The sequence below is a fragment of the Aristolochia californica genome, unplaced genomic scaffold (assembly GCF_029961685.1).
Source record: "Aristolochia californica isolate CCGP_79_NKW_82.1479 unplaced genomic scaffold, dmAriCali1.0.hap1 SCAF_11, whole genome shotgun sequence".
Lineage (NCBI taxonomy): Eukaryota > Viridiplantae > Streptophyta > Magnoliopsida > Piperales > Aristolochiaceae > Aristolochia > Aristolochia californica.
The window spans coordinates 29,942,144-30,086,322 of NW_027181782.1; the positions used below are offsets into that span (position 1 = coordinate 29,942,144).

General features: G+C 37.7%; 5 protein-coding genes and 1 long non-coding RNA gene across 8 annotated transcripts in view; 4 read left to right on the top strand and 2 right to left on the bottom strand.

Annotated features, from left to right (window-relative positions):
- Positions 1-311: 311 nt before the first annotated feature.
- Positions 312-5,213, top strand: LOC137944302 (uncharacterized). Its single transcript, XM_068789947.1, has 7 exons — positions 312-768; positions 2,728-2,817; positions 3,094-3,174; positions 3,485-3,616; positions 3,994-4,212; positions 4,406-4,498; positions 4,733-5,213. Exons 1-7 carry the CDS (start codon positions 544-546, stop codon positions 4,892-4,894), a joined length of 1,002 nt encoding a protein of 333 aa, XP_068646048.1. The 5' UTR covers positions 312-543; the 3' UTR covers positions 4,895-5,213.
- A 14,728-nt stretch (positions 5,214-19,941) lies between these two features.
- On the bottom strand, positions 19,942-25,649 carry LOC137944729 (probable sugar phosphate/phosphate translocator At3g11320). Its single transcript, XM_068790457.1, has 4 exons — positions 24,972-25,649; positions 23,608-23,711; positions 23,232-23,460; positions 19,942-20,633 (listed from the first exon to the last, which is right to left on the bottom strand). Exons 1-4 carry the CDS (start codon positions 25,410-25,412, stop codon positions 20,484-20,486), a joined length of 924 nt encoding a protein of 307 aa, XP_068646558.1. The 5' UTR covers positions 25,413-25,649; the 3' UTR covers positions 19,942-20,483.
- Positions 25,650-25,846: 197 nt separating this feature from the next.
- LOC137944731 (uncharacterized) lies at positions 25,847-27,406 on the top strand. Of its 2 annotated transcripts, XR_011110842.1 has the most exons (4): positions 25,847-25,901; positions 26,233-26,586; positions 26,701-26,841; positions 27,047-27,406. It is a non-coding gene; the product is annotated as an uncharacterized lncRNA (long non-coding RNA). The 2 variants fall into 2 exon arrangements; XR_011110841.1 differs by lacking the exon at positions 27,047-27,406 and having other exon boundaries at positions 26,701-26,974.
- Positions 27,407-29,080: 1,674 nt separating this feature from the next.
- Positions 29,081-50,746, bottom strand: LOC137944730 (ATP-dependent RNA helicase DEAH11, chloroplastic-like). Its single transcript, XM_068790458.1, has 3 exons — positions 49,716-50,746; positions 34,444-37,600; positions 29,081-30,411 (listed from the first exon to the last, which is right to left on the bottom strand). The coding sequence occupies exons 1-3, from the start codon at positions 50,445-50,447 to the stop codon at positions 29,189-29,191; spliced, it is 5,112 nt and encodes a 1,703-aa protein (XP_068646559.1). The 5' UTR covers positions 50,448-50,746; the 3' UTR covers positions 29,081-29,188.
- Positions 50,747-55,623: 4,877 nt separating this feature from the next.
- LOC137944127 (probable serine acetyltransferase 2) lies at positions 55,624-68,882 on the top strand. The gene is made up of 10 exons (XM_068789662.1): positions 55,624-56,103; positions 56,666-56,863; positions 57,020-57,079; positions 57,229-57,324; positions 57,434-57,458; positions 57,718-57,812; positions 59,052-59,218; positions 59,641-59,714; positions 59,799-59,858; positions 68,456-68,882. Exons 1-10 carry the CDS (start codon positions 55,873-55,875, stop codon positions 68,479-68,481), a joined length of 1,032 nt encoding a protein of 343 aa, XP_068645763.1. The 5' UTR covers positions 55,624-55,872; the 3' UTR covers positions 68,482-68,882.
- A 34,740-nt stretch (positions 68,883-103,622) lies between these two features.
- The window catches only part of LOC137944734 (protein GRIP), a 44,510-nt gene continuing 3,953 nt past the window's right edge, over positions 103,623-144,179 (top strand). Inside the window, exons 1-16 of one of the 2 annotated variants that reach the window (XM_068790460.1) lie at positions 103,623-103,773; positions 104,378-104,879; positions 105,035-105,150; positions 105,728-105,897; positions 118,034-118,127; positions 118,306-118,392; positions 119,080-119,160; positions 119,453-119,578; positions 120,685-120,793; positions 120,901-120,980; positions 121,326-121,442; positions 121,610-121,710; positions 142,720-142,853; positions 142,956-143,053; positions 143,149-143,268; positions 144,104-144,131. In XM_068790460.1, coding sequence (XP_068646561.1) covers positions 103,681-103,773; positions 104,378-104,879; positions 105,035-105,150; positions 105,728-105,897; positions 118,034-118,127; positions 118,306-118,392; positions 119,080-119,160; positions 119,453-119,578; positions 120,685-120,793; positions 120,901-120,980; positions 121,326-121,442; positions 121,610-121,710; positions 142,720-142,853; positions 142,956-143,053; positions 143,149-143,268; positions 144,104-144,131 — 2,056 coding nt within the window. In that variant the 5' untranslated portion in view covers positions 103,623-103,680. Of the gene's footprint in view, positions 103,774-104,377; positions 104,880-105,020; positions 105,151-105,727; positions 105,898-118,033; positions 118,128-118,305; positions 118,393-119,079; positions 119,161-119,452; positions 119,579-120,684; positions 120,794-120,900; positions 120,981-121,325; positions 121,443-121,609; positions 121,711-142,719; positions 142,854-142,955; positions 143,054-143,148; positions 143,269-144,103; positions 144,132-144,179 lie in introns of those variants that run through there. The other variant, XM_068790461.1, reaches the window with a different exon arrangement.

Sequence of the window (144,179 nt, forward strand, 5' to 3'; positions counted from 1 at the left end):
ACATTTTATTATGAATTTCCCAAAATATTTTTTTAATTTTTTTGATGAAGAAAAATTCTTCCTAACTTGGTTCCGAGCCTGGGGTAAAAAATAAACTAAAAAAGGCTTTTCATATGTCAAATCAAAATCGGAGGGAACCCCTTCTGGCCGAGTTCCGCAGCCGTTTTCAAACTCAAAAGCCTGTGGTTCGTTGAAGATGCGGATATGGCATCCATCTAAATTACATCAAAACTCAGGAGCCAGAACCATGTTAGCGGTTGAGATCATCCTATTAAAGTAACGATGTCCTCGATCTACCTGTACCTGAAATAACCTCCGAAATCCACAGAGGCTGAGCTTCGTTCCAGTTCCTCTCGCTCACCATTTTCTCGGCACGGCCGCCGAAACCCAAAAATTTTCCGCCTCATCAAGCTTCCCTCCCGCCCGATAGCAAGCTTTGGTTAGTGGGTAGTGGGTAGTCGGTAGTCGGTACTGGGCACGAGCCTGTGATTGCTGTTGCACAGTAAATTCTTTGGTAAACAGAGCTACTTCACAAAATTCCTGATGTCTTCCTTTACATTTAATCCGTCTTTCTCGGTACCTGCTTCTTCCTCTTCTTCTCCTTCTTCTTCCCGATCCTCTCTTCTCTTCTGTACTGCTTCTCTGTCGGTCTCTTCCTCCTCTCTCTCCTTTCAGCGGAAGAAGGGCAGGTGCTGTTTGAGAGCTTGCGCTTATGCGTCCAGTGAAGGCACGCCAGGCGGCGACACGAAACCAGCTAATGGCACTCTGGTACGGTTCTGTTCTAGACTTGCCTTATGTTATTTGACGTTTCTTTTATTTTCCTTTTTTCCATTTTCAAAGCGCTTTACTAGATTTCGTATTTTCCTAAGGTACAGATTGCTGGGTTTCTGTCTGGCATTGATCACTTAGTAGGAAATATAAGTGATTCGATAATTTGTGTTTTTTGTCTATTTGAAGTTTTGTAAGGAGAGTCAATGCAGGGAAGGGTTGGGTTGGGACAGAAGAGTCTTGGGTAGCATTACCCTGCAGCAGAAAAAAGTTAGGAGACTATGAGATACCTGGTATTTTATTTTGGGGTTTATCTCTGTAGAAGGTGTAACTAGCTGGTTTTTCAGCTGTCTAAGGATTAAATAATTTTTATTTTATTATCTTTTTCTGCTCTGGCGTATTGAAATTTGACCAATGATCGCTTTCTGCTTGTGAGACCAACTTGAGCCCCGCTCTGCCAAAGGGCGAGATATTCTCTGTAGGAGGGACGACTCTATAAAGTGAGGGGGAATTTGAGACGAAGGGGAGTAGAGGTGATAACTGTCGTTCTGAGTAGAAGTGGCCAGTGGGTTTTTAGAGACAAAACTCGTCTCTGGAAGGGGATAGATCCATGGTGGATTCAAGTCTTTCAAGATGTCCTATTTCATGGTGGTAGGCATCGGATTGAAGGTTCCAACACTTGGCCTGGGCTGCATTATGGGTTGAATGTTAAACTTCTTCAAAGAGAGACATGGTAGGTCTCTGGACATCTGCTTGCCTACAGTAATGCCCTTCGATGGAAAGATGTAAAATACTTGTCCCTCTCACAAATGCCATCATTGTTATAAGAACATTAATGACATTCTGAAATTAAATTTTCCTCTCTCTGAAAGGGAAGACTTTCTGGCATTGGTAGCCTAAGGTGTTATGGCCTGTTTTACTCTTTTAATTGGCAAGAGGTAATGGGTCGTCTATCATGGTGTTCGAGTCTGGAGGTTATCAATACTCTACAGAGCTATCACTTGGTTTATAGCATGAGCTGGTCTCTCTTTTTCACTGTATGGATATTGAAGGGTTGTAGGCAAACACTCAACTGGAATTTTATGTAGAGCCATCAATACAGACTGCCAATTCATGCATAGTGAGGAAAGTCTATAGGACAAGCCCAATTATAATTCTAATTCTCCATGCTGAAATGAAGCCTCTCAACTGCTCCCCTTCTAAAACAAAAGCAGACAGTAAAGTGGAGAGCTATTCTCTGAACATCTAGTCTCAGGTTCTTTTTGCACTGCTGCAATGTCAAAAAGGAGCTCTAACTTATGGTGGCCCATATATAGCTTGCCCTGTGAAAAAGTCATATGAAAGGATGACAACTAAAACTGAAACCTGACTTACCCAGCTGTTTAAATGCGACAACATCCAAAATAGACCTGATTCTGGTTGGTAAGATGTAGAATTGTTGGATTATAAGCTGTAAAAGATCCACCAACATGTGTTGGAAACCTCAGATGATGGTTCACATTTTACGTCCAGCAGCTCTTTACCTTGAATTGATAGTTTTAAGAAGGTAGTTAACCTTGTGGAAAAGTGTTCCAATATTTTCCAATCATTCCTGAGTTTTCCTGTCAATTGTTCTCACTCCTCGTTTGTAGTTATGAGACAACGGGCGGACATGCACCCTCCTATACAGCTATATTAACCGATCAAAATAGAATTAAAACCTTAAAGGTCTAAAATGAACCATGAATGTACTTTAAGTTGCTTCTTGTAGTGACGTGTAAAGTATCACTTGCTACATTTTTGTCATAGTTAAAAGTGATAAATGCTGCTTTTGCTGTTGTTTATCTTATGTGAAACCCCTCATTCTCTCTGCTCTTGTCAACACACAAGAAAAGAGGCTTCATTTTTCTTTCATTGTTGTCACATTTAAATTCGTTCCACTTGATTCTGACAGTGAAGTAATCATATTATTGCTGGCAGCCCAAGACTAGGAGAGAAATTCTTTTGGAGTATGTAAAAAATGTGCAACCTGAATTCATGGAACTGTTTGTGAAACGGGCACCCCAACAGGTTGGATATGAAATCCTTTGATGTTATTGTTGCTTCCTTTTCCTCAATTGTGCTTAGTTTGTCTTGAATCATTTTCCATAGATTGTCCTACTGTCATGTTTATGCCCTCATCTGTTTTTCATTTTTAACTACCACAACAATATGAGACTTGCAAATAAGATGTAACACATGGTGATACAAGAGCAACAGGAGCATGAGAAGACAAATGAAAGGTACCAAAGTTATGTCTAGGGTATTATGAAAGTAAAAGATCTATCTTGCTGATTTCTCTTGAAGGTTGTTGAGGCAATGCGCCAGACTGTGACAAATATGATTGGAACGCTCCCTCCTCAATTCTTTGCTGTAACTGTTACCACGGTAAGCACTTTAAAAAATTGTGCCATGGGATTCACTCATTTCGTTCTTGTTTTTAACTAAAGCATAATTATTCCGAATGACATTTTGGAGTACATCAGGTCGGGCACCTCTTTGTCCACTGAGATAGTTCTGCTACTATGTCGGAGGTAGAATCATCGAGCCACTATGTTAGGGCAAGTTTTTGACTGCACTTTGTGGCAAATGTGCACCAAATGCAATGCTGTACCACATATTACATACTCCTGTGATTCATAATTTACTCAAATCATTCTTTTGTTAGTACCCTGTAGTTAAGAGAATGACTTCTCAGGTTGCAGAAAATATTGCACAACTCATGTACAGTGTTATGATGACTGGTTATATGTTTAAGAATGCCCAATATCGGTTGGAGTTGCAGCAGAGTGTTGAGCAGGTTGCCCTCCCTGATGCATCAGATGAAAAGGTAAAACAGATGTTTTTTCCTTTTCATTTAGAAATAATTTACAATAAGTGACTCCGACTGCCATAGGTTTTTCCCCTAAAGGATGGATATCATACCCATTTTATTGTTGTTGAAGAAGTTTTATAAGTCTACTTTTTTCAGAACTAACTTTGTGGAAATAATGCTCTTCTGATGGGAATCATTTGATCTTGTCTGCTTCATTTAATGGCAATCTGCATGTTTCTCTGCTGCACCATCTGTTTCTGTTGATTACTTTACCACTAACTACTAGTGCGTGTATTGCATTTTTTCTGCTTCCGTCAGTCTTTGGATTTTCAATTTAGTTTATCAATTTGCTGTTCTGCTGGCTAATATGCTTGCCCATGTTAATATTACAGGATGCACCAGATTATGCACCAGGCACACAGAAAAATGTAACTGGTGAAGTTATTAGATGGAATAATATTTCAGGGCCTGAAAAAATTGAAGCAAAAAAATACATTGAGTTACTTGAAACGGAAATTGAGGAACTGAGTCAGCAAATGAAAAGAAAATCTGATGCTGGTCAAAATGAGCTCTTGGAATTTCTTAAATCTCTTGAACCACAAAATTTGAAGGTACTGAGGATTTGTAATCATCTTGGTGTTCTCTAAATTATTTCATTTATTCAATTGATGAGAGTTTTGACTATGTATTCTTGGCCAAAAAGAATGTAAAGTTTTAGCGGAATGGTACTATCCCTAGCTTTAAACTATGAGTTAAAGTTTTGTGGCATTTATTTTCTACCTCCAAGTTTTGTGGCTAATGTAGGAACTCACAAGTAGTGCTGGAGAGGATGCTGTGCTGGCTATGAACACTTTTATAAAACGGCTTCTGCAAGTTTCAGATCCAGCACAAATGAAGGTTTACCTTTTATTTCCATTTTGTTACATCTTACATTACATATTCTTGTAGCATAGCCAGCTCATTTGTTTCCCTCGAAGCTGACTGACCGATCTCTTTGATTGCTTTGAGACTGTTCATCTTTGATTAATTGTCAGTGTTATCAGTTTTCATATACTTAAAAGATTACCACATCATGGCTACAAAGTTGGTATTACCCTAATCATGGGAACTGAGTGATTTACCTCCTTCCAGACGACAGCAACAGAAACAAGTGCACCAGAACTGGCCAAGTTGCTATACTGGCTCATGGTGGTAGGTTATAGCATCAGAAATATTGAAGTACGTTATGACATGGAGAGAGTTCTGGGTGCACCAGCGAAGCTTGCAGAGTTACCACCAGGAGAGAACATCTAGAATCAGATGAAGCAACCCTGAAGAACGAGGATGATTATAGCAAGAAATGGCAGCACCAAGAAAAGTTGCAGCAAATAGTTATACCTCATGGACCAGTTCTGTGCAATTCCCACCTGTAAGTGTTGAAATCCTTGATTTTCCATGTTGCAGGAGGTGCAGAGGGGGTTTGGTAATTTTAACCAGTGGTTGAAAGGTAGACGAGAAAATAGTATGCATGAGTTAACAGCTGAAATGATTTCAAATGTATCACGATTTTTTGTTCTTGGAAATGTTTTGGCTTGCATGTGTATGCGGTACAATGAACTGGTAATACGAATTAGGGTGGTGAAAAACTAACAAGTTTGCACTACAGCCAGAATTGTTATAAATCTGTTCTGTTGTTTGTTGATCCAACCTTAGCTCAAATTAATTAAAAAAAATTACAATGTGACATTTGTAGCTGTCCCTCACTAAAGTAACTTCTAAAATTACAATCTATAATGCTCACCATATTGTGCAGTTCAAACAATAGCTAATTTCTTAAAGGAGGTAAGCGAAAGTCACATAAGTTATCATCTGATAGACTTGCTTTTGAGAAGACGGAGTTTAGACTTAGAACAAGTTAAAATTTTATCTCTCAAATCCACACCCATGAGGAAAGTCCGATAGAACAAAACAAAGAAAAACATGAAGTTCTCTCTCATTCCTATCATTAGATGCCACTATTACATTGAGTTGGGTCATTATGCCTACATTTGCAAAGTTAAGAATAAAAAAGTCATCGTACAATCGAAAAGGTTGTGGTAACCCAACAAACTTGAGCAAACAATCTGGAAGCCCAAATTATGTAACAACCCAAATGTTATCCCAAAGGGAATTACCCTTGAATGAGTCTCTAAGGCCTAAATTTCTTATGGTGTAGGTATGTCTTCAAGCCAAGGCACTGAAAACTCTTTGGATTTTGGATAACGGTAGCTCAAGGCACATGACTGATGACAAAAAGAAGTTCGTTGAACTCAATCCCAAAGATGGAGGTCATGTAACTTTTGGAGATAATAACAAAGGTACCATAAAAGGAATTGGTAAAATCAATACATCAACCTCTTTCATATATGATGTTTATTATGCTAAAGGGTTTAAGTGTGACTTATATGGAATTAGTCAATTTTGTGAAAAAGGAAAGAAGGTTTCATTTGAAAAAGATAAATGCTTGGTAAAGAATGAAAATGATGAACTAGTGTTAGAGGGACATAGAAATAGGAATCTCTATGTTGCTAACATAGTAAATATACCCTAAACTAGTAGCATCTATTTGGGTGCAAAAATTGATGAATCTTGGTTATAGCATAAGAGGCTAAGACATATTGGAATTGATTCCCTAAACAAATTGGTGAAAAAGAACTTAGTGAGAGGACTACCAGATAAAAAATTTGCAAGAGAGAAACTTTGCGATGCTTGCCAACTTGGAAAGCAACACAAAACCTCTTTCAAGGCCAAAAATGTAGATTTAACGTCTCAACCTCTTCAACTAATCTACATGGATTTAGTTGGACCTACCCAAACCTTAAGCTTAAATGGGAAGCACCCCTAGTGGTGGTAGACGACAATTCAAGGTTGACGTTGGTAGATTTCCTTGCCCACAAGGATGATATTTCTCCAGCCTTTATCAAACAATGTGAAAAAGTTCAAAAGGAACAATGCTATAACATTATCAAAATTAGAAGTGATCATGGAGGAGAATTTAAAATTTACATTTCGAGGAATATTGCATAAAGCATGGTATAGACCATATATTATCAGCCCTTCAAACTCTTCAACAAAATGGTGTTGTTGAGAGAAGAAACTAAACCTTAATTGAAATGGCTAGAGCTATGCTTCATACATACAACATGCCATATAGGTTTTGGGCCGAAGCTGTAAACACTGAATGTTATATCATTAATCGAGTAAGCATAAGGCCATTTTTCAATAAAACTCTGTATGAGTTGTATACGGGAACCCTTCCCAACATTACATAATCTAGAACATTTGGATGCAAATTTATCATATTGAAAACACCAAAGAAAATGTTAGAAAATTTTGACTCTAGAGCTGCTATAGGAATTTTTCTGGGTTATTCTACTCATAGCAAAACTTATAGAGTTTATAACAAGACATCTATGAGTGTAGAGGAGTCGGTTCATGTTGAGTTTGACGAATTTGATTCACCAAATCCAACTACAACTCCAAATTCTGATGATCAAGAAGGAAACCCCTTAGATTCATCCCCGAGATTTCAACCTCAAGACCAAAATCTTAAAGAGAACTTAATTGACCCAAATAACCAAGAAGAACCACCAATGGAGCCAAAAAACTATAAGTTCATGACTGATCATCCTCTAGAACAAATTATTGGTTACCCTCAAGGAAAATTACAACTAGAAGAGCAACTCGTGACACTATGACAAACAATGTCATTATTTCTCAAATAGAGCCCAAATGCTTTACCGAAGCTAAAAAAGATGACTTTTAGATTATGGGAATGCAAGAAGAATTGAATCAACTTGAGAGAAACCAAGTTTGAACTCTAGTATCTAGACCCAAAAATTAATAAGTTATTGGAACAAAATAGGTCTTTAGGAACTAAGGGAATGAAGAAAATTAAGTAGTGAGAAACAAAGCCAGATTAGTTGCCAAAGGGTATAGCCAAGAAGAAGGTATAGATTTTGAAGAAACATATTCACCCGTAGCAAGACTAGAGGCAATTCAAATACTACTAGCCTATACTTGTCACATGAAATTCAAATTATACCAAATGAATGTAAAAAACGCATTTTTGAATGGGTACATACAAGAAGAAGTTTATGTTGAACAACTCGAAGCATTTGAAGATGTGACTAAGCTTGATCATGTTTACAAATTGAATGAAGCATTATATGGGTTAAAGCAAACTCCAAGAGCGTGGTATGAAAGATTAAGCGGATTCTTGGAAAAGAATGTTATAAGAGAGGAAGTGTGGATAAGACTCTATTTCCAAATAATCATGATCAAGATTTAATTATCGTTCAAATTTATGTGGATGATATCATCTTTTGTTCTACAAATCCCTCTCATTGTGGAGAATTTTCTAGTGTAATGAAGAACGAGTTTGAAATGAGTTTAATGGGTGAACTCACATTCTTCTTTGGACTTCAAGTATCTCAAACTGAAAATGGCACATTCATAAATCAATCCAAATACACTAAAGGATTACTTAAGAGATTCAACATTGAAGTCAATAAGCACACCCATGAGTTCATCCTTGAAACTTGACTCGAACAACTCTGGTAGGGGCATTGATAAAAAATTGTGTAGAAGTATGATTGGATCCCTATTTTACCTTTCAGATTAGTTGCCAAATGGTATAACCAAGAAGAAGGTATAGATTTTGAAGAAACATATTCACTCGTAGCAGGACTAGAGGCAAATCAAATCCTACTAGCCTATACTTGTCACATGAAATTCAAATTGTACCAAATGAATGTAAAAAATGTATTTTTGAATGGGTACATACAAGAAGAAGTTTATGTTGAACAACCCGAAGCATTTGAAGATGTGAGTAAGCTTGACCATGTATGCAAATTGTATGAAGCATTATATGGCTTAAAGCAAGCTCCAAGAGTGTGGTATGAAAGATTAAGCGGATTCTTGGAAAAAGAATGTTATAAGAGAGGAAGCATAGATAAGACTCTATTTCCAAAGAATCATGATCAATATTTAGTTATTGTTCAAATTTATGTGGATGATATCATCTTTTGTTCTACAAATCCCTCTCATTGTGAAGAATTTTCTAGTGTAATGAAGAATGAGTTTGAAATGAGTTTAATGGGTGAACTCACATTCTTCTTTGGACTTCAAGTATCTCAAACTGAAAATAGCCCATTCATAAATCAGTCCAAATGTAGTAAAGGATTACTTAAGAGATTCAAGATTGAAGTCAATAAGCACACCCATGAGTTCATCCTTGAAACTTGACTCGAACAACTCTGGTAGGGCCATTGATAAAAAAATGTATAGAAGTATGATTGGATCCCTACTTTACCTTTCAGTTAGTAGACCAAATATAATGTTCATGATATGCCTATGTGCTAGATATCAATCTGATCCTAGAGAATCTCACTTAGTGATAGTAAGAAGAATTTTCTGTTATCTACTTGGGACAACCTATTTAGGTTTTTGGTACTTAAAACTCTTTAGCCATTGATCTAGTCGGTTACTCAAATGCGGATTTTGTTGCTTGCAAAATTGACAGAAAGAGTACAAGTGGTAGTTGCCAATTACTTGGAAATATGTTAGTCTCTTGGTTTTCCAAGAAACAACATTCAGTTGCACTATCCACTACCAAAGCTGAATATATAACATGTGGCAATTGTTGTGCTCAACTTCTTTGGATGAAACAACAACTAGATGATTATGGCTTCACCAAAAGCCTAGGCTAGAACCAGGTTCACCACTCTCGATCAAAACACAAAGAAATTAGACATAATTTTACTAGAGAGCTAGTCCAAACCAAGGTTATGAGAATTAAGTTTGTTCTCACTGAAAATCAATTAGCGGATATTTTTACCAAGTTTCTAGGACTTGACTGTTTCTCTAAGCTTCGAGGAGAGCTAGACAAGAACAACCGACCTTGATTCACTTTGGCTAAAAAAACTTGAGCTTAATGAACACATATCATGGTTATAGTTTTAAAATAGTGAAATAGAAATCAAAAGATCACATATCAGTCACTCTGCTAAGGTTATCGATCGATTAATCCTTATTGGTTGAATAATCAACTTAAGCGATTGATCGATCAATTGAAACAGAATGATCAATCATTCATGCCGCGAACAGAGAAGATGAAGAGTCACATTCAAAATTTTAACCCATCTCTTCATCACAAATCATTCCAAAACCCATTCCAATGATTATCTAGAGCTCCACTAACCTAAAATGCCTATTTTACTTTCGTTTTTGAGAGATTTCTCTTCAAATCTGAGGCTAAAACCCTCATTATATCACTTTCTCTCTCAAAACTGAACCGATCAATATGGTACATACGAAGGTTATTGCAAAGAGACTTTGAGGAAGGAGAAAGATTGAGGAAATGCGTAACTGGAAGGAGCACTTCCTCACAAGAACTCAAAGAGATAAGTATCTCCAACACTTCGCTCAAAGAGCATAGTTGAGCCTAGTAAGCTTGATCTCTCTTTTTTCTTACGAGAGATTGATGATTTTGAAGAAATATTTAGTGGTTACAAAGGCATATTGGAGTGTGAAGAAGACATTTACCCAATCCTAGTGAAAGTCTTCTGCACAAACCTTGAGGTGGAAGAACTATCCTCGTGTAACCTCCATCTCACGAGCTATGTCAAGGATACTCGCAATTCCATCAAGACAAGCTCAGCAAATGGTTTGAAGACAATGTCTATGGGTCTGGTCAAATTCATCAAAAAGAGCTAGCCTACGGAGCTTCATCCGGACTACCCTCAAAATATCCAGGATGCCATACAAATATCTCTTGGGAAAACTTTTAATAGCTCTTACGAGGTTAAGATAAAAAGCTTGAGCATGGAGCTTTGGGTCTTTATGGAAATTGTGACCCACTTCCTCAATCCAAGGAAACGTACAATCAGTCGCCTCACTACAACCAACATCTTCTGGCTTTGGGTCATTGTTAAGAAGATCAAATTAGATTATGGATACATTAGGGATGTTGATTTCTAGGGATAAGATATAAACACGAAATCTCAAGGGAATGAGTGAAGAGAGGAATTCTAGCTTATGGAAGAGGGGAGAAGAAACCATGGGAAAGAGAAGAAAAAAAGAGAATGAGGTGTATGGACGAATTTGAGCCAAGAGGAAGAGGCTTGAATACTCTAACACGTGCCTTGAGGCTATATTTATAGTTGTGTTAAAGTGTTTACAATTACTATAATGCCCTTAAGGCTACATGCTTCAAAAGAAAAAAGACATAAGAGGACATACACCAACTTGCATAATTAAAATTGTTAAGTTGTGAGGCCTAATCAATGCCTTATGTTGAGTCAGTATGCGGATCGACATTCGCAGTAAAGTCGTCGTGGGGATTAGTCTACACGATATATTGATTGTTATTTTATTAAGGGCATTTTGGGGATTTCACTCTTGTATTGGTGTTGCCCTAGTTTTCTCTTTATATTTGGGGCGCCGCTATTAGGATTTATCTCCCAGAGTAAGATCATCAGTTGTGACCAAGAGAGGTTAAAGAAAAAAACCTATAAGTATTTGTGATTTCTCTTGTAAACTATTTCATCTTCATAATGAATTACTGCAACAGCGGAAGACAGGACATAGTCTCACCTTGAGGCGGACCTGTATAAATCTTGTGTTTTTCTGTGTTTGCTTTTTCTTTCTTCTATGATTATCATTATTGCTCTCATTAGTTTGGAATTAGGGCATCTAATTCCTAACAACAATTTTATGCCATCTCTATGAAAGTTCTCCTTATTTACTAGCCATACCACCCCTATACACGTGGGTGTCTTTTAACAATGGGAAAGTGTATATTAGACATCGCTACCAGTACTCGAACTAACGTCCACCCATTTTCTAGAGAGATCACTACTATCCTTCACTGGGAAAATATCCATTGGAGAGGTTAAAGATGGAAAGTTTGGGTTTGCGAAGTGGCATGGACAGTGGATTCACAAAGATCAAATACCCAAGGAATCAGCCCCACAACAAGTGGCTTCCAGCAATTAGATGAGTCTTGAGCCTCCCGCAGAGCAGTATGAATTCGCCAAGGGGAGAAGAACGAAAGAAGTCACATCATCGTGTACGGATTAGATCTCTACCCTTATAGAAGCCATCAATGATGTACGGGCTACTCAAGTAGCAGTCTTGTCCCTCTTCGATGAGATACAGAATGACTATAGAGGATCGAGCAGTAGTTTGATATTATCCTCAACCGACTCCCGGCTTCATCATAGTAGATCATAGGATCCCTTTTTTTCTCTCGTATACATTCTTTTGATGCATGTTTTTACTCATATACTTGTACACATTTTGTGATCATTGGAACATCATTTATGATATGGCCTTTGAGCCACTTTTTGTTTAATATTATGCATTCAATTTTTATATCTTTTTTGTTAAGTTGTGGAACCTAATCAACGCCCTACGCTGAGTCGGTTCGGGAATTTTACTCTTGTATCGCAGTTGCCCTAATTTTATCTTTATAATTGATGGGCGCTGTTATTAGGGTTTTATCATCATCGAGAAAGAGTTGGAGTTGTAGCCCGAGAAAGGTTAGAAAAAACACCTGTAAGTGTGTGTGATTTCTCTTGTAAACTATTTCATCTTTATAGTGGATTACTACAGCGGCGGAAGAAATGACGTAGTCTCAACTTAAGGTGAACCTGTATAAATCTTGGTGTTTTTCGTGCATGCTTTTTCTTTCTTCCGCGTTTATTATTATTTCACTCGTTAGTTTGGAATTAGGGCATCTAATTCCTAACATTTTTGAGTATGACAAAAAGGGGGAGAAGAAAATAAAGGGAACTTGGATTAATAGACCTAGCACTTATAACATTATGCTTAAAAGGATTAAAAATAAACTATGCACAAATTAAGGGGGAGTGTATGTTATATTTGTACATTTACACAACTTCAACCCTTACGGTAGTGTTATCTTTATTTTTCAAAAGTCTGGTTTTGTCATCATAAAAAAAGGGGGAGATTGTTGGCCATAGGTTGACTCTCACATTGATTTTGATGACAACAAAACTTAATTGAGTTAATAAATTTTAAATATAGTATTTTAGATTCTTAACCTTCAAGAGCATATTAAGGTCTAAAACATCAAAGCTAAAATGAAGACCTCAAGAAAAAAGGAAGAACATCTCTCGAAGAAGCACCCACAAGGAAGAAGTCAACATGAAGAGTCGAATTCAAGCTTCAATAGACAAATAGTTAAACTTAATCATATTATGTAAGAAAGTTTTCTAACTCCTATTCTTTAATTACTTGTGAAGATCAGGGCTTTAGGATATTAAATTGCACATACATGTTTAGAATCTTCATACATGTCATTTAGAAACATGTTAAAGCACTTAGAGTGAAATTTTCATTCTTTATAAAGACATGTAATTTTATCTAGCACTGGAATGATCAATCAGTCACTAACTATGATCGATCATTCAAAACTGTGCAAGCCAAAAATATAAAGCATGATTGATTAACCTTAATTGATTGATCAATCATCTAGGACATGACCATTTCATGTTATAACGCATGATCATCCAACAAAGATTGATCGATCATTGTTGTCCAGACAAGCTTAATTAACATCGAATGATTGATTAATGATTGATCATCCCACCAGATTGATCAATCAGACAGAACCTTGCCAGTAAGGGACTTCAAGCTTGATCGATCTAATGAAAATACAGTGATTAATCATACTTGTATTGCACAGCCAGAGGGAATCTCGATTGATCAATCAACCATTGGTAAAAATTGATCAAAGTAACTTTTTTGGAGCAGCAGTAACATATTGATCAATCAATCCATCAATCAATAAGTAGTCATTGTTAAGAAAAACTAGTTGTTATGATCGATTGATCAATCGGTCACTTACCAGTGATCAATCAATCAACAGTTTTATTTTTGCCAATGGGAAAATAACAGCTAGTTTGAGTTGAGGAAATTATGAATACCCCACAAAACCATGAGTACAGAGAGGCATGAACATTTATTGGCATATATTCAAGCCACCAAGCTTTATCATGAAAATTCTCTTTCAAAAAATGTTTTTACAAGAAAGAGAATGATCCCACTTTGAAAAACTTTCATCTCTTTCAATCATTCTTGCATGCATGATAGTACAAGCCCTTGATCATTCTATAACGTGCTACAGAGGAAGAAGGTTGAAATCTCTCAAAGAGAAGTATCTCTCTAAGTAAGGGTGTATATTTTTCCCTTTCTTTTATGTTATTTGTGAAATGTTCATTCTAGAACCTGATTATCTAGATAGAAATGCCTAACTAGAGCTAGAATCTAGCAACAATCTCTTGGGGAGATTGGGTTGTATGAAAATCATGTATTGAGTTACATGTGGCTGAAGAGAGTCGAAATCTCTGTGTTTTACCACCAAACAAAGTGTAATAGTGGAAATTTTCCCAAACAAGGGTTCTTGGGCATTGACTACCACTAAGGGAACATCGAAAAAAAAATATGTCCCTATGGTGTGTGCATGATTGTACTTACATTGAATTACATACTTACATTTTGTTTTCTTGCACAAAACGATTTTAAATTTAAATTTCTCAATTCACCCTCCTCTATAGAAGCCACCTGGGCCAACACTGTTGTGGGTTGTTGTTGGGTATATATAGTGAAATATATTGTTAATGGATCTATTGAATAGTATAAAACTCTTTTGTTACTAAAGGGTATACACAAACTTATGGTGTTTATGTATTTGAAACCTTCTCCCCTATCACTCGATTATCCTATGTTAAGATTCTTGTTTTAGATAGTGACCCAGAGTGGGCCTTTACTCAATCAGATATTAAAAATACATTCTTATTTGGTAATATGCAGGAGGAAGTGTATATGGAACAACCTATCAAGTACTTTTCTTAGGAGGAGACCGGAAAGGTATGTAAATTGAATAAAAGCCATTTATGATCTTACACAGAGTCCCTAGGCATAGTTTGTTAAGTTTAGGAGGGTAGTTATGGCATTGGGTTTTCCCAGAAGTCACAGTGATCATACTTTGTTTATTATAAGACAACATACTAGAATTATAGTAATATTATTTTATGTGGACTATATAATATTATATGAAAGTGATAAGCAAAGTACTAAAGAGGTTGTTGATTTTCAAGACTTTTGTTTATTATAAGACAACAAACTAGAATTATAGTAATATTATTTTATGTGAACTATATAATATTATATGAAAGTGATAAGCAAGGAACTAAAAAGGTTGTTAATTTTCAAGACTCCATGGATTACCTTATGGAGAAAAGGAGAGATGACATGTTGGGGAGAAAACAGAAGGAAGAAAGAGTTTATCGACTTGTGTCCAAACCCTCCCCCTGAAACTCAATTTATAGATGAATAAACTATAATATTATAATTATGCCCCTAAAACTTAAACTAATTATATCAGTGCTATCTTTATGAGATCTTTTTATTTACCATCATGCCACCACTATGTGGGGCTTCCTTGGTCTGTGGGCTTGAGCCCTTCTTTTAACACACTTAGACGTGTGGGGCTTCCTTGGTCTTGTGGGGTTGAACCTTTCTTTTAACACACTTAGACGTGTGGGGCTTCCTTGGTCGTGTGGGCTTGGGCCTATCTTCTAATAAACTTGGACGTGTGAGCCTTCCTTGGTCGTGTGGACTTGGGCCCATCTTCCAATACCCCCTCAAGCTGGTGATCTCTTTGTTCTTGTCAAGAGACCCAACTGGCATAATATTGGTGAGAAAAAAATCACTCCTAGTCGTATGACAAAGCTCCGTACTCCAGTCAAATAGTCATTGTCAGAAATGCTCTCTGCTCAACTTCCTCATTCAAGGATGGACTCACTGCAGATTATTTCATGTGCCCCTAATAATCTTAAGAACTTTCATTATTTACTGGTTATCTCCTACTATATAACTGCATATTTGGTACGTGTTATTTGGGCATTGGCTCACTACCACAACTGCTATTATGTTTCTTTGATTGAGATATTATTATTGAAGATGAACGCCTCGGTTGCTTGACTTGGGTTCATTATTTACTGAATGTTGTCGACATTGGTTCATTTGAAGAAGAATTTGAATGACTTAGGAAAATAAAACACATGGTGACCCCGATTTCTACACCTTATCTTCCTATTGATTTCCCATTACCCTTTCATTATTTGGTAGCCTTTCTCACTTACCCCTTTGGCCAACCCTTTTGGAGCATTGATTTGGTTGGTCCCTTTTATATATCTAGGTATTTTTTAAGCCCATCGAGGCTTTTTATTGGTACCATTGGGTTTTTATCTTCATCTTGTGAATGACAAACATTAGCCACTTTAGTGATTATTATCACTATATTTGTTCGAAATTATTTGAGGTTGGTTTCAACTTATATTTTTTCACCTATTTCTACCATTTGAGAGTATGTGCCCAGGTTTTTACTTATCCTTGGGACACCATGATGAATGAGTTTATTACTACATCTATGTTATTTTTTTCAAGCTAGGATCACTGTGTATACCTCCCAGCTTAAGGGGGAGTGTTGGAAGATATAACTATGTTAGAGGGTCATTGATATAATTATTTTATGTTTTTTATCTATTATTCACTCATACTAGGGTGAAGGGTATAATTATAATATTATATTTTTATCATTTATAAATATAGCTTAAGGGTGAGGGTTTGGACCCATTCTTCCTCCTCTTTTCTGCACAACATGTGTTTTCTTCTTTACACTAGATGTAATTTATGTGTTAAGTTGTAGAGCCTAATCAACGCCCTATGCTGAGTCGTTATGCAAATCGACCTTCTCGGTAAGGTCGTCATGGGGGTTAGAAAGGAAGGCAAGAAACCCCCCTCCCGGGGACGCCCGGTCCATGATATATTAATTATTGTTTCATTAAGGGCAGTTTGGGAATTTTACTCTTATATCCCGATTGCCCTAATTTCCTCTTTATATTTGGGGCGCCGCTATTTGGGTTTTATTATCATCCGAGGAGCATCAGTTGTAGCCGAGAGAGGTTACAGAAAAATAACACATGTAAGTGTGTGTGATCTCTCTTGTAAACTATTTCAACACATAGTGGATTACTGCAACAGCGGAACACAGGAAGTAGTCTCACCTTGAGGCGAATATGTATAAATCTTGTTGTGTTTTTTTGTGCTTGTTTTTTCTTTCTTCTACATTTATTATTATTGCTCTCGTTAGTTTGGAATTAAGGTGTCTAATTCCTAATAGTATGGAGTCCTAAAAATCAACATCAAGAATACCTTGAATGGAAGTGTATAACTGGCAGCTTATGTAGATGATATTGTCTTAACTAACAATGATGTGGAAGGAATAAAATAAGTCAATGCAAATATATACAAGGAATTCAAAACAAAAGATCTTGGACTTATGAAATATTTTTTAGGTATTGTGGTTTTCCAGTCAAAACATGGGATTATCTTATCTTAGAGGAAGTGTGTTCTTGATCTACTAGAAGACACAGGGATGATGGGATGTCGACCGACAGATACTCCTATGGATGTTCACACCAAGTTGTGTGCAAACTTTGGTGAAGATGTGGATGTGAGAAAATATCAGAGACTTGTGGGGAAACTCATTTATCTTATTGTGACTAGACCAAATTTAGCATATGTCGTGAGTGTGGTTAGTCAATACATGCATAAACCACAAGTTATTCACTAGCAAGCTTTGGAGAGGATCCTCCGATTTTTAAAAGAAGCTCGCAAGGGACTTCTTTATAAATGTCACGATCACCTCAATATTGAAGGATTTGCATACGCAGATTAGGATGGATCACTCAATGACAGGAAGTCCACTTTTAGGTATTGTACTTTAGTTGGAGGAAACTTGGTTACATGTAGTAAAAAGTAAATTGTGGTTGTTAGATCCAATGTTAAAGTAGATTACAGGTCTATGGTCCATGCAGTCAATGAGTTTCTATGGATCAAATCTCTCCTTACTAAATTAGCTTTCCACAAAAAGACTCATACGAAACTCTATTGTGACAACCAAATAACCATTCACATTACTTCAAATACAATCTTCCATAAAAGAACAAAACATATTGAAGTAGATTGTCATTTTAGACGAGAAAATTTTCAAGTTGGCATTATATCTCTCAAACATGTTTCTTCTCAAGGACAAAGGCATATATACTCACAAAGCAGGTCACATCCAAGATATAGACCACTCTATGCAGTAAACTGGGTATTTATGATGTTTTCTCTCCCCCCGCTTGAGGGGGGAGTGTTGAAAGATGTAACTCATGTATAGTTGCAATGATGTAAAATATCTTTATTTCTTGTCCCTTTCCACCCCTCTTAAGGTAAAGGGTATTGATGTAATTTATATGTTGTACAATATTATAAATACATAGTGAGGGGGAGGATTAGGTATGTGACCTAACCCTAATCCTCCGTCCCTCTTCTCCCACACTCTCTCTCTCAGTCGACCTCTCTCATTCTCCTTCCTCTCTCACTCGATCATCTCCTCTTCCTCTCTTCTGTCTCTCTCTTCTTCGTGTGGCTCTTCTCTCTCTAGTTATTACTTGTTACATGGGATCCTAAATCTAACAATTTCATAATAAAAAATTTTGAAGACAACAAAGACTTCATTTTTATCTTTTGTGAGGTAGACCCAAATAGTTCCAGAACAATTATCAACAATGGACTCACACTATCTAAACCCAAAAATACTTGAGACTCTATAAGGGGCCCATTCATTTGAATGAATCAAATAAAAAGTAACTTATTCCTTTGGCACAATTAGAAAATGACAACATGGAATGCTTTCTAAGATCACAGGCTTCACATTCAATCACCACTTAATAATTACTTGATTACAGAAAAAGTTGACAAAGTTTGATTGCGATGGATTCCCAAGTTGTATTTGTAGCCAGTAACAAACAGCATTCACCTCTTCCTTGTGCTTTCGTAGCTCTTGCTAATTTCTTGCAATAAGGCAATTTTTTCACTTAAATAATTCACTTACGTAAAGAACTTAGTGTGTAACTCATTAATGATAGAGAGAGAAAAATGGGCATCACTCTATCCCATTGTTCCGAGGAGAATGGCTCTGAAATGAAATAGAAAGAAGGGGAAGGGCCGAGGGTCACCATCCCTCCCTTCCCACCTCTTCTACTGTTTGCAGGGCGAGAGTTCTCACTGGTGCTGAATGAGAGTGGAGGGGAGCCGATCCCCTCTCCCCTCTTGTGAGTTGTATCACCTAGGGAAATTTACCTATGCAAAGGTGGCTTGGATGATCGGATTGGTTAACCAATTCGACCCAATTCCAAAAAGAAGAACCGAGCCTCATTGTCTATTCTAGGTATCCTAACCATGAAAATTTCACATCTCAAGCATTTTTAAAATTAGTGTCCTTTATCCCAAATTAGAGCTTCAATTTTGAAAAGAACTTGGTCAACTTCACAAAGAAAGACTTTCACTTCACTTGATTTGGAGGCCACTTTGGGGGGTTAGTCCAAAATGAAGTAGAGATGAATTACTTACGCATTACTTCGTTCATTCGATTAGGCCGTTAGTAGTGAATGAACTCCTCTTCATTTGAATCACGTTTGGTAATCTTCTCATGCAAAAATCAGGGAATCATGTTTCATACCTATTTTGAAAGTCATTCGCATGAAGTGATCGCGCGGGATGCGTCTTTCCCTCCCCCGACGAAATTTTTTTCCTCATTTCACTCTGTTCTCCCTCTCTCTCGGTCTTCCTCTCCCAAAAACTTTTTCTCCCGCTCTCTTCTCTCTCTCGGCTTTTCTCCCTTCTTGGCATTCTTCCCCCAAATTTTTTCCCTATATCTTCTCCCTCTCAGCCTCCCTCTCTTCTCCCTCTCGACGGACTGTCAGATCAGCGCCTCCATCGTCATTGCCTACTGGTCCGCCATTATCTCCCGCCATTATCGGCGTCGTAAGGAAGACAACGATGGTTTAATTTTTCCAAAGTTAGGAAAAATTAAACCAGCGTCATAACTTCATTATATTTATTTTTTAAAATAATTCATATTTTTTATTTATAAATTAATAATTTTTTTATTTATTCAGTATATTCATTTTGTAATTATTATATTAAATTAATGATTTAATAGTCATAATTAAAATATTGTTCAACTAAACATTTAATAAATTATTTTGGTTTAATTATCACATTGCTATAATGAATTAAACCAATGGTTTTAAAGCAGTAATAGCAGCAGCTAATTCTGTGTCAAAATGGCCACTTTGTAACCTCTACAGAGGCCTCAACTATTTACCACCTCTGGAAAAGTGAATAGGCACGGAAAGTAGCTAACTGCAAATACATGAATGAAGCACAAAAATAGTACATTGCTCGCAAAAGGACCCAATTCTATATTCATGTCATGAAGCATTTTACAGAACACTGAAAAAATACATAAGTAATTTGACAATTTTACTTGTTACTCATCTGGAAAAGAAAAGAAAAAAAGAAGAAACACAATATATGAGCACCTTCAATTAAAATTAATCAAATGTCATGATCACCCTAAAGGTTAAGACAAGACTGATCGAGCAGATTAAACTCCCTAAAGAATTGCCAGCATTCCTCCATTACCTTGACCCAAAATAGCTGAGAAGAATGCTCCAAATATGGATAAAAATAGAAATTGCCAAGGCACCAATCAGTTTTTATTCAGATTTCCTAATTTTCTAACCTGTTGCTGTTGATACAAGCAGTAACCCTGTTTCTGGTTTCCAGAAAAAGAATGGGGCACATCTACTTCATCTGATGCATCTCACTCCCAAGTTTCAGTCTCCATCCATATGCGTACCTGAATGTTATCTGCTTTAGCAACTTTCCAAAATAGATCCAACTCTGAGCGGAGTATCTATAATAGCCAAATTGAGATCTACGACTTGTTTCGTTTCTTTGCTTCACTATAGAGAAACACCCCAAAAACTGTAAGAGCATAACCAAGCATTCCCGTCACAGACACTGGATTCCTGAATATTAGAATTGAAACAACAACAGCAACAGCGCCTTTGGCATTCCCCAGTACCTGAATCAGTACAAAGTTGGTCAAATTCACTTGGAAAATCCTCACTCACCTTCCAAGATGAGTACCATTTGGACTACTGAAAGAACGAACCATGACAGAAAAAGTTATGGTTGTCATCACTTCGCTTCAAAGTTTGGTATCTCTTACAAGCTTTTACAGTAAAAGTTGAGCACAACAATATGACATTATGACAAAGTTGGAACAAGTATTACTGCAATAAATATTGTTCACCAGGTTTGTCCCCCTCTACAACCACTGGTGCTCTTATAGGTTCTTTCAAGAATTGCTGGATTGGAGATAAGCCACAGAATATTGTTTGAAAATGAAGAAATCCACGAAAATTTCAGGTAGTCATTGCAGTTAAAAAGAAAAAAAATCTGGGTAAAAAAGGAATAGCCCAATTTAGAGTCTCTGATACGATACTAAATTTCCTTGGCACTGTATCACACTCAACGGATCTCCAAATTCCACATTTTTGAGGTGAAGAAATTCAAAGAAATTTTCTTCCAAAACTCCAAGACAAGAAATTTCCTATTGTATGATATATTTTGCCCTAGAAGCTGAAACGTTTTTGGATATATAAATATTCCTCTTCTATCTTATTTATAGATGACAGAATGGCAAAGAGGAAAGGGCATCAATTCCTATTCTATCAAATACTATCTAAAAGATTATTTTAAAAAACTAAAGCTGATTCATGGAATGGAAATCTACAAGCACAAGACTCTTCAGATCAATCAGAAAGAAATGTTTAAGATGTCTGGAAGGAAAAAAATAAAGAGTAAACACCATGGGGATTATACACAAAAAAAAAAGAAAATGCAAAGAAGAAAATCACATGTTGTGAATCACATATTTTTGCATGGATGAAACTCAAGAATACCAAAAACCCCAAATATTAGCTTCTTGGAACCTTTATGTTAGCCATTGAAGTCATTAGGGGGACCAAACATACCTGGTTGCACATAACTATATAGTGTTACTAGCTACAATAATATAACTAATATCAGAAAACTGGTCTTCATTCTCTGCGAGAAAGATGACGATGCAACAGAAGGGCAAGATTTAAAGTAGCAGGTCGTCCATTCTTTTACCTGTTCTATGTACAAATGCAGCAACGAGAACTAAGAAAAGCTAGAGAAGCAAAATGAACTTCTTAACTGCCTATATAAGTTTTCCTTAACCTATGACCTTGAGAACGGAAAAACATGAACAGTTATGTCAATAACCAAACCCATTATATTCACTTTTACCCATAGCATAGCATCCAAATGTCCAAATTTCTTTGTGTCAGCTTCCATATGAAAGAGATATCAGTGATTACATCCCAAGAATCAGTTGATATGTGGCAGATCAAAGTTGACGTATTATTTCCAGTATAAGTAAAGATTCTCAAGACTGGTCTTTCTTGAACATTAGAAGCAGTGCAACGATTGCAAGAAATCCTACCAAAAGGAAGTTTTTTCTCGTTGGAACGACACTGAAGCTATATGGATGTAGCCTCTCCAAGCCCATCTCTTTGAGGAAATGATACCTTATAGTCCAGAAGAGATTAAGCTTACACTTTGCAGTTATTATGATTTTTTTTTCCCGGGAATGTTTATGACTGAGCGGCTGGTAAGCTTTCTAAAAAATAAAAATAAAGAATAAAAAAATGAAGGAAAATGGCCAGTTTTTCTACAGGAAATGTTTAGGGATCAGATATCACAATTGAACTAAGAACTCTTGACTGAAGTTAAAACCAGGAATTTTTAACCAGCATCTGAACTTGTGTTACAAGATAATTAATTCCAAAATTTCTAACTCTCAGAACATTTGAACAGTGATTAATTCATATATACACATTGCTCAGTTCAGCTGAGAAAAAACATATGCAATGGCAGTTCCTACCTTAGTACCGATTACAACATTTCAAATGTTTTCAAGATCAACAAAGCCGCAATATCCTCTAATGTCTACCATCAGTTTTGAATCTATTTTGATTAGTTCTTCCTGTGAAGACATTGCTACAAAATTTTAAAGCTGGAAGTACAAGAAAAGAAAGCATAAACACATCCTTTCAAACATGTTGCATCACTTGACACAAGCAAGGCTTAACCCAAAGACGACATAGGAATAGACATCTGGGTATGGCCTTAGCCATAGCTCAACATACAACACAAAGCGATTCTTTCCCAATATTTACATGAACAGGAATGTTTATAATGGCAGTTTAAGAGCGTACAGTCGAGGATATTTACAAAGGGACTGCAGTGAATGGAATACTGATTAGTAACATAGCAAAACATCAATCTAACTGATCATGCAGCAACCAAGAATGATCCTAAGAATATGCCAATATGAACAAAGATAACCAAGAGGATAGAAAGATGAAATAACAAAAGAGTTCAACCAATACTGAACCAATAAGTTTTCATAAAAAACAAATAATATTGGAACAACATGCATCTACTAAAACTAATCCAAAGCTTCGCCACTGGACAACTAGTTAATTAGTTGCCTTTTGTGAGTAAATCATGGATCAAGGATTAAACATAAATATTTCATTTTGCAAAAAGACAGTGAATATGTAAAGATAAAGTGGTCTTGACAGCATACCTGGAGAGTCAAAGCACTGGTGTGTTTAGTGACCAAGAAATTGGTCAAATTCACAAAATATGCCAGGGAAGAATTGAAAAGCAGGTACCAAAGTATTCTTATATCATCTCTTGCAAGAGCTAGTGCGATTCCTACCACATTCTGCTCCATCACAAGGGTTACAGGAAGAAGGAAAACAACAGCTATTGGAGCCATATATAGCAGCAGATTCATCGAGTTCAGCTTTTCCCTGTCCACAAAATGGCAAAAGCATTTTAGCAATGCTTTTAAATTTAGGACATAGTTCATATTCCCATCAACGGACAGAATGAAAAAGGGGCTTCAATAAAGAGAGCTATAACTAAAGTTGACTGTTGGAGGAAACAGTTCCTATTACCCTTCTGATGAAAGCAATATCCCTTGAACCACAGATTTGAGAGCTCTTGCTGCGGTGGCAAAAACACACACTATGAACCCGAAAAGATGAAAACTTGGCTCTCCCTATTACATCAAGAATGATAGACCAAAATTAGTTAACCAGTAAAACAAAATTTCCCACATATTGAACATTTCAGCAAGTGGAAATTCACAGGAGTTATAGAAAGAAATCATAAATGAACTTAAAAACTAACCGTGGTAAGCATAAACATTAGAGAGAATCAAACAGAAACAGAATCACCTTGGTTATATTAGATTGGAACCCAACTTCAAATGCAATAAATAAAATGAACGAGGAGCACAGAGTGAGAGCATTGCAACATTTAGCAACTGCTTCATCCATTACATAAAATACTAACATGAAACGGAAGCTAGTCCCGCATTGCAGGTATTGAAAGAGCAGAAAATATTAATAATCTAAAAGAACATGAAGAAAATAGGTATATGTATAAGAACAGCAGAGTATCACAAAATATGAGATTTGAAACAAGGACACTGTGTTATCAGTGTTAAGCTGATCAACAAAGTGTTTGTATCACTTTCCAGTGATTTTTGTTAGCCTCTTTATTCACATTTAGCAGTTTGTCTGAGACATTTCCTTGTATTTTATTTTTCTTTTTTCTATTTAAAATTTTTTTGCCATTTCAAGAAAATCACATGAATCCTTCTTGCATTTGAATAGTTGTTCAAACAGCAGGTTTGCCCACAATGGTGCTGAATCAGTCAATCCAACTCAAGGGCAAAACACCCGAAGCAGTTGTGTGAAGATTTGCAGATTTGATGCTATTTAGCAAAAGAAGCCACAGAGTAGTCCTAGAAATGCTTATACAACTCTCCCAAGTTTGACTCCAAATAAGGTTTAGGCCATGAAAAAAATATAACCAGCTAGAAAGAATCAGAAATTTGAGGCCAAAAAATTTATGATCATCATATTTTTGAAGAGCTTTCCAACAGCACATATATCCAATCCCACGAATATATGCATGCCAACAGCACACTCTTCGTGTTATCAAAGCACATGTGTTTCTGCTGCAACTGACAGTAACAAGAGAAATTGTATATTTGCTCCTGATTTCTGTACATAGTACCAAAACTGAAATGTTGAATAAAAGCTTACCAATTTACAAGTGAACATAACAGAGCAAGTCGGTGCACATCCCTCACAGAGAGCTGAGTAGAAAGTTAGTGAGGACAATAAACCATCTTAACCGTACTAGGCCAAAGTCAGCTGTTATCAATTTCAGCAAATCCTAGACGGTTCTAGCAAACGAACAAATTCAACAGAGAATTCATACAAGCAGTAAACTAAGAGAAAACGCTCACCCCACTGGCAATAATGACCCCAGTAACGACAGGGATGAGCGTGACATAGGTGAGCCAAGCTTCCCTCTTCACAGTCATAATATAAGCGAAAACCGCCGTAAAGAAGGGGGTAGTCGCACCAATGGCCTGATTGAAAGAGACGGGAAGGTATCTGAGTGACACATTCCCGCTGACGACGGAAGCACAGAAGATGGCGCTGAGCGCTGAGATCTTAAGAAACTGCTGACGCGAGCGAATTGTCTGCATAGGAACAATCTTCATCCAGGCAATGGCGACATAGCTGAGGAGCGAACAGGCGGTCATGTGGCACATTGTGAGAAAGATCGGATACCTGAATCCATAATTGCTGAGCAGGTACTTGTTCAGTAAGAGAACCCCAATGTTGGAGGCGTACCATCCCGTGACGAGACCGATATTAAAGAGACGACTCGAGCCCTTCATCGGAGATCTACCCCTTCCTCTAGGGTTAGATCGATTGTCTTTACGGGAGAATTTGAACAGCCAGTCAGGCCGCTAGGGAATTGGAGGCTCCGGGAAGGGAATTCAGGTCAGAAGGCATCGGAGTGAAGGGGAAATCATCAGATAAGCAGCCCTGGGGATGGGAGAGAAACGTCGGTGGAGGTGGACAGAGTAGCAGGAAAAAGGAGAGAGAAAGAGGGCGGGTAGAGACTAGAGAGAGAGAGAGAGAGAGAGAGAGAGAATTTTTCGTTTTTTATTTTTATTTTTGGGTAATTAACCTTTTTTGTCCTCTGTTTTTAATTTTTATAATATAAAAATACATTTTATGACGTCAACAGTGAGCCACCAAAAGCAAACACTGCAGAAGCGCGTCAGTTCTACCACATTTCTCTTTCCCTCGCGGCCCACGCCTCCAAGCCTCTTCTTCGCTACAGGAGCAAGATTCCCAATCATTTTTCAACCAAATCGTCGGTAAACCAAATCATTTCATTGTTTGATATTTTTACTTTCAAATTTTATCTGTTTTCCAGATTAATCGTTTCCAAATTTGCTTAGACAATCATGAATGAAGTATAATCTTGAATCAGTAATTTCTTTAGAACTGCCTAAAATCGTGAATGAAGTAATTTCTTCACTATCATGAATGAAGTATGATCGCCTAAAACCAGTAATTTCTTTAAGACGCCGTGCCCAAATGCTTAAATTCTTGCTACATTCTTTTCAATCGAGTACCTGGTGAAAATTCTTTATGACTGCTACTTGTTTCAGCTTCGAGTCTGACTCTATTTGGCGTGACTGCTAGAGAAAGAGGCCAAAATAGAACTTGCCCAGCTCGAGATTCACAAAGTCGGCTCGCGTTGGTAAATCGCAAAGGGACATTTGCTCTCTTGAAGGACTAGGCGAGGTCGGCCATTTGCGAACGCGGACTCCCATGAAGAATTTTTTTAATGGAGTTTGAACAACTCAGCCGGCAGTCATCTCCATGCTCCCCTGCCAACCCCACGACCTGCCAATTGCTTGTTGAAATGTCGAACTGAAGAAAAAAAAACAAGAATAAGCAGATTTTATTGGAGGGGGATCTTCCATCGAAAGGAACTTGTTGACCGTTTAGTGCTTGTCTGAGAGAGGCAAGGAGATTTCCTTCTAAAAGGATCTGGTAAGTTACAGAACAAACTCGAGCGTGCTTCTCTTACAAGAAATTGACAAGAATCTTCTTTTCTTAAAAAAATTCACCAACTGTCCATGAATTCTTCATACTTTTTGGGTGCAGTGCTCCTCTTGCACTACCACATAATGTCCAAGTACAGTGTTCCGTCGGTGCTTATTCTTCCAGAAGTGGAGTCGCTTCCGCCATGCTTGCATCATTCGATTAAGATCGATTTTGGGGTTTGGAGCTTGGGGAAGAAGTTGGGTAAGAGCCTACGCTGTTCTTATGTTAATTTTTTTCTTGGACCCAGATTATCCTTATGGCTGAAACGAACAAATGCTATTTATCTATTCAGTTTTTTAGAGGATAAAGTGATGTAACCATAGAAATAGTAAAGATGTGGGTGTTGGGAGATTCAAGTTTTGCTATATTGGCAGTTTTCCTTCTTGAATGTGAGAAATTTTTTCAGGGGGAATTTGCTACTGACTGCAGTATTGCACCCTTCATCTGCATACTACCAGCAATAACAACAAAAAAGAAGTCAAAGCTTGCGTGAAATCTAATTGCTGTAATAAGTAACGGTGGTTGACCATTTCCTCATCCAACTCGACCTAATGCTGAGAGAGAAGAGGACCCAGGCAGCGTTTCAAGATATGAAGAAAGGAACAGAGCAACCACCTGCAACTCTTGCAAGAAATGGCTGCTCTGTCCAAACCTGCACTTCGAAAAGGATGGGATTCAGGGTGGCCATATTCGCTTTAAGCATTTAAATTTCAGGACTCGTGAGATTTGGAGGAAAACGTTCTCAAGTTTAATTAACGTTAATATAATATCTGGATGCATTGCTAATTTCCCTTATATTGGATTTACATACAGACAGGACGCATTCGATCTCAAGTGCCCCTCCAAGAGGGGGAGCCCCATAACTCCACCTCATCCTGCTCTACAAGACTAATGCAGCCCAAACCTCTTTGGCTCTTCTTGTTTTCTAATCAATAAATGCTTTTAATTTAACAACTTAAATATATTTGTACTAATTCAATGTTTAGATGGGTAAATCAAAGTAGTAAGGGTCTGTTTGGAACCCATGGAAAATAAAAGAAAATAAGAATTCGATCATTATTATTTTAAAAAATAATTAGTAAAAATAAAATATTTCTCCTTTATCTTGTTTTCACTAATTATTTTTTAGAATAATAATGGTCAAATTTTTAATTTTTTTTCTTTTCCAAGGATTCGGACCCTAAAGATAAAAAACTTAGGTGCAGAATGTATTGAATAGAAAAAAGTTGAATATGACATAGGAGAGTAATTATGCTTCAGTAATAATCCCACAATGAACTGCAAGGGATTACCTTTAAAAGCTAAAACAAAAGTTAAGAAGCTTTAGAATAAAAGGATTTGATCAAATGCAACGAAGGCAATTAAACCAAAGAGCATCAATTAGATTTGAAGATACACAAAAATACATCCGAAGGGGGATTCAGGATTCCTTTTCTTTCTTTTTTAAACCAATTGTTCAAGTCATTGTAGAAACAAGAAAATCAAGTTCTGGTGTAACCAAAAAAATAAAATAACAAAGACAACAGACTGATTGGTAATCAAATGGAAGCCATTACCAAATACACAGAAAGCAATATCATCTAATGGGATGTTAATTACGGTCTACTGATCACCTTTAGATGCCCCAAAACGAAGAGAAAGTGACTTTATTAGTTAACCAAATGAAGAAAATCTATCAAAATCAAGTATGAAGCAATGCTTGACCTCTTTGAATATCTAAATAACATGACCAGTTTAGATGTATACCTTTGAGTAAGCAAATATTTAAGAGGGGTATTCAGTAATCTGCACCATTCTCGTCTGAAGGCTGTATGCATTCCTTCCTAGTAACAATCATAAATAGAGATTAAACAGGATTCTAAAACAAAAATATTCTCACTTTCTGAAAATAAATATAAGTTAGAAGTCAATAATTATCTCATTTCTAATCATTTATTAACTTCAGCATAGTCATTCATTTTAAACATAAAAACTTAATGGTGTTAATATATCTCTAACAACCTGATGGAGTAATCTTTATTTCTTTGGGCGTTCCACAGGAGAGCAAGATTGATGTTTCCAGGTTTACTAGCACTCATGTCAATGGAGCAGGTAAGGGAAGTTACTGAAGAAGTTTGAATTGAAACTGGCACCTATAAATGAGATCAAATGCAAATACTTCCCTATTGTTGGGTGCTTGGCTGGCGGTATCTCAAAGCTGGCACCTGTCCAAAGATCATAAAAAAACAAGGACATTTAAAACCATAAGATGCTTTTCCTTCCGCAGAAACTTCCCATCTCTTGTTATCATTCTTCCATAATCTGAAATCCTGATCCTGAAGAAGAAGACACATCCTATCTGTAACTCACTAAATGTTGGTCAGTTCTTACAATTGTATCAAAGGGACAGTGAACAAAACAGGCACATAAAAACAAAAAGGAGATGCTTTAAATAATTTATTTATACACAAAAGATAAAAGTAAATCTGTACATCATCAGTTGTTTTTTTCACTTTGTCTATGAAGTACATCCATGTATATTAGTTCAAATTCAGGAAGGATCCAGAATTCATATAATTGTTTCATGCACTTCTCTCAAATGCAGATAACATTTATCACTAGAATGAAACCAACTCAAGCAAACCCAACAAATATGACTTCCGCATCTGCATGCAATATGATTACAACCTTCCTCCTTCTCAATAGTTGACTGGCATTCAGGACAGTTCTTCACATTATCCTTCCCCTTGCACCACTCTTTCAGAGATAAATCTGGGTTTTCCTTAAATTCTTTGTACATCTCACAAGATACTGAAGGATGGTACTCTAAATGACATCTTCTGCAAGTCTCGACCAAGCATGCCCCACATGAGAATGGTGGTTGCTCATCTGTTGTCTTGGGGTCTGCAACCCGATAAACTAATGGACAGTCAGGAGATGGGCAGTACCTAAAGGCCCCAGAACTAGAGTCTACAAACACCCCCAATGAAGCCCTGAAAAGCTCTTCCAACTTATCGCCTGGCAGAAGAGATCTGAGATCTACAAGCAGTATTTCCCTCTTGCACCCGTCTTGAGCACACGATAGTGGGAACCCCTCATGATTTCTTATTGCAGATTCACACTGATCAACCAAGCAATTTCTGCAAAAACCATGCCCACAATCTTCAAGATTGTAACAATCTTCAACCTCAGACAAGCAAATTGGGCACATTGGTTCCATGTCGACTGGCACAGGATGGATGTCACCAAGGGATTGGACTACTTCTAGAATTGCCTCTTCTACCTTTTGCTTCGACTCCTTGCTTCCTTTAACAGAAATTAAGTGGCGACGTGTATTAAGCTTGAAGTCTGCCCCTGGCACTTTCTGCTTCAGACCCTCTAGATCTGCTCCAAATCTTTCAACCACTTCTTTCATCAAACGATGTGGGAGGTTACTTCCCCGGAGGTGGACTTCAAGTTGCTTGCTTTCATGAAGATGCAACAAGGACTTTATCAAGATGTCCTCAGCCACAGCAACTGCCTTGGGAGGACCAAACACTTTGATGAGTAGGTTCCGCTTATCATGTAGAATATATGTCCTTGTCTCTTTCTGGACTGCCTTCATCATTTCAATGCCTTTTTTGTTGAAGAGCAACTGCAGCACACCGGGAGTGAGATCTGCATGACTAATGGTTTTACCTTTCATCAACTGCTCCAGGGGTTTTCTCAATTTTGCGACTGTTCTGGTAGCATTCGCGCATATCTTCACTCGATATGGGCCATTGCCATTCTGTTCCATGTTGTAGGTTACACCTGCAGACATTTTGAAGACATTTAGACAGTATTTGTAATTTCAGACAGAATATAAGAAGACTCGTGGTGATCATGTTGAAGGGATGGCAGTAGGTGTCAGAAGCTGGTATCAGTAGGAAGTTGCAGACCCAACAGACCAAACAAAGGGAAGTGTAAATGAATAACATGTCTGCCATTTTGTGTGATAGCTTTTAGGAAATTATTTTAGGGCACAAACTTGTCACATTTTAAGTGATTGACAAAATTTCTCCCTTTTAATCTTTTATACACAAATTCTTTTCACAATATACTTTTAAATTATAATGAAGAAAAAAGATTTAGGAAAAGGGCTTCCACCAATTGGCTTTTCAACCACACTGATATTACATCCAATTTCTCTAGTTTCTAACAGCACAAACAAAGGTCCTAATTAATCACATTAAAAATATCAATAAATAAAAATTTTAAAAAGTATTAAAATCGAAAATAAAATAGACACGTTAATCACCAACTTGTTGTGATTAACCCTGTTCCCACTCACATTCAATGACTCACGAGGATAGAGTTGTGACTCAGGTACCTCTTATACTCATTGCATGCAAAGAAATCAAGAGTTTTAACATGGAACTTTTCAGACAAGGACTTCTTCTCCTGCCCTGGCAGAATCAGAGTTTTATCTTTTCACCCTTATAACGCGACATCTAGGAATGGTTTAGGAGAACGGTGGATATGGTTGGATAGAGGGACGACTTAAGGGACAAATGATATAGGTTTTGTGGGATTTGGATAGGTGGAAGCGGGGAAATAGACATTTTGCGACTGTTGCTCAGGTAGTCCGCAGTAAGGCTTTTTTTGGTGTTTTTGGGTTTAATGACTCCCAGAACGAACTTAGGACGGTATTTAGCGACTTGTGAGACACAAAGGACGTGGGAGAACAATCTAGAGGGGTCGGAAATCCTCCAGATCCGTTCAGACTTGATTTGGAAGTGAATTGGGTAATTACCTTAATTGGCGCCAACTAGAAAACCAATTGGGTAAGTTGCTTAGTTCATGTGACTTGGGGAACAAGAGTCACTTGTTTAGGGCAAGTAAACTCTGATTGGGACTTTGAGAAGACTCTAGAATAATGAGCAAATTGGATTAGGAAGCCAAGAGTAAGAATAAATAAGGAAGTTAGCTGGAGTTTGCCAACCTCTAAACTAGAAACTTTCCTAGTTTATCTCAAATGATATAGGTTTTGTGGGCTTTGGATAGGTGGAAGCGGGGAAATAGACATTTTGCGACTGTTGCTCAGGTAGTCTGCAGTAAGGCTTTTTTTGGTGTTTTTGGGTTTAATATCTCCCAGGACTAACTTAGGACGGTATTTATCAACTTGATAGACACAAAGGACGTGGGAGAACAATCTAGAGGGATTGGAAATTCTTCAGATTCGTTCAGAATTGATTTGGAAGTGAATTGGGTAGTTACCTGAATTGGAGCCAACTAGGAAACCAACAGGGTAAGTTGCTTAGTTCATGTGACTTGGGGAACAAGAGTCACTTGTTTTGGGCAAGTAAACTCTGATTGGAACTGTGAGAAGACTCTAGAATAATGAGCAAATTGGATTAGGAAGCCAAGAGTAAGAATAAATAAGGAAGTTAGCTGGAGTTTGCCAATCTCTAAAACTAGAAACTTTCCTAGTTTATCTCAAACTCGTGGAGGACTCTTAGGAAACTAGGACTCTTTTTGTGAGGTATTTTCTAGAAGAAAAAGACAATTTAGGGAATGAGTTTACGTTAGATTTGGAAATAACCAAGTAGGAAGGTTGCCAAGTTCTCTACTCAAGCTACTTACCTAAAATAGACTTGCAGTCGTTGACTAGGACTAGGACACTTGACTCATGTTGATGTAAGGGGACTTAAGACTAGGAGTCTTAGGAAGAATACTCATGGACTCTAATTGGATAACGGGGGGCTTGAATAGGACACTCTCGGGACTCTAGGATTAATAGTGCTTATAATTAAGATAGTCAAGATAGACTAGTGACTAACCATTGTAAGAGACTTGACAAGGTGACACTTCATTAATATGTGCACCCTTGTGCAAAATTCACTCACATGGCTTAAGACACTAATAGATCACACTAACTTAATATAAAGGACTATTAAGGAATAGGACTAACAAGAGCACTTTAATAATCATGTAGAATAACCAATAAAAAGTAGTGATTAGCTTCAATAACAATTGAGTGCTCTTGCCACACGAGACTCAACTAAGCTAGACAAGACTAAATTAATTAATCACTTACCCTAACAAGACCAAAGTAAAAGACTAGACAAATAAATGATAAATCAAACAAGCTTACATCAAGAGAATTTAAAACCCTCTGATTGGGGGTTGAGCCACGTAATGACCTTTACATCCTCAGTCAAGATGCCTTGAGTTAGACTAAGTCGAGATAAAAGGGGTTTTGTATTTAATTGCATGTCTTTCATGCTCATAGAGCTACATCTTATATAGTGCTCAAGTTCACTTCTTACTCACTTTCCTATGTGGGATTATTAGTTCCCCTACTACATATCTTGCTCTCTAAGTAAACAACTTCTAGACTTATTTCTCTCCTGAAGCCTTACATTGCATTCTACTACCCCATTTAGAACTCCTTCTTAAAAGAGAAACGTATGCTAAACTAAACTCCTACTTCTAAGCTACCACCGAGTCCCACTAGAAGCTGAGCTCATACTATCTTCTTCCAGACATCCTCCACAACAAGGCCGAACCCTCCTTGGCTGAGTGAGTGGCCGAGTGGAGTGGTGAGTCAAGGGAAGTGAACATGGGGTTGTAACTAACCCCTGATGTTGTAAATTTCTATTCGTTGCTGTACTTGATCTCTCTTAATAGAATATCCCGCAATTCAGAAAAGAAAGAAAAGGGCACATTAGGACAAAAACATAATCTTGCAAGTTACTTTTCCTGTCAATTTTTAGTTTGTGATAAATTTAAGGCCATGATTCCCATAATAGGCACTGGAGACAGGAATTAAACTGGAAAACAGAGGAAAATAAACAAAATAATTGGAAACATAAACTAAGAAATAACTACAAAGCCAGTGAGAAACATATATGGAATACTAAGAAAAATGACACATCTCTCCAACATCTTGTTCTAGAGGAGCCTTCCTCTCATTCATGGTATTCACCCTTTTCCAAAGGTTATTCTTGTGCTAAAATTTTCAATAGAGCTGACTAATGAAGTCATAATGAATTTTTTTTAATGAATAGCCATTATGTAGTATCATTTTTTTATTATAAAAATAAACATGGTTAAATAATTTCTAAATAAATAGATTCTAAAATGCTGAACATTTTTAGTCTACTCTGGTATTGTGAAGAATTATGTCATACAGAGTCCTATATGAAGTTCCATAAAAGTCCTTAATCAATTTCAGGATGAGTTTTTCGAATGTTGGGAGACATTTCTTTGAAATCTCCAACATGCTTCCCAAAAATGAAGGGATGATTTCATTTTGCTTTCCTATGTGGGAACCAGAAACCCAACCTCAAGAAGGAGTTTACAATAACTACAAAAAGTAAAATTGCAGGGATGTAGCCATGGTAAGAAACTTCAAGGGGCAATTATGACATTTTTTAATAATTGATAACCTCTTTTAGAACAACTTTGTACAACATAAATGATCATTGCCTTCATTTGTTACTACTAAGAACATGTAATAGATAGATCAAATTATTGTACGGACAAGATATTCATTACCATAAAATTACATTTCTAACAGTTAAAAACATGTGGCAATTTGAAGATCTCATCCACACAGATGAGTAGTTGAGGGTAATACTTTCCTCTATAAAGTAACTTGCTGAAAACAGTGTCCATTGGAAGTATGGCTATCCTATTCTCCATTCATTAGACAGATAGCTTGTCGATTAAAAAAAAAAAAACGATTGCTTGTAATTCACTTGCAAAGAAAATGTGGATGAAAGTAAATAGTATTTGACAAATATCGAATTAAATGATAATTTGGAAACAACTGATCCCTCAACAAACAGCAAAATATACCTTTCAGATGTTTGAAGTTCTCAAATAAATGTGTCAACTCTTGCTTGATAATGGGATAAACTTCTGCAGGGCAAGATACTGAGCTTTGGAACATCTGATGGCACTCTAGGTTCTGCCATGAAAGACACCCATCGAGAACTTTTCCGTGTAGATGATGCAAAGCTTTTGCTGCCTCAAGATGAAGACCCCCATCAAAAGTGACCACAGCTTTCATCAGATAATCTTTTGGTTCTGGAGGAAACACTTTAACCCAGAAATTCTTGGTGGGGCACGACTTCTCAGGCATGAAATGAGCAATCTCCCTACGAAGCACATCTGCACAAGAATCACTGGAAGGCTTACAAACTGGTTGGCTTCTCGGAAGGAAAACATCCAATATTGTCCTATTTGTCTCAGTCAAAAAAGCTTCGAATATTTCCTGTTCAGTGATATCTTTACGAAGCCCAGTCACAATAACAGAGTTCGTATATTTATTGCTAATTTCACAACGAACAAACCTCCCTTTAATAACCATGGATTCACACACTTGAGCAATGAAAGGCACATCCTCACTTGCACATCGAACCACTGCAACACCTTTTAAATTCCTCCTTGGCCAGGTTAGCTTGGCCGTCAATGCAGGAAAAGGAAAAGTTCTATGTTCACTTGATGCAACTGGTAAGGGAACTACTTTTAGGGGGGACCCAATGATTTCTACGCCATTTAGTTCTTCAACAGCATTTTCAGCACCTTGTGGGTTAAGAAATGTGACTTTTCCCCACTTCTCCAAGTTCTCACCTTCTTTGCCCCAAGACCTCTGCCTATGGAAACTGGCAATGCCAGTAGCAACTTTGTTGAACACAGAAAGAAGCTCCCTGTCATCAAGAGAATGTGCATTTGGATGGAAAACTTCCACAGAAAAATATCTACCCTCCACTTCAAGATGCTTAATTGTGGCACCAGAACCAAACAACGCCACTGATGGATAGAAACCGGGTCCTACACTGAATAAGCATTTTTCATTACATTCATTTCTCAACAATGTTTTTTCATTTTCCACAATCCAATTCAGAAAGGTGGAAGCTCTTTTGGCAGATGTCAATGAATTAAATAAGTGAATCTCTCGCCTGTCAAAATCAACATCAATATGTATACGGTCGTCCCTACAATCTCTTTGAATGTAAGAAATGATGTTTTGCAGTTTGGAGTTTGATTTCCCACAGAATCTTCTCAACAAGTTATTCCCAACATCATTAATAACATGTTTTTGCAATTTTTGGCTCTCCAAGAACAAAATATCTAAGGGGAGACTGGGCCAAATTGAGAGCAAACTATCTCTCTCAACTGAAGTGACACAAAGTAAATATTGATTAGATGTGGATAGAATTTCACCAAAGACTACCCAAGTGGGATTCTGACCATATATCCGCAAAGAACACGAAGGATGGAGTTGTGCATGTTGTCCTGTAGATGCCACTTCATAACCAAGCTGATTCGATCCAGAGTAAATAGCAATATTCTCCGAGAGAGAAGAAAGTATGACATTCTTCAAGACTTTAGTATATTCAGTAGGTCCATGAGGGTTCCACTTCCAGTAAGTTGGAATGATAATATGTAGCTCTTGTTGGAGACAATTTTCTAGTTCAAGCACAGTCTCTCTACATCTTCGTATGGCTTTTGCATTTACACTGTTTTTCCAACACCAAGCATTTCTACTCAAGTGATTCTCTTCTTCCCATTTCTTATAAACAGAAAGAAGAGTGAAGAGGTCTCCATCTTCGTGGCAAAATTGTACTTTTAAGCAATCAGCCTTTAATTTTTCCTCATCATCCCCAACCCGGCAAAATATACCGCTGGCATTCGCCATAACAGAAGCAAGAACAATGCCTTCTCTTCCCAACCCATGATCAAAACTATTAAGAATTAGCTTGCCAAGCTGAGGGTTAATACCCATTTTAACCAATTTCCAACCAACGAAAGTCAGTTCCAAGATATTATTTTCCAAACGAATAGCACCCAATAGAATTAAATTCTTAATAGCCAATTCAACTGACTTCTGGCTTGGTGCATCAACAAAATCAAAATCTTGTACTGTGTTAATTCCAATAGCTATAATCCTTAAGATAGCAACACCAAGGTGGACCCTGTGGATTTCAGGCTCCTGATGTAATGAAAAGGATTGGAAATCCAATTCTGAATATAGCCGAAAACATTTACCTGGAGCTGTTCGCCCTGCACGGCCAGCACGCTGATTTGCTGAACTTTGGCTGATTCTGCAAACCCTGAGCAGATTCATTCCACTCCCAGGTTCAAATCTGCTCTCTTTGACCATGCCTGAATCAACCACATATTTAACCTCTGGAATGGTCAGAGAAGTCTCTGCCAAATTTGTCGAGAAAAGAATCTTTCTTTTCCCAGGATAATTCTGAAAGACCTTATTTTGCTCTTCGCTAGAGAGTTTACCATGCAATGGTAATGTAACAGCAGTAGGAGACTGGACATTGTCACATGCCCACTCTACTTCCATTTGAGAAGTCAAAAACACAAGAACTGCCCCATCTTCCTCATTTTTGTGTATCTCAGTCACCATCTTAACTGCATTGGAAACATATGAACCAAAATACTTACGATTTCGCTCACAACTTCTTGTAAATGAACTCTCAGTTGACTCATCAGGGACATACTCGATTTCAACAGGGAAGTTTCTTCCCTTGACATGAAAAACACCACAGCCAAAGTAATCAGAGAGCTTGGTAGCATCAGCTGTTGCCGACATTGCAAGAACTTTTAAATTACGTCTTTCAAGCATTAGCTTTTTAATCAAAGACAATAGGAGATCAGTATTCAAAGTTCTCTCATGTGCTTCATCAATAATTATGCAAGTTATGCCCCTCAACTTTGTATCTTGCATGTAGAGTTGCAGGAGACAATGATCAGTTATAAATACTACCTTGCCATTGAGCTTCTGAGATGAAAAATATGTTGAATGATAAGTAATAGAGTTATCTGAATAGCACCCATTACTCTCATCCCTAACCCTTTGGGCTAAAGACATGGCAGCGATTTTTCTGGGTTGCGTACAAAGAATTAACCCATCACCACCAAGTCCTGAATCAACAAGAAATTGCACCAATTGGGTACTCTTTCCTGAACCTGTTTCTCCAATCAAGATCATTGCCTGTATGCAAATATGGCAGTTAATAAAACAAACCCTCCGAATTCAATTGAAACTTTTGAGTAAATGAGTACGAATTCCAAGAAATTTGAGTACAAGGGAAGGAGTACAGAGCAAATAACAAAGACAAGAATGCAATCAAATATAAGTTCCTGATAGTAATGCCAAGCCTGGACAATATCCTCATCCAAAAAATTTCTCCTCTAGAACTTTGTAACTCCTACAGAAAATTATCATAGTTTTTGAAAAAGGCCTAGCTGTAGACAGCTTGTTCACTGAAATGCCTTTTACATCACATATAAACTTGGCTGCAAGTTTATGCTTTACTCAACAGCAATAGAAGTGTGCTAGTCTCACATTTCTGCATGTCCTAGTAACTAAATAAAGATCAAGTCAAACCAGTTTCAACTTGCACATGACATTATCACACAAAAACCTAAATCATCTAATCTAGCATGCCATAAGTTATAATAAACAACCATATAACTAGAAATATATACCTAGTTCCCCAGTACTCAAACATACCATTCATAAGAATACCCATTTCCAATCTCATTCTTTAAAAAATAGTTTGATTCAATTCAAAAATGATCTTGAAATCATTGTTGTTGTTGTTTTTTCAGTTTGGCTTTGGCTTTATTAATTTAAGAACCATTTCTTCTTCAAATTGTGGTTGGCTTTATTAATCATTAAAAAGATTGGACATGACCACCCCCCCCCCCCCCCCCCCCCCAACAAACTAGAGATGAGCGGGAGACACCCTCCCTAGCTAATATATCAGACTCTTTATTTCTTGAAACCTTTCTCAGACAGCAAGTTTTTGAGAACAAGATTTATTTCTTACTCAAGGGATTGCAACAAATTGGTTTGGTAGTTGCATTGAGTTGGGTTTGGGTCAACCCAAAACCTACTGCTGAACAGATCAACCAGAATCTGACCTATTTATTCAATGAGTCAGAAAGGGAAACCTTGAACCCAGACCCTCTGAGCTCAGGTCAGTTTTGGGCCAATCACTTACAAATCTAAAAAAAAAAAACAGTAAAAGTACATTATATTACATAGAAGAAAGAAAAAAGAATAATATAAATCTTTAATTAAAAAAACTTTATTGGTAAGTGCTAAAGCTGGATTAAGCCCATCCCAAACTGACTAACCAAGTTTTTTTTTTTTTTAAACTGATTTTTATAAAGACAAAAGCTTTAGAAATCCTCTTCTCAAGTAATAAGCGCGAAATCTTTTTATCATAGGTCTATGTGAGATTATTCTTAACACTCCTCTTCACAATGACCTTCTTTTTATGACTCTTACCTTGAACCCAGACCCTCTGAGCTCAGGTCAGTTTTGGGCCAATCACTTAAAAATCTATAAAAAAAAAACAGTAAAAGTACATTAAATTGCATAGAAGAAAGAAAAAATAATAATATAAATCTTTAAAAAAAAAACTTTATTGGTAAGTGCTAAAGCTGGATTAAGCCCATCCCAAACTGACTAACCAAGTTTTTTTTTTTTTTAAACTGATTTTTATAAAGGCAAAAGCTTTAGAAATCCTCTTCTCAAGTAATAAGCGCAAAATCTTTTTATCAAACATCTATGTGGGATTATTCTTAACACTCCTCTTCACAATAACCTTCTTTTTATGACTCTTACATGTGTACATACGTAAATGTTCCTGTTCTAACACCATATTAAATTTGGGTCTAAGTCCATCCCAAAATGACTTAGTTATAAGGTCTTTTTCCCAAACCAATAACCACGTGAGTTTTCCTAATTTTAACCCTTAAGGAATTATTCGCACTGATCTCTCTTTCACGTCCAAGCCTACTAGAACAGAGAATGGGCCTGAGATGTAAACAACACTAATGGGTTACAAACTAACTGGGCACTAACTGAGCTTAATAAGGCAAATGTCCTACTCTGATACAATGTTAAAGTTGGGTCTAAGTCCCTCACAAAATGACTAAGAAGGCTTCTTCCTAAGTAATTAGCAAAAGATTTTTCTTAGCATAAATTTATGTGGAACTATTCTTAGTAATAGGTAAGTTGCTTTTAGTGTAAATATAAGAACTAAAGATATAGTCTGTGTGAAGTTGGGTCCAAGGCCCATCCCAAAATGACTAGCCAACTTAGAAAACTTCTTTCCCAAATAATAAACTCAAAATCTTTGTACTCACTAATCCATGTGGGACTATTCCTTAACACTCCTGTAAGCCCTCTTTTGTGACTCTACAAGTGGATAATTTAGGTGTAGACCCTCTTTTGTAATTCTACAAGTGGATAATTTTAGGTGTAGGCCCTCTTTTGTGGCTCTACAAGTAGATAGTTTAGGTGTAGGCCCTCTTTTGTGGCTCTACAAGTGGATAGTTTAGGTGTAGGCCCTTTTTTGTGGTTCTACAAGTGGATAATTTAGGTATAAGCCCACATATGAGTACCTGCTCTGATACCATGTGAAGTTGGGTCCACGGCCCATCCCAAAATGACTAGCCAACTTAGGAAACTTCTTTCCCAACTAATAAACTCAAGATCTTTGTACTCACTAATCCATGTGGGACTATTCCTTAACAATTTTGAGCACGTAACCGATTGAGTCCTCATGTCCAACTTGAACCTGACCCAATTATTAATAGAGTCAGATACCTACCCAACCTGGATTCAAGTGAGGTCAGAATTTGCAGCCCCTATGTAGGGAGAACTCCAAAGGCAAAGATGGACCCAAGTACCTTTTTCCAATGCTTTATAGTCTGACTTTTGTCAATTCCCCTGGTCCTCAGGTTATCCTACAATTCATGATATTTTTCTAATATCTTCCTAAGTGCATATTGTGCTGACTAGTCCAAACCCTCAATCAAAATATTGAATCTATCATTTATGTTTCCTTACCATAGCTACAAACTACTCTACAATATTAACACCTTAATCAGATGCTCTTGCTCTTGGCCATAATAGCCCTTTTATCAGCAGCGGCAACAAAATATTGACTCAATGCCATTTTAAACAAAATATTCACCAAATGAGCTCTAGGATTGCTGCAAAGTTTGCAGTCCTTTCTTTTGTCTTCATTTTTTTTTCTTTGGAGTAAGTTCAATTGCTAGTTGGCTTTCCTAAGTCTTTCTTCACACCACTTCTGTCAATGCCAAAATCAACCTTCACTGATCACTCCTGGTCCTTCAGGAATACCAATGAACCCACTGCAAAGGCTGTTGAGCTGCTAAATTCTTCGGACTCTTCTTGGATAAGAACTTATGGGGATACTACACCATTTGGAGTCTTGGATCTTTCATGTTCTTCTCTTTGACCCCTTTCTACTGCTTGCCTTATGGTAATGGTAAACCTATTCATAAAACAGTTGCTACTACTCAAAAACTGTTTTACCTGAACTGCAATTTCAGTTAACTTCTAACTAGAATTTAGAAGTAGATCTTTCTTGGTTGACAACCCTATCTGCAAGTTCTATAGCAACGAGGAAGAGTTAACTATTAACATCCTTTTACTGCCCCTTATACTCTCAGTTTAGGGTTTTTTTAAGAAAATTAGTGTCAATTTATTTCTTTCCTACTGCTTAGTTCCCTCTTCCAACACATGGCTGGCCTATTGCCACTTGCTGCTTTTTGGAGGGAGCATAACAAGAAAATGGACTTACTGGCTCTCTTGTTTTTTGCTGTTTTTTGGAGCCCTCTCTTGTATTCTTCTTGTTGCTCACAGAAATCACAGCAACATTAAAAGAACTTTTTTTTAAAAGGACAAAAAAAAAGGAACATTCAACTGTCTTCCAGCTCTCTTGGTGGTTTTGTTGAGGGGCTTCATCACCAATCACCGTCATTTCTTTGGCAGGATCCTTCAAGGACCTTGACCCCCTCCATACTGTAATGTTCTTAAGACTTTGGAAGCAAGTCACAAGCTTGAGAGATCATGTTTCAATGGCTTCCTCCCATGGGTCCTCTCCTCCTGATAGGCTGAAATTGAAATATCATCTGGAGTTCTTTTGGTAATGACCCATGGAGTACACAAAAAATTTCAGTGACAAGGAGGGCAAATTTCCCCCCTTAGGGCTGGATTACACAAAGCTTTTCAATGATAAGGAGAGCAAATTTCCCCTCTTAGGGCCTTAGGAAATTGCTGATTCACTGAAGCTGAGCTCCAGGTTTTTTCCCAGGCGTCAAACTCTTCCTTCAGCATTTCCTTGTCCATTGTCATTAAGAATACCAAGCTAGTCTGATTCGTTGGATGGACGACAGAATTAATTCCTTTGGAGATTGAAGCACATTTGTGAAGAAATTGATGGAGGTAGCTGTATGCATGAGGAAGGTGGTTCCCATCAGTTCCTGGCTATAAGGGAACTCCTTCCTGTTAGAAAATCTACAGTGGAGCAATTTGGTCATTTCACATCAGTCGTTGTTTTTGAAGCTTACTTTATCTTGTTCTAAATATTTGATTATGTCACTAGACATAGTTTCATATGTTTTGGTTATGTATATTGGGAGATATAAGGGTTTAAGTGTATAGGGGCGTTTTTGTAACTTTGACCTATTTCACTTAATAAAGAGATAGTCTTCTCAAAAAGTCCCTCCTCTCAAAAGCTTCTCCCCTCTTCTCTTCTTCAATTTCCCTCTTTATTCTCTCTTTTTTTTTTACATGGTATCAGAGCAGTGAATCCTAGTTGGAAGTCCCTATTCTGCGTTTTTCCACTCCATTGAAGACTGCGTCATCTTAGAAGGAGGTTCCCCGAGGCTCATGCCTTACTGGTTCAACAAAAATCATATTTTTCTTCTCTTTTCCTGCCAAGACCTTAGGGTTGTTGGCCACTACTGCATGTAACTGTAGTTATTGATGGGATGGTCCTACGACTTCTTATTTGGGGAAAATCCCCCCTTGCTGGGTGTGCAGCCAATATTGAGCTCCTTTTTTTATATAAAAGTGGTAATGTATTAAGAGAGAAAAATTACGAACTAAGGGGGCCTCCTGTTACAACCAAAATATTGGGCTCCTTGACTGCTTCATCCTCCTGGAAGGTGACATCAGCCCTATTTGTTGCTTATTTGTGATTTCTGAGTCTATAATCACTCTCTATAGGTGGAAATTGTGTCAATTTGGGTTCATTGTAGATTGTATACAAACCCTAATTTTTGTGAAGTGGGGCCACCTATATTGTGCATCTGAATTATCTTAGCTGGTATAAATTTGTAAGAATGTATTTAAAAAATAAAAAATATCCAAGATGACCCTCTTGTGCCAATGAATGATGATTGGGAGGTAGAAGACTACCAAGTTATGAAATGGATAGTAAACAATGTTGATTCCAAATTGAGGAATCAAATTATGAATTGTCAGACTTAAAAAGAGATGCATCCCTAGAATCCTTGTATGCACAGGAGAGCAATCTATCTCGAATGTGTAAGTCATACACAAGTTTCATTAGTCTCAATAGAGATAATAGACCTGTTTTTTTTTAAATAGTGCTGAGTTATATTAAAAGGCTCAAAAGAGCAAGATTACAATGAGAGATTGTTGGGATATTCCAAATTTAGCTAACCTATCAGCCCAGGAATTGGCTGACCTAGGAATATGATTCCATGTACAAGTAATTGAGGTTACAATATCTGCAATAGAGGAAATAATTGGCCAATGCCGCCAAGAGGGGGGGGGGGGGGGGGGGGGGGGGGGGGATGGAGAGGCCAAACTGGAGCACCAACTAGTGACAACTTTGGGGTCACCCTCAATCAACGGCTTCCCGTGAACTTGGTCCTTAAAAATCTTCAATCCAAGATGCAGGGCAGTCACCTCAGCAGTGTTGGAATCAGCAACACCAACTAGCCTAGCATAGGAAAGAACAGTCTCGCCTCTATGATTCCTAAAGACTCCCCCCGCACCTACCGGTCCAGGGCAACTCAAAGCACTTCCATCAAAGTTCAACTTAATGCAATCACTAGGGGAAGGTTCCCACTCTGCCATGGCCGGAATCTTCTGAGGTCCCGCCATATGGGCCAGAAGACACCAATTCCACCAAAGGGAAACACCGGCCTATGGCAAATTTCTTCTTGGTGTAAATCCAAGATGTACGGCAGTCACCTCAGCAGTGTTGGAATCAGCAATACCAATTGGCCTAGCATAGGAAAGAACAGTCTCGCCTCTATGATTCCTGAAGACTCCCCCGCACCTGCCGGTCCGGGGCAACTCGAAGCACTTCCATCAAAGTTCAACTTAATGCAATCACTAGGGGATGGCTCCCACTCTACCATGGTCGGAATCTTCTGAGGGCCCGCCATATGGGCCAGAAGACACCAATTCCACCAAAGGGAAACACCGGTCTTGGGGGCAAATTCCTTCCTGGTGTCAATCCAAGATGTAGGGCAGTCACCTCAGCAGTGTTGGAATCAGCAATACCAACTGGCTTAGCATAGGAAAGAACAGTCTCGCCTATGATTCCTGAAGACTCCCCCCGCACCTGCCGGTCTGGGGCAACTCAAAGCACTTCTATCAAAGTTCAACTTAATGCAATCACTACGGGAAGGCTCTCACTCTACCACGGCCAGAATCTTCTGAGGGCCCGCCATATGGGCCAGAAGACACCAATTCCACCAAAGGGAAACACCGGTCTAGGGGGCAAATTCCTTCCTGGTGTGGAGCCAGCTAGAGATAATACCCACGACGCAAGAGACCGTACTATCCAAGTTGCTAAACTTGGAATTGAATCTCCGGTTATTGTGGTCGAGCCAAAGACACCATGGGATGTGAGTCAGGCATACAGAGAGAAGAAGCTTGCCAATTCTAGGCAAACGAGTCCCCAACACCATCTGGAAAGTGTCGAATAGATCTTGATGAAGGCACACTTGAATACCAATTTTCTAGAATATTGTCATCCAAACTCTCCACGAGAAGCGACAGTGCAGGAGAACGTGCTGAACTGACTCCTCATAGACGCCATAGAGAGAGCAAGTACTATCAGGGGCGGTAAAGCCTCTCTTGTGGAGGTTGTTGGCAATGAAGATTTGCTCATAGATGGCTGTCTATATGAAGAATTTTATCTTGCTAGGTGCTGAGAGTCTCTAGGCGAGATCCGCCTTTGTGCTCAGGCAAACTGGGATCATCCTCCCTGATGTGAGAATAGGTTGAGGCTACTGTGAAGATACCACTGATGCTAGGCTTCCAAAGCAATTTATCTTGCACTTGATCCCGAATGGTGGTACTACTGAGACTAGATAGAAGCAAGCAAAAGGTAATAGAGCTGTTACAAAGTATTACAATGAATTTCTAGGCGTATGGCAGGAGATTAATGTATATCATCCGTTCACTACTGATGAACTGGAATTAAGAAAAAAATGGAACTAGTTGTCGATTGCTAATTACTTGATGGCCTTGGTTTTGAATTTGATGGAGTACAGGCACAATTACTTGTTACCGATGATGTGCCTACCTTGTCTACTGTATTCAATAAAATCATACACACTAAAACTACCGTTGTACCCAGAGGTGTTAAAGGAGCTAAGGTGGTGGGTGCCTCTACACTTAACACCTATAGTTTTATAGAATCTTCTAGAGGCCATAATAGTATCAGTGAGGCAGAGTACAGATGGACCTAGTCAGGGTCGAGGTCGAGGTAATGGTAAATCTGAGAGAAATTATGATCATTGTGGGAAATCAAACCATTTTTCAGATAAGTGTTGGATCATGTTTGAGAAACCACCTTGATATGTTGGGAGGCCCCTCTCTTTGGGTTGTATCTCTCTTTTCTCTTGTCTTAATAAATTCACACTTTCATCAAAATAAGTTTGAGAAACCAGTATTAGCAAACTCAACCATTCATGATAGCAGTGAAACTTCTACTAAGGTGGTAAGCAATGTTATACCAGGATCATCTAATTAAATGCACCAATTATTACAGTAACAACAGCAACTAGTGCAGTGTATGGCTCAGCTCTCAACTGCCTCTTCATTGGCATCTATGGCTCAAACTTCTGGTCCTACAACCACTCTGACTAGTTCAAGTACGTTTGTTCTTCATGTGCGTCCATCGTCCACCTGGGTTCTTAACTCAGAAGCTACTACCCATATGTCAAGTATGCCATCCTTATTTTCAGATGTAAAAGTGTCGTCTGATATTGAGCATGTTATCTTAACCGATGGTTCTAATTCATCAATTCAAGGGGTCGGTATAGTAGTCCCTACATCATTCATGTCTCCTCAGTCTATGTTATTTGCTCCCAAGTTTCCTCTTAGTCTATTGTCGGCTAGTCAATTGACTAAATCTATGAATTGCTCATTAACTTTTTTATCTTACCCACTGTGTTTTTCATGATCTCATGATGAAGAGGATGTTTGGTTCCGCACGTGAAAGGGGCAAATTGTATTATTTGGAGATCTACTCACCAGATAATACACTACATGCTTTACACTCTATAGTCTCACCTCTACATTGGCATTTATAGTTAGGTCATCCCTCTCTGGAAAATTGGTTCAACTTTTTCCTGTATTTCCTTCCAGTCTTTCGTTTCAATGTGAATTGTGCCAATTGAGAAAGCATCACTGGACAACCTTTCCTCTATCTCATAATAGGAGCAGTCGTTTGTTTGACATCGTTCATTTTGATATTTGGGGTCCTTGTCCTGTAACTAGTTTGTTTGGTTATAAGTATTTTCTTTCATTCATTGATGTTTCGATGTACATAGGTATATCTCCTGCCAGAGAAGTCTAAGTATTTGATGTATTCAAGATTTTTACAATGAAATAAAAAATCATTTTGATACTTCTATTAGTGTACTTCGCACTGATAATGGGTTAAAATTCATGAATCAAAAATTTGATATCTTTTAGAGTCAAGGAATTATTCATCAGTCAATCGGTGTGTTTACCCCACTACAAAATGGAGTAACTAAACGTAAAAACCGTCATCTATTTAGAAGTTGCACATACAATGTTGTTTCATATGAATGTGCCCAAAGTCTTGGGGTGATGCAATCCTTATTGTGGCTTTCTCATCAACAGGATGTTTCTTTTGCTCTTGGAGATAAAATACCCATACAACTTGTATTGCTTTCCATTTCATTATTCCCACTATTTCCATGTGTATTAGGATGCATATGTTTTGGACACGTGTTTGGTTTGTCCAGAGGTAAATGGTCTCCTCATGCAATAAAGTGTTTTTCGTGGGATATTCTTGTACATAGAATGTACCATTTTTTTAGGATACTCCCTTCTCTGCATCCTCCACTATAGATGAGTTTCCCTCTTCTACTACAAGTGCAGAGTTAGTTGTTCCTACACTATAGAGGATGTTCCAGGACCCTCACCTATTGTTGTCGTTGATAATCCACTGCAAGTATATAAAAAAAGACAAGTGCCCTAGCCTTAGACTACAATTCCCTCTCTCACACGGGATCTAGAAACCACTTCGTCTACTGATCCTGAGGTAAGTGATTTAAATCTTCCTATTGCTCTTCAAAAGGGTGTCTGAAAAGGTACTCGTTATCCACTATCAAATTTTGTTTCCTTTAATTGATTGTCTAACCAATACAAAAAGTTTGCTTTGTTTTCATGCACTATTCCTTCTTTAGTGCAAGACGCTCTCTCCTCTCCAAATTGGAAGCAAGCCATGGATGTTGAGATGGAGGCATTATTGGATATGGGAACCTGGCAGTTGTGTGATTTGCCTCTTGGAGCCACGGTTATTGGATGTCGATGGGTGTATACAGTGAAATATAAAGTTGATGGGTGTATACGGTGAAATATAAGTTCGATGGGTCTATCGAGAGATTCAAGGCTAGATTGGTAGCAAAAGGATGCACACAAACCAATGGAGTTGATGTTTTTGAAACTTTTCTCAAGTTGTCAGGTTGTCTTTTGTACAGATTCTGGTTTCTATAGCTTTGAACCAGAGGTGGTCATTGTATCAGCTTGACATTAAAAATGTTTTTTTACAGTGATCTAGAAGAAGAAGTTTATATGGAGTAACCTCCTGCGTATGTTGCTCAAGGGAAGATTAATAAAGTTTGCAAGCTCAAGAAAGCTATATAGTCTCAAACAAAGCCCGCGGGCATAGTTTGAGAAATTCAGCCGAGTTGTCTTATCTATTGGATTCTCCAGAAGTCACTATTATGATCATTTAGTTTTTGTTCTGAAGCGATCATCCGGCATTGTGGTGTTATTAGTATACGTGGATGATATTATAGTTTGGTAGTGATTTGACAAGTATTGAGGAAATAAAAGCACATTGTCAAAACATTTTCAGATTAAAGACCTTGGCTCGTTGAAGTAGCTAAATGCAAGGTAGGGCTTGTGTTGACACAGAGAAAGTATGTCACAGATATGCTGCAAGAGTATGAGTTACAGGGGTGTGAAGTCAGTTGAAACTCCAATGGAAGTCAGGCATAATTTTTATTTTATTTTTATAGATAATTAGAGTGTTGAACATAGTGATAAGACTATGTATCGCAGGCATGTGGGCAAACTCATATATGCTACTATTACTCATCCTGACATATTCATCTAGAAGTTGCACAGAGAATCTTGAGATATTTGAAAGTGTTACCTGGAAAGGGTCTCTTATTTAAGCCTCATAATCATCTGAAGATAGAAACTTTTTCAAATGTAGACTATGCAGTTCAAAATTGGATAGAAAGTTTACCACAAGTTTTTGTGTGTTTCTAGAAGGTAATTTAATAAGTTGAAAAAGCAAGAAACAAAATGTTATAGCTCGAATTAGTGTTGAGCCTAAGTATAGAGCAATGGCTCATGCTGTCAATGAATTAATGTGGGTAGGATCTATGGTAAAAGAGTTAAATCTACACCAGAATGAACCTATGACTATGTACCGCGACAATCAGGCAACAATAATCATTGCATGGATTGTGGAGGATGGCCCACCTTGCTAGGCTGTGTTTCTCTCCTGTTTTATTGAATATTCACACACCTTCCTTCAAAAAAATAATAATAATAATAATAATCATTGCAGGGAATCGAGTTTTTCATGAGAGACCTAAACACATTGAGGTGGATTGTCATTTAATTCAAAATGCGGTAATGAGGAAAGAAGTCATCACTCCCTATGTTCAATTTGGCGATCAAATTGGAGACATGTTTACTAAATTTTTGGGTAAACAAGAGTTTGCGATATTCTATAACAAGTCAGGCCTTAAGAACATATATGCTCCAGCTTGAGGGGGAGTATAAGAAAATATACTAAGGGGCAATTTGGTTTTTTCACATCAATTGGTGTTACTGAAGCCTACGTTACCCTGTTCTATATGTTTGATTATGTCACTAGACTTAGTTTCATATGTTTTGATTATGTATATAGGGAGATATAAGTGTTTAAGTGATTTTAAGTGTATAGGGACATTTTTTGTAACTTTGACCTATTTCACTTAATAAATAAATGAGTGGTCTTCTCAAAAAGTCTCTCCTCTAACTTCTCCCCGCTTCTCTTCTTCAATTTCCCTCTTTATTCTCTCTTGTTTTTCTTTTTCACACTACCCTTTTAATCATGGTTCCTTGACTTGGAGTCGGGTTCCCAAAAATTTGAGTCAGGTTGAGTGCCATCCACCTCCAATGGCAAGTTGACTTGCCTAAGTTGCAATTCAACTTGTCACATTGCAAAACCATCCTTTTAATGTGCCTATCTGAAGGTTGAGGTTTACCCTTTTTTCCCTCTTTCTTTCTTTATTCTCTAATGCAAAGCCATCAACATAAAAATAATAAATAACTACATACATAAACTATAAAAAAAAAATGGCTCCAATGCCCCACTATGCCTATGAAACATGGTCAAGCCGTCTCAAACGGGTCTCGTATAAACTCTAGAAAATCATAACTATTTGTAATGTACAGACATATGCCCGTACCAAGTCAAACAAGTGTCTTATACATGCTAGAAACTCGTGAATACATTTGTCATCTAAACAGGTTCATAAGAGAGAAGCAGACAACAGTCTTACGTGCACAGATTTGGGAAAAGGCATTGAAAAAAAAAATTATCAACACCCATTACTCCGGTGAAAGTTTCTCGGAGTAGCCTTCAATGAATGAAAAGCAACGAAAGGAAAGACAGGATTATGTAGAAATATCCTCTAAACAATAAGAAAAAAAATCAAAATAGAAATATACCTATAGAATAAGACTGACGTATTACCTGCTCCGTCTGGAATCGCTTTAAGATCTCCCTCCTGTGACCGTAAATGGGCAAAGCCTCTACCACCCTGTTGCGCTCCCGAGCCAACAACCTATGAAGACGATCCCACTTTGTGCCACCCTTAAACTCAAAGACCTCCACATCCTGAGCGGAGCTTTCCCACTGAGGACCATCAAGATGAGACAATATACACAGCATGGCAGCCTTGTACTCATCAAGCCTTCTGACAATCTGTTCTTTCTGCTCATAGAGCTCTTCTCTTCTGGCAAGATACTGATGAGAATTAAGCAACGAGTTACGTCCCCCCAGAAGTTGCGTAACATGTGCAATCTCATCGTTCAAATCATCTATTTTACTCTGGCAGACTGACACAATGTCAGCTTTCAAAAGGTATCGGACCCGGGACTTAAAGAGGTTGGCAAGACGATCAGAAATCTCGGGGTTTTCAGACCGAGTCACATAACCAAATTTCACTTCTGGGGTGAATAGATGGTGACCACTAAGACGCCGGCGCCAGAGAAAAACAACCGCTTGGAGCGCCCGAGCCCATTCCCCAAAAACCAACCTTGCGGCGACAGTACCTGTTTGATAGGAGACGAAACTATCGGGCTGAGGATCACAGGAGGAGATTAACCTTTCCGCCTCCGATTTAGAGAATGTCCGGGTGCCGGATTGGAGCTCGATCGTGTACTTGGACCGGATTTGACTGCAATTCGAAGCCTTCAGACTCATTATGCCAAAATTGGACCTTCAGCTAATAGACAACTAGGAACTTTTGAGTGACTCCGCAGCCTCGAGGCAGCAGCCCTAGAAGAGGGGAGAGGGAGAAAGAGCAAAGAATCTAAAGACTGATTGGGTGGCGATCAAGAGGGAGAAGAGCAAGAAAAAGGGCAAAAAGGAAAAAAATTGAAACTTTTTTCTTCTTTAATTTGGTAGGCAAATAAATAAAGAAACTTGCTCCTGTCAGTCTTGCATACTTTGCAAATTGCGTCTGCTGTCTCCCGCCTCCGCCAGAGGCTAATCGGAGGCAGTTGAACGTTACTGGTACTCTCCCATGCTCCGACTTCCTGCTATTATCTCAACTACCAACACATCATTTGGTGCCAAATATGAAAACTCAACCATCCAATCAACTCAGCCAGCCGTCCGTATGTTTCACTCCAAATAACTTTTTGTATCTGACACCTTAAAATATTTAAAATTTATCTTTAACTAATCGAAATATTAAATAAATAAATTTAATACACAAATTTTAAATATTTATTTTAGTTTTTACCAGATTAAGTAAATGGATCAATCAGGTTACCCAAGCTCGGTCAAAAACATTTCATCCCTATTCAAAGAGTAAATGGATCAATCAGGTTACCCAAGTTGGGTCAAAAAAAATTCATCCCTATTCAAAGTTCATCTTTGTCATTGAGAGTTATACAAAAATAATTATAAACTTAAATAGTTAGAAATTAATGAAGTACATGAAAGAGTTTTACATGACTCTCACAGGAAAAATTATCATATAGTAGAGTCTAAGAGGAATCTAATAGGAGGTCTCGCAAAAAAGTTTTATTTAAAAGCATTTTAGTTATGTTAATCTTCTATTTAAATTTAATTATTTAATTATTTTAAGATATATCTTTTAGTATTAGAATTTTGGTATAGATTGGATATTGGTAGTTTATTTTTAATCTGATTATACTTGTTTCCTCTATTATAAATAGAAGTTAAATGTACTCATTTATGATCAAATCAATTATCTATTTCGAATAGCTCGAGCTCAGCTCAGTTCGCGAATAGCTCGAGCTCGGCTCGGTTCAAATTGAATAAACTCGATCTCAAACCAAATTCGAGATTCGATTTCTGATTCTTTAAGTAAATGAGCCGAACTTGAACGAACGACAATTCAATTCGCGAGCGAGCTCGTTTACTTAAACCAGCATCCGAAGTTATGAAATATGCTAATGTGAAGACCCGCCTTTTAGGAACGGACGAAATGCCTCTCCAGTCTCCAAGATATGCAAGTGTTCGTGAGGAAGGACGACATTCGACGCTATTCTGAATTCGAAAAGCCTCTCTAGTCTCAGTGAATCCGAAACACCTCTCTAGTATCGACGAATCTGAAACTCCTCTCCAGTCTCGTCGTCATGTTTCGAACCTAGTGCTTCTTCTAGGGCTTGTGAATCCATCATCATAGTCTTAGACTGGAGAGTAACGAGGAGAAGAACCCTTACCTCTTTCCGACGTCATATCCGTCAAGCTTCGAGTGATTTATGTAACCATTTATTTAACTCTCAAAAATATCATGGTTGAGACACCATGAGAGTCGGTATCCGGATTGGGACACCATGATAAATAAGCCTACTTCCACTATTAATGTCATTTATTACTCTACCACTTGAGAGTTGTTGTCCTGTGGATAGACATGGTGGTAGTGGTGGACACTTCAGAGCAATGCTGATAGACACACTACCTACAAAAGACGGAGTGTGCCCTACATCCAACATGAGTTAAGACTGGAGTATGGAACAATGTTTTAGCGGCTTGGAGTGATTTACTTTCACTTATATTATGCCAGTTGGGCCTCATGAACGAGAGCACTAGCGTGAGGGGGAGTGTTGGAAGATTAAAGCATATTGGAAGATGTGTCATTTTATACAAAAAATGTTTTATACATCATTTACAGCAAGCTGGGAGTTCTTGCTGTTCTCTCACCCCTAGCTTGAGGGGGAGTGTTGGAATATAGGGCCCAAGCCCACACGACCAAGGAAGGCCCACATATCCAAGTGTGTTAGAAGATGGGCCCAAACCCATAAGACCAAGAAAGACCAATTCATCCAAAAGATATAGAAGATGGGCTCAATGCCCATAGATCACGGAGCAGGCCCATAGACCCATATACAATGATGGCATGATGGTAAATAAAGAGTCATCTCATAGAGATGACATTGATGTAATTAAGTTAAAACCCTAAACCCTAAACCCTAAGTTCATGGGTATTATTGTAATACAGTAGTTTCATTTTATCTATAAATAGAGCTTCAGGGGGAGGGTTAGGATCATCAAATCCATAACTTCTTCTTCCTCCAGTTTTCTCCCAATGGGTTTTTGTCCCTTTTTCTCCATGAGCTAAATCCATGGAGTCCTGAAAATCAACACGCTTCAAGTGTCTTCAATGTTCTTATAGCACAAAATAAATAAATAAATAAATAAAACTCTTAAAGTTGTTGCAACCAAATAGGTCACTAGAAATAAGGAAAAAATGGTTGCCAAATATTGTAACTAGTCTAAAGACAAGGTTGGAGATTTAGACAAGCAAAATAACAACAAAAACTATTAAACTCCTAACTCATGCACAACTCCTAATTTTTCTCAAAGCCATGATATGTCTCTTATTATTAGGAACTTGGTGAGATCTTGAAGAGCAATAAGGAACTCAAGGAATTAAGTTGAAGTGCTAGGAAGAAGACAACACGTTCAAGAAAAAGAAGACCAAAGACAACCCAACAAAACTTTCTTTCTCTACTTAGACTAATGCCTAAACCTTTTCAAATTTATACATTCTCAACCATACCAACCTAATGTGTGGCTTTCAATAACTCAATGTTTGAAAATGTCTTTCTTATAACATAAAACAGATCATAACTAGCTTGCTCTAGTACAAAAGGTGACTCAAGAACAAGCTTAAAAAGAAAACTTTTAACATAGGGTGAAAACCTTTAACATATGAAGAAAACTTTTAAAATATTAAGAAAACCATGATATCATGGTATAAACCTTAAATGAAAAACTCAAAAAAGATAGTTGAGACTGACTCTGGTAGAAAGGCGAGTTTGTTAGGTCTTTTGAGGAATAAACCTAAAAAGGGAAATGAATAGGTTTGTTAAAAGGGTGGTCATTATCTTAGCAATAGATTTGTTAAATGGGCAATCATAACAACATGGCCACAAGTTTCTTCATAATCAAGCCATACTGTTCTTCAACCAACCGAACCTTTTACCTTCCACACTCTCATTTGATTGATATTTCACTTGGTGCAAAATAATACCCCATGTATTATTGAAGATCTCACCACACGTAGCTTCTACCGAGTGACTTTGCATTGTTACCTCTTTACGGGTCATTAGTTTTGACACCTTAAATACCTAACTAATAAAGATACAAAGGACAAAAATGTGTAACATACTCTATGAGAGGATAAGTATTTGATTTGGAAACACAGTAGGAACAATGAATGGTGGACCAAAAGGAGTGAAGGATTCAATTAAAAGTGAAAGAGATGGATTAAATAATGTTTTGGAGACCCTGATAAAGAAGATGGAGAAGGAGAGGGAGAAGATTTAAAACTAGACAAAACACCAACATCGAATAAAATGGGGAAGAGAAATGATGGAGCGAGTTGGTTGGAAGAAGGATTAGGTGAATTTGAAAGGAGAAGACAAAAACAAGTTAGTTTCTAGTGAAGGTCGACTCGACTTGAAGAAAGGGCTAAAAAATGTTGAACAAAAAACTACATTTTGATGGGTCAATAAGGAGGTGACAAGATTAGGTTTTGCAAAACATATTATAAAAGCACTTTGCTACCAATCCCATTATTTTGCTTTGAAAATGATAGGGCTTCCTATCTCTTGCATAATCAAAGGAGGGACTCCCCCAGCCCACACAAGCATTTAGGTTGGTGGTTGAGGTTGTCCTTCCTTCACATAGGCAAGCAATAGGGGCCTTCCTCAAGTGCTGGGGTAGGCACTCTTTGCTTGAGAGGGTAATTGAGGGCTTCTTCATGCCTACTAAGTAGAGAGGTCCTACTTGTTACACAAGCACCAAGGGGAGATTCCTTGGTTTATATGCTCTTCAAAAGTTTGAAATTTTAAAAGAAAATCTAGACTTTTATCTTTTTGAAGTAACTAAAATTAGTTGTTGTGGTATATGAAACTACAAGAACTTTCATTAAATAATCTAGTATGTAGGTATCTTTTTCCATCTCACAGTCATATTGGTAACTAACCCTGATACAACATTACTCTTCATTTATATCTAGATAAATTATTAGTTGGTGGCCTCGTATTATTTGTTTATATTGTTTCTAAGAAGAGGTATTTGTTTATATATACAAAGTATAAAATCATTGAGCCATTTGTTTCTATAACTATAAAATCACTAATAGTAAGTATAATTTTAAAGAAAGTATCATTTTAATGCTCTATATCTTTTTTCTAGTTTCATGCATTCATGTTTGAAATTTATTCTAAACATCAATTTTTATTTTATTTATTAAAATAGGTCGTGAAAAAAATTTGAACCGACCTTCTCTCTGAGGCTTACTCGAACTCCTCATTACTTATATTGTGGGTTGATATGGTAATCTCTCCATAAAAAAAAGTTAATTTTTAAATAAAAAACAAGTTTAATGTACAAATAATATTAATTTTTTTATTTTAGATCCAATATTTATGAAGGAGTTGATAAGGGCAACTATGACCTTCAATATAACTCAATGTGAATAATCATTTTGAGTACAAATAATATACAAATAAATATACAAGTTTAATGTACAAATAATTCAAAGTGTATCTTCACATTAAGAAGTACAAGTTTGAATAAACCAAAAGAAAGAAAGCCAAAGGCCTCAAATCTTTAGAAGAGATTGATTGCTCTTTGAAGTTGAAGGTACACTTTAAAGTAAAGAACCCCGCCGCCACCCATCTCCCATCTCTGGGTCCAAATAATTAACGACCCCGCTTGACCCAAGTCGTAAACGACAAAACGTTTCCTTGAGGGACCCACATGATGGGTCTACAAGATGATTACAGCTTGGTGGCTAGAAACAAAAGTTACGCTCACACACTCATTTGCCGCCTGACATTTCCTGAAGGCCACCTCCTCGCGTGTTTTTTTTTTTTTTTTGCCGCCACAGAAACAAAATCGAAAGTAACGACAGATTCGTAACATTCGCAGCACTGGACGGCTGAGTGGCCTCAGCTGAACTTTCTGCTACCGCCCCACTCTTCCCTCCTAATAATTTAACACGAATAACAAGTGGCGGAGTCGCAGGGAAGAAACGAACTCGGCTCTCTCGCTCTCTGTCTCTCTTCCTTCCTGATTTGCCGCTTAGGGTATCTAAAGATCTTAGTAAACTCGCAGGGAAAATTTTCTTGGGTGTATTAGGATGCAGAGAATGTCTAGCTCAGAAATGAGTTGTACCTTGGTACTCGAAGAGGAAGGAGAAGAGGGAGAGAAGCCGAAGATTTTTAGGTACCGGGCGGAGAAGATTTTTCCCGTTTATGCCATGGGAAGGTCGAATTCGATCACGGCGGCGCCGGCGAAGGTGCCGATATGCAATTCCGACTCTTCGGAGGATCCTATATGGGATGAGATTAGAGCTGAAGCTAAGTTAGAGGTATTTGTGTCTCTTTTTGCTTGATATTGATAGTTATGTTAGTTAACAGGAACTCTTCAGTTTGTTTGGTTTTGTAGTTTGGTCAATTTTGTTATTCATTCTATGGGTGTTTGAGTTTTTAGTTCGCGTTTTAACTCTTTCAGTCACTTTGTTTATTGTCTTTTCTTATTCTAGATAAATCGTGTGTGAAGTTATTCACTTTTTTTTTTGGCCTTATGTTAAGTGGAGTGAATATTTGTTTTTTGAGGGTTTTTTTTTTTTTTTTTAGACTTTTGAGTTTGTCGAATCTATAATGTGGTGAGGAATTGGTTTTCTGAAACCTTGAAAGTGATTTTTTTTTTCTTTTTGTTTCTCGCTTCTTTCTACTGGGTTTCAGGTTTTGGAATATATCTTTAACTCATGCAGCTAAATCATAAAAGCGGTGAATTACGTATTTATTGCGTCGATTTCTAGAGTTTGATGGTTGTGAGTTATGACTGAGCACGCCTATTTAATATTCTTTTTTGTTGCTGCATCACTTTGGTTTGCTTCGCCACTTATTTAGTGTTTGCGCATTAATCAGGCAGAAAAGGAGCCGATTCTGAGTAGTTTTTTGTACGCTAGTATTCTCTCTCATGATTGTTTGGAGCGAGCCCTGGGATTTGTCCTTGCTAATCGACTTCAGAACCCAACGCTCTTGGCGACACAACTTATGGATATATTTGACGATGTCATGATGCATGATAGATGTATTCAACGCTCAATTCGCCTAGATCTCCAGGTGATTCTAGTGCCGCTTAAAACATTTGTATTTTTTTCTCAAAATTTTATTTTTTTTAAACCTCTTTATTTCATTATTCATCTATATTAAGAATCTTATTTCATTAGCTTGATGGTTTCATATTCCCTTCTAAACTGTGTGAAGTGTTTGATTCAGGCATTTAAAGATAGGGATCCTTCTTGCTGGTCATATATCTGGGCGCTCTCGTACCTTAAGGTATGTACTATGTGTAATACGTTCAGTACAATCCATTGGTTGGGAAAGAGTGAATCCTTTTCCCAGAAAACAATGTCAGACTTCATTAATAGGGAAAGGTGTAAACTGGAAATTCATTTATTCACAGGAATTTACTTCATTGTCTCTAGGGCTATCATTCTTTGCAATCATATCGTGTGGCACACGCTCTGTGGAATCAAGGACGTAAAGTTCTAGCCTTAGCAATGCAAAGTCGCATTAGTGAGGTACTTTCTTGATTAGTTTTCCGTCAACTGCTTTTAGTTTCTATATCAGCAAGAAGTAAATGTTGTTTCTTTTCTTTCTACTAATGTTCTTTTCACTTTATCCATGTAGGTCTTTGCTGTTGATATTCATCCAGGTGCTTCCCTGCTCTTTCCCCTGCTTTATGATATAATTTTTGACACTTAATATGCATTATATGAATTTGATTCATTTGACGAGACGAATACAAAAGGATAAGCTTTAGCTCTTGTTGGTTACCATCACAAAGATAATTATATAGCATGCTGATGCTTTCACTTCCATTTCACATACTTCTTGCATGGATGGAAGGTTGTTGTTTCCTGAAGGAGTTTGAACAGTTGACTTAGGGAAGTTAAATCCTTTTGGCTATGCAGCTGCAAAAATCGGGGAAGGAATATTATTGGACCATGGGACAGGTGTAGTTATTGGAGAAACTGCTGTTGTAGGTAATCGAGTTTCAATAATGCAGGCAAGTCGTTAAATCTTTCCTTCCCTTATTATTTTCTAAAATGGTATTACTTTGGCTAAAAAATGTTGGTTATTAGATTTATTGTGGAAATTGGACTTCTACTGAGCCAGTTTATGTTGCGGTTTGCTAGCTTAGGGTGATTATCCTTGAGTATTAAAGTTGCGCATGTTCCTCTCAAAATGACTTACTCAAGTTAGTAGGTATCTTTCTATCTAATAATCGTAAGATCTTCAAGCCCAAACCAACTCGGGACTATTCTCCCACACACTATAATTCTCATTTCTAACTACTAGCTTTCAACATGGAGTACATAAACTATAGACTAGGAGAATTAGTTTTTTATTTACCAACACTCCCCTCATGTTTAAGTTTAAACAGACAACTTGCCTCACATAGATACTCAAGCGATGGAGAACACACACAAAAGGACACATGGACCACAAACACGGACTTGGATTGGCTTTGGTACCATTTTAGTGTTGGGCCAGTTCCTCCAAAAATGACTAGTCGAAGTTGTGAGGCATCTTCCCGTTTATAAGCATATCTTCAAACTCAAATCAATGTGAGATTCTTCTCCCATGTGCAAGATTCCCACTTCAGAAAAGTAGCCTAGACTTGGAGCATGTGCAACTATAAATAAGGGGGCTTTCTTTCCCCCCACCAGAATTGGGCATATTGAAACCACTACAAGAGTCAACATCTTCTTGTAGCAGCTTGTCAATCTGGTTTGTCAGATAATTATCCAGATAGCTAAGTTGACTTGTGCATTCACATACTGATTTTCAGTAATATCTTGGAGGGAGATTAGCTGCTTGTGGCCATCGATTCTTTTCTGTTTAACCATCTGATTCATGTGTCGCTAAGGTGTTCTATGGTATTCTGTTGAGCCTATACAGCTGTTACACCCAAACTACCATTGTCCAATTTATAACCAGGCAGCATCATTCACTGAGTAAAACTTTTCCTCACCAGAATAGTACCTTCCTTTTGTGCTTTTGTATCTTTAGTTCCTAGGAAACTCTGCCAGGTTGTCCCTGGAGCTTTGCACTCTATAAATAGATCGGTCCTGTCAATGAAATAATATGGATATTCTTGGGTACCCTCAACCTTTCTCATAGCTGTTTTACCATGTCTCCTCTCTGTCCCTCTCCAAGCCCTTCATCTCTACATTTGGTTTAGTCTTTCTATATAGAAATCTGATTTCTCTAACAGAAGCTTTTTCTTTTCTTCTTTTCTTAGGGTGTAACGCTTGGAGGAACTGGAAAAGAAGTTGGAGATCGTCACCCCAAAATAGGAAAAGGTGCACTAATTGGTGCTGCTGCAAATATCCTTGGTAACATTATAATAGGTGAAGGAGCTATGGTTGCTGCTGGGTCCCTTGTTTTAAAGGACATTCCTCCACACAGGTAGAAATTCAAGCTCTGCTAAAGTCATTTCAAAAAACATTTGCCAAGTTCTATAATAGACAAACTTGTGTTGCTTGATAGCGGTGGTGCTGACTTTGGCATATTCTTCCTCTTATTAAAATTAGATGCAGACCTAGTGGCAAAAATACTTTTACAGAGCCTCTTCAAAATTATATCATGAGAAATTTAGAAGAGAAATCCAAAACATGCAATCAGTATGTTTTATATTTTTCTTCTAATCTGGATGATATGGTTTTGCAATGCAAGGCTCTATTAGTTGTCATAGTTTTTATGAAAATATTCTGTTCTGGATTCACTGTAGGTGCTGATTAAAGGTTAATAGCAATGTTGTCTTGATAGGAATTGATTTTTATTAGTTCTGACTTATCTATTGTTTTTTCCTCTTATTTTTTGGTCTAAAGCATGGCTGTGGGAATCCCTGCAAAGGTGGTCGGATATGTCAGAGAACAAGACCCATCTCTAACTATGAAACATGGTTTGTTAGAGACTATGTTTTACTTCTAAAACTAATCTATATATTCTTCTTTCAGTTGACTCATTTTATTGTCATCATTTGCAGATGCTACAAAAGATTTTTGCAAATTTGTAGCCGTGAGTTCTGTTGATGGGAGATCCAATGGTAAGATATTTGGCCCATGTTATACTAAGATTTACATATGCTAGTGACTAGCGATCAGTTGGTAAAGAGTAGTATGAGACTATTTTCCGGTGATAAATTGAAGGAACAATGCTAAGATGCACCTAGTTCTGATACTTTCACTGGTTGATTCATCTGATGTTGTTATTTGTCCACATCACTCATTTTGTATAGAACGATTTTTTTAGTTTCATTTCAGACCAGAAACTTGGACCAGTTCCAACCTTAGGAACAGCATTATAAAAGCAAAACAGCGGGAACTAACTGAGTCATCCTCGTTTTTCCCTTTGGTGGGTTCATTATAGACTGTCAAATCTTGCATTAAAGAGAAGAAGTGAAGAAAATAGAGTTATCTATTATATTAATCATATGGTAGGTGGAGAGAATAGAAACTTTATGAAAACTTAATGAAAGAAGAAGGTTTAAAGAGAAGAGATGGCGAGAAGAAAGACAGAAAAAGAAAAAGATTGTGTTGAATTCAGTCTAATTAGGGTGTCTGGTCAACCCTAATCCTCTTATTAAACATCTTAAGTGAATTACAAAGAAGAAGTCCATATTGCCGCCCATGACACTTATTCTATTTACAGTCATAAAACAGTAATAAAAATTATAAAAATTGCATCATTTGACTTCCCTAATTATCATCTTGCTTACTAGAACATCAAAACACAATTCATCATGGTAAAATTACTAAAATGCCCCAACACTCCCTCTCAAAATGGGGCATATATATCTACAAATCCAGTTTGGAACAAAAATTGATGAATGGTATGTTTCCAAGGGCCCTAGTAAACAAGTCTCGAATCTGTTCAGTGGTCCTTACATATGGAGTAGTCACTTTTCCGCTTAACATTGCATCACAAATAAAATACAATGTACTTCTACATGTTTGGTTCTTTCATGGAATATTGGATTGCTAGCAGTGAAGATTGTTGTTTGGTTATCACATTGATGTTGCATTGGACCACTTCCCCTCGTACCAAATTCCTGCAGCACAGATTTTACCCACATAAAGCTCATTTTCAGTTAGTGTCATTGCTCAATATTCAGTAATGATCAGGCAACAAAATTTTGTTTTTTACACTTTGAACTGACAATATTACCTCCCATAAACACAGTATTTTGTAGTTGATTTTTTGTCTAACTGCAATCCCCCATAGTCGGCATCTAAAAAACCTACAATGTGTAGGTTTCCATGTGGTTCATAACCCTTTACCAAGAGTCTCTTTCAAGTACCTCAAAATTCTTTGTGCTGCCTTAAGATACATTTTTCGTGGGAGTGTCCATAAACTTATGAATCCAACTGCAAAGGATGTGTCTGGTCTAGTAATAATTGCATAAATTAATTGGTCAACTAATATCCTATACATAGTTCTATCTCTAAATGGTGGCGATTAAAGTTCTATCTCTAAGTGGTGGCCTTGTCATCATGCAAGCTAAAGTTCATTTCCATAGGTGTGTTTGCAGCTTTTGCACTCAGTAATCCATGTTCACTTAGCAGATAAATCACATACTTCCTCGGAGATAAAATCATATAATTCCTCTTGCTTTTGGCTACTTTTATTTCTAGAAAGTATTTAAGTCTTCCAAGGCACTTTGTCTGAAAGAGCTACTTGAGATGCTTCTTCACATCCTCAATACCTTCAATGTCATCTCTAGTGAGCACAATATCATCTATATACACCACTATCATAACAATTCCAGACTATTAACCTTTTCAAAAAAATTCCAGACTGTTAACACATAATAAACAAGGAATGGTTGCATTGACTTATGATGAACCCATATGACATCATCACCTTATTGAATTTCTTAAACATGCTCTTGGAGGTTTGTTCCATATACACATCCTCCTGCAAGTCTCCATACTGTTAAATTTATGGAAAAGAGAAATACTTCATTGACTTCATTAACTTATCATAATCAGTGTACATGAACCTTTATTTATAATAGAGGAAGGTAGTAGAGTCCAATTACAATAAAACTACCTTTGTCCCAATTACACCTAAACTCTAACACTTAAAGATAAGTCCTAGCATAATTAAATAACTCAATATTGATAAAAGACAAACTTAACTCAAACTAGAATTCTTCTAGGACGTGACCATAAGATAAAGATGCATTTGTGAGTCCTTCTTGATCTTCCAACTTATGTGATAAGGATGCCAGCTCGTGGTAATCATGGTGGGTCCTACTTCTTATGGGCTTGGGCCCATCTTGTGGACCTTCCTTGGTCGTGTGACCCATCTTATAATACTTTTAGATATGTGGTACTTCCTTGGTTGTGTGGGCTTGGGCCCTATCTTCCAACACTCCCCCTCAAGCTGGGGGTGAGAGGACATCAAGAACTCCCAACTTGCTGCAAATGATGTATAAAATCTTTTTGTATAAAATGACTGTCCTCCAATCTTCCAACACTCTCCCTCACGCTGGTGCTCTCTTCCATGAGGCCCAACTGGCCAATTCAGGGAGGTATAACATAAATGTAATAGTAAGTTTCTCCGTCATGGTATCCCAACCGTTGACATTTGATATTTTTGACAGAGTATTATGTTCTTCTATCATGGAATCCCAACTGTTGACATTTTTGATATTTTTGATAGGGTATTAAGTTCCTCCATCATGGAATCCCAACCATTAACATTTGATATTTTTGAAGGGGTATTAAGTTCCTCCATCTCGGAATCCCAACCATTAACATTTTTTATATTTTTGACGGGGTATTAAGTTCCTCTTTCATGGAATCCCAACCTTTGACATTTTTTATATTTTTTACGGGGACAAATAAATAATGGTATGATGCCACATCTTCTTCAATAATAATGTCCCCAAAGAGACATAATAATTGCAGCTGAATATAACACGACCATCTTCCAAAACATAATGCAAACCAAATAATAAAATTTGTAAAAGAACCCATGAAATAATCCGATATAAAACTTTCTTCTTAGATGCACAAGCTCATTTGTGCTCCCCTTTTCTTGAATATTTTGGTCACATCAAACTTATCCACAACATATGGAATAAAATACCTCTTTCTTGTACTTCTTGTACTTCTCCCCCTCAAGCTGGGAGGTAATGGCAGTGATCCCAGATTGAACTAAATATCATAGATGTAACAATAAGTCCAAATAACATAGATGTATAAATAAGCCTTCAAACCAGGGAGAAGTGAGATATTTTCTTGATAAAGCAACTCAAAAAGTGACGCAAAACAATGAGCTTAAATTTGGATTTTTCAATGCAACAATATACTAACATGACCTTTAATTCTTCCGATTCGAATATATCTTTCAATATAGATCAGATTGACACGAACTTTTTTCCTTATGAAAGACTTAAATACCTTTCATCCAAGTATAACTTCTCTTCATAAAATATAATTATCAAAACATAAATAATCTGATAGATTTCGGTCTCTGTCATCTAGCCGAACTAAGTACTGTTTCTCCTTTTTTTCCAGAATGAACATTGACTATTCCAAGTGTTAAGTTGGGTCCAAGGCCCATCCCAAAATGACTAGCCAACTTAGGAAACCTCTTTACCAACTAATAAACTCAAGATCTTTGTACTCACTAATCTATGTGGGACTATTCCTTAACTCTCCCCTTCACATGTAGACCCTCTTTTGTGGCTCTACAAGTGGATAATTTAGGAGTAGGCAGTTTAGGTGTAGGCCCTCTTTTGTGGCTCTACAAGTAGATAGTTTAGGTGCAAACCCACATATGAGTACCCGCTCTGATATCATTTTAAGTTGGGTCCAAGGCTCATCCCAAAATGACTAGCCAATTTAGGAAACCTCTTTACCAACTAATAAACTCAAAATCTTTGTACTCACTAATCTTTGTGGGAATATTCCTTAACACCAAGATCAATATCTCTTTATAAAAAAATCATACTGAGAATTGGTTGAATAGGTAAGAAAATAGACTTACGTATCTTTATTTTGATATATAATTCTCCATATAAAGTCTCTATTCTTGATAGCAAAAAATACCTCGGAATTTGAAGCTTTCTGCTACTGCTTGAGCCTCTTTTTCAATCTGACCTTTGTTGCTTCCAATATTGATTTCTCTTTGCAGATAACCCAAATAAAAAATTGGTTAAATAAGTAAAATAATAGACTTACAGATATTTCTTTTGATATATATTTCTCCATATAAAGTTTAGTTCTTGATAGCATAAAATACCTCAGAATCTGATGCTTTCTACTACTGTTCAAACCTTTTTGCAATCTGACCTTCGCTCATTAAAATATCAATATCTCTCTATAGATAACTCCGATTGGAAAAAATCATTTTTCCTTGGAAAGTAGACTCAAATATCTTCCTGTCAATATATAATTTGCAATACAAAAATCTTAGTATAGAGGTAAAAAACGCAAAAAAAACTATAGGTGTAGGGGCTGAAAAAAAACTACGAACCTAGACTTAGGGTTTAGAGTTTAGAGAAAAGGATCTCATTATCTCTGTGGGTTGACCAAGTCAACTCACAGAACCCGTTCTGATACCATGTTGAATTTATGGAAAAGATAAATACTTCATTGACTTCATTAACTTATCATAATCAGAGTCCATGAACTTCTATTTATAATAGAGGAAGGTAGTAGAGTCCAATTACAATAAAACTACCTGTCCCAATTACATACAAACTCTAACACTTACAGATAAGTCTTAGCATAATTAAATAACTCAATATTGATAAAAGACAAACTTAACTCAAACTATAACTCTTCTAGGACGTGACTATAACATAAAGATGTCTTTGTGAGTCCTTCTTGATCTTCCAACTTATGTGATAAGGATGTCAGTTCATGGTAATCATGGTGGGTCCTACTTCTTATAGTCTTGGGCCGATCTTGTGGACTTTTCTTGGTCGTGTGACCCATCTTATAATACTCTTAGATATGTGGGCCTTCCTTGGTTGTGTGGGTTTGGACCCTATCTTCTAACACATACAAAAATACAATTTTTATATCAAGTTGGAATAGAGACTAGTTATATTCTGTTTTACCAAAACTAGGATCCAAACAATAATAAGTCGAGCTACAAGGGAAAAAGTGTCAAAGACATCTACGTCGTACGTTTGGGTGTATCCTTTAGCCACTAACCTTGTTTTATATTGTTCCACAATGTAATCGGTTTTATGCTTAATTGTGTAAACCAATCTACAACCAACCGCAGCAGTCCCAAGGGGCAAATCAAGACCCATGTTTTTTGAGCAACCAAAGCACCTATTTCCTCATCCATGGCCTTTTTTCACTTTGGAGAAGTTAAGGTATTCTGCATTTTAGTACGGAAAAGAATAATCAAAGGACTCATAACGAGAAATAGGATGTTGAGTACAAGATCGTTTACCTTTTTCGAAGCTCAATAGGAAGATCGAGGAATGCAAACATTAAATAAAAATAATAAAAAATACACACCACAAAGGAGAAAGATTTTTTGTTTTTGATGTTCTCCTATTGGTAGTCACCGCCCAAGAACTCTTGCTTAGGAAAATTTAACTAATAAGCTCTATTAGTTGAAACTTTACACTTAAAAAAAGATTCTGACTTTCTTTAAGCCTAGTGTAATGTCCAATTACACAAGACAAATCTCACTCAAGAGATTGTACAACTAGATTATAGTTTTATTAGGTTTTTCCTTTCTAGATTTGAGGTTTTAGAACACCTCTCAAAAGATAACTAAACAACACACAAATAAAAGGAAAAATTACACCCTTTTGAATAGGAGAGACAACCTTCTCCTAGAGAGTTTCAAGTCTCCAATCTTTTGAGCACAAGACTTGATGTAGAGGAGCTTGAGAATGCTAAGAATGTTGAGTGATTTGAGAAAATGATGTGATTTTGCAAAGTGTATAACTTTTTTTCGGTCAAAATGGGTTTGTATGAAGATTTCAAATGAATAGGCTTTTGGAGTGCTTTGAATTGCTAATAAAGGCTCACTTAATGCTCCATAACGAGTTTAGAGGCCTCTTTTTTTTTATTGTTATGAATAGAGCATATATTGATAAGAAAAAGAAGAAAATTACAAACCTAGCCTTGGGGGCTTGTCTCCACAACAAAGTGTTGGAGAGAAATGCCCGCCTTGGCCTGGGAGTCTGCTAGGTGATTAGTAGAACGCGGAATGTGATTCCATTTACAGCTTAACGGGGAAAATAAATTACATATTTCATTGAACATATCCCAATGACGCTATGGGGGTTGGCCATGGTTTACACACCAATTGATGACTACTTTTGAGTCGCCTTCAATATAAAGGGGACTAGAAAGGTGGCTAGAAAAGATTTTGAGCCCGTGCAAAAGCCCTGAGAGTTCTGTTGTGGTAGAGTCTGAGGTGCCAAGGGGGCCTGCATATGAGAAGAGAAGGTCACCATTTCCATTGTGGATAACACCACTGAATCCAGTTGGTCCTGGGCAGCCGAGAGCACTTCCATCAAAATTGAGTTTAGTGTGCCCGGGAAGAGGGGGGGCAAGAGGGCAGAGACATCCCAGCGACAGTCTACCAGTTTACTTTGAAGTTTGAGTCACCGAATTTTCTGAATTCTTTTTTACTAAGGAGCTAGACAGAAACTTGGCTAGAGATTTGCTCAGTCAAAACCTCAATAGGACAAATTTTGAATTTGAATTTCTTCCTATTACGTTCTTTCCAGATAACCCAGATTATATGACCAATGCAACAAGAAATTATCATTATACTTAACTTTGGGAGTTTGGAACTAACGAGAGAGAGGACAGTGTCAACAATGTTTCCGGAGGCATAGTATTGGAGGCCAATTTTGCTTAGAAGGGAAGTCCATACTAGGTAAGCAAGCTGACATGATAGAAGAATATGGGTTGCTGTGTTTGGAGCATTTTTGCAGAAAGGGCAGAGAGGGTCCAATATAGGGGTGCCCTGTCGAATTAAAGAGTCAGAAGTTAAGATTTTGTTTCTACAGGCAGACCAAATGAAAAATTTAGCTCGTGGAGGGGAGAGTAGATCCCAAGCATAGGTCTGAATCTTATTTCCCTCATTTTTGCCTGATTGAATTACTTGACGTGATTCAAATGAAGTGGAAATTATTCAACACTAACAACCTAATCTAATGAACTGAGTAATGCGGGAGAAATTCAAGTGCACTTCATTTTGGACTAACTCCCCCTAAGTGTGATTTTCTAGGGTCGGATTGAAATCTAGTGTAGAGGCATACTGAGAACATAATGTTTGGTCTATTAGATGATAAATAAAGTAGAGACTCTTCATTCTCCTATACAATTTCTGATTTATGTGTCTACTTGAGTTGTTCGAATCCAATTCAAGGGAGGGCCTCAGTTGCAAAATGCTTGTAATTGTGATACTATTTTGTTGGATGTTATGTACAAGGTGCAATTGCGGCTTGAGCAATGGTCTTCTTATTAGATTCATCAGGATTTCCTGTGGTGTAAGGGTCGTTTGTGTTGAATGATGAATCACTCAAGAGAGACACTTTTAGCTAATTCCCATTAGTTAGTTACAGCTGGTCATGAGAATGCACTCAAAACAGACTTAGTTCCACCTCTTTTGGCTAAGACTGATGTAGCATGTCAATATTTGTGGCTTCTTGGGATATTTTCTAGAGAGTTAAAAATGAGACAACCTCTCTTGCTAGGTTACCACAGGTATTATCTATACCCAATCTTATGTGGAAAGATATTTTCAATGAATTTCATCAAAAGGCCTACCTATATCTAGTGGTTACTTAGCTATTTTAGTGGTCATGGACAGGCTAACAAAATACGCCCATTTCATTGCTTTGAAACACCCATATTTGGCTAAGCAGGTAGCTGAAATTGTGACCAAAGAAGTGGTGTGCTTACATAGTTGCTGCCCACAATTGTCTTAGATCATGTTCTAATTTCTATAAGCCAGTTTTGGTTCAAATTTTTTAAGTTGCAGGGAACAACCTTGTTTAGAAGGACAAGGTTCTTTTGTAGGGCATAGACTGATACAGTTATTTAATATTTTATAATGTCGTATTTTGGTTATTTTGTCATTTAGTAGTTGAGGAGGGTGTTTTTTTTAATTTCAGTACAAATAAAGGCTTGTTAGCCATTTCTAAGGTCATATGGACCTGCTTATAATTTTTTTATTATTATTGATTGAAGTAATGACTACTCTAGCTAGTCTGCTTTTACCCAATTTTCTCTACTAACTTGAATTAGGAGAGAGCACTCCTCTCGAAAGAGTTCAACATAATTCTATCAATCTTCTCTTCCACTCTCAATTTTCTTGTATTAAGGTTTACAGGATACCTAAGTGTATCATATTCAATTAATCATATTTGATGTTGCTGAATCTTGCAGCATTTACAACTTGTATCACTATATCTCAGATTACTATTCTCCTGTGAATTGAGTTTGATTTTGAGCCACGCAATTCCGCCTCTCCTTCATCATAATGAATGTAGTTGTAAGAGATTTGGATTTGTTCAGCATTGAATTTAACCTTTTTACTCTGCCAAACCCTCTTATCCAAGTCCATGGTATCCTTGATTGCCCATCTCTTTGACAGCCCAATTGATTATCAGCAAGACTTACACTCGTTATCCTATGCTTGCAGGACTGCCGAGTTTAGAAAGAAAGTGATGGATAGATATCTTTGGTTTCGGATGTTTTACAGGGAATAAAATTCACTTCCACCCACGTCCTTGGAAATGGTCTTCAAGATGCCTTGGATCAGGCCAGACATCTGTGATTTTGTCCCGGATCATTCACATATAAAGTGCGAGGACACGGTCTGTGTTCATCGTTCAATATCCATGACATTGTCACACTGAGACTCTAGACTCTTATTCTGTATCGCCTTATGTAATTATTTATAATATGACCATGAGATTCTGTGGGAAGCTTCATCTACTGCTACTCGAGAGAAGAGGACGTGCTGTTTGAGCAACCAGAGATCATGAGCTAACCGCAGGTCTGTTACCTGATGTGTTTACGTCTGCCTTATAAATCTGGCACTGGGTGCTAAAGAGATTATCGTAGAACGTTTCACAAATGTTAATCGAAGCATAACTAATCATTCTTAAACATGGTTTTGTTAATGTTTTGTTTATTGGAGTAGTAAGGGAAAATTTAGATATGGTTTTGTTTGACCCAGCAACCCAACTAACCCTGGCCTAGCTGAGTCGACCATGGACAGGGATCTCTCCCTCAGCGAGGATCCACTTTAAGACGAAATACGCTGGACTGTTGGTTTACTGAATAACCTTTGAAGAGACTTTAACAATGTTCACCTAATATAAACAACGAAACTTTAAATAGAGTGGTATTGTTTACAGGGACTGACAAGCGGTTTTTTTTTTTTTCTAGTGCATTTTAATGTACTTGGCCACTAAAATGATAATAATGAAATTGCACGTAAAAAAAAATCTAATTACTATGATTATTATTTCTCTAAATGTACCTCTTTGAGTTTTAATGCATATTTGTTGGTGACTACTTTTGCGGAGTGCCTATTGTGGCATGTACCGCTTGACACAAGAATGGGGAAGTTATCTATTGTTTGGGCTGCAATTAAATGAATCGTAAGGGGGGTTAGTGTACTTTGAAAGTGAAAGTAAAAGTGGATTACTTTTTTGTGTTAGTGTGTGCAATAGAAAGTGTAGTGTAAAATACTTTTTTGTGTTAGTGTATTTTAGAAGATTGGGTTCAAGCCCACAAGTCCAAGGAAAGAAAACCCACACGTCTAAGTGGTGGAATAAGGTAAATAAGAAAATTTCTCATAAATATAGCACGAAGTTGTAAATACATGTCTTTTTTATATCTCTTCTTTTATAAAGTTGTAGCCCTAAAGGGCATTAAAAAAGTTATAAATAGAGGCCTTGGCTAAGAGGTGGAGCATTCAAACTCTCTCCTCCTTTTCCCCAAATTCGTCCAAGCTTTCCTTCTCTTGGTAGGCACTCTACATTTTCTACCTTGTCCAAACTCTCTCCCTTGGTGGTTGATCCCTTTTTCCTCTCTTCTTCTTCTTCTTCTTGGTTTTATCTAACTAGTTTTCAGGAGATCCTAAATTCTACATGGTATCAGAGCAAAGAGTTTAGGATCCCCCTAGATAAAGTATACAAGAAAATATTAATGAAGATCTGTCCAAGAACTTACTCATGAAAGAAGGTGTCCAACCATGACGAGGTAAGTTAATTCTAGTTATTATTTACATATTTTCCTTCTATATGTTGTGGTCTTGATTTCTAGATTACATCAAGACAAAATGGTCTTCATATGAGAAATTGTGAAGATTAATCTCTTGTGATTAAGAAGATGTTATAATTTTGATCTTTTTGTAGCTAAATTACAAGTTTGATCAAGATTGGTTGCTACTAGTGTTTTATCAAGATTGATGAATTGATGAACAAGATTTGTGATTTAGTACTTATGGGGGGGGGGGGGGGGGGGGGGTTGCACTAGAAAATCATATTCCAATGTTAGTGCCCCAAAATGAAAAATATGATATAAACAAGAGAACGAGTAACTTTTTATAATATACTTAAATAGAACATATACTTATATAGATAATTAACCAAAATAAACATGTTTACACACGTCTAAGTGATTTAATGTGTAGTATTAAAATATATTAATAAACTAATTAATAAAAGACTATATTATATTACTTAATGATTACAGTTTATTATAAATTAATATAATAATTACGGGTGACTAGAATAAATTATAAAAATAAATAAATAAAAGTAAAAATTAACATAAGCGAATATAATAAATAAATAAATTATTTTTTAATAACATAAGGTATATTTAAAATTAAAAATCACTAATTTAATACAATAATAAAAAATAAATATAATAAATAAATAAATATATTATTTTATCAATAACATAATATATATTTTTACGTATTATTAATTAATAATATATTGCCACAAAACTTAAAACCATTGGTTTAATTAATTATAGCAATGGGATAATTAAACAAAAATAATTTATCAAATGTTTACTTTAACAATATTTTAATTACTACTATTATATCACTAATTTAATACAGTAATTACAAAATGAATATACTAAATAAATAATAACAATTATTTTATAAATAAAAAATATGGATTATTTTACAAAATAAATATAATGAAGTTATAAGCTGATTTAATTTTTCCCAACTTAGGAAAATTTAAACCAGCGTCGTCTTCCTCATGGCGCCGATAATAGCAGGAGACAATGGCGAGCCAGTAGGCAACAACGACAGAGGTGACGCTTCGATGGTACGCCAAGAGGGAGAAGAGAGGGAGGTTGAGAAGCTCTGTGACAGAGACTTGGCCTCCCATGCTCTGCGACGAAGGCCAAGAGGAAGAAGAGAGGGAAGCCAAGAGGGAGATGATAGAGGAAAAAAAATTCGGGGCCGAGAGGGAGAAAAGCGGGAGAAAAAAAATTCAGGAGAGGAAGGTAGAGAGAGAGTGGGAGAACAGAGCGAAATGAGGAAAAAAATTTCATTGGGGGAGGAAGAGACGCATCCCAATCGATCGCTTCATGTGAATGATTTGAAAAATAGGTATGAAACACGATTCCCTGATTTTTGCTTGAGAAGATTACCATGCGTGATTCAAATGAAGAGGCGCTCATTCACCACTAACGACATAATCAAATGAATGGAGTACTGTGCAGGTAATCCATGTCTGCTTCATTTTGGACTAACCCCCCGTACATGTAACTTGGATCAATTTTCTATGAGTTGGAATTCCAACACATGTTGTTGTAAGTTCTCTCACACTTGGTGTTGTTCATGGGGTCTGGTTATTTAGCCGGATGATCAACATATGGTTAAATTACAGAATACACTTGCCTCTATTATTTTTCTGCCCTTTCTACTCTCTTAAACTCCAACAGTTGGTTATTTGGAAATTGGATTGACCCCCATGAGTTGAGAGTTATATGAGACTTGACTTGCTACTAAGGATCTCAAAGAAAGAAAATTGTGGTTCTTAAGTGTTTGGCCACATTTTTGGTTTTTGGATTAAGTCATAAGTTTTTCAATCTATCCCCTTGAGATTTTTTAAGGATATAAGAGGATTTGATTCATTTATGGATGATGTCTCCACTTGACATAAGCACAAATTCTTTGATGATTTAGTGCCTCATCTTGTGGAGAAAATTATATATCTCACTTTGTAAGTAACTGACTTGGTCCACGAATCCTTCAAAGTTGTATTTGTGGATTTTTTTTGACAACTTTTTCCAATTGATCTTGGTGTGGTTTAAGCATTTTCTTCAAGCTAAAGATTGGAAATACAAGTAGTAAGAGTGACATAGTCAGAATTACTACGATCCCCTTGAGGGGCCTCTCCAATTATCTTAGTTGGTCACAATCGGTACGACAAGTTCTCATTACTCGTGACTTTCTTAGTCAATTACACGAAACCTCTCCTCCGATTTAGCCTACCTCAAGTGGGTTAAATAAGATAATCTAGTTATTAGTTGGCTCATGAATAACATGGAAGAACATGTACCAAACAATGTGGCCCACTTGGAAACAACCAAGGATATTTGGGACACATGTGCTATGTTATACTCTAGCATGAACTATTTGCTAAAATTGTTTGATGCCTTACAAAATAGGCTAAATACTAAGCAAGGGGATAATATTCATGCATTTTGGCTCAATTTTTGGGTCTTCTTCAAGAATGGAAGATCGCTCAACCGTATTCCACCAATATTGCAGTTGAAGAAAGGTAACAGGAAGCCTTGGCAACAACCATTTGCTTGATGAATATCAAGACATATCTTGAAGTTGCTAAAACCAAACTTCTTAGTTCCTCCACACTTCCATCCTTTGATGAAATCAGTGTTACATTGCTACGGCTCCTTGATCCATCTCCTACCTCCCTATTGATGCTTCATCGGCTATGTACTTCGATACTAGTGGTACATCATCCACCAACCGAGGACACGACAAAAATTTTAGAGGAGGCCGCACAAGAGGTGGTAGAACGGGTCCTACCTACTCACGCACTGAGCCTCGCACATGCACCTATTGTGGTTGTCCAAACCACCATGTTGAAAATTGATAGAAGGTTCATGGCAAACCTGACTGTGCCACAACTAACCCAGCCTTCGTTAATGTTAATAAACAGAAAGAAAAGGTTGACTCCCAATCCGGAAAAATGACTCTCATAATTGAAGACTATGTCACATTTTAGAAGATGAAGTCTATTATGGAGTCTTCCCTTCCACCTTTACCTATGGCTGCTACCACCATTGCCTCAGATATGTTTTCTTCCTCTTCCTCCTCTTCATCTTGGATCATAAACTTTAGGGCCTCCGAATATCTGTCAGGTAACAAACAAATGCTCCATTCTTTATCTCCATGTCTTCCACATAAATTTATTACTGTTGCTAATTGTACACAAAACAGAGTACTTGGCAAGGGCTCATCGTCTATTACATCTTCTATCCCTCTTCAAGATGTCTTATTTATCCCTCAATTTCCTTTAAACTTACTTTTGGTTAGTCAAATCACAAAAAATCTGAATTGCTCTGTCACCTTCTCACCCTCTTCTTGTACATTTCAGGATCTAACTACGAAATGGGTGATTGGTGACAGCCATGAAAAAAGGGGTTTGTATTACTTCAACCTTCCACCATTAGTTGTACTATCATCCTTTACATATGAGGCACAATTTTGCACAACTGGCTTGGCCATCCAACTGCACCTTCCCTTCGTCATTTACTTCCATTGTTAAAGTCCCTCTCTACTTTCAATTGTGAGACTTGTCAATTAAGCAAACACCAAAGGAGTACATATTCTCCTTGAATTAAAACTACAAGCGTTGCTCCTTTTTCTTTAGTACACTTTGATGTATGGAGACCCTTGTGTGTCTCTAATATTTCTCATGTTAAATACTTTGTTACGTTTGTTGATGATTTTACCAGTATCACTTGGTTATATCTCTTTAAAGAACGATATGAAATAATTACTATTTTTAAGACCTTTCATGCTATGGTGTTAAACTTAGTTTGGGAAAAAAATTCAAATCCTTAGGTTTGATAATGCTAAGGAATATTTGTCTAGTGAGTTTTAATCCTTCTGTGAGGGTAATGGTCTTATCCATCAAACATCTTGATCCTACAGCCCTTAACAGAATGATGTTACTGAAAGAAAGAATCGTCATCTCCTTGAGGTTGCTCAGGGCCTCCTCTACTCCTTGAAGGTACCTTACTTTTATTGGCCTTATGCTATACTTACAACCTGTTTTCTTATCAATAGGTTACGTTCATCTGTTATTAGTCATAAAACTCCTCACTATGTATTATTTCCTGGTGAAGACCCATTTTCTCTTCTTCTCAAGGTTTTTGGATGTGCATGCTTTATCCATGTCACATCTCCTCAAACGATTAAACTTGCTCTTCGTTCTACGAAGTGCCTTTTCTTGGGGTACTCTCGCACCCAAAAAGTTTATGTCTGTTACAATCCTACCCTTCAAAGGATACTAGTGTATCGGGATGTTTGTTACCTCTTTTTAGGACACCTTATTTTATTCCTCGACTGATGCTCCTCCAGGTTTGTCATTTCCTCCAACCACTCTTTGTCCATTAGTGCCCTTTAATGTTGATACTACTCAGCGCCACCCCACCCCCCCCCCCCCCCCCCCCCCCCCCCCCCCCCCCACCCCGAGCACTAGCTTCCACCTCACCTGTGGAGTTTTCGGATTATACCGAGGCACATCCTTCCCCTACTACGTTTGGTCCGAAATTTGATACTCGACCCATTGCTCTAAGAAAGAAATGCGACGTCCTATATTACTTGTCATCCTATATCCAACCTTATGTCTCACCATCGCTTGTCTTCCTCTTGTTCTCAGTTCCTTACATCTCTTTCTTCCACTTCTATTTTGCAATCCTATTGTTGGAAGATGGGCTCCAGCCCACACGACCAATGAAGGCCCACATATATAAGAGTATTATAAGATGGGTCACATGACCAAGGCCCACAAGATGGGTCCAAGCACATAAAGATTAGGACCCACCATGATTACCACAAGCTGACATCTTTATCACATAAGTTGGAAGATCAAGAAGGACTCACAAAGATAACTACAAGCTGGTTGGAAGATCAAGAAGGACTCACAAAGATAACCACGAGTTGGCATCTCTATCTTATGGTCATGTCATAGAAAAGTTCTAGTTTGAGTTATGTTTTTCTTCTATTTATATTGAGTTATTTAATTATGCTAAGGTTTATCCTTAAGTGTTAGAGTTTGGGTGTAATTGGGACAAAGGTAGTTTTATTGTAATTGGACTCTACTACCTTCCTCTATTATAAATAGAGGTCCATGCACTCTGATTATAATAAGTTAATGAAGTCAATAAAGTATTTCTCTTTTCCATAAATTCAACATGAGATCAAAGTAGGTTCTGTGAGTTGACTTGGTCAACCCATAGAGATAATGAAATCCTTTTCTCTAAACCCTTAACCCTAAGTCTAGGTTTGAAGTTATTTTTTTTTCATTCCCACACCCGTAGTTTGCTTTGCTTTTTTCACCTCTATAATAAAATTTTCATATTAAAAATTATATATTTAAAGAAATACATTTGAGTCTACTTTCCAAGTAAATATTAGTTTTTTCCAATTGAAATTATCTACAAAGAGAAATCGATATTTGAAGCAGTGAAGGTCAGATTGCAAAAAAAGTTCGAGCAGTAACAAAAAGCTTCAACTTCCAAGGTATTTTATGCTATAAAAATGATACTTTAAATGAAGATATTTATATGTCAAAATAAATATCTATAAGTATATTCTCTTACATAATTAACCAATTTTCAATCGGATTTATCTATAAAGAGAAATTGATATTTGAAGCAGTGAAGGTCAGATTGAAAAAAAGTTTCAAGTAGTAGTAGAAAGCTTCAACTTCCGAGGTAATTTATGCTAACAAGAACGAAACTTTATATGGATAATTTTATATCAAAATAAATATTTTTAAGTCTATTTTCTTACCTATTCAACTAATTCTCGATCTGAGTTTATTATAAGAAGATATTGATCTTGGAAGAGTCAATGGTCATGCTGAAAAAAAAGGAGAAACAATACTTAGTTCGGCCAGATGACAGAGACAAAAATCTATCAGATTATTTATCTTCTCATAATTATATTTTATGAAGAAAAGTTATATCTGGATCAAATATAATTAATTCTAGTTTCATAAGGAGAAATTTTCATGTCAATTAAAAATATATTTAAAGATATATTTGCATTGGAAGAATCAAAGGTCATGCTGGTATTCTGTTGCATTGAAAAATCCGAATTTATGCCCATTATTTTGAGTCACTTTTTTAGTTGATATATCAGGAAAATATCTCACTTCTCCCTGGTTTGAGGGCTTATCTCTATTTTTTTTTTCTTATTGCTACATCGATGATATTTGGTTCAAGCTGGGATCAATGTCATTACATCCCAACTTGAGGGGGAGAAGTACAAGACATACAAAAAAAAAAAGGTATTTTATTCCATATGTTGTGGATAAGTTTATGTGACCAAAATATTCAAGAAAGGGGGAGCACAAAAGTGTTGGAATGACTTGTCTTTAATATGCATGTTGCGCCTTCGCTAACAGACCGGTCTTTTGGCGCAATGGTTAGTAACATGGTATCAGAGCAGGTGGTCTCGAGTTCGAGTCCCGCTCCCCCCGTTTGTTTCGTCCCCGCATAGGTGGGACTTTGTCTTTGTTTCGTCCCCGCATAGGTGGGACTTTGTCCTTGGCCGTCCCCGTATAGGTGGGATTGTGCATTTGTATTTGTACACGGGTGTTCCTCGTGCGGGGGAGTGTTGGAATAACTTGTCTTTAATATGCATGTTGCGCCTTCGCTAACAGACCGGTCTTTTGGCGCAATGGTTAGTAACAAAAAGATGAAGCTTCTGCATCTAAGAAAAAATATTTATATCGAATTATGATTATTTCATGGGTCGTTTTACAAGGTTTATTATTTTGGTTCGTGTTATATTCAACATCAACTATTATGTCTCTTTAGGGACATTATTATTGAAGAATAGGTGGTCTCAGTATCCTTTCTCATATCATTATTTATTTGAACCCATAAAAAAATATCATGGTTGAGAAACCAAGATGGGCCCTGTAAAAAAATATCACGGTTGGGAAACAATGATAGAGGATACCCTATCAAAAAATATTACGATTGGGAAACCATGACAGAGGAACTTATTATTACATCTATGTTATACCCCTCTGAATTGGCCAATTGGGCCTCATGGAAGAGAGCACCAGCATGAGGGGAAGTGCAAGAAGATGGGAGGACTACCATTTTATACAAAAAGATTTTATACATCATTTGAAACAAGCTGGGGATTCTTGATGTTCTCTCACCCCCAAATTGAGGGGGAGTGTTGGAAGATGGGCTCTAGCCCACACGACCAAGGAAGGCCCATATATCTAAGAGTATTATAAGATGGGCTCCATGACATTGTACCGTAAGAAACCACACTGAGACTCTAGACTCTTATTTTGTATCGCCTTATGGAATTATGTGTAATATGACCATGAGATTCTGTGGGAAGCTTCATCTACTACTACTCGAGAGAAGTGGACGTGATGTTTGAGCAACCAGAGATCATGAGCTAACTGCAAGTCTGTCACCTGATGTGTTTACACATTTGACTTATAAATTTGGTACTGGGTGCCAAAGAGATTATAGTAGAACGTATCACAAGTTTTAATCGACGCATAACTAATCATTCTTAGACATGGTTTTGTTATTGTTTTGTTAATTGGAGCAGTAAGGAAAATTTAGATATGGTTTTGTCTGACCCAGCAACCCAACTAACCCTGGCCTGGCTGAGTCGGCCATGTACAGGGGTCTCACCCTCAGTGAGGATCCACTTTAAGACAAAATACGGTGGACTGTTGGTTTACTGAATAACCTTTGAAGAGACTTTAACAATGTTCACCAAATATAAACAACAAAACTTTAAATAGAGTGGTAGTGTTTACAAGGATTAACAAGCGTTTTTTTTTTTAATTTTCTACTACATTATAATGTACTTGGAAACTAAAATGATTATAATGAAATTGCACTCAAAAGGAATAAAAGTTACAGATAAATGATGCCATAGAATTTATTCGTAAAAAAATCTAATTACTATTATTTCTCTAAATGTAACTATTTGAGTTTTACTACATGTTTGCTGGTGACTACTTTTGCAGATCGAAACATGGTAGGTTAAACAAAGCACCTATTGTGGCATGTACCGCTTAACACAAGAATGGGGAACCTATCCGCTGTTTGGGCTGCAATTAAATGAATAGTAGGGGGGTTTACTGTACTTTAAAAGTGAAAGTGAATTAATTTTTTGTGTTAGTGTGTGCAATAGAAAGTGTAGTGTAAAATACCTTTTTTGTGTTAGTATATGTTAGAAGATGGGTTCAAGCCTACAAGTCCAAGGAAAGAAAGCCCACATGTCTAAGTTGTAAATAGAGATTTCTCATAAAGATGACATGAAGTTGGAAATACATGTCTTTTTTATGTCTATTCTTTTATAAAGTTGTAACCCTAAATGGCAATGTAAAAATTATAAATAGAGGCCTTGGCTAGGAGGTAGAGCATTCAAGCTCTCTCTTCCTTTTCCCCAAATTCGTCCAAGCTTTCCTTCTCTTGGTAAGCACTCTACCTCTTCCACCTCGTCCAAGCTCTCTCCCTTGGTGATTGATCCTTTCTCCCTCTCTTCTTCTTCTTGCTTTGATCTAAGTTGTTTTCATGGGATCCTAAATTCTACATGGTATCGGAGCAAGGAGTTTAGGATCCCCCTTTATGAAGTATATAAGAAAATATTTATGAAGATTTGTCCAAAAAATTACTCATGAAAGGAGTCCAACCATGAAGGGATAAGTAAATTCTAGTTATTATTTACATATTTTCCTTCTATATGTTGTGGTATTGATTTCTGGATTACATCAAGACAAAATGATCTTCATACGAGAAGTTGTGAAGATTAATCTTTAGTGATTAAGAAGATGTTATAATCTTGATGTTTTTGTAGCTAAATTACAAGTTTCATAAAGATTGGTTGCTACTAGTGTTTTATCAAGATTGATGAATTGATGGAAATGATTTGCAATTCAGTTACTTACATGTAACTTGGATCAATTTTCTATGAGTTGGAATTCCATCACATGTTGCTGTAAGATCTCTCACACTTGGTGTTGTTCATGGGGTCTAGTTATTTAATTGGATGATCAACATATTGTTAAATTCCAGCATATACTTGCCCCTATTATATTGTTGCCCTTTCAACTCTCTTGAACTCCAACGCTTGGTTATTTGGAAGTTGGATTGACCCCGTGAGTTGAGAGTTATAAGAGACTTGACTTGCTACGAAGGATTTCAAAGAAAGAAAATTGTGGTTCTTAAATGTTTGGATACATTTTTGGAGTTTGGATTAAGGAATAAGTTTTTCAATCTATCCCCTTAAGATTTTTTAAGGATATAAGAGGATTTGATTCATTTCTAGATGATGTTTCCACTTGATATACGCACAAATTCTTTGATGATTTAGTGCCTAATCTTGTGGAGAAAATTCTATATCTCACTTTGTAAGTGTCTGATTTGCTCCACGAATCCGTCAAAGTTGCATCAGTGGATTTTTTTGAGACGCCCTTTTCTAATTGATCTTGGTGTGGTTTAAGCCTTTTGCTTCAAGTTGGAGATTGGACATACAAGTAGTAAGAGTGACATACTCAAAATTACTACGATTCCCTTGAGGGGCCTCTCCAATTATTTTAGTTGGTCACAATTGGTACGATAGGTTCTCATTACTCGTGACTTTCTTAGTCATTTAAACATAGTCTCTCCTCCGATTGATGAAAAAGATTAATCCTACCTCAGGTGGGTTAAAGATGATAATTTGGTTATTAGTTGGCTCATAAATAGCATAGAAGAATATGTAGCCAATAATTTGGACCACTTGGAAACAACCAAGGATATTTGGGACACATGTGCTAAGTTATACTCTAGCACGACCTTTTTGCTAAAATTGTTTGATGTCTTTCAAAATATGCAAAATACTAAGCAAGGGAATAATATCCACGCGTTTTTGCCCAGTTTTGGTGGTCTTCTTCAAGAATGGAAGATCGCTCAACCGTATTCCACCGATAATACGGTTCAAGAAAGGCAACGGGAAGCCTTGGCTACATTCATTTGCTTGACGAATATCAAGCAATATCTTGAGGTTGCTAAAACCCAACTTCCTAGCTCCTCCGCACTTCTATCCATTGATGAAATCAATGCTACGTTGCTACAGATCCCTGATCCATCTCCTACCTCCCCTTATTGATGTTTCATCGACTATGTATTCTGGTAATAGAGGTACATCATCCTCCAACCAAGGATGCAACATAAATTTTAGAGGAGGTCGTACAATAGGTGATAGAACGGGTCCTACACACTCACACACTGAGCCTCGAATATGCACCTAATGTGGTTGTCCGAACCACCTTGTGAAAAATTAATGGAAGGTTCATGACAAACCTGATTGGGCCACGATTAACCCAACATCTGTCAGGTAACAAACACATGCTCCATTCTTTATCTCCATGTCTTCCACATAAATTTGTTACTATTGCTAATGTTACCCAAAATAAAATACTTGGCAAGGGCTCTGTAGAATTTATGATCTCATGAAAGGAACTTTAGATCAACAAGAAAGAAGAAGAAGAAGAAGAAGAGAGAAGGAGAAGAAAAGAAGAAGAACATGGAAGGAGAGAGTTTGGATTAAGGAAGAAGAGGGTTGCGTCAAAAAGAAAAATGAGGGTTGGACGAATTTGTGGAAAGAGAGGAGAGTGCTTCAATGCCCTACCTCTTAGCCAATGCCTTTATTTATAGTTTTACATTACCCTTAGGGCTACAACTTGATAAAACAAAAGACATAAAATGAACACATATTTACATTTCTATGCCATCTTTATGGAAAGTACCATATTTTACACATATGCCACTCCTTTGATGTGTGAGCTTTTTGTCTTGACCTCGTGGGCTTGAGCCCATCTTCTAACACTCCCCCTCAAGCTGCAGGAGAAAAGACATCATAAATACCCAACTTCCCACACATAAACGATAGGATTTTAGATGTAACGGGTTTAGTGAGAATATCAGCTACTTGCTCTTGAGATGACATATGTTTGAGAGAGATTATTCCTGTTTGAAACTTCTCCCGTATAAAATGACAATCCACCTCAATATGTTTAGTTCTTTCATGAAAAACTGGATTTGAAGTGATATGAATGGCTGCTAGATTATCACAATGCAGATTCATGGACCCCTTTTTATAAAAACCTAGTTCGGTAAGAAGGGTTCTGATCCATAAAAGTTCACTAACGGTATAGGCCATTGCTCTGTATTCTGCTTCGGCGCTAGATCTTGCAACCACATTTTGCTTCTTACTTTTCTATGTAACCAAGTTTTCCCCAACCAGAGTACAATATCCTGATGTAGATTTTCTATCATCAGGAGATCCAGCTCAATCTGCATCTGAGAAACCTTCTATGTTGAAGTGCCCATGTTTTTTATACTACAATCCCCTTGTTGGAGCTCCTTTTAGATAACGTAATATTCTCTCTAAAGCCTGGCAGTGGGTAATTTGTGGTTTGTGCATGAATTGACTCACCACACTTACAACATATGATATGTCTGGCTTAGTTACCATGAGATAAATCGGTTTTCCCATGAGTCTTTGATATTTGCCAATATCGATATCTTCTTCATTTGTGGTACATAATTTTACATTTGTATCCATAGGTGTGTTAATTGGTCTACAACCCTTTATTCTTGTTTCTTCAAGGAGATCCAATACATATTTCCTTTGAGACAATATTATCCCATGTTTGGATTGAGGAACTTCTATACCCAAAAAATATTTAAGCATACCAAGGTCTTTAGTCTTGAATTCCTGACATATCATCTGCTTCACCTCTTGTATGCTCAAAGCATCATCACCGGTTAAGATAATACCATCCACGTATACAGCCAATAATATTTTCCACTTGACCGTATCTTTATAATATATAGAATGATCAACTGAGCATCGATGAAAACCAAACTGTAGGAGTGGTTGACTAAATTTATCAAAACAAGCCCGAGGGGACTGCTTAAGCCCATATAAAGACTTTTTTAACCGGCATACTGACTCCCCCTCAACCACATAACCAGGTGGTTGAACCATATAAATTTCCTCACTGATATCACCATTTAAAAAAGCATTTTTAACATCCAACTGATAGACGGGCCATGAGGAGTTAGCAGCAATAGATAAGATGATGCGTACTGAATTCAATTTTGTAATAGGAGAGAAAGTCTCCTCATAATCTATCCCATAGCAACCGGTCGAGCTTTAAGACGAGCAACCGATCCATCCGGATTATGTTTCACCAAAAAAACCCATCGACAACCAACCGGTCTTTTACCTTTCCGGAGTGATGTTAAGTACCAGGTTTGGTTTTCGTATAAGGCGTGCATTTCTTCATCCATAGCCGCCTTCCATCCTGGATGTCTCAAAACCTTCTCATATGACTGCGGAACGAAAGTAGAAGAAAGCACTCGGAAGACAAGCGATGGTGAAACATAAAATTTGAGATAGGATGCGAAGTAGTACAGGAGCGGCGTTCTTTTCTTAAAGCAATAGGCCGAGTATCAAATTCAGGCCCATACATAGGAGGAGAAGGACTTACCTCGGGTGGATCCGACAACTCCACAGGTGAAGGTACGGCCGGTGCATCAGGGGATGGATCCACTTCAAGATTGAATGACACAAGCGGACAAGGAGTAGTAGAAGGACAAGTCCATCCTGGAGGAGCATCATGGGAGGAGTAGAAGGAAGTGTCCTCAAAGAAAGTTACATCCCTAGAGATAAACATCTTCCGAAGGGTAGGATTGGTGCAGACATAACATTTCTGGGTGCGAGAGTATCCCAAAAAAATTTACTTCACAGACCGAGGATCAAGTTTATTTTTATGTGGAGATGTAACATGAACAAAACACATACATCCAAACACTTTCAAAGGAAGAGAAAAATGATCTTCACCATTAAATAACACAGAGTAAGGAGTTTTATGATGAAGGATTGATGAAGGTAACCTATTAATGAGAAAGCATGTTGTAAGTATAGCATGAGGCCAATAGAAATAGGATACCTTCATGGAGTAGAGGAGGCCCCGAGCAACTTCAAGAAGATGACGATTCTTCCTTTCAGGAACACCATTTTGTTGAGGAGTATAGGCACATGATGAATAAGCCCATTACTCTCACAAAATGATTTGAAGTCATGAGACATGTATTCCTTAGCATTATCAGATCTAAGGGTTTAAATTTTCTGCCCAAATTGTGTCAAGACCATAGCATGAAATTTTTTAAACAAAGGAAGAATTTCGGAACGTTCTTTAAATAGATATAACCAAGTCACTCGAGTAAAATCATCAACAAAAATGACAAAATATTTAACTTGGGAAATATTTGAGACACATAAAAGGCCCCATACATCAGAATGTATTAGCTCAAACGGAGCAGGTCTTGTAGTTGTAAGACGAGGAGAATATGTACTTTTGACATGTTTAGTTAATTGACAAACCTCACAATTGAAATTAGAAAGTCCTTTTAAAGATAGAACCAAAGAACGAAGTGAAGGGGTAGATGGATGACCAAGTCGGTTGTGCCAAAGTTGGGCCTCAGATGTAGTGGACGATAATGCAACTAATGGTGGAAGAGTGAAGTAGTACAAACCCCCCTTTTCATGGCCGCCACCAATCACCCGCTTCGTAGTGAGATCCTGAAAGACACAAGAAGATGGTGAGAGGGTGATAGAGAAATTTAATTATTTGGTCAATTGGCTAACCGAGAGCAAATTTAAACGAAATTGAGGAACAAACAAAACATCTTGAAGGGGAATAGATGAAGTAAGAGAGGAGGAACCTTTGCCAAGGAGCTTGGTTTGGGTACCATCAGCAATAGTAACGAATTTATGAGGATAACAAGGAGATAAGGACTGCAATAAGTGTTTGTCACCTGATAGATGTTCAGAGGCCCCGGAGTCGATGATCCAAGAGGAAGTGGAAGAAACATACCTGAGGCAATAGTAGTGGCAGTAGTAGATGATGAGGGAATAGAGGATTCCATGAAGGACTTCATTTTCTGAAATGTAGCATAGTCCTCAGCCGTGAGAGTCACATTTTCGGATGATGATTCAGCCTTATCTTCATTTTTCTCAATGTTAACTGAGACTGGGTTGGATGTGGCCCAATCAGGCTTGCCATGAAGTTTCCAGCATGATGCCACAAGGTGGTTCTGACGGCCAAAATAAGTAAAAATTTGAGGCTCAATACGGAAAGAATTTTGACCCGTTCTACCACCTCTATTTTCAGCCCCTCTCATAGTTCGACCCCCTCTCATATTTCTACCCTATCCTCGGGATGAGAAAGATGTTCCCCGATTGCCAGAGAACATCGCCGATGGAGCATCAATAGGAGAAGGAGGGGATGGATCTGGTATCCGAAGTAATGTAGCACTAATATTATCAAAGGATGGAAGAGCAGGAGAACTTTGAAGCTGAGTTTTGGCACCTCAAGGTATGGTTTAATATTCAATAAGCAAATGGCTGCTGCCAAAGTATCTCTTTGTCGTTCTTGAATGGTAATATAAGTGGAATATGGCAGAGCTAGTTTCCATTCTTGAAGAAGACCTTGAAACCATGCCAAAAATTCATGAATATTATCTCCATGTTTCGTATGCAACATGCTTTGTAATACATCATATATTTTTTGTAATGAAGTAGTGCTTGAGTAAAGCTTGGCACAAGTGTCCCATATATTCTTGGCGGTTTCCAAGTTGACCACATTGTTGGCCACCTGATCTTCCATGCTATTAATGAGCCAACTTATCACCATGTTATCATCCTTAACCCACTTTGGTAGGACACATCTTCTTCAACAATCGGAGGAGGAAAGTTAACAATGTGGCTCAAGAGGTCACGAGTAATAAGAACCCTCCGAACCGATTGTGACCAGCTCATGTAATTGGAGAGACCTCTAAGTGGAATTGTAGTAATACGGAGAATATCACTCTTATTAGTATTGTATCCAATCTCCATGATGAGGCAAGTAAAATATGGAGGTCAAGGGAAAAAAGGTCTTCTTCAAAGAACAATTACTCAATGTAATTTGAAGAACCCGTAAACCAAATCAATCACCAACAAAAGAGAACAAGAACCAATTTATTTCACAAGAAAAGCACCAAATTATCAACAAATTTGTGCCTTTAGAAAGTGATAATAACATCCAGCCATCACTCAACTTCTCTTGTATTCATAAGAACAAAGAGAAGAAAGTAGATGCAACCGATGAGGCCTTAATCCAAACTCCAACACAAACGAGCAATAGACAAAAATTTAGAGAAGATTTATCGACAAACCAAAAAACTTGGAAGAGATTTATCTTCAGCTCATGGGAGACTTCAACTTAAAAAAAAATTCATTTGTTGAAGTTAACAAAAAATGGAACTACAAAGGGTAAATGACTGCTGGAATTTCATCAAGCATATAATGGGCATCCAACAACATAACACAAACCCATGAGCAACCTTAAGTAGGAGAAGATACAACAATATGTGCTGGAATTCTACCTCAAATGAGATAGATCCAAATTACATAAAGGTAATTGAATTTCACCCATCAATCTTAATAAGATGCAAACAACAAATGATCTTGATCACTCTTGTAATTGATTTAATAGGAGTCAAGATTATAACATCAATTTAGTCATAAAAATAAATCTTTACAACATATAAGGATTTATCTTGACTTGATGTGACTCAAAATTCAAGAAGTAAAGAAAAACAGTAAAAAGGAGTATGTAAATAAGAAAAGGAAACAAAAAAAAAACATAAATAAGAAGAGTATGAACTTATCTCTTCATGACTGGACTCCTTTTACAACTTCTTGAACAGATTTCATAATAACTCCATGAAGATATCCTAAACTCTTTGCTCTGATACCATGTAGAATTTAGGATCTCATGAAAGGAACTTTAGATCAACAAGAAAGAAGAAGAAGAAGAAGAGAGAAGGAGAAAAAAAATAAGAAGAATGTGGAAAGTTTGGATTAAGGAAGAAGAGGGTTGCGTCAAAAAGAAAAATGAGGGCTGGACGAATTTGTGGAAAGAGAGGAGAATGCTTCAATGCCCTACCTCTTAGCCAATGCCTTTATTTATAGTTTTACAATGCCCTTAGGGCTACAACTTGATAAAACAAAAGACATAAAATGAACACATATTTACACTTCTATGCCATCTTTCTGGAAAGTACCATATTTTACACATATGCCACTCCATTGACATGTGGGCTTCTTGTCTTGAGCTCGAGGGCTTGAGCCCATCTTCCAACATGCTCATCGTTTATTTCATCCTCTATCCCACTTCAAGATGTCTTATTTGTCCTTCAATTTCCTTTAAACTTACTTTTGGTTAGTCAAATCACAAAAAATCTGAATTGCTCTATCACCTTCTCACCCTCTTCATGTACATTTTAGGATCCAACTACGAAACGGGTGATTAGTGGCGACCATGAAAAAGGGAGTTTGTATTACTTCAACTTTCCTCCATTAGCTGCACTATCATCCTCTACATCTGAGGCACAACTTTGGCACAACCGGTTTGGCCATCCAACTACACCTTCCCTTTGTCATTTACTTCATTGTGAGGTTTGTTAATTAAGCAAACACCAAAGGGAGTACATAATCTCCTCGAATTAAAACTACAAGTGTTGCTCCTTTTTCTTTAGTATACTCTAATGTATGGGGACCCTTGTGTGTCTCTAATATTTCTCATGTTAAATACTTTGTTACGTCTGTTGATGATTTGACCTGTATCACTTGGTTATATCTCTTTAAAGAACGATATGAAATAATTTCTATTTTTAAGACCTTTCATGCTATGGTGATAACTCAGTTTGGGGTAATAGTCTTATCTATCAAACAACTTGCGCCTACAGCCCTCAACAGAATGGTGTTGCAGAAAGAAAGAATCGTCATCTCCTTGAGTTTGCTCGGGGCCTCCTCTACTCCTTGAATGTACCTTAGTTTTATTGGCCTCATGTTATACTTACGACCTATTTTCTTATCAATTGGTTACTTTCATCTGTTCTTAGTCATAAAACTCCTTACTCTGTATTATTTCCTGGTGAAGACCATTTTTCTCTTCTTCTCAAGGTTTTTGGATGTGCATGCTTTGTCCATGTCACATCTCCTCAAATGAGTAAACCTGCTCTTCATTCAATGAAGTGCATTTTTTTGGGGGTATTCTTGCACTCAAAAATGTTATATTTGTTACAATCTTATCCTTGAGAGGATACTTGTGTAGCGGGATGTTACCTTTTTTAGAACACCTCATTTTATTCCTCGACTGATGCTCCTCCCGGTTTTTCATTTCCTCATACCACTTCTTGTCCATTGGTGCCCTTTAATGTTGATATTACTCAACCCCCTGAAACACCAGCTGCCACCTCACCTCATCTGTGGAGTTTTCGGATCCTCCCGAGGTACGTCCTTCCCCTACGACATTTGATCCAAAATTTGATGCTCGACCCATTGCTCTAAGAAAGGAACATTGTTCCGGTATTACTTATCATCCTATATCCAACTTTATGTCTCACCATCATATATCTTCCGCTTGTTCTCAGTTCCTTACATCTCTTTCTTCCACTTCTATTCTACAATCCTATCATGAGGCCCTACAACATCCAGGATGGGAGGCGGCTATTGATGAGGAAATGCATGCCTTATATGAGAATCAAACCTAACACTTGGCAACGCTTCCGAAAGGTAATAAATCGGTAAGTTGTAAATGGGTGTTTTTGGTTAAACATAACCTGGATAGGTCCATTGCTCATCTTAAGGCCTGACTTGTTACTAAAGGTTATACTCAATGTTATGGAGTGAATTATGAGGAGACTTTCTCTCTCGTTGCCAAGTTAAATTTGGTACGTATCCTATTATTTCTTGCTGCTAACTCATCATGGTCTGTATATCAACTTGATGTAAAAAATGTATTCTTAAATGGTGATATACGCGAGGAAATTTATATGGTCCAACCACCCGGTTATGTGGTTGAGGGGGAGTTTGTATGTTGATTAAAAAAGTCCTTATATGGGCTTAAACAGTCCCCTCAGGCTTGGTTTGACAAATTTAGCCAAGCACTACTATGGTTTGACTTTCGTTGGTGCTCGACAAACCATTCAGTATATTTTAAAAATACCTCAAAAAGGAAAAAATACTGTTGGCTGTATATGTTGATGACATTGTCATGACCGGCAATGATGCACATAACATATAAGAAGTAAAAAACATGATATGTCAGGAATTCAAACTAAAGATCTTAGATTTCTCAATTATTTTTTGGACAAAGAATTTTTTTCAATCCAAACATGGGATAATATTGTCTCAACATAAATATGTCTTGGACCTCCTCGAAGAAACATGAATGAAGGGGTGTCGTCCAATTGACACACCTACCTATGGATACGAATGTAAAATTATGTGCAATGTCTGAAGAAGATATTGATAATGGCAAATATCAAAGACTTGTGAGCAAACTGATCTACCTCATAGTAACTAGACCTGACATATCATATGTTTTAAATGCAATGAGTCAATATATGCATAAACCACACCTTACCCATTGGCAAGCTTTGGAGAGAATATTATGATACTTAAAAGGAGCTCCAGGAAGATGATTACTTTATAAGAAACATGGCCACTTCAAGATTGGGCTGGATCACCTGATAATAGGAAGCCTACTTTTGGATATTGTACTCTTGTTGGAGGGAACCTGGTTACATGGAGATGTAAGAAGTAAAATGTGGTTGGAAGATCTAGTGTAGAAACAAATACAGGGTTATAGCTCACACGGTTAGTGAACTCCTATAGATCAGGACCCTTCTTATTGAAATAGGATTTTATAAAGGAGGTCCTATGAGTCTATATTGTGATAACCAAACAACCATTTATATTACTTCAAATCCAGTCTTCCATGAAAGGATCAAACACATTAAGGTGGACTGCCACTTTATACGGGAGAAATTTCAACCGAGTATAATCTCCCTCAAACATGTTTCGTCACAAGAGCAAATAGCAGATATCCTTACTAAACCAGTTACATTTAAAATACTATTATTTATATGTGGCAAACTGGATATCTATGATGTTTTTTCTCCTCCAGCTTGAAGGGGAGTGTTAGAAGATGGGTTCATGCCACAAGTCTAAGGAAAGAACGCTCACACGTCTAAGTGGTGGCATATGGGTAAATAAGAAGGTTTCTTATAAAGATAGCATGAAGTTAAATACTTGTCTTTTTTATGTATCTTCTTTTATAAACTTCTAGCCCTAAAGGGTACTTTAAAAACTATATATAAATGCCTTGGCTAAAAAGTAGAACATTCAAGCTCTTTCCTCCTTTTCCCAAAATTCGTCCAAGCTTTTCTTCTCTTGGTAGGCGCTCTACCTCTTCCACCTCGTCCAAGCTCTCTCCCATGGTGGTTGAACCTTCTCCTTCTCTTCTTCTTAGTTTGATCTAAGTCCTTTTCATAGGATCCTAAATTTTATAGTGTGCGCAACACAAAGTGTAGAATTTTTTTTTATTGATTAAATATACTGATAGATTTAACTTTTACAACTTTTACTTATTTTTATTAATAAACTAAAAGATAAATTTTAACTTGTAATAAATTAATAAATAATTTAAATTTAAATTAATATTATTTATTTATTTATATGTAATAATAAAATAATTAATCATACTAACTTTTAATATAAAATATTTATTCATATTATTATTTTTACAGTGTTTAAATTCTCAATATTAAACTAGTAATTAAATAAAATATTAATCATGATAAATTTATATAAAATAGATATTTTATTGTATAAATTAGTCTTTAACTCTTATAAGATAGTTGTACTTAAACTTTTTTATTGATCAACTAAGATATATTTTAAGTTGTAATGAATAAATAAATAATAAAAAATTGAATTAAGATAATTTATTTTATTAAATATAAATAAAATAATTAAAAAATATTTAATTTATTAATTCAAAATATTTAATCAAATTATTATTTTTACAGTGTTTAAATTCACTCTTAAACTATTTATTAAATATAATATTAACCATCATTAATTTATATAAAAGAAATATTTTATTATATAAAATTTGTCTATTAACTCTTATAAGGTAGTTGTACATTAATTTTTATTGATAAATTAAGATAGATTTTTAACTTTTGATGAATTAATAAATAATTTAAATTTTGAACTAATATTATTTATATATTTATATAAAGATAAAATAATTAAAAAAATGCTTAAGTTTAGAATATCAAAATAGTTAATCAAAAATTTTATTTTTGCAGTGTTTAAACTCTCACTCTTAAACTAGTCATCAAATATACTGGAATTATTATCCAATGTGCAACATAAATAGCATAATAATAAAAATAAAAATAAAACAAGTACAAGTCATTTCAAATATTTAATATAAAAAACCTACAGTTGTTCATGTAAGATACAACCTAAACAATTCAATTTCATTAAAACATGATAGTCAATAATTTTGCCACATTTGAAATGCTAATATATCTAAAAAATATGATGCTCTTATAGATTGTACTATACACTCCTTGTAAGTATTTTCTTTGTGTGTCCCTATCATCCTCAAAATCATCACCATAATCATTATCTTCATCTTCATTTGCATCGTTACCTTGATAATATTCTCCACCAGAGATATCACTTGAATCATCATCTTCATCTTCAATAAATCCATGTAATCTTCCCTACATATATAATTTTCCAATATACAGCAAACAATCACAAATTTTAACCTAGACATCAAAATCAAAAGGAGTAGTATATTTTAATATCTTGAAATGACCTTTTAAAGCCCCAAAAGTACGCTCAATAGTAGTCCATAAAGATAAGTGTCTATTGTTGAATAATTTCCTTTCATTAGAAGGAGCATTATCTCCAAATTCTTGCAAATGATAACGAGTCCCTTGATAGGGAGCAAACAACCCTGGAAGGTTTGCATATCCAATACCTACCAAATAATATTTGCTTACAATAAAAGATATATTTATCATAAGTTAATTAAAAATAATAATACATGAAAATAGTCTAGAGAAATCAGTGACATTTACCTTCAAGTACCCAGAGTTTATATCACCTTGTTAATGCTGACTTCAAAACACGTGAATCAGTTGTTGATCCCTCCCATCCAACAATTATATAAGCGAATTGCATGTCAAATGTATATGCTGTCATTACATTATGTGAGAGAAAACGTTTCTTGTTCCAAAATATTGTTTGTTGATCAAACGGGATATGTGCTTTAATATTAGTACCATCAATGACACCAATACAATCCTAATGACATAAATTTCATTAATACAAACATATATTTGATATTAACTTAAAATTATTCATCAAATGACTTTATATTTACTTCAAAATAGGGATAAATGATGTCACTGTTCGTAATCCTTTAAATGAGTATGTCTTGAAGGTCATTTGATGTAATCAGGTTGTAGTCTGACAATAACATCTAACATCTTATTAAAACACGTACTATCAAAACAATTTGATCTATCAAACATCTTTGAAGTAACATTGTATGATTGATGTTGACTAACAGTGAGACAAAAATATGCAAGTTATTCTTCCACAGATATCGTCCTTGTACCAAATAAGAGTCCTCTATTTTTCAAGATTCCAGCCAATTTGAGAAAAATATTTTGATTCATCCTATAAAATTTTCAAAATTTAATAGGTGATCTTTTTAATGCTTTTTAAAAATATTGTGAACCACCCATACCATAAGAATGTCGCACTTGCCAATTACGATGATGTAAGTAGTAACTTACAAGAGCAAGTACACTTGTGTAACTTGCAATACAAATACAATTGTTTTCCTATCTTGTAGATTATCTGTGGGTACCTACACTATTGGACATTCAATAATGAAAACATGGTTCAAACACAAATGAGCATCTATGTCCGAAAGATAAAACACAACTTGTACAATTAAAGAAGTCTCAACATCTACATATTGAACACAAATATTAAATCATATCAATAAATAATTCTCTGCCCTCCTATCATAACAAAAAAATGCATTCATTTTCTACCCACATTCACGTTAACGTTTATCGACATACACATCCATGTCTTAAGCACACACATATCCAAGTATTAACCACAAACACATTAACAAAAAATACAAATTAATCAACGCCATTCATACGAAATCAAATGTGTCTCATAAATCAAGGTCAACACTGTCAACAACAATTTGTTAGTCTATTACATTTCATTGAAGTTATGTATCAGCTAGTCAAACTACGTTTCTGGTGTCATCTTGACAAATATATATTTCTTATGTTTGGTGTCAAGCAACTTTGAGGCACGAAATTTGACTTCTCAAGGCAAGTCAGGTACTTCTAAAAGAGTTTCGTACAATGAAAGCTTTGCATCGACATCTATGGGACTAAAAATCCCTCAATGGTTAATGTCATATTGTTAATGGTAACAACGACCATTTTAGCATTGTCAGGAGATTGTTGAGATATCTTCCTATGATGAGTTGAAGACTTCTACCCCAAGCATTTGGTGAAGTTTTGCCTCTTTTACGATCGTCATCTGTAGAGTCTGTACCGCTAGCCGATGGCCCCGTTATGCAATGGTTCAGGGATCTCCTTAATTTCATCATCTTCATCTATCTCCCCAATCATTGGTCCTTTTGTTGTATGAGGGGAGTTTTCTTCTAACTCAACACATGTTTGACATGTTGTTCGCATGACAATAGAATTTCCAATAACTAAAACCAACTTTTCATATGGTGGACAACTTTCCCGCCTATATTTATCGTCTTATTTGTGTTCGTACAAGAAAAATTATCTCTTAGAAAATTAAAATCATGATTAATAATTGTTGGAAGATGGCCCCAAGCCCACAGACCTAGGAGAGGGGCCACATGCCAACACAGTGGTGGCAAAATGGTAAATAAAGAGTCGTCTCATAAAGATGATATTGATGTAAGTAGTTTATGATTTATGTCTCATATTCACTCTTACTAGGGTGAAGGGTATTGTTATAATATTAATACTTTTGATATCTATAAATACAACAGAAGGGGGAGGGTTTGAACAAGTCCATTACCCTAATCTTTTCTCCAAATTCGTCACTCTTCCTCTTGTCCTCCTAAAACCTTATCTGCATAACTCTTGTTCTTCTCCTCTCCCCTTAATCTTCTTCCAGTATGATTATACATCATGAAATCCTAAATCTCAACAATGCAATAAATGTAACTTTTTATGTTACATTTATTAACCGATTTATTCTTGCCACACTGTCTTACTTGTAGTGACTCTTTGCGTTGTTGGAACCCACCCAAAGCCACTAGTGTTGAGGCAAGCTGTCACAATCTGATAATATTTTTTTAAGTCCTTGTCCGTTTTTTCAACTATTTATTCATCTTTTTGTTCAATGTGTCCTTATTAAACTTATTGACACACTCAAATGAAAACTTCAATTTCTAGACTCCATTTGGCAATTTGTTACCCAAATTGACTTGCTCAATGAAAAAATCAAGAATTTTGCTATCTTCCTAAAAAGTCCATGAGGCATATATTTTCGTGGAAGCTTCATGTATTATGCCCTTACCTTTCCTCCTCGAGCCATCTAAAACTCATAAAAATTACTCAATGAATCAAGCATAATTTTAAAGGTTCTATAAAAAAAAGGGAGGGGTAACCTCCCCTCCCTTTCTCTTCCCTTTTTTCTACTACCTCTCCCCACTTCAACCTCCATCGCCCCTTTACTTTACCATTTTCAAAGAGTAAATGTCACTAAAACCTGAAGCAACAAAGTGGTAAACGAATAGATAAGGCTAGTGCAAAACAGATGAAAATTTACTAGAGATTGTTTAGTGAGTCCAAGTCCAACAAATACAATTCTTCCACCTGATTTCAATCAATAAGATGTTAATTCTCTTCATTTAAAAGAAAAAATAGAAAAAATAGAAATTATTATCTTCCATAGGGAGCATAACAATGTCAGAATCACGGTTTCTATAACATAAATGCATTATCTTTGACATATCAACCAAATTGAGTTGCACCCTCCAATAAGGAGTTTGCTTTAGTCAAATGAAGTGCAATTCTTTAGTGCCATGGCAGAAAAATCAATTTGGCCAACTTGCAAGAAACGATAAATAAGGAGTTTGTAACAAATACTTATATGACCAAAGAAAACACATAGTAGGAGTTTATTATTTTCTTTCAATTGAAATTTAACAAGAAAGAAAACATCATACATGTTTAACATTAAAGACATTATATCATCCCCTTAGAAAAATAACAAGATGCTCAAATCAAGCAGTGAAATAACTCTCACATTTTGCCATTAGGAACAAGCATGCTAAAATAATATAGTATGTCTTTGTTCAGGACATGATTTAACAGGTGCACAGTCTGGATGCTCTATAAATTAGGGAGGAAGATCATACTAACCTGTAACGAAGTGACTTGTCCTTTCTAGCTTTTCCGTTAGTAACTCATTGAGCTCCAAATTTCAAAAGCTTTTTTCTTTATTTTAACAACTAGACATGGAGAAGTATTGAGGTTCTTACTTACTTGATGTGGAGCATATGTTTTCGGAACATTTGAAACATTGTTGTTTCTTGTGGGATGCTTAAAATAAGGTTTAATAAAGGATGTTTTATCACTTTCGTTTGAAAAAAAAAACAAACTTTTCTTATGAATGAGGTGTAAGACATAAAAATTTGTCAAATGGCTGTGATATACAATTATAGGTCTTAGTGGAATTACCAAAAACTTATTTAGACATCAAGTAAAGGTATATATGCTGGTCTCACATGTTAATTTCAGAATAATTTCCAAAATGTAAAAGAGAAATTAGGCTGTGCAACCAAAGGAAGCTGATAAGGTTTTAGTTCTGTTTAGATATGGTATGAACCAAAGGATGTTGATTTGTTTTTTATTTGTGTGGATTCGAGGTAAGTTTGAATGTTTTGATTGCTCATTGCCAAAAAAATAGATCGATATCATATGTTCTCTAGGACCCAAGTGTTACATGTCAAGTGTTACATGTTGACCTGGTTATTGTCGAGTTAAGCATTTTATTTGATAAAAATATATTTAGTAAGCATCGATATATTATTAATGTTAAGGTCTCATAGGTTTGGTGGTGGCTACTATAACCAAGAAAAAGGGTAACAAACTTACATGTTAGCCTAATTAGTTTTTTAGGTATAAAAATCATGTAGATGTTTTGACTTCTCCTTTTCTTTTTAAGTTTGTTGGTAGATAGAAGTCTCACTATTTTGTAGCCCAAATATGAAAACTAGATCTCTGGTTTGTTCTTTAGGTGTTATAGAAAGTACCCTCAGTGGTAATGGGCTTTGAAGACATTGCATGTAATAGTAGGAAAGAAGCACTCTATCTTCAGATAGTTATTGAGGAGCAATTGGCTCAACCTCAAAATGGCATTAGAGCCAATCTAAGACTAGATCTACTTGTAGTCTATGTGTGCACATGTTTTCGATGGTTTTGTGTTGGTTTGCATGTGTAGTCCTTGATGTAATGGGGAGAGTTAGCTTATAAATTCCCATGATTCTGATTTGTTCTTCGTGTCTTAGTCTCATTGTCTGTGTGTGAGAATTATATCAGCTGCAATCTGGAAAGATACTGAGCATATTAGTTGGGAAAAGCTCTCATAATATTAGCTAGTCATTTTGAGAGTTGATACACTCTCAGCAAAGTTCAATGTGCATTGGGATTTTGAATCAATTATTTAGTTTTCAGATCATTAGGATCTTGACAGCTCTTGGGGTTTTACTATATTGGCATATTTGAAGCAGATGTTTACAAAACATAACTATTTCTTACTCTAGTACAATGGGATGCATATGACTGGTGTTGTGGATAGTCCAAGAATTTATGTATACTTGGTAAGTATACTAAGTTTTTTGAATGGTTATTGGTGCTCCTAGAGATGATAGCTACAAACTCATTAGTTTTGTTTTACCTGTCATTTCTAATAGATGTGGAAATAAAAATGTCAAAAACCACAAATTCTAATCTCCAACCCTCCCAGGTTTCTCAGAATAACAGTTATCTAATTTCATGGAACAATAGTAATAATTAGGCTCTACAAACAATTCCCCCCAAAAGATCAGGTTTCCCACCATTACACAGTTTTAGAAAACAGACAATTCCAGGAATAAGAAATAGTAAAAATGTTATTACTATCACATAGTTTCAGAAGACAACAATTTCAAAAACAATAAAACTGATATCAGAACATGTAATTCTAGGAATAAGAGGTAACAACCACCTTCGAATCGAGAGGGAGAAAGAGTTGTGGCTCGTAGTAGATAGATGTTGTCAAGAATGAGAGGAAAAGAGACGGAGAGAGAAAGATTGGGGAAAGAGGAAGAGAGATGTTTACAGAGAGGAAGAGCGAGCGAAGAAGAGGGAGCGTCATATCCTTGAAAGTTGTGAGATGCAGACGAAACGTCGAACAGTGAAATGACGAGTGAATCGATGAGTGAAAGTAAATTCACTAGTCACTTGGAGTGAATTCACTTTCACTCATTTTTTCACTAAAACAAGTGAATAATTTATCAACAAAATGAAAATTTGATCTTCATCGCATGCATCGATATGATCTTCATCTTCGAAATGGGTGTGAGTATGGACAACTTCATTTTCGAAATCTTCGAAATAGGGTGTTAGTGTGGACAAGTTCATCTTCATCTTCATCTTCGAAATTTAAAACCACTGATTTTATTAATTATAAAAATAAGTTAATTAAACCAAGTGTTTGAGTTAACAATATTTTAATTACCACTATTAAATCACTAATACAATAGAGTAAATAATAAATAAATATGATTAATGAATAAAAAGTATTATATTAATAACATAAGATAGATTTTTTGTATGGTATTAATTAATAATATATTTTGACAAAATTAAAAGTAATTAATCGAATGCATACTTTAAATATATTTTATTTAACAAAGACATAAATATGAATTTTAATATAGTAATAAAATTTAAAAAATAATAAATAAATACATATACAACTTTATTAATAACCTAAAAAATTATTATTCAAATAACGAGTTCGTGCCTTTAATATTAAAATCAACAAGTTACAACTTTAGTACATATAAATGACGCATGTTCAAAAGTAATAAGATACAACCATCATTTATCGTTCCACATGGAAGTCGACATGGCATCTCAAAATTGTGCAGCTCTTGTGGATTCTAATGCACTCTGCCTCCGAATGCTTGTTACTTGGCTACCCACATCATCAAGATCATCGCAATCGTCGTTGTCTGTATCATCCATTGCACCTAATTGGACCACATCACCTCCTCCACCGAGCTCGCCACCCGAATCATCATCTTCATCTTCAAATATATCATCATAATCTTTTGCACGTATATAATTGTGCAATATGTAACAAGCATGTACAATTTTCACCTGGATCTTAAAAGAGAATGGAGGAGTGCCTTTTAACATTTGAAATCGAGTTTTTAAAGCACCAAAAGTTCGCTCAATAATATTCCGTAAAGATGAATGTCTTTGGTTGAATAATTATTTTTTATTTTTAGGAATATTATCTCCAAATTCTTGCAGATGATATCGGGTTCTTCAATATGAAGCCAAAAATCCTAGAAGATTTGCATAACCAGCATCGACTAGATAATATTTTCCTATAATAGAAATTATATACCACATAAAATAATTGAAGATAAATTAGATAAAAAATGATTGCATAAAAATATATTACGTACCTTCAGGTACAAAGATTTTATCTCGACGAGTCAATGCGTCCTTCAATACACGGTAATCAGCTTCTGACCCCTCCCATCTAGCAAGTACATAAGTGAATTGCATATCAAATGAACATGCTGCCATCACATTTTGTGAGAGATAACCTTTTCTATTCCAAAACCTTGGTTGATTTTCAAGTGGAATGTTGGCTTTGATATGAGTTCCATCAATAGCTCCAATACAATCCTAATTATATATTTTCAATTAATATTTACTAACTTTGTATATTAATCTAAAATAATTTAGTTATAGGAAGTGATGTTACCTTGAAGTAAGGATAAAATATTGAATTGGTTAAAATCTTCGAGTGTGTGCGTTCTGAAGGCCGTTTGATGTAATCAGAGTGAAGTTTGAGGATTGCATCCAAGACCTTATTGAAATACTTACTTATGGTCCAGTTTGATCTATCAAACATCTCTGCTGTGACACTATACGCTTGTCCTTGACCAACAGTTAGGAGGAAGTATGCAAGTTGTTCTTCAATTGAGATGGTCTTTGTGGCTGATAAAAATCCTTTATTAGTAGTATATTTGCCAATTTCTGAAATACCAGTTGGTTCATCCTGTAAACTTTCCGAAATTTAACTGGTGATTTATCTAGTGCCTTTTGCAAAGACAATGGACCATTCATCCTACAAGAACGTGGTACACATTTGTTGCAATGGTACAAATAGTATCTTCCCATGGCGATAAACAAAGTTGCGAATGCAACCATAGTTGCAACCTTTTCATCGTCTGTCATAGTATCCATGGAAATCCACAAATTCAATCGCCTAAAAGTCATAAACACAAGTAAACATCAATCTTCAATCATAACCTATTTGCAATCACACCTATAAACAACCATATTCATCCATATTCCCGCATCCTACATTCAATCACATCCCTATGCAACCATATTCATTTAATTGTCCACATCCATACTCATCTACCATATTCATCCATGCAATATATAAACACAACAACATATCCAATTTAAATACAAACCATACTAATAAGTCTTGCAACGTCATAATTCAAATATCATACCTAATACATAACAATATTCCAAAAGAATAGTGTATTTATAACGCATTACAATTAGTTTTCAAAAAATAATTTAAGCCACTCGACCCACTCTTCTACTGTCATCTCCGTAAACATGACCTTCTTACATGGCGTATCCAACCATGAAGGAGCACGAAACTTCAATTCTGCAGGCAAGTCCAAGATTTCCCTGAGGGTTTTGACCCAATCTCTTTCAATAGCGTCTTTCATCATGAAATTCTCAAATGTCTTAGCAATTCGATCCATTGTATCAAAGAATCTTCTAGTGTCATCATCGGGCATTTCGGTTATCTTTCTACGACGACTTGAAGATGACCGCTTACTTCTTTCGAATTGATTACCTAGAGACTCATCCATGCTTAATAATGGCGATGGAGTATCCCTAACTACATCAACATCCTCTGGCTCATCCATCGGGGCATGTTCCAATTCACGGATCACCTCATCGCCATGATCTAAAAAGGTTGCACCTCCTGACCTTACCGCTAGTGTTTCCCACCACCACAGTTAATTTGTCGTATAGGGGGCAGCCTTCACGTCTGTATTTCTCAGCATCTTTATTCTCCTACAAGAATAAAACATCATTTAAACGTCTTGGAATAGAGTTATACTAATGTGGAAAACATAAAAAATATTTTATAGTACATCATGATTTACTGACCTTTATGTAGTCAAGCCATACATAATTACATGCAGTAACTCGTTGTGTGGTTGCATCCCAACCAAACCAACTAGTGTTGATACAGCTCGTTACTGTTTGGTATGTTTTCTTCCATGCTCTTGTTCGATTCTTCACCTGCTCAACAGTTTTTTTCATTACTGCGTCTTCATTGAACTTATTTACATAGTCCATGTATATCTCATGCTTCCACACCCCGTTAGGCAACTTGTTCCCTAGATTGACCTGCTCGACCAAGAGATCGAGCATTTTGCTATCATCATCGAATGTCCAAATATCATATGTTTGACCACTTGGTTATCTTCTTGCAGCCATGTATAATCTAAATCCGAGACAGTCCTCACGGAAAAAAACTTTATCAGACAACCTTTACTCATCATGGAAACACACCATAAAAAAATACCATGTGGTGGATACGTATAATACTCGAATCTCCTCACCACATGGCAAAAACATTCCATAGCACTTCAAAAATTCTCAACAACATTTTCAAAAATTTTAAAATTAATTAAACTATTTTCACTACTGCATATGCACTAAACAATGAGAACACACACACATCAAGTCCAAATTCACCAAACACCCCTAGTAGAGCCCCATATAACTTCGCAGTCACTATGAATTGTACCTCGTCAGTGATGGGGGTCGGGTTTCGTTGGCTAATGAACGCCCGTGTAGGTGACTCAACCTTGTTTGAATTGGACTAAATACCCCTAATAAAATCTAAACCATAAACCATCAAACCCTAAAGTCAAACCCTAAACCATATATACCTCATGCTTCCATACCCCGTTAGTCAACTTGTTCCTTAAATTAACCTGCTCGACCAAGAGATCAAGCATTTTTCTATCGTCTTCAAAGGTCCAAATGTCATATGGTCAACCACTTGGTTGCCTTCTTCCAACCATGTATAATCTAAATCCGAGACAGTCCTCATGGAAAAAACTTTATCGGAAAACCTTTACCCGTCACGGAAACACAAACCATAAAAAAAACCTAAAACCCTAAACCCTATCACCTACTAAACTCTAAACCTAAACACTAATTCCATAACTTAATACCTTAAAAACCCTAAACCCTACACCCTAATTCCAAACCCTAAACACAAAAAACCCTAGAGCTTAAAAACACTAAACCCCCAAAACCTTAAAAACCCTAAACCCCCTAAACTTTAAAAACCCTAATCCCTAAAATACCCTAAATCCTTAACCATAAACCCTAAACCCTAATTACAAGACCCTTAAATACCGAACAACAAACCCTAAAAATAATCCATACACGAATCAAGAATTTAGACTATAAATCGTAACCCTAAATCCCACAATAATGCACAAATAACCCCCAATTAGGCACTAAAAATAAATTTAAATCAAATAAAACACTAATTTAATAAAAAAAATTAGGGTTTAGGCATACCTTCTGAAATTTGGGAAAAACCGAAGCCAAAGGGTGAAATCAATGCCGAATGGGGAAATCGATGCCTAATCGAAGTAAAAATTAAGCAATCGATGCCCAAATGTCCAAAATCGAAGAAAATCGGAATGGAAATGGGGAAATCGAACGAAATCAGAAGGATTTTCGGGGGAAAGGAGAATAGCCAGAGAGAGAAGGGAGTGGGAAGCCGAAAGGGAGAAGAGAGGGAGAAGACAAAGAAGAAAGGGAGGTTAGGAGGGATAAGAGAGAGAGAGTGAGTCCGAGAGAAGAGAGGGAGTCACTGAGACGAGAGAGGGGATGCGAGAGAGAGGGCGAGGCCGAGAGAAGACCGAAAGATGAGGCTGGAGAGAAGAGGGAGCTGAGACGGTGGCCAGAGACGAAAATTTGATCGATTTTATGGCAGTAGTGATGTCGGGGGCGCAGGGAGACGTGAGAGGGAGTGCGGGAGAGAGGAAGAAAAAATGAGAAATGACGACGCGCGAGGGGGGTGTGAGGAGAGAGAGGGGAAAAAGCCAGCGTCGCGTGTTCTTCAACTCAAAGAAGATCAAACAAGGCCTTCTTCGAGATAAAAGGAAATTAAACCGTGGAGATGAAGGACCCCTCATCCCCTGCATCGAGATGAAGCTTCATCTGCGCTCCACTAATGACTTCAAGTGTTGAAGGGCGTTATGCGGTTGAAGATCATCTCGTCCTTCAAGTTGACTAACCCTCCTTAATAGGCACTAGTTTGAATCAAAAAGTTGGTTTTGTCAGGCCTACCTATGATATTAGGTAAGTTAACAGTTGAAATCAATTCACTCATATTGAGTCGGACCCCATCATTCTTTAGGTTAGTGATCAGGTCGGCCTAATAAGATTGCCTTATTTGCTAGACACTCTTTGGCCCTGTTGCCCTCATTTCACTTACGTTGGGTAAAATACGCTAAAATCCGTTAGTGCCCTCTGTAAGTTGGGAGGGAGAGTAAATTAAAAATGTAATATACTCTCTCGTTTTAGGCAAAATGCGAGGGAAAGTGAATTCAGAGGGGTCGAGCTCTGAATTCACTTTCCCTCCATCAATTACATCGGGCTCGGGCTGTCGAGAGGGTTGTCGAACGCAAGGGTTTTGGAGAAAAAACATTTCTCTCTCGTTCGTGACCTTCAACGATTTCAATCACCCCCTCTGCGACCTTTCCCCGACGATTGACTCTCTTCCTCTCGCCGTCCCCAGCACTGATGACCATCAGAGACTTCTCTCCCCTCTTTGCAACCTCTTTGGCTCCTCTGTCGCTCGTGACCTTCGGTGATTTCGATCGCCCCCTCTGCGACCTCTTCCTGGCGCTCGACTCTCTTTGTTTTGCCGTCCCCAGCACCGACGACCTTTGACGACTTCTCTCCCCTCTCTGCAACCTCCGTTGTCCTCTTAACGGTTTTCTTTGTTGGGATTTCTACCCCTTGTTATTCGCCTTTCCACTCGCTGAGCAAGGAAGACGAGCTATAATAACTCAAAGCAAGACACACCATAATTACTATTATTAATTTTTCCTTTTAAATAACCATTGCTATTATTTATGTTCTATTTTTTTATATAATCTCTTTTTTCTGTTTTTGATTTTATATTCATATTTTGGACTTTTTCATTATGCAATACTTAGTATTTAATTACTTCCCAAAATTATTTTTTAATTATAAAGTATAATTAAAAATAATAATTTATTTTTATTTTCTTTCATTCCATTTAAAATATTTTTAACTTTGTTTAATGTTTGGGTCAAGTGAAGTTTCTAAACACTCAACCTAACCTCGAGCCTCGACTTCAAAACTAAGGTTTTTTCCACACCATTTCCTTTCCCTCAACTCTGTTATTGCCTCATTCCCTCCGGCCATATATTTTAAAAACTCAACTCTACCTTGAATCCTTAACCTCAAACCCCAACTTCTAATTTGACAAAAAAAAAGGTTAAAAAATGGACCCAGATCCACCCTGTTTCCTCACCCTAATTTGATAAATATTTTTTATGTTGTATTTTTTTATGTACAGTTGTAATTTTTTTTATTAAATAGGTGATTAAGTTATATTTGTATTATTTTTATTTTTATTATTACGATGTTTGTGTAGTACGTTGTGTAGTACGATGTTTGTATAATTATTTCATTTTTAGACATTACAAAATTACAATTTGATTAAAATTTTAATAATATAAAAGTAAGCATTTGTTTAATTTTTATATTTAATATATTTATTTATTAACTAATATTAATTTAATTTTTTGAAAGTCAGATATATCAAAATATTTTATTTAATAAATAATCTATTTATACTTTACACCACACTTTCCGTTGTCCACACTAACACAAATAAGTACTTTAAACTGTACACTTTCTGTTGTGCACACTAATACAAATAAGTACTTTAAACTGTACTTTATATTGTGCACACTAACACAAACTTCACTTTACCTCTTCCTTTCACCCCACCGGTTCACCCCACCGGGGAAAATACTCCACTCCACCCCGCCCCCCTCTACGGTGTGAGCTCTACCGTCTATGATAGTTGAGTCGTCGTATCGAGCACGGACTCACTGAAAAAGTCTAAAAGGCCCTCATCATCTTGAAAATCCCTGTTACAAAAATGAGATTCTTCAAATCCTTTGAACGCTAGCAAGCAAGATCCCCTCAGTCTCCGTGATCTGGTAGAGCATTTGCACTCTCTGGCTACTCGAAGCTATGCCAAAGGACAAAAGAAGAAAAAATCATAAAATTAAGGAAAAAAATGGTTCGGTGCGGCCTGATTCCAATTTCTCTACAGGAAACGTCGAGGTAAATCCCTGCACTTCGCGTTCCTTTTAACTATTGACGATTTTGCCTTCTCCAGCATCATTGTGATCACTTGCATGAAGTGTCTATTGGATTTTTTGTCTCTCTCATGATTATAGATAGGTGGAATAAGAACAAATTCCAGATCTTGCTGCAGCGCAATTGGCAATGTGTTGGACGAAAACGATTGCTTGGATTATGCAGCCTTTGCTTTGGCCTGCAGTTTCGCATGTGGCGTTTGGACTCCGATTGCCATTGTTGTGAAACTTATAAATTGATTGAGGTTAAAATTCAGACACAATTACTGAAACAAATTCAGGTTCGGAGGTCCACATATTTATCAGATCCGGAAGACAGATGCAAGTTGATGGTCGATAGCAGTTACTGCATATATTACTTAAATTTGTGCGCAACTAGTTGAAAACGTGGGGGGCTCCTGTTCATCTGTTTTTACTAATTTTGATTCTTATATCGCAGACTGGTGATGGACATCAGTAATTTGATATCTTATGAACTTCTAAAGAGAGAATTCCTCTGGTTGTTACTTAGTTTCTCCTAAATTTTTTGCTGTCATTTTCTTTTAATCATCTTTCCCTTTGTTCGTCAGGTTCAGACTGATGCAGTTGATATGATGGTTGGACAAGACATTGACATGGCGAAAGAAGATGGACAGAGTGATGGAATAACCAATGGCCCTGTTGAAGAAGCTGAGGATGAGGAGAGCCATTTGCTTGACACAAATAAGAAAGTGGACAGTTCTCCTAGGAATATCAAAAAGGAATGTGCAGTTGATTATGCTTCTGAACAGCTTGTACAAACTGTCATGGAACTCACTTTTCAGAATGAGTTTTTCAAGGCTCAGTTTGATATCTTACAAGATTATGCTTTAGCCTCTGTTAAGACTTCTAATGCTATGAAGGAAAAAGGGGAGGACGAAAATTCACTTGAAAATGTTAAAGAGCTTCAAGAGAAAATTAAATCTTTGACTAGAGAGCTTCAGGAGCAAAAGGAGATGCAGATTGCTTCAGATAATGCTTTAAAGCATCTTCAGATGGCTCACTCTGAGGCTGATACTAAAACTCGGGAGCTTTCTGCAAAACTCAGTGAAGGTCAGCTGATTTTCTCTAATAATGTTGATTGAGATGAGGAAAAATTCCATTTACTTGTTTTATTTTTGTTTTTTTACTGGATTAGTGGTTTCACCTTGAAGCAACTAAACTCCACTATTCAACTCTGAATTTATTCTATAGTTTTTCTTTTGTAGCTCAACAAAAGATGGATGTTGAAATTAAGCAGCGTGATGACAAGTATGTTGAGCTTGATTCGAAGTTTGGACGGCTTCTTAAACGTGCAAAGCAACGGATTCAAGAACTACAAAAAGTATGTCCAATTCATGACTTGTTGATTTCACTATCAAATAAAATGTTTTGCATAATTAAATAATATAATTGACAATGTACAAGTCTGCAAGTTGTGGTTCTCTTTCTTCTTACAAAAGAGGCACTGCTGTTCAGTATCTATTTTTCTTTTTAATAGATAAGTAGTTCAGCATCTACTTTGCCAGATTGGTTTCATACTTCATGATATATTCTCTTGGAGAAACCTTATATCATGTGGATGACATGTCGTTAGGGTGCTTCTAGGAGTGCTCACAGTTTTCTCTTCCAGCACATGTCATATATTAACGAATATAGTGTAAGCAAACTCCTGTAAAAAAAAACGAATATAGTGTAAGCAAAGTGTTGTATCTGGTTGGAATTGTCAATATGGAATTTGAACATTATTAATTTGTAGACCACATTCTGCTGGGGTATTATTTGGAATTTAAATTGGCCATGAGTAAGTACATATTGTTAGACACTTTGAGGATTTTGAAATAGTTACATGGTTTCAAGAAGAATCATATTCAGTATAAACTAACTAATGAACATTGTTGTTTGAATATTTTCATTTTTAGGAAAAAGATGATCTTGAAATCAGGTTTCAAGATGTAAATGAGGCAGCTGAGAAGGCGTCATCCCAACAATCAGCAATGCAGCAAGAGATAGAGCGGACTCGGCAAAATGCAAATGAAGCCTTAAGATCCATGGACGTGGAGAGACAGCAATTACGAGCTGCAAATAATAAGTATAATTTCCCTTTAGTAGCTTTAATTGCCTAACTTTTTTTTTTTCTTTTTCATTTTCCCCCCAAAATGATGAAATATTATTAAGAAGGGCTGAAGCCAAAGAACAGTACAACAACCTCAAAGAGGGGGCTCTCTAATTGGAAAGGATTGGAGATTAACTCCCTATTTTTATATTTATTTTGAATAAGATTCTTCATTATAAGAGGGCAAAGAGAGACAAACTAAAAGAAAGTTTCCCTAACAACAAGAGATTGTAGGGAAACTCCTTGTTTTGTTAAAGAATCAGCAATATCATTTGCTGATCTAGGTACATGAGACCAAAAACATTTTAAACAGGAAGAAATTTTCACAATTCGATGAAGTATTCTCAATGATGCCAAGGAGGATTAGCAACTTTTGAACACCAATCAATTACTACCTTATAATCTCCTTCAATAATGAGTGGAAAATTAAAATTCTCCCGAAAAATAATAAGACCTTGAAGAAGAGCAAACATTTCAGCATTGGTAGAATCTGAAATTCCAAGCGGCCCTGAAAAAGTTGCAAGCTGAATACCCATCAAGTCCCGAATAACTCCTCCAATTCCTGCTTGACCAAAATTACCAAAAGAATTACCATCAAAATTTAGCTTTAAGTAACCAGTAGGAGGTGGATTCCAGCTAATCATTATGGGAGGACGAGATAGAACTGTCATATGAGCAATGATATTCCAATTATGGTGAAGAGAAATATCCCTCAAGGTGCTAAATTCAGATTGAGTATGAAGCCAAGAGGAGATGTGTCCTATGATCATTGATGTGGTGTCAATTCCAGATCTGAATTTGTTATTAAACCTTCAGTTATTTCTCTCTTTCCAAATTCCCCAAGGAATATCGGCTAAGCAAGCTGATATAATAAGCTTTTCCAGCTTTTGAATCCTAAAGTCAAGAATCATTTTGCACATTCCAATAAGAGTCATTGGTACGCAAAACTGAATTCCAACCTTATCAAGAACATGAGTCCAATTCCATGCATAAGTACAGTGTAATAATAAGTGGTTTACTGTTTCATTGGCTTCATTACATAACAGACAGAGGGGACACTGGAGCTGGTTATCTCGTAATCTCAAGTTGTCCACTGTTAGGATCTTATTCACAAGGCCACACCATAGAAAGAAATGAATCTTTAGGGGACCAGAAGACCGTCAAGCAATAGTAACATCATTCTGAGTTTCATTATTGATCCATCCACTAAGATATTTATATGCCAAAGAGACTGAAAATAATCCACTGTTGTCACTCATCCATATCATTTTATCCTGTTTATCTCTATATATCTGAACTGTATTAAGCTCTTCAATAAGTTTAGAAACCAGATTAGTTTCTAATTCATTAAGACCTCTTCTAAAGTTGAAATACCAGATTTGTTATCTGTCCTAACTTGCTGAACAGTGACATTGCTGCACATGCTTAGCTTCATTAGCATGCTGTATTTATCACATAAAGGCCTCTTATCAATCCACATCCCAGATAAAGCCGAATACCTTTTTCTAACAAAGGAAGAAGAGGATAAAAAATTTTCCAAAGCGAGGAGAGATTATGTCTTCTTCCCCTTTGAGTCCACCAAAAAATCTGAGAAGCCTACCTTAGTAGCTACAATAGATCTCTAAATTAGCTAAGGAGAATTATTGAATTTCCGTAGCCACTTGAGGAAGGCTTTATTCATTGTTTGTGTGAGTCGAATCCCTAATCCTCCATGAGACTTTGGTTTACAAACATCTATCCAGGCTACAAGATGATATTTAAAGTCTCCACTTGATCCCTTCCACAAAAATCTTCTCTTTAAAGCTTCAATTTTCTAGCAAACAACCACTAGACAGGGTAAAAAGGACAGAAAGTAATTAGATATACCAGCAATGCATGAATTCAATAGAATGAGTCTTCCAGCCTTAGATAACAATCTACGCTTCCAAGTGGATAACCTTCTTTCTTATTTTTCAATGGCCGGACTCTAAAGAGGACTTCTTGGCCTCGTATCAAATAGAGGAAGGCCTAAATACGATGAAGGAATAGTAGCTCTTAAGCACCCAATTTGAGAAGCCATGTAAGATAGATTATCATTGTCAATATGATACCACATAAGAGTAGATTTTTATTAATTTATCTTTTGACCAGAAGTTAACTCAAACAAACCTAGGAGGGCTTTGATTTTCCGGATTTCTTCTATTGTGCTAGATCCAAATATAAGAATGTCATCAGCTAATTGCAAAATAGGAATAAGAAATTCCTGATGTGCTGAAACTGATTGTAACCAGCTTATTTGCCTTGATGATAAACACTCAGCCACAATATTAAACAAGAGTGGAGATAATGGATCACCTTGTCTCAATCCTCTTGTACTTTTGAAATATCCACAAGTTGTACCATTTATAAAGAGGGAATATGATGTGGATGATATGCAACTTCTTATCCAAAACCTCTAGTTTTGCCCAAATCCCATCCGATGCAAAGGCTATCAAGAAGATTCCAATTAACCTTCTCAAAAGCTTTTCCAAGATCCAATTTGAGTATAAAGGTTGGAGTCCTTGATTTTTTAAAATGATCCATGAGCTCATGTGCAGCCACGGCTGAATCAAGAATACTTCGACCTTTAATAAAAGCCTCATTCATCGCCCTCATCCCTAAAAAAGATGGGGCAAAGCTCCCATCCGACTTCCGGCCGATCAGTCTCACTACTAGTGCATATAAAGTGATTGCGCGCATCCTTGCTAGTCGTCTCAGGGCAATCCTCCCTATTGCCATTCACCATGGCCAAAGTGCTTTTTATTAAGGGAAGAAACATTCTTGATTCAGCCATGGCATGTCATGAACTTAGTCATCACTTCAAGGTCCGAAAGCTCCCTAGATTCATCCTCAAGCTTGACTTCGAAAAGGCATTTGATAGAGTTAACTGGAAGTTTCTGGACACCCTCCCGGGGAAGATGGGATTCGAAGAAAAATGGCGCTTCTGGATCCAAAGCTGCATCTCCTCTGCAAGCTACTCCGTCCTTCTCAATGGCACAATTTGCGGGTATTTTAAGGGAACTAGGGGAATCAGACAGGGAGACCCCCTCTCTCCCCCTGCTCTTCAACGTGGTGGCAGAACCTATCCTCCTTGATCTACTCGGCCAAGAACATGGGATGACACCTACCCACGACTGATTGCACAACATTTGATATTCCGATTCTCTAGTTTGCAGATGATACTATTTGCTTCGGGGTTGGTACTATGGATCAGATCAGAAAATTGCGTGCCGTGTTGGAATGATTTGAATTAGCTCCAAGTCAGAGCATTAACTGGGGAAAAACCACTCTCTTTAGCTATCATATTGATCCAGCTGAGCTTCGGAATATGGCGGACTATCTGGGATGCTCTGTGGAAAATATGCCAGCTACGTATCTTGGGCTGCCACTTTTTGATTCTCGGCCTTCGGCATCACTATGGTCCCCTCTCATAGAGAAATTTGAAAAGAGGCTTGCCACTTGGAGGGGTAAACTCTTATCAACAGCGGGGCATCTCACTCTTCTCAAGTCTTGTCTGGCGGGGCTTCTAAATTATCTGTTATAATTCATGCACTGTCCAGCCTCCGTTTGCTCCAAAATTGATGCCATCCGTCGACGATTTCTGTGGAGGGGTTTAGAAGATACCTTCAGAGACCATCTAGTCAGTTGGAAGGATATTTGCATGCCCCATAATAGGGGAGGATTGGGCATCCAGCCTACAAAAGAAATGAACACAACTCTTATGTTCAAATGGATTTGGAATTTCAACAACAAGCGGATACGTATTACGATATATGTAATTTAATTTCTACTTTAAATTGTAAATGGAATTATATTCCTAGATTTGCTAATCATTTAGCGGATACCCAGGCTAAACTAAGCGTCTCTCTCCAACACCTTGTTGTGGAAGGAGGCCCTGTTTAGCAAGGTATTTTAATCTCTCTTTTTCTTTTAATACAACTTACACATCTTGTTTCAAAATTTTTTTTTTTTCAACAACAAGCACAACAGTTTATGGAAGAATATGGTGAAATTCTACCTTCAGTTTTCGAGCGCATGGTGGAGAGAGGGTGGCGCTGCTCGCCTCCTATCCCTGATATGGAAATCAGTTTTCAAGCTCCTTCCAGTATTCAGAGATGCTACCGCATTTCACACGGGCAATGGAAGGACCCTTCTCTTCTGGTCGGACCAATGGTGTGGCCTTCGATCTCTCTCAGAGGACTTTTTGGGGCTGTAAAGGGTGGCATACAACCTCTCTTGCTCTGTGGCTGATTCATGGAGTGATCACTCGTGGAGTCTTCCGTTTCATCGGGGATTAAATGATGAAGAATCGTTGGCTTTTTGTTATCTCCTTACTAAACTCAGCAGTACTATTATTCGGGAGCACTCAGTTGATAAGCTGATTTGAAAGCCCAGTAATAATGGCCGATTCACAGTCACTTCGGCTTACTCTCATATCAGAAAGCAAGACTATAATCCTCATGAGCACAAGGCAAATTTAGCTTGGAAAGCGCCAAGCAAAATCAAGTTCTTCTTGTGGTCAGCCATCAGAGAGCAAATTCTTACTTCAGACAACCTCCATAGAAGAGGTTTCACTGCCCCCGATCTTTCTTGTCCCCTTTGTGGTGTGTGTGAAGAGACAGTCCAACATGTCCTCTTACACTCTTGATTTTCGTGGCAAGTTTGGATGAAGATATTTCAGAAAATCGGGCTCCAACTGGGGCTACATCAGGACCTCTTTGGCACCTTTGAGATGGTTCGAGGGATTCTCCTTCCTCGGTTGGGCAAGTTAATTCTTTCGGCCTGTCTTGCGAATGTTCCATGGTGCATTTGGTTCGAGCGGAACAACTGGAAATTCAATTCCAAAGCTAGTACCCCAGACAACACGGCTTCTCATGCTGCCGGCCTCATCTCGAGCTGGCTTCATACAAAGAAAGATTTTGCCACTCTATCTGGGGTTTCCCTTTGGGAAAATTGGAATTTGATTGCATAAAGCTGAATTTTGATGGTAGTGCTATTGGATGTCTTGGTCCAGCAAGAGTTGGTGGTATATTCAGAGGTCACAATGGAGACCCCATTTTTCTTATGTTGGTCCGGTGGGCATTGCAAATTCTAATATTGCCGAAGTTAGTGCTCTATTGTTCGGCCTCCAAATCTTCAGGGATCGTCTCCATGGCAAGTTTATCATTGAAGGAGACTCGAAGACGGTTATTAGTTGGTGTTCCAAAGACAACCTCCCCCCTTGGCGCCACTAGCCCATCACTGACAATATTGCTGACATTGTATCTTCTATGCATTGTAATTGGAATCTCATTCCTAGATCAACCAACTCTTTGGCTGATAAATTGGCAAAATTCGGAACTTCCCAGTAATCTCTCATTGTATGAGAATGGTTCCCTCCTTTGTAATTTGCTCTTTTGAGCTTTTGTCTTAATAAAAATCAGCATCATTTCAAAAAAATAAAATAAAAGCTGATTGACCTTGATGAATTGTCATAGGTGAAGTAACTTTAAGTCTTCTTGTAAGAAGTCAAGCAATAGTCTTATAAGGCCTATAGATTAAATTAATGGGGCAAAAGTCTCTAGGATGCTCAACATTTTCCTTCTTTGGGATGAGGGCAATGAAGGAGATACCCATACTCCGGTATGTAATTCCTTTATGAAAAAAGGAGTCAAACATGGATGAAATGTCATCTTTTTGTTTTTTGTTTTGTTTTTTTGAAGAAGTGTGTAAATAGATTAAAAGAGAAGAGTAAGTACAAACAAACCTAGGTCGGAGGGCTTTCCTCCACAACAAGGTGTTGGAGTGAAATGCCTGCCTTGGCCTGGGTGTCTGCCTAGTGATTGGCAGAGTGAGGAATGTGCTTCAAATTACAATTCAAATGAGAAATTAAATTACAAATTTCCGAGCATATCCTAGTGACGCCACGGGGGCCTGATGGATTTTGCACGCTAGTTGATGACCACCTTTGAGTCGCCTTCAATGCAGAGTGGACCCGAGAGATGATTTGAAAACTTTTTGATTCTGTTTAGCTGTCCCGATAATTCAACTGTTGGGAATCAGAGTTTCCAAGGGGGCCTGCATAAGAGAAGAGGAGATCGCCTTTTGAATTGTGTATAACTCCTCCGTAGCCCGCAGGACCAGGGCAACCGAGAGTACTCCCATCAAAGTTAAACTTGAAGTGTCCCACTGGTGGTGGGGTCCAAATACCCATGACCGGTGTGCAAGAGGGCTGAGAAAGACCTGCAACTAACTGCCAATTTTCCCTGAAGTTGGTGCCGCTGAAGTTTTTGAATTCTTTTTGGTTAAGGAGTCAAATAGATACTTGGCCCGATATTTGCTCAGTCAAAACTTCTACTGGGGAGGATTTGAATTTGAATTTCCTCCTGTTTCTTTCTTTCTATAGTACCCATAGGATATGACTAATACAACATGATATAATCATCTTTCTTAACTTTGAGAGTCTAGAATCAATAAGTTAGAGGATAGTAGCTGATAGATTGCAGCAACACAATATTGGAGCCCAATTTTATTTAAAAGAGAGGACCAGACGAAATGGGCAAATTGGCATGATAGGAGAATGTGGTTGGCTGTTTCTAGAGCAACTTTACAGAAAGGGCAAAGTGGGTCCTAGATTTGGGTACCCCTCCGGATTAAAGAATCAGAGGTAAGGATACGAAATGTCTTCTTTAATAACCTCCTAGATTCTTTTGTAGAACTCCCCATTAAACCCATCCGGACCTGGAGCTCTATCATTGGATAAACCTAAGGAAGCAATTTCAATTTCTTTTGGGGAGAAGGGTAGCTCAATAAGTTTCGCCACTAAAGGAGTAATCTTCTTGAAGGCAAGGATTCTAAATCATAGGCCGAAATTTGCATCCTTCAGTATATAAACCTTCAAAAAAAATGATTAAGGAATTAGAGATCATAGATTTATCAGATGTTACTTACCCGTCTACACATAAAGAGGTGATCCGATTTGCTCTTTTTTTACTTGATTGCAACAACATGAAAAAATTTAGTATCACCATCTCCTTCTTTCAACCATTTGAACCTTGATCTCTGTTTCCAATGAACCCTTTCACTATGATAAATATTTTGATATTTATTTTGGAGTAGAATTCTGTTATTGAACTCTAATGGAGTGAGATTCCTTTGTTCTTCATAAGAATCCTGCAAACAAATTTGATCTAGAACAATAATTTCTTCAGCAACATCTTAGCCCTTTTTGAAGCAGCCCAGGATTTGAGTTTAGATTTGAACATCTTTAACTTAAGGGGAGATTGCTAACCTTGTGGTCCTTGGACTTGAAGACCATTCCATCATTGTTTCATAAGTGTATTGAACTCATCACGCATAGTCCATGAATTCTCAAAACGAAAAGGTTTTTGGGGCCCATTGATCTATTTTTTGTAACCATTCTCCAGTAGTTAAAAAAACGATCCAGCTTGGACATAATCGGGTTTTGCTGACTATTTGACCAAGTATATGACTTTCTAGAGAGATTAATTTCTTCTAGTTCATTGCTTCCAATGAAATCAGCAAATGCTTTCATAGTGGAATTTATACGAGTATAACGGGGGGTTCTTATCATTGCAAAACTGGACTGCATTGAAATCACCTGCCAATAGCCAAAGAATATTCTTGTGTTGGAAAAATTCATTGAGTTCACCCCAAAAATATTTTGCTCTCTATATTGAGTTGGACCATATAGATCAATCAATCCCCTCATCTTTCTATTTGCTTCGTCTCTAATTTTAATCCCAATTGAATATGTTTTCACAACCTCATCGATGCAGTCTATCATGTTCAAATTCTACAATATCATAATGCCTCCAGAGGACCCATTAGCATCGATGGCTTTCCATCCAACATTAGAGTTTTCTAAAGCTCAAGAATAATATTATTGTTCATAAGCGAAATTTTTTTTCTTGCAAAATTGCCTAAGTCAGGAGCTTTCTTACAATCTCTTGTTGTTAGGGAATTGCTCCCCGTTCCTCTTTAATTCTTTGTTTTTTTGTTAATATATACATCCTTTTCAAAAAATAAAAAAATTGCCTAAGAGACCTTGTTTGAAGACAAAATATTACATATAGATGCATTTTTTCTTTGACTGCCTACTCCTCGAACATTCCATGAAGGAGCAATCATTTCTTTTTCTTTTTTTTGCTCAATTTCAGTTTTCTTTTTCACTTCATGCAAACTTTGATATACTACTCCCATGATACCGGCCAATTCCATCATCTATTTCCAAGTGCTTTCATCATATTTGTGTCCTTCAGTTTGCAAAGCAAAAGTAAAGCTTAGAGATCTTTCTTCCGGTGGTGGGATAATGACATGTCCTGATGTGGGATCCCCAGAAAAAATGATTCATCATGCTTGATTCTCCTTGCACTGGAGCACTCATATGCCCTTGAATTCTCCCCTCGATTTCTCCTCTAATATGTAGCCAATAAATGCGGTCTATCTTCAAAGTCTTCTCCATTAATTCTTGCTTCCTGATTGATAGCAAATCCTTGATTGATTGGAAGTGTTACAAATTTAGAATCAGAAAGATCTTGGCAATCATCCTGTTTGGCTGAATATGAAGGAGATACCTTTTCTTGAATAGGAGGATTGATACTAATAGGAGCTGGAAATAATGCTAATTGACGATCAAAGCTGCTGATATGGAAGGATTAGCTAATGCACTCGGAGCTGTTTCGGAAATTTTCTTTGGGAGGTCTTTGATTTCCATTTCAGAGCCCTCTCGATTTTGACTAATATAGAAGCCAGCATTAAAATTGAGTGGTTGTAAAGCATCTTCCAGTGGCTTTCCATTTTGTCGTTCACCATCAAAAGCGGGTAGGCGGGAAGATGAATTTGACAATATATTGAAATCATTCAGATAACCTGTCTAGTAGGCTCGCTATTAAAAGCACGTCAACTTGGAATTCCAATAACATTGCCATCTCTAACAGCTAAGCTGTTACGCCCATTATGGCATTGATGAGGTGTATTTAAAGGGATTATAGCTAGTAGATTGAAATTTGAATTTGAAACATAGACTTGAGAGCTGCCAATTTTTTGAGAAAGTGATGAATATATTAAACCAGAAACAAAACAAACAAGATTAGGCAGGCCTCCCCCTTACAAGAGGTCCCCTGCTTAGCACAACTGTTTGCAACAAAATTTGCAAATCTGGGCACATGGGACTAAATACAGGTAAGATGGGGAAGAATGTTCATAATGGAATAGTAAACATCTCAATGATGCCATGGCGGGGAAGAGGGAGAGGAGAACCATCCAATAATCACCTCTGAGTCTCCCTCAATGTGGAGCAGTCTGGAGAAATGCTCACGAAACATGATGAGGTCTCTGAGAAGGGCCTGAAGCTCAGCAACAGTGGAGTCAGAAATGCCCATAGGTCTAGAATAGACATGAGCTGAATACCATCCGAATCATGAAAGACAAAACCATATCTGGCTAAGCCAGGATTGCTGAGGGAGCTGCTATCAAAATTCATCTTGATGTAGCCCATTAAAGCTGTCAATACTAACCCCATTAAAGCCGCCTTGATTTTGGTGATTAGAGTTGACTTGGATGGAAAAATTAGAATTGATGTTGTTTGAGTTAACTCGATTCGACCTCCTTGGTGGGCAAACTATAGAGTGCAAAGAAACCAGTGGAGTAATATTCTCAAAAAGAACCTAGATCCATACGTACCTATTTCTAGAATGAACTTTCACCATTGTTTTCTCCATTAATGGTTTTTTTTGGAATGATTAACAGTCGAGCATAATCTAGACGATATCGCATATGAGTTGATTCGTCTATGTTCTCAAGCTTCCTAAAAATATTAGCAATGGCACTGAAAGTATCGTCATGCCAATATTCCAGAGGTAGTCTATAAATTTTTAGCCATTGATCATTAGGAACATCTAGTGAAGAAATCCATGTACAAAGATGAGAAACTTTAAGATCTGGAGTAAGGGGAATACTAAGAGCTGAACTCTTATCTTCTGAACTTTGAAAGGAGATTAGCCATGACTGATTCCCCAAATAAGAAAAGTCTGGAATATATAATAGTTGAAGTCGACCAATAACCATCTTGAAAGCTAAAAATCCTCCCCTAGAACACAGTCAACCTGTGCTACAATAGAAAATGCTAATTTTCCACAGTTTTCATCAACTATTTGATCAGGACTGGATATTTCAGAAGAGCTTTTTGAAGGTGCAGAATGCATGAAAACAATACTGGAGCCCTCAGCCACCTGTGCATGACCGGAGCCCTCTGCCACCGGGCTTTCTTAAACTCAACTTTGAAGGTAGTGTCTTGGCAATCCGTGACCTGCCAGCTTTAGAGGGGCTATCTGCAATTCTGATGGTACCACTCTCTTCTCCTATTCAAGACCTTTGGGGACGTCAGACTCTACTTCTGTGGAACTCATGGCCCTCCTCTAGGGTCTCATTATCTTTTGGGACCATATGACATCACTGTAGGTGACTCTAAATCTCCTGGTGCTCCTCCCCTTTTTTCCGAGCCCCCTTTGGCACCAGTATGTTCACCTTTTACAATGTCAAGGATACCTCTTCTTCTCTTTTTTGTGTATGGACTCATATTTCGAGATCAACCAATTCTTTGACCGTCTCTCTTGCTATGAATGGTGTTTCCCTCCAATCTCTTATTGTAAAGGGATCCCTTTCCTTGGCGCCACTGACCAACCCCTGATTGTATTGCTGATATTGTGTCATCCATTCATTGTAATTGGAACTTCGTTCCTAGATCAGCCAATTCTTTAGCCGATAAATTGGCAAAATTTGGAACCTCCTAGCAATCTCTCATTGTTTGGGAAGGCTTCCCCCCTTGTAATATGCTCGTTTGAGCTCTCTCTTAATAAAATTCAGCATCAAACAAAGGGATCCCTTTCCTGATTTTTTGTAGCTTGTTCTTGTGTTTAATAAAGCTCATGACTTTCAGAAAACACCAGCAGGCAGAGGGCACCATGGAATAGTGATGTGGTGATGACCCGAGGGATGTTGGATAGGGGCTGCCAGATGCTTCTAATTGAGCTGCTTGTTTGATCTTGAAAGTCAGTGTAAGCAAAGCCTGCAAAGAATCTGATGAATGGCTCTGTCAATGCCAGCCTCGGGGTTGCTGTACTTGCTGTTATATTGCCTCTGGTTCCTTTGTAGATTGATGTATCATAGGATGAATGCTAAGAAGATATTGCCATTATACCCTTTCCTTGGCGACCCAAAGAGTAGCATTATGTAACCAAAAAGAGGTTGTGTGTGGGGACTAGAGCTGGAGTGGAAATTCTAGATAAGAAGCCACACCAGATCTTCCAAGAATAAGGACAATGGAACAAGGTATGGTCAATAGACTAGTCAGATGAGCAACAATGGGGGCACATTTTATAGCCTGACTTCTGCATGACAATTGTGTTCTTGTTATGTCAGGAAAATTCATTGAGAAGAGAACAGGGGTAGTGGGGTATCTCTGAAAATCCATTGTTCAATATAAAAAATTTCTTTATGAGAAAGAAACACTCATTAACCTTCCTTAGGTTTCGAAATGTGCATTGTAGTTCTTTTTGGGTCTCTGTTCTATTTCTCTAATATCCTTTTAAGTTCATTGTAAAATTCTCAAGCTTAAAGTTTTTCTGCTCGAGGTTGACCATTAATAGGTTTTGTTTCACTTTCCAGTTGAATGGTTACTTCTGAGAGTTAGCAACTTTGTTGTCCATAAATTTTGGAATAATATATTGCTGAGAGGAATTTGTACTTCCACATAGAGAACTCCAGAACTCTGTATCTGGAAACATTGCCCAGTTTATTGATTTGGATTTTGATGCTTGTTGTTCACCAGAAAAATACTATAGTATTAGAAAAAATGTTTATCATTTGGGTGAAGGTTACTAGCTCAAATCTTGTCCAGAAACCTCTGTAATCACTGGGAGACTTCACTTTTTTTCTTCTCTTGTTGTTTCCTCTTGCTTTTTTTTTTAAAGGACTCTTCATCATTCAAAAGAAATTGCAAGCAACCAGCTGTAAATAGGTTGTTGATAATTTTCTTTGGGGGGGGGGGGATCTTTGTCTTGAGTATCCTTGACTCAGTTGCCTGTCCACTCAGACTGCGGGAGAGCGCTGATGAGCTGCGTCGGACATTGGAAGCTAAGGAGAGTGCATTTGAGGGATTGCAGCAGTCTCTTTTTGAGAACGAGCAAGTAAGGATGCAATGGCTTCTGTTAATTAAAGTATTTGCCTTATTGTCTTTTACATAGCTTGCTCTAGAATTGCATTTGTTATTTCTATTATTTCCTTTTGATATGGTCCTGAAATGCTATTTTTCTGTTTTCCTTTATCTTGCTCTTGCATCACCATATCAATCAATGTTGTTCACAGGCATTAGAAGATATGCAAACCAAACTCGAAGCTGCAAATGAGAAAAGAGAGGCTTCGGTTTCTGAGCTTTCTGCAAAACATCAGAAGGTAAGATAAGCTGCGGACTTGGTCTGTATTCACAGTTTTGTGCATATTTATTTTTAAAGTTCTTGGTTTTCTCTGTAATTTTTAGCTATTATTTATATAGTTATCTTGAATGTTGTGCAGTTGTATTACCCCAACAAAAGTATAATGAAGTCCAGTGTTTGGGCTGGCTGCCCTTATAAAAATTCATTGAAACAACAAGCTTTTGCTGATTGATTCCCTCCTTTGCTAGACTTGCAATTATGTTTATTATTGTCATTAGTACTTGTAGTGATATGGTTGTAATAAAGGTGTATAGCCAGACTTTGGGGGTCACGAGTTATGACCTTAGTCATTCACTTGGACTTTTGTTCCATATTTACAGGACTGCCATTTTTCAGTCCTCTCACATGATATACTGGGATTAAGGCCTGCTCATTTGAGTAAGCCATCTTAGTATGCAATTATAAATATTATTTTATATTGTTATTTTTGTTGTTGTCCTTGTTGTTATCTTGTTGTCATTATCATAGTTACTTCTGTTTTTATTATTTTAACTATAATTTGTTTCATGTGCAGAATTTTCTAAAAGAAATTATTGTAGCCATCATATTGTGTTTATCATCATATCGTGTTGAAAATTGCAAACATAATTAGCAATACATAAAAGTGTGAGTATGATCTTTTGTTTGCTGTTGTTTAATATTTTAGCAAATACAAAGCTTGGAAGGACAACTTGCAGATGCGTTATCAGATCGAAGTAAGGCAGCTGACACAATTTCAAGTCTGCAGGTAAAACTACTTCCATTTTTTCGTTTGGTTTCTTGGTACCTTCTCCAAAGTCTAAGGGGAACAAAACTCACTTATCTCACTCATTCTGCATCTTACTTGCAAATATTCTGGTCTTTTAACTTGCTTTTAGTTAAGCTGACTTGTACTTTAATAGTTCTGACAAGGAGTTAGGCAATAGAACTCAATACTGTAGAGACACAACTGTCCATGAAAGAAATCTTGTCTCAGTGATGCTTAAACAAATTAAAATTTATTAAAAGGTCCAATTTCTGATGAAATTTTTTCTTGACAGACGGTAATTGCTGAGAAAGAATCTGAAATTGCAGAGCTGGAGGCTGCTTCCACTGGCGAAATAGTACGACTTAGAGCTGCTATTGAAGCAGCAAAGGGGGAAACTAATCATCTGAAGCAGGAGCATGTAAGTATGATGCTCTTACGTGCTTTTTTAAGTTGATGCAATTCTGAGCTACCATCCTTTGCAATAGACATTATTCTCACTCTATGAAAAGAAAATATTCTAACATTTCTTTTTACACTGAAAATGCTGATATACTGATGCTTATCTGCATTAAGGTGCATAATATCTTTTCTTTGTATTCATTTGCTTATTATTTTTGTAATGTTGATATGCAATTGCACCCCAAGCTAAGCTTTAGCAATACTGAAGGCCTATAGATTGGAGGTTATTGGCATGCAGGGGTGTCCTATATTCCAAATGCTGGGGTTCCAAATCTATAGCTGTATCTTAACTTTAATCTAGTAAAGTTCAGATGATGAACAGGTTTAGTTTGAGAGAAAGCACTTACAGATGAGCTTGGGTAGAGGCTGGCTGAGGAATGTTGAACATTTCTTGATCCATTATGGCATAGCTGAAAATTAAACCTCTTTCCTGAGGAATAGTTAAAAATTAACCTCATCTTAGCTTGTATACTAATGGAGGGTTACCATAGTGACATCCTACTATTAGCTATTAGTAAGCTGATTGAAGGATCTTTCTAGCTATTGAATCTCCTGCCAACAAAAAAAAAAATGTTGGGAAAGGTGCCCTGGAAAGGTGCATTTGTAGTTTCGTAATATTGATGTTACCTCATTTCATGCTGCTTTTCTGCCCATAACAGTTATAGTGGGTCACCATGGGCACTCCGATCTATGAGCCACAGTGGAGTGAGTCAAGATGTGTGGCTCCTTGCTATTCTGATGATCTCCCTTTCGTGTTAAAAATTCTACAAAGATGAAGCATCCTTATAATACATGGTCTTAGTGTTTTCTCCAAATATGCTTGTGTCCAAAATCTGTAGTACTGTCCAATCACCATTGACAGCTTGAAGAATGTTGTTGGCTTCCAGTGGATTTCAGCTAAAATTTATTAATTTGGAAAGTTTTAAGGTTTGCTTGTTTATGTACATGTTAAGCAAATTTTTAGTGCCCAAGTGTTCTTAGATGTTCTCTTTGTAGCGTACTTATGGTTTGATTATACTATTTTACTCTATTAGTATATAATCCACAAAAACTTGATGCATTTAGGAAAAAGAGAGAGCAAGCTGGGATGCATCCTATGAGGCTCTTAAGCGTAAATTGGAGAATGCAGAGAATACCTGTTTGCGATCTGAGATTGAAGCAGCAAAGATGAGAAGTAAGTTCTTAGTCTCTCTTTGATGATTTTTAATCAAGTTTAACGTGAGTTATGAAGTTACATGATGCTCCACTACTCTATTATGGGTTCCATTATCATCTTTACAGGTCAGCTTGAAGTGGAACTGTCTTTGCAAAACCAATTGCTAAATTCGAGAGATGCTGACCTTGCGGCTGCCAAAGAAGAGGTTTCTGGTTACTAACAAAATGAAGTGCCCTAGAACTTTTCTTATTAGGACTTATGAATGGACTTCTGAAACCTTTTGTTCATAAACTGATATTAATTTTAGAAAAAAAAATGCTGTTTGTTTCTGTTAGTTAGTTGACATTGAGTCCTTCACTTTTTATTCCTTCTGATAGTGTGTGGCATCATTCCTACTTTTCTGATGCAACACCCTTTTCTCATTGCTCCAAGCTTGTCTAACTATTAGCCATTTCATGTTTTTCATGAGACAAAATAAAAATATGCATCAAAGATAATCAATATAGTTCTTGATGCAATTATTTTCTTTTCTATCCTTATTTCTTTGCAGATTAACCGTCTGGAAAGAGAATTTTCTTCATATAAAATTCGTGCCCATGCTCTTCTCCAGAAAAAGAATGAAGAACTAGATGAAGTCAATATTAAAGCAAAAGAGCATGCTATAAAAGTAAGCAGTTACACTTTTCTCTACTTGACAGAAATCATCAAGCTCAATTATCATTATTATGATTTTTGACAAAGATCAAGCTCAATTATGGATACTTGAATGTGCAGTATGTGTTAATTTGGAAATTTTTTAATTTTGGTTATTTAACGTGTTCTATTTCTCATTAGGAAGCTCAAAGAGAACTGGCCATGGCAACAGCTGAGAGGGATAAGGCTATTCAAGATCTTCAGGAGGCATTGGCTAATCATGATGAAGAACTTGCAATGAGGTGAGCTTGTGTTGCAAGGAGTTATATGCTTACTAACTTAGTTCACCTTGCTGCTTTTCTTCTCTTTATGAATTTTGTCTGTGTCCCTCAGCAATAATTCATCTCCAAATACCATTAACAAGAAAAAAAAAGGTCCAAACTGATATTAGATGACTCATACTATAATTCTCTTTCAATGTGGATATCATTTCCTGTAAAGCAAAAAATCCTCTTTCAAGTTACTTAAAGACTGATTAGACTCTGTATGAGTAATACAAAAACTTTTTTGGTTTTGACAACTGGTGCATCATTTTCATTTCTTTAATACTCTCTCAAGGAATGGTAACATTATCATCAAAACTTATTCCAGCTCTATCTGGTCCACCTACATGAATCTTCTGGTGCCATCCTGCTCTACAACATTTTTTTCAACTTAGATTCAGCAATATTCAGGTGTACTTTTCAATATTTTATGTCAGATTAGATCAATGGTTCAAATTTATGATCTGTGGTTGTGATTGTATTTACATGCAACGGTCAAGTTAATAACATCATATGCATGGCATTATTGAAGTTGGACATATGCCATCACTCAAGTGGCATCAGTCACCATAAAAAAAAAAAGTGGCGTCTGTCACCGTCGTATGGTAAACATGTGGCGATCACCAGATGAAGGTTTTTTGGCTGTCATGGAAGGGGTTTGTGAGAAACAAGGGCCAAGGTCATTGGGGAAGAGATGGGTCAAATTGGTTGAGAAGAAAAAAGATCAAAGAAAAAAAGACGTGATCTCAACTAAACCCTGACTTGATAAATATGGGAGAATTCTTTTGGTCAGGGACCAAAATTCTGATCTGAAGTAGGGAGTTCGCTCATCCCAGAAGTTCTGTACTCAACTCTACTTTTATTTCCTTGTGCTGGCATACACAATATGAGATGACACTCACTCTTGTTAAATATCATGAAATAACTTCCTGGAAACGTGGTTGAATCACTAATGCTCAGAATTCAAATCAAGCTGTTGATTCGACATCAGATTAACGAAGTTGCTGTTGGGTATCAATGGATTAAATTCCTAGATTTACCATTTTTGGACTCGATACAAATCAAATAGAATTTGTGTACTTTTTGTTTGTGTCTCTTTACGGACAAAATCATGAATACACTGCTGAAACTTATGGTATATTTTCTTTCCATGAACTTTGATATTTCTCATGACTGTAGAGGCAATACCCTGCTTTCCTGCAGAGGCTGTATTGGCATTGCCAACTCCTCCATGGCAGAAGCACGTGCAGTTAATGGTATTTGTTTTTGCTACCACAAACTTCCATTCGCCACTTATCATGGAAGGGGATTCTTCTAGGTCATCAGTTGGTGTAACAATACTCCCCATTTTGAAGAAATTTGGAACTTAGAACACCTCTCTCAATTTCTTGGAACATGGTTCATAGATCTGCCAATTTGAAGGCAGATAAATTAACTAAGGAAGGCTCTTCTCTTAATGACTAAATTGTATTTGGACCTGATTAAGTTGTTGCTAGGTCCCAGTTTTTTGTTTTTTTTTTTTTTCTGTTTCGGCTTTTGTATTTGGTGATTTTTCCTGGCTTGTGGGGATGTTTCCTCCCCTTCTCTGCTAAAAAATTTCTTTCACTGTTCAAAGAGAAAAAAAAACTATGATATTTCTCATTGGAGAATGGGACACCTAGATGTGAAATTAAGTACTGCTTCCCAAATATATTCTTTGAGCTATTTGAGCATGCCTCTCCCTATGGTGGGAAAGACCCTTTTTAGGCTCATTGTGGGGGCTGTGGCTTGGAATTTATGACTTGCTAGGGATGATATCACCTTTGCAACCAGTCCAAAGTTTGTCTGGGGAAGAAGCTAGTATTCACTTGATTCAACAGGTCGAGTGATTTGAATCACATTCTTGACCATCTTCTCAGGAAAAATTGGAAGCTGTATGTTTATCTCATTGCTCACAGCCATTTAGCAGTAGTGCGTTTGCCTCTGGTTGTGGTACCTACAAGCTGAACTTTGACGGTTGTTGTCTTGGGAATCCCAGAGCAACCGATGTTTGTGGTGGACTTTGCTGGCCTTATTGTTGTTGAGGGGGATTCTAGTGTTGTCATGGTGTGGATGGAGAACTCTATAGAGGTTCCTTGGTGGTTCGACTACTTGGTGACAGAAGCTAGGGACATCTTTCCCACAGTTTTGAGGTCTCTTTGTGTCACACTCTTATGTGAGCTAATACGATGGTGGATTCCTTAAGGAAGGAGCTCGGTGTCAACATCTTGTTGTAGGCAATAGTCTTCCCCTTTAGCCTTTTCTTTTGTGTTCCCTTTTTTGGGGAGGATTTTGTCCCCTATCATTACATTTGTTCTCCTTTGTTTTTTAAAGAATCTTCACCATTCAAAAAAAAAAAAAAAAAAAAAAAGAAGGAAAATGTGCATCTATGGATCAAATCAGAAAATTGGTACTATGGATCAGATCAGAAAATTGTGTGCCGTGCTGGGATTATTTGAATTGGCTTCTGGTCAGAACATAAACTGGGGAAAAACCACTCTTCTTGGCTATCACATTGATCCAGCTGGGCTTCGGAATATGGCGGACTATTTGGGATGCTCTGTGGGAAATATGCTAGCTACATATCTTGGGCTCCCACTTTTTGATTCTCGGCCTTCGGCGTCTCTAGGGGTGGCTTTGAACCGAGCCGGTTCGCTAGCCGGCTCGGTTCGGCTCGGTATCGGCTCGGTTCGACTGGTTATTTATCGAGCTCGAGCCGAGCTCGAGCACCGAAATCGGCTCGTTTACCTTAACGAGCTGAGCTCGACCGAAGCTAGGTTCGGTTCGTCCGCTCGCGAGCCGGCTCGAAATGAGTCGGATCGGTATGAATCGGTATGGATCGCGAGCGAGCGGGGGAGCGGGAGAGGAGCGAGAGCGAGGGGGGGGAAAATTTTTCCTCCCCCCTCATCATCGCCGTCCCCTCCCATCGGTTGTTGTCGCCGCCTCTAACGCCGTCGTAGCTGTTCACCTGCGTCTAGACCGCCGTCGCAGTTGCTCGTCGGCCGCCTCTGTGGCCGTCCGTTCGATTTCTTCCTTTCCTCGCCGTCGCCGTTTCTTTCGTCACCACCGCTTCCGTCGCCGCCGACTCCGTCGTAGCCGTCATCCCCGACGATAGGTCCTCCCCGGTGCCTTAACCCCTTCCCTCCGCGTCGTCTCGACGGAAAACCAGAACAGGGGAGAAATAATCTCCCCCTTCCTCGCGAGAAGATGATCTCGCACGTGCGATTTCGCACGTGAGAGATCATAAAATAAAAAAATAAAAAAAACTTTTTCCTCTGGAAAAATTAAAAATAAATTTTATAGAAATAATTTTCTATAAACTATTAGTGTCTCATTTTTTTAAATATTTTTTTAATTGAATTTTTTTATTAAAAATCATATAATTTTCTAAGTAAGATTTTTCGTACCAAGATGGGGTAGAAAACTGTATAGAAAATTTTTGAATAAGTATTTAACAGTTGATGCTGTAATAATTTTAGCATGAATCAATTTTCATTGCAATTTTGTGTTTGATATTTTATTTAATTAAAAATTTATCGATAAGTATAATAATATATTAGATTGATTATTAATTTTTATTTATTTCCCTAGAAGAGACAATAAAATGTCCATTTAACTTTCTTAAGAAAATTTTAAAATATTTCCCGTAATTTTCTAATAAGTCACTAATAGTAATAAGATTTTATTTAAAGGTTTTTTTGGGAATATGTATCATAGGAAAAATATTTTTAGTTTTTCCTAGAATATAAATTTTTATCTAGGGGCACTAAGGAGTCATAATAAATTATGGCCAGATTCAAAAATTACAAAACAAGCTCGACAACAATTGGAGTAAAAAATATTAATATTGGTGCATTTTAATCCATTATTGAAATTCAATCCTGAACCTCCCCTATCATTATATTTTTTAAAAATGTATGCATAATTTTATATATAATTTATTCAAAGCCACCCCTACGTGTGAGATCATAAACAAGGAAAAAAAAAACTCTTTGTCCCTTCCTCATGGCTCTTAAATAAATTGAAAAGATATTTTAGTAGAAATACGTTTCTAGAGACTATTAGTGGTTTTTTCAATAAATGTTAAAAAAAATTTTTTAATAGAAATATAGGGACCATTAGTGCCTCATATTTTTTCAAAATATTTTTCTAATTATAAATTCTTTTTAAAAAATCATATAATTTTCCAAGTAAAATTTTCTTGCCAAGATGGGTTAGAAAACCATATAGAAAATTTTTGAATAAGTATTTGACAGTTGATGATATAATACTTTGAGCATGAGGCAATTTTCATAGCAATTTTGTGTTTGACATTTTATGGGATTAAAAATTTATCGATAAGTATAATAATATATTAGATTAATTATTAATTTTTATTTATTTCCTTAGAAAAGGCAATAAGAGGTCCATTTAACTTTCCTAAGAAAAATTTAAAATATTTCTTGTAATTTTCTAGTAAGTTAGTAATAGTAATAGGATTTTATTTAAAGGATTTATAGTTTTTATTTGGGTGATTGTAAATTGATAGTGATATTTTATTTAATTTTGTTGTGTTTGATTATTGTATGGAGTTTATTTATAATGTTATATAGTGTATGGAGTGTTTAGATTATTTTATGGAGTGTATAAACAATTTCATGAAGTGTTTATGGAATGTATAGACAATTTTATGGAGTGTTTATGGAGTGTTTATGCAGGTGTTATGTATATTGATTATGCCCAATTTTAAGTAGAGGTCATGCCGAATTTTATACAAGTATTATATATATAGATTATGCTCAATTTTAAGTAAAGGTTATGCCCAATCTTATACACATATTATATATATAAGTTATGCCCAATTTTATGTGGAGGTCATGCCCAATTTTATGTAAAATGTATGCATAATTATATATATATATTTTATTCGATATATATTTTTTGAAAAATTTTAAATATATGTTGAGGCTCGAGCTTGACTCGAAGCTCGGCTCGAACTCGTTGGGCTCGAGCTCGATAACAATTTTAGGCTCGAGACGAGGCTCGGCTCGAAGCTCGGCTCGAAATATTTAAATTAAGCTCGACTCGAACATAAGCAGGTTCGGGCTTGGCTCGGCTTGATGCCACCCCTAGGCGTCTCTATGGTTCACCCTCATTGAGAAATTTGGAAAGAGGCTAGCCACTTGGAGGGGTAAACTCTTATCAACAGCGGGGCGTCTCACTCTCCTCAAGTCTTGTCTAGCGGGGCTGCTAAATTATCTGTTATCATTCATGCACTGTCCGACCTCCATTTGCTTCAAAATTGATGTCATCCGTCGACGATTTCTATGGAGGGGTTCAGAAGATACCTTCAGATACCATCTGGTCAGTTGGAAGGATATTTGCATGCCTCATAATAGGGGAGGATTGGGCATCCGGCCTACAAGGGAAATGAACAAAGCTTTTATGCTCAAATGGATTTGGAATGTCAACAACAAGCATAACGGTTTATGGAAGAATATGGTGAAATTCTATCTTCAGTTTTCGGGTGCATGGTGGATAGAGGGTGGCGCTGCTCGCCTCCTATCCCCGATATGGAAATCAGTTTTCAAGCTCCTTCCAGTATTCAGAGATGCTACCGCATTTCACACAGGTAATGGAAGGACCCTTCTCTTTTGGTCGAACGAATGGTGTGGCCCCTGATCTCTCTCAGAGGACTTCCCGAGGTTGCATGGGGTGGCAAGCGACCTCTATTGCTCTGTGGCTGATTCATGGAGTGATCACTTGTGGAGTCTTCCATTCCGCCGGGGATTAAATGGTGAGGAAACGTTGGCTTTTTGCTCTCTCCTTACTAAACTCAGTAATACTATTACCTGGGAGCACTCAGTTGATAAGCTGATTTGGAAGCCCAATAATAATGGTCAATTCACTGTCACTTCGGCTTACTCTCATATCAGAAAGCAAAACTACAATCCTCATGAGCACAAGGCAAATCTGGCTTGGAAACTCTCAGCACCAAGCAAAATCAAATTCTTCGTGTGGTCAGCCATCAGAGAACAGATTCTTACTTCAGACAACCTTCATAGAAGAGGCTTCATTGCCCCTGATCTTTCTTGTCCCCTTTGCGGTGAGTGTGAAGAGATAGTCCAGCATGACCTCTTACACCGTGGATTTTCGTGGCAAGTTTGGATGAAGATCTTTCAGAAAATTGGGCTCCAACTGGGGCTACATCAGGACCTCTTTCGCACCTTTGAGATGGTTTGAGGGATTCTCCTTCCTCGGCTAAGCAAGTTAATTCTTTCGGCCTGTCTGGGGCATGTTCCATGGTGCATTTGGCTCATGCGGAACAACCGGAGATTCAACTCCAGAGCTAGCACCCCAGACAACACGGCTTCTCATGTCGTCGGCCTCATCTCGAGTTGGCTTCATACAAATAAGGATTTTGCCACTCTATCGGGGGTTTCCTTCCGGGAAAATTGGAATTTGATCGCTCACATGTCTGGCCCAGCAGAGCTCCTTGAATGGCTATCTAGGATCCTCCCCCTTGCGACTACATAAAACTGAATTTTGATGGTAGTGCTATTGGATGTACTGGTCCAACAGGAGTAGATGGTGTATTCAGAGGGCACAATGGAGACCCCATTCTTTCTTATGCTGGTCCGGTGGGCATTGCCGATTCTAATACTACTGAAGTTAGTGCTCTGTTGTTCGGCCTCCAAATCTTCAGGGATCGTCTCCATGGCAAGTTAATCATTGAAGGCGACTCGAAGACAGTTATTAGTCGGTCTTCCAAAGACAACCTTCCCCCTTGACGCCACTGGCCCATCACTGATAGTAATGCTGACATTGTATCTTCTACACATTGTAAATGGAATCTCATTCCTAGATTAGCCAACTCTTTGGCTGATAAATTGGCAAAATTTAGAACTTCCCAGCAATCTCTCATTGTATGGGAAGGATTCCCTCATTTGTAAATTGCTCTTTTGAGCTTTTGTCTTAATAAAAATCAGCATTATTTAAAAAAAAAAAAAAACATCGTGTTCAATTTTATTGATCACAACTACAATGACTAAATATATACAACATAGGATGATGAATAAAAAGAAAGTTGATTTATTCCATAGGATAGATTTCAGCAATACAATAAGAGAATGAATTTGGACATATTTCAATACTCTCCCTCAAACTTGCTAATAAATGTTGAGCATTCCAGCTTACCAACTAGGAAGTCAAATTGTTGTGATTGAAGACTCTTCGTGAAAATATCTGCCACTTGTTGTTTGGTAGGAATAAATGGAATACACTATACACCCTCATCTAGTTTCTCTTTGATAAAATGTTGATCGATCTGAATGTGCTTTGTCCTGTCCTACTAGACTGGATTATGGGAAATGCTAATAGCTGCCATGCTATATGAGTATAATTTCATAGGTTGATGACCTCAATCTTCAACTCACGTAGAAGCTGTTTTATCCACAAAAGCTCACATATCCCTTCTTCAACAACCCGGAACTCAACTTCAACTTCTAGCCACCACATTTTGTTTTTTGTTTCTCCACATCACTAGATTTTCTCCTACAATCCTATCATGTATACTTCTAGCCCATTTAGCATCAATGAATGCTTCAACACATACATTTTCACTCTTCTTGAACAACAATCCCTTTCCTAGAATCAGTATAAGATATCTGAGAATCTTATAAACTGCATTTTAGTGATCACGAGGGGAGTGTATGAATTGACTCACAACACTCACTGCATAAACCCCCCCCCCCCCCCCTGTCTGATATCGAGTCCTCCTCATCTATGACCAGTCGGCCCAAATGCCCCCCTCCCCCTGCTACAAGTTCTCTGCCTCCGATGGCCACCTATCAGCTCCTGCGCCGCCCTGCTGCCCATGCTCACTTTCCCCCTTCCGGGGAATCCAGCTGCCCTCCCCACCAGTCGAGGGATATGGTCCTCAGAGATTCTTGCATTCCTCCGCCGATAGATGGAAACCGGCAATTTTACTTGGCTCTACAGACTGAGCAAGACCAGTTTGAGGAAGAAACTTGGAATCATATCTCCGAATTGGCTAGAAGAATGGGGTGTAACTTACAGTGATAACCCCTTGGGAGGCAAGACTGCCTCAGGAGTAAGCAAAAAATGGAATAAATGATTGTAATCTCTTGGAATGTAAGAGGAATTGGTTCCTCCCGAATGCGAGCCACTGTTCGGAATTTCCTATCGAGGAGTCATCCTTCTATTGTGATCCTCCAAGAGTCCAAATGTCAAACTCCTTCAGATGTTTTTGTTCATGATCTTTGGCGCTGTAATAACTTGGAATGGCTGCGATTAATGCAAATGGATCCTCCGGAGGTCTTCTCTTGCTTTGGAACACGTCTGTGGTTGAGGTGTTAGATCATTTGATTGGTTCCTAGTCTATAGGAATCAAGCTCTGTGACAGATGCACTGGTTTCTCTTGGGGTTTGGCTGGCGTTTATGGTCCCACCCGATATTGGGAGTGTCGCTCCTTCTGGGTTGAACTTACCGATTAATTTGGACTGATTCAATACTCCATACAAATGCTCTAACTGTTCCTTATTGAATAAAGCTGTCTCGGAACTACTAGGATGAATTGCTCCCTGACTTTGTGTAGCTACCTGCATACCTTTACCATCTTTGTTCTTCCAGTTGGGAGCTTTGCGATGTAACTTCCAGCATGATTCTTTGGTAGGTTTGGGCTTATTTCAATAATCACACGACCTCTTATCTTTCTCAATCCCTTTCTTGTTATCTCCACCATTGGAACCGGACTTAGTTCCCACCAAAGTTAAGCTTTCTACATTCAACTTTTCATGATCAGGCTATTTGTCACCCAATAGCTCTTTTTGACTTTCAACCCCTTGGAAAAGAGTAAAAGCTTCATTAAAATCAGGAAAATGGTTCTTTACCAAGAACACGGTCACATACTTGGTTGAATTAAGGATTGAGCCCCAACAAGAACTAGAAAACGCTTTCCCTCCCCAACATGTTTGAAACTTTCGAGTCCTCTACAGTCACCTCTATTCCCCAGCAAATTCTTAAGGTGGTAGAGAAGATTGATAGGAAAGAGAAACCCATCGTTGTACCGTTCCACATAGACAAGTCCAGTGATGAAGGCCAATGAATGGATTTTGGCAAATAGAGACCGGTAAAGAGGTGAAAAAAATCGGCATCCAAATCTTCAAAGAGTGTCTCCATGGCAAGCTGCTTATCGAAGGAGACTCAAAGACTGTCATCAGCTGGTGTTCAAAAGATAGCTCCCCCCTTGGCGCCACTGGCCAACCACTGATTGTATTGCTGACATTGTGTCATCCATTCATTGTATTTGGAACTTCGTTCCTAGATCAGCCAATTCTTTGGCCGATAAATTGGCAAAATTCGGAACCTCCTAGCAATCTCTCATTGTTTGGGAAGGCTTCCCCCCTTGTAATCTGCTTGTTTGATCTCTCTCTTAATAAAATTCAGTATCATTTAATTAAAAAAAAAGAGGTGAAAAAAAACTTTTCAGTAATGAAGATTGGAAACAATGGTGATTGTTGGCAATGAAGGCTGGTGTAAAAGAAGAATTTAGAGCCTAGTGAGACGGAGGATGAAGCCATGGTGTGGCCAGACACCAAGGCCAAAGACTGTGCAAGTCCAGTACACAGCAACAGCGGCAACGGCCAAGGCCAAGTGCAATGGCACGGCCTAGAGGGGCGCACTCATATGGCCAGACCGGCCACAACTGCAGAAGAACAAGACGCACTTGAGTTGGCCAGACGGATAGCCAAGCACCAAGACTCGCAGCGACCCAGCAGCCGGCCGAAACAGAAACCGAAAACGCAACAGACACGCGCGCGGCGCACAACAAGCAAAACACGCGCGCGCATGGCCTAGGGAGAGGGTGCATTCGCGTTTGTGGTTGCCAAGGGAGAAATGCGCGCACGGCACAGAGCCGCGCGCACTTGTCCAAGCAGCAGTGCAGCCGTCGGAGTTATGCAGAACTATGATTATGGTTTCGTGGCAAAATCTGGGAACTTACCCTTTTCGAGTGGGACCCGTCGTGGGCCACTCAGATCCGACCCCTAAGGCATCTAGGACTCTTTTATGGCATGGCCTAAGGTCTGAGTTGGCGGCCAAGTGTATAAAGGCCCAAAAACGGAACTAAGTCAATGAGGCAGATTTGTTAAGGGAAGATCTTTGCTCTCATTGGACGGAAACATGAGAGAAGGATCAAATCAAGGAGATTTGATAAGGGTGGAGCAAATCAAGGGATTTGGATACGAAGGATCAAATCAGGGAGGATCTTCACTCTCATTGGACGGAAGCATGAGAGAAAGGAGGGGTCGAAGCCTATAAATACCATGGCTGTCGACCCTGGTATTCATTCACCATATCTTGGATAGCTTGTAAAGCATAGACGTGAGGGAGAGTTTTTGTAGAGTGCTGGCCTTCCACCTTGGACGGCCACTCCTTGTAATCTTTCTAGCATTAATACAAGGTTACTTCTCTCCCCATCTCATTGTCTTTCTACCTTTTCATTGTTTGGAACGTTGATCTAAGGGATGAGAGGTTGTACTACCTTTGACGGAATTAAGGTAGGCCATCACGGGAGTTGAAGTTCTGCTAATCGAGTTTAGCCTCGTCTGACCCCGTGACAAACTGGTATTAGAGCGTTCGTTGCAATCTATAGCTTCAACAAGTGGGGAAGACGCTTCAAGAGCAAGACAACCGGTAAGTGACTTCGAAAACCGATTTCTTTCCATTGAAGATCGTCTTTCTGGTCTTATGCGCCTCCAGGCGACTTCGGAGGACCTTCTGTCCAGACCAGTCGAGGAGGGCATTAGGCGAGCATTGGAAGAAAGATATCCAAGCCCAGAATGGCTCTATGGCTTGGAAGAAGATGTGAGGGCTTCACTAGCTGTGATGTGTGTTGATCTCAAGGAACCTGTGCAAGAGATGAGTGCAAGGATGGATGCCTTGTGCGCATGGTTTTCTCTCCATGAGCGTGCTCTTGCGAGGAGAGGCAACACCCAAGGGAACGCCAAGATAAAGGTGCTTGAGCCAAAGTCTTTCAACGGAAAGAGAGACGCGAAGGTCATAGATAATTTTCTATGGCAAGTGAAGCAATACTTCCATGCTAGCAAGCTCACCCCGAAGCAAGCTCGGTGGCAAGTTTTCTTGGCCGAGTTTGACTTTGAGATGATGTACAAGGTATAGAAAGCCCATGCTGTTGCAGATGCCTGAAGCAGAAAGACAGATTCTGCTACGCCTTTTGATGGAGAAAAGGGCAAAAGGGTATTGGCGCACATACAACGCACGATACCAGAATGCATTGCTGGAACACACTCAGAAATGGAACGCGTGCGCACGGCAGAGGCAGAGGCGCGCGTGGCGTTATGTGTACAACGCTCAGCAACCTCAACGTGTGATGCGGCAGGCGGCAGACCCTTCATGCGCATCACACGAGATGCGGTAGCGGCTGCACACGTCGGCACTTGCTTCACGCGCACCACGCACGGTGCGGTAGCAGCAGAACATGAAGAGGCGTGCGGTGCGCGCGTAGGCATAGTGCTTCGCTGCTAGACAGGTTTTGCACTGGTCTTCGCCAAGATGCCCCGGTTTACAGCATTGTGCAAGCTGCAGGCTTGAGCGAGACGAGAAGATTCTAGCTTGACGACGGATTGCTCAAGACCAAAGATTCTGACTTTATGTGCCTAAGTACGATAACCTACGGCGTGACCTCTTGAGGGAATGCCATGATACCTTGTGGGCAGGACATCCAGATCAAAGAAAGATGTTGGCCTTGCTCTCTAGCCAGTATTATTGGCCAGACTCAGAGAGCGATGTGGAGGAATTTGTGCATACATGTCTTATTGTCAACAAGATAAGATCGAACAAAGAAAGTCCAGAGGCTTGTTACAGCCTTTGCCCATTCCAAAACGGCCGTGGGAGTATTTCAATGGACTTCATTTCTGGGGTGCGCAAGAAAGACGGGCTAGGGTCTATCATGGTAGTGGTGGATCAATTTACGAAGTACGAAACATTAGTAAAGGTGCCAAGTGGTTGCATAGCAGAGGAGGCTGCTCGAGCATTCATGGCACATGTAGTGAAGCACTGGGGTGTGCCCACAATGATCATAAGTCATCGAGACCCCAACTTCACAGGAAAATTCTGGACTAAGTTATTTAAACTATTGAGAACTACTCTAAATTTTCCCACTAGTTTTCATCCTTAGACTGACGGCCAAACGGAGCGCATAAAGACCGAGAGGAGCGCCAAAGGGGCAAGCCCCAGAGGACGCAATACTTGGCAAAGTGGCAGGGTCAACCGAAAAACGAGGCAACATGGCAAGACGCTGCCGAGTTGTGGCAGTTCGAGAAGGAGGTGGCCCACTATCGCCAGGGAACGCAGACGTGGGCGTCTGCTTTATGGTAGTGGGAGTATGAGACAGAGGATGAAGCCATGGTGTGGCCAGAAACCAAGGCCAAAGACTGTGCAAGTCCAGTACACAGAAACGGCCAATGCCAAGTGCAATGGCACGATCTAGAGGGGCGCACGCATATGGCCAGCCCGGCCGCAACTGCAGAAGAACAAGACGTACTTGAGTTAGCCAGACGGATGGCCAAGCACCAAGATGTGCAATGGCCCCAGCAGCCAGCCGAGACAGAAACCAAAAACGCAACAGACACGCACGCAACGCACAACAAGCAAAACATGTGCGCACGCATGGTCTAGGGAGAGGGCGCATTCGCGTTTGAGGTTGCCAAGGGAGAAATGCGCACACAGCACAGAGGCAGCACACACGCTCGCGCACAAGCAACGCGCGGATGGAACGCACAAGGGGTTGCCGAAGGTAAGATGCACGCGCGGCACGGAAGTAACACACGCACATGCGCACTTGTCCAGGCAACAGTGCAGCCATCCGAGTTATGCAGAACTATGATTATGGTTTCGTGGCAAAATCTGGGAACTTACCCTTTTCGAGTGGGACCCGTCGTGAGCTACTTAGATCCGACCCCTAAGGCATCTAGGACTCTTTTATGGCATGGCCTAAGGGCTGAGTTGGTGTGGCCTAAGGGCTGAGTTGGCGGCCAAGTGTATAAAGGCCCAAAAACGGAACTGAGTCAATGAGGCAAATTTGATAAGGGAAGATCTTTGCTCTCATTGGATGAAAACACGAGAGAATGATCAAATCAAGGAGATTTGATAAGGGTGGAGCAAATCGAGGGATTTGGATAAGAAGGATCAAATCAGAGAGGGTCTTCGCTCTCATTGGACGGAAGCATGAGAGAAGGATCAAATCAAGGAGATTTGATAAGGGAGGATCTTCACTCTCATTGGACAGAAGCATGAGAGAAAGGAGGGTTAGAAGCCTATAAATACCATGGCTGACGACCCTTGTATTCATTCACCATATCTTGGATAGCTTGTAAAGCATAGACGTGAGGGAGAGTTTTTGTAGAGTGCTGACCTTCCACCTTGGACGGCCACTCCTTGTAATCTTTCTAGCATTAATACAAGGTTACTTTCTCTCCCCATTTCATTGTCTTTCTACCTTTTCATTGTCTGTACTTCACTTGAGAGGAAGGAGTTTGCAACGTTGATCTAAGGGACGAGAGGTTGTACTACCTTTGACGGATTTAAGGTAGGCCATCACGGGAGTTGGAATTTCCGCTTGCCTAAAGGAGTTAGGCTCGTCTGACCTCGTGACACTACGCCCTAATACCATGATGAAAATGAAGAATAAAAAAATTATTGTTCAATTTCATTGATCACAACTACAATGGCTATAATATCTACAACATAGGATGATGATTAAAAAGAAAGTTGATTTATTTCTAGAGCTAATCTTGCTTCTAATATTGGAGAGATTTCAGCAATACAATATGAGAGTGACTCTGGACATATTAACAAAGAAAATTACAAAAGATGTCGGAATGTGAGACCAAAAGGGATAGGAGCAAATCCTTAACAACAAGAGATTGAAGGTTTGCTCCTGTTCTGGCAAACACATTTGCTGCCGAATTAGCAGATCTCGGAATGTGAAACCAAATACAAGAAAATTAAGCAATTTCAAGAATCTCCCTAAAAGAGTCCCAATGGTGCCACGGGGGAGAGGAAGCATACTCGCACCAACCAATTACCACCTTTGAGTCTTCTTCAATATGCAAAGGGCCACTACAATTGTCTCAGAAAAAGCGAAGCCCATTAAGAAGGCCTTGCAAGACTCTAGACATATTTCAACATACATTACTTTGAAAGTGGTTGTAAAGATCTGAGGAGTTTGAAATGGCATTATTAAAAATATGCCCCATTTTAATAGAAGCAGCTGTGAAGAATGCAGCAGACGCACATTGATTAAACAAACTTGTAGACCACAATTTGAACTAAATTTAGTAGGGAAAAAGAAAATCCAATTGCTTAGACAATTTTTCTCAATGCTTGTGTGTAAGGGCCTTGTGAGACTCGTTTTTTTTTTAATGTGGAGAGGATTTATGTCAAGGAATAAAATGGCTTAAGTTGGAAGCATAATCTTCAGTCACCAAATTGTTTCTCTGATCTCTTGGCTAAAGTTGTTTCCTGACAACTCATGTTTGTTGAGAACTCCTTTGCAATATTAGGGCCTGGTCTCCCTTCTTGCTTGTAACTTGATTTATTATCAATGACAGCCAATCACTATTAAAAAATAAAAAAAATAAAAAAATAAACTTGAGAGAAGATCCGGTGCACAACATTAAGGGGGAGGACTTTTCATGATTTAGGAGTCAGTTATAAAGGGAGAAAGTTGCTCATAGCCACTTTCTGGCAAGTGACTTCTCTGCTAGGGAGTCAGAATTATTGTTTGTGACCTGTGGAGCATGCTGCCATGAAATGCACAGAGGGATCAAAGTTCTGAAATCCCATTGTACACACGCATCAGTCACCACCCGAAAGTACTCTCCTTTGACATTTAGGAGATGACAATGGAGTCCCATGCAACAACGAGTGGGATGAAGAAATGCAACACATTTAGTTTGACAACTTTAAGTAAAGCTCTGCATTCTTGCTTCATCTGAGTCACTAATCTCTAAGGCCAGAGAAGGCAAGTGGAATAGAACCCTTAATTCATTGATATCAGTTGGGCTCAGGTTCCTCAAAGTAGCTGCTGTCCAGTTCTAATTTTAATTGTCCATGTTGCGGGAATGAGGAAACGATGCCTTCTGAATACCTTAAGCTACAAAGCCATTTTTTTTTTGAAGAAGTGTGTGAATAGATTAAAAAGAGAAGAGACCTAGGTCGGAGGGCCTTCCTCCACAACAAGGTGTTGGAGTGAAATGCACGCCTCGGCCTGGGTGTTTGCCAAGTGATTGGCAGAGCGAGGAATGTGCTTCCAATTACAATTCAATTGAGAAATTAAATTACATATTTCCGAATGCATATCCTAGTGACTCCACTGGGGCCTGATGGATTTTGCACACCAGTTGATAACCACTTTTGAGTCACATTCAATGCAAAGTGGACCTGATAGATGATTTGAAAAAAAATTGATTCCGTTCAGCAGTCCGGATAATTCAGCTGTTGTGGAGTCAGAGTTACCAAGGGGGCCCGCATAAGAGAAGAGGAGATCGCCATTTGCATTGTGAATAACTCCACCGTAACCCGCCGGACCAGGGCAACCGAGAGCACTCCCATCAAAGTTAAGCTTGAAATGGCCCAGTGGAGGTGGGGTCCACATAGCCATGACCGGTGGGCGAGAGGGCTGAGAGAGACCAACAACTAACTTTCAATTTTTCCTGAAGTCGGTGCTGCTAAAGTTTCTGAATTCTTTTCGGTTAAGGAACCAAATAGATACTTGTCCCGATATTTGCTCAGACAGAACTTCAATTGGGGAAGATTTGAATTTGAATTTCCTCCTGTTTCTTTCTTTTTGTAGTACCCATAGGATATGCCCAATACAACATGATATAATCATCTTTCCTAATTTTGGGAATTTGGAATCAATAAGTGAGAGGATAGTAGCTGATAGATTTGCAGCAGCACAGTATTGGAGCCCAATTTTATTTAAAAGGGACGTCCAGATCGAATGGGCAAATTGGCATGAAAGGAGAATGTGGTTGGTTGTTTCTGGGGCAACTTTACAAAAAGGGCAAAGTGGGTCTTGGATTTGGGTGCCCCTCCAGATTAAAGAATCAAAGGTAAGGATTTTAGGCGATCCAAATGAAAATTTTTGCACGTGGCAGGGCAAGGAGGTTCCAGGCTGAGGCCGTAGGGTGTTTTGGATGGGCTGTAGATGTGTTGCATAGGAAGTTGTAGGCAGAGGCAATGGAGAAAGACCCTTTTGAACATGGTGTCCCAATTAAAGTATCATTTGTGTTATTTGGTTTCATTACGGGAAGGCTATGAAGGAGATTTGAGGCCATAATGGCTTCAGGATCAGAGAGATGTCTTCTGAGGTTTAAATTCCAATCCCCACTGTTTGACTAGATATCTGAGATGAAGGCATCAGAATTACCTGAAAGGCCAAAGATTGCTTCATGGCTATTTTTGAGACAGGATTGGCCAATCCACCAATCATTCCAGAATTTTGTTGAGGTACCATTTCCGATCTAGCACTTTACTGCATTTTTGAATTCCGGAAGAAGTCTGACGATTTTTTTCCAAGCAAGGGAGAGAAAATAGAAATGTCCCCCCTCGATCCACCAGCCTGACTGCTTGTTAGCTTTTGCCGCAACAAGAGCTCTCCAAATTAAGGCAGGATAGAGATTGAATTTCCAGATCCATTTAAGGAGTGCAGAGTTTGTAGTGGTAGTATCCAAAATACCCAAACCACCTAGAGATTTTGGTTTGCACACTTCCTCCCATTTTACTACATAATATTTTTTCTCCCCATTTGGCCCTCCCCAAAGGAATCTTCTTTTTAGAAGCTCAATTATGTTCCTGACTGAAGCAGGACAACAGAACATGGACAAATAGTAGTTGGGAATTCCATGTAAACAAGATTTAATCAGAACCAATTTACCAGCTTTTGAAAGGAATTGCCCCCTCCAGGAGGCCAAGCGCCTTTCCAAACGCTCAATGACAGGGTCCCAAGAAGCCTTAGAAGGGAGCCAAGGGGTCAGAGGGAGTCCCAAATATGTTCCAGAAGACATCTCGATTTTGCACCCAAGATAGCTTGCCATTGAGCTAAGCAAACTTGGCTCGATGTTGAATCCCGAAATGGATGATTTAACCCAGCTGATTTTTTGTCCCGATGAGATCTCAAATAAGCTAAGTAGGGCACTTATGTTGTGAATTTGGCTAAGGGAGCCTTCGCAAAAAAATAATTGTGTCATATGCGTATTGAAGGAGGCCAATGTCTTGAGCGGGATCAGAGGAGGTAGGCCTAAGTCATCCTGCCCTTTTAGCCAATCGGACCATGGCAGCCAAGTGCTCCCCAATGAGTGTGAAGATAAAAGGAGAGAGAGAATCTTCCTGCCTGATACCCCTTGTACCTTTGAAGTACCCGCATGACTTGCCATTAACTAGCATAGAGTATGAAGCATTTGAGATGCAGCTTCTCTTCCAGAATCTCCACCGAGTGGTGAAGCCCATTTCACCAAAAACGTGCTCAATCAGCTTCCAGTTGACCCTGTCAAAGGCCTTCTCGAAATCTAATTTGATGACAACTCTCGGTTGGTCATCTTATTCTCTCACCATAGAATTACAGGCCTTATGGAACTTCAGTTTCTATGATATGGAATGATTCAGTTGTTGGCTCAACGGGGAGGGGAGAAGTAAAAAAAGTGATGAATGATCTTATTGAAACTGAATTTATTTAAGGGTATATAAAGGGGAGATTGGTTGCTCTAAGATTAGTTGATCAGATAGACTAAAATTGAGTTGGAAGAGGATATTGGATAAGGTTGTTGTCGGTCTGAATAGTTGGCGTGTGCTTCTACTAAGCAAGATTTGTAATGATCTGCAGCCGTTATTTTAAAAGAAATAGGAGCCAGCAATGGAAATGGGAGTGAGGGAGCAGTATGTTACTGGGAGCATCAATTTCAAGAGCGCAATCTTGGGGAGTAGTTATCAAAAGATTCCAAGTGCAATGCAGATGGATGGTAGGCAAGGTGCAAAGAGCATGAGTGAATGTATCAGAATCTTTCCCTATCACCTTGTTCAAGCCTCATCAATAGGGTTTATCATGTGTTAACACAACCAGTTGGATTTTTTATCTGAGGGTAGAGCAAGAATTCTCCTTTTTATTTTTTTCTTTTTCCTTCTTACTTTTGGGGTAGAGGAGGAGGAGGAGAAGGTGGGGGGTGGGGAGTTGAGTGAAGTCTTGGCTTCAAATCTCACCAAGGGTCTTAGGGGGGTATGCACAGTGGGCAAGACACCATATCACCTAGCAGAGAACTGCACAAAGCATGAGAGAATGTATCAGAATCTTTCCCTACCACCTTGATCAAGTGCGTCTATCCGGATTATCAAACAACCTTCCCATTTTTTATTGGAGTATGAGTGTGTATGAGGAGGAGGAGAAACAAAGGGAAAGAGGAGGAGAGGGGGAGGTGGTGTTTGTTGGGGAGGCGGCTTGTTTATGTGAAGTCTTGGCTTCAAATTTCCCAAGGGTTTGAGGGGGGGTGGGGGTGTGCATGGTGGGCATGGTGCCGTGACACCCAGCAGCAAAATGCACAAAGCATGAAAGAATGTATCAGAATCTTTTCTTGTCACCTTGGTCAAGCACGTCTATAGGGATTATCAACAACCTTTCCATTTTTTATCGGAGTGTGTGTGTGTCATATGACAACTTATCACAATTCAAGATCCCACTTTCCCTTGTCTTTGCAAAGGAAAACATGTTTCCTTCCCAAGAGAACACACTCTAAATGATAAATAAACCTTCTTAGACAGTATGCTATGTTGAGCATTAGTACTCGGTGGCGTCATGTGTGATCTTTTTTTCATTAGGGGAAAATAGAAGGCGCGCGGGGCCACACTCGCAGGCACCAAGCATGTTTGCACGCAGCCAGCAGCAGGCTTGCTATCTGGCTGTTTCCTTAGAAATTCGAAATTTAAGTTTCCCACCTATCCAAATGAATTGGGATTAGGGTTGTTTGAGACAAATAAGGGCACATGGGATATCGTTCATTTGAATTTGAATAAAAGGGGATTTGCTTTTCTTATGTGGCAAATTCTCGTTGGAAGGCTTATCCTTAATTTGCCTATAGATAGGCCTTGTAAACCTGATGTATTCATCTCAAATTCGTGCAAAGAACACCCCCATTACTGTCATGGTTCAATTCTCTTTATTTTGGCTTTGTTTCCTCTTGAAAGTAAGGCTTACTAGCAAACTTTTCACCCAAAGTAAGTTAGGCCGCATGCTGAGGGGCTAGAAGCCATTCCTTGCTCAATCTAGCAGTCAGGTGAGTATTTAGTGTTTATTTTCCTCTATCCGGAGTGTTTATTTGTTTGAGTTATGTGAGAAGTAAATTCTTTTTCTTTCAAATTGTATGACCAACTCTCTTTCATTAAATTCTGATCCCACTTTTAAGGACTAGAAATGAGACAAGCAGTCATAAGCATCCTTCATCCGAGCTATTATAAAAAATCAAAATAGAGAGCTAAAGCTGAGCCTAGCCTTGTTTGGCTAAAAGAATTGTTGTGTTTGAGCTAAATCATAGTGCTTGAACTTAGCTTGCTGAATGCAACTTGACTGGTCAGACAAATCTAGCTCATAAAGAGAAGTATTCGGCTTCTTGAGCAAGAGTTCAAGCACAAGCCTGCTTGAGCTGATCTACTAAAACTTTTATGCATTTTGGCATGTTTACTGCTCTGGAATCCCTAGGGGAGAACGACTAGCTGTTTCTCAGAGAATAGACCAAGAATCCTGTATGATTAATCTTTTTGGCTCTCTGGATAAAGTTTTCTACAGAAGCTAATCTTTTAGTGTTTTGGATGGCTAACCAAGTTTTTCTCCAATTCTGGTGGTTCCTAATTCTGGGAGGTAATTTGGCCATTCAGCGTACTGGATGAAAGGTATTCAGACAGATTCCTTCACAAGAGAACCATGCACAAGCTTCAGTTAACTTGATAAGCAAAAGATTCCAAAATATCACTTGATGGTTGTGGTTGCATCTCACCATAATGTCGACTCGTTACTTTAATTTGAGGCCTCTCATCTGATCTGGGGTCTACTTGACTGGCCTTGAAAAAGTTTCATCATTGGTCCACATTGTAGAGGAGATATGTAGCTATATGCCAGGGGTATTTTCACCTCAGTCAAGGGCATGTTGGAGTTCATTATGCTATTTCATGGAGGGCTAACTAGAAAAGCCTAAGTATTTTGGTTCTTCAAGAGTTCTTTCTTAGCATACAATGCTTTCCCCTTTTGGAGCGAGGTCAAACATGTTCAGATGTTCAGGGGCTTATTTGCTGGAGTCATCATCTCATTTGTAATAAAAGCCATTAAAAGAGAAATGTTTTGGAGATATCACTGGTGATGGACGGGTTAGCTTTAGTAGATAATGTTGTATTCATTATGTCATACCCGTCATCTTGTCTGCATGCAGTATGATCTTTGTATTTATCTCAAAATATTTTTAGCATTTATTCTCAGATCTTTCAGCAGAAATCTGAGGAATGCTCCATATTTTTTGTTAACAGTTTTACCTTAATCGACCTTTAGCATTAGCATGGACAATGATGATCCCCCTTTTAGTATCTTTGTCTGTTTTTGTTGAAATCAAGACACTGCAAGGGACATGCACACTTCTAGGTCTCCAAGTCTGCTAATGAACTTGCTGATTTCCTTGCTAAAGATGGGGTATTAAGCAGCATTTTCTGATTATTTCTTCTTCTAGGTCTTTGTCTTTGGTGATTTTTGCTGTTTTCTGTTTGGCTGCTGCCTTTTTTGGGACTTTACATATAGTTCTGTGTTGCTGATGTATTCCTATTCCCCATCCTTCAATAAAATTCTAACTATTCAAAAAAATTAGTACATTAAAGGAGTTTAAATAGCAATTTCTACTGGGCACTTCATGTCAGAGATGCAGCTCTTACTGATGCTGAGCAACGGATTAGAAGAGTAGAAATGAAGCTTGTGTCTGCTAATACACGATACCTCTCAGAGAAAGAAGAATGGCAAAGGAGCATTGAAAAAGTAGAAGAAACATGGCGATGTGAGTTCTCTCCGCAAGCTAAATGTAGAAATCTGTTCTTATTATGTTTCAGTTACATTTTTTAAAAGACTGAGACTGAAGTGTAGCTTTATTTATCTCAAGTGAAATATGAAACACTAGAGGCTCAAAAGAATGAGCAGAATGCCAAAGATCTTCAAATGGAACTAGAAGAGCTCAATCTACTGCAGAAAAGATTACAGGTATTCTTTCATTTGGTTCTCTGGGTTCCCCAATTTTACACTTACAATAAAATTCATGAGATAAGTGGTTGCTTATTGGCTTTTGGACTCTTCAGGAAGAGCATAACTCCTTCCGCGATCTTGCTGATAGGATGATGGAGGATAAGGACAAGGAAATATCAAGATTGTTGGAAGATAACAAGAATCTCCACCAAACTTTGGCATCCAGACCAACAGTATGTTCTTATTATGCTTTAGACTTGTCAAATATGACAATCTTCTTCTTAAATGTAAATTTTACGAGTAATGGTTATACATGATCATATTAAAATTTTGATCTATTCATTGAACTTGTTATTCATAAGTCATTGCTTCTATTTAAAGAAAATGCTTGCTTTTTTGGGGGCTAGTTGTGAGCTATGATTTTTCACCTTTGGAATTTTAGATATCTTTGTTGAATTCCGTACTTATGTTGTATATTATCTTCAGTACATTGTGCATCTTGGGATTTGGACTTTCTAATTTTTAGGCACGATTTAGATAACTAATGGGTTACCCGAAAAAAGAAAGAAAAAACCAAGTGATTAACAGAATATCTGCAAATCGATTTGGCTATCTGTTTTTTCTCTTTTTTTATGTAAGAAAGGATTTAGACATTTCTACCCTTCATAAGTTATAGCAACTAGGGCTACTTGGGTCTTTTTGCCCATGTTTGTTTTAAGTATCTATGTAGGGTTGTAATTAGGACATTCGAATGAGAATGGCTCCAGTAGCTATCTTAGCTCTACCCTGTTCCCTAATTGTGTCCTTAGGGTTTCAACAAGGATACCCTTGATTTCTCAATGATTTGCTGCGTCATATTAACACCACCAGCCCCATCACCCCCTGCCTAAAAAAATTTAAAAACTCATTCTTTTTTTCATTTTTTTTATTTCTTAATCCTTCTGATGTCATGGTTAATTTCTTTTTTAATTTTATGTTATGTCAGTCGTTAATTTCTTTTCCATGACAAGTACCCTCATACTTGTATTTTCATCATTAACAACTAAACTACTTAATTGCTGATGACAGGCTGGCCACGTTGGCGATCAAACCTCCAGTAAGTATGAAGTTGCTAATAAATTAATAGTTCCCTCTTCCAGGTTTA

What these genes read in the sequence shown, in the direction of transcription:
- LOC137944302 (XM_068789947.1), top strand. Translation starts at nt 544, where the DNA reads ATGTCTTCCTTTACATTTAATCCGTCTTTCTCGGTACCTGCTTCTTCC. An exon ending in AACCAGCTAATGGCACTCTG is followed by an intron (nt 769 to 2,727) that starts GTACGGTTCTGT and finishes TATTGCTGGCAG; the next exon opens with CCCAAGACTAGGAGAGAAAT. An exon ending in TGAAACGGGCACCCCAACAG is followed by an intron (nt 2,818 to 3,093) that starts GTTGGATATGAA and finishes TTTCTCTTGAAG; the next exon opens with GTTGTTGAGGCAATGCGCCA.
- LOC137944127 (XM_068789662.1), top strand. Translation starts at nt 55,873, where the DNA reads ATGCAGAGAATGTCTAGCTCAGAAATGAGTTGTACCTTGGTACTCGAA. An exon ending in GGGCGCTCTCGTACCTTAAG is followed by an intron (nt 57,080 to 57,228) that starts GTATGTACTATG and finishes CATTGTCTCTAG; the next exon opens with GGCTATCATTCTTTGCAATC. An exon ending in TGTTGATGGGAGATCCAATG is followed by an intron (nt 59,859 to 68,455) that starts GTAAGATATTTG and finishes CTATGCTTGCAG; the next exon opens with GACTGCCGAGTTTAGAAAGA.
- LOC137944729 (XM_068790457.1), bottom strand. Translation starts at nt 25,412, where the DNA reads ATGAAGGGCTCGAGTCGTCTCTTTAATATCGGTCTCGTCACGGGATGG. An exon ending in GGGTCATTATTGCCAGTGGG is followed by an intron (nt 23,712 to 24,971) that starts GTGAGCGTTTTC and finishes TTGATGTAATAG; the next exon opens with GGAGAGCCAAGTTTTCATCT. An exon ending in CCAGTGCTTTGACTCTCCAG is followed by an intron (nt 20,634 to 23,231) that starts GTATGCTGTCAA and finishes GTACTGATTCAG; the next exon opens with GTACTGGGGAATGCCAAAGG.
- LOC137944730 (XM_068790458.1), bottom strand. Translation starts at nt 50,447, where the DNA reads ATGAGTCTGAAGGCTTCGAATTGCAGTCAAATCCGGTCCAAGTACACG. An exon ending in AGCGATTCCAGACGGAGCAG is followed by an intron (nt 37,601 to 49,715) that starts GTAATACGTCAG and finishes ATTTGCATACAG; the next exon opens with GCAATGATCTTGATTGGAGA. An exon ending in GAACTTCAAACATCTGAAAG is followed by an intron (nt 30,412 to 34,443) that starts GTATATTTTGCT and finishes AAATGTCTGCAG; the next exon opens with GTGTAACCTACAACATGGAA.